Source organism: Argopecten irradians, chromosome 3, assembly GCF_041381155.1.
Source record: "Argopecten irradians isolate NY chromosome 3, Ai_NY, whole genome shotgun sequence".
Taxonomy (NCBI): domain Eukaryota; kingdom Metazoa; phylum Mollusca; class Bivalvia; order Pectinida; family Pectinidae; genus Argopecten; species Argopecten irradians.
Genome location: NC_091136.1, coordinates 68685094 through 68799368, shown reverse-complemented (window position 1 = coordinate 68799368; position 114275 = coordinate 68685094). Strand labels below are relative to the sequence as shown.

The following is a 114275-nucleotide window of genomic DNA, read 5'->3' as shown; positions in this document are numbered from 1 at the left end:
AGAATGTGTTCATACTATTATAGACACAAATGTGTTCATACTATTATAGACACAGAATGTGTTCATACTATTATAGACACAGAATGTGTTCATACTATTATAGACACAGAATGTGTTCATACTATTATAGACACAGAATGTGTTCATACTATTATAGACACAGAATGTGTTCATACTATTATAGACACAGAATGTGTTCATACATTAATGTTCTATTTGACACAGAATGTGTTCATACTATTATAGACACAGAATGTGTTCATACTATTATAGACACAGAATGTGTTCATACTATTATAGACACAGAATGTGTTCATACTATTATAGACACAGAATGTGTTCATACTATTATAGACACCCATGACACAGAATGTGTTCATACTATTATAGACACAGAATGTGTTCATACTATTATAGACACAGAATGTGTTCATACTATTATAGACACAGAATGTGTTCATACTATTATTGACACAGAATGTGTTCATACTATTATTGACACAGAATGTGTTCATACTATTATAGACACAGAATGTGTTCATACGATTATAGACACAGAATGTGTTCATACTATTATAGACACAGAATGTGTTCATACTATTATAGACACAGAATGTGTTCATACTATTATAGACACAGAATGTGTTCATACTATTATAGACACAGAATGTGTTCATACGATTATAGACACAGAACGTGTTCATACTATTATAGACACAGAATGTGTTCATACTATTATAGACACAGAATGTGTTCATACGATTATAGACACAGAATGTGTTCATACTATTATAGACACAGAATGTGTTCATACTATTATAGACACAGAATGTGTTCATACTATTATAGACACAGAATGTGTTCATACTATTATAGACACAGAATGTGTTCATACTATTATAGACACAGAATGTGTTCATACTATTATAGACACATGATGTGTTCAAGATTATAGACACAGAATGTGTTCATACTATTATAGACACCCATGACACAGAATGTGTTCATACTATTATAGACACAGAATGTGTTCATACTATTATAGACACAGAACGTGTTCATACGGTTATAGACACAGAATGTGTTCATACTATTATAGACACAGAATGTGTTCATACTATTATAGACACAGAATGTGTTCATACGATTATAGACACAGAATGTGTTCATACTATTATAGACACAGAATGTGTTCATACTATTATAGACACAGAATGTGTTCATACGATTATAGACACAGAATGTGTTCATACTATTATAGACACAGAATGTGTTCATACGATTATAGACACAGAATGTGTTCATACTATTATAGACACAGAATGTGTTCATACGATTATAGACACAGAATGTGTTCATACTATTATAGACACAGAATGTGTTCATACGATTATAGACACAGAATGTGTTCATACTATTATAGACACAGAATGTGTTCATACTATTATAGACACAGAATGTGTTCATACGATTATAGACATAGAATGTGGTCATATTATTATAGACACAGAATGTGTTTACACTATTTTGAAAAAGGATAATTCGTATCTGAGCTCACTCGCAAAATTAAGGGATAATGTTTTTTATCAATTTGTAAAATAAAGTGGCTTACAGTAATGAAACTTGTTGGTCAGATTATATTGGATGAAACAATTTATTCAAACCACCGAACAGATTCTTCATACGAATGAAAGTAACTCCGTCGGCCATTTACATTCATGTAGATTAATAACAGGTATCTGTGAGTGCTATGTAAAATAGATTGATAATTGTCAGCCATTAGTCTATATAAAATAGATGTATAAGAGATATTTGTGTATCCCCTCCCTCCCTCAGTTTACGGATTGCACCACGGAAAGTTTTAGAGAGACAGTAAAGAGAGGTTAAGTATACTGGGAAGAGACTACTAATGCCTTCACATTCATCACCGCATTAATACATTAAAGCACATGATTCTCTTGCTCTTTACATTCATGTGTACAAACCCTGGTCTCGCCATTGGGTGTCTATTAGCTATAATACAGTGACCTTTTTACAATATTAACATTGTACAAAAATTATACATGAAGGGAGAGGGGGTTATGTTACAGGATATAGGAGGAGGTTAGGGTATCCTTCCCAGGAAATACTGGCCCGCACATCCGCCCTTCAGGTCAATAAGGATACCACACAACCGGCCTCCACTCCAGGGCAGCCTACTTGTCCGTTCTTGAAGCAATGGGCCTTACATCAAAGTTTCAACTCATTCGCAATTTTAGATGCAATGTTTTTAAATCCTATGGAAGTTCCTGAAATCCGTTTGAAACGAACTCCATTCAAGGAGAGTCTTGGCAATTTACAAACTTCCATCTCCCATTGCACTAGGCTATCTGTGTTGGGGTCACCATGGACACACAGCAGGAGAAACTTCTCCCTTTGTTCATAGTCACAGTTGTTAGCATCTAATACTTTACGGATCTCTTTCATCATCTCATTTGGATCCATAGAACTCGTCGTTTTCATGCTCCATGTGAAGCGCAGTGACCGCGGCTTAATCGGATCCCCTTCACGCCCCTCATTGACTGACCTGCGGAACAATTTGCTGAAAATTAAGATCAAGTTGGAGAAGATATTAATGGCTGTCCCTCCTGACATGGAGCTGTAGGTTGGTATTAGTAGTGTTTACGGTGGCCCATAGCAGTCAGTCATGCGTGACATAAACACATGCACCTTATTACTGCACAACTACTTGTAATCTTTGTCAAAACTATGGATGATTCTTATTTTTGTATGTAAAATGATCTTCAGGATTTATGTAAATATTGGTAGTGGTTAAAACAAAGACCCACTACATGTTATTCTACGACAATGTAAAATCAAGGAAAAGTTGCATATATCCTTCGCTTGCCATACCTTTTAACAATGACAATTGATAATATGAGTAAAATATTTAGTTATATTATTGCTATCCGTAATTAGTTTGTCTTGGTTATATTGCAACTTTCCTAGTTTGTCAGTTAGCGCATGCTACTCTTTGTCAGTTTATATTGCAAATAACAATCCATGGATATACATCGGAAACCTTTTAAAAAAGCAACCATGCATGTTTAACAGAGGAAAATTTGACATGCGTTAAGAGAGCAGGTTACACCAGTCTTGGTTAATATTGGTGAGACAATAAGATGATGGAATCCCTACCAACACCAGTGTACACATGCGGGTAAAATTTCAGTGCTGACTGCTAGGCTTTCTCACTACCATATCGCATCAATGTGCAAGGAGAGTGCAAGGGAGTGTTTAGTTGTTTTTTTTTTAAATCAAAACATCAAAATGTAGAATTGACTATAACAAAGTCAATAAAATTAATAATTTATTTTATAGAATTTCGCATTTTTCGCTTTATTTTGTTTTGACTCCTTTACACTCGTGTGGTATGTACTGCTACCTGGTCCACCGTAAAACACACGTCTGCCCAATATACAAACTGTCCGGTCCTCGTCCAGACCTTTTATAGTTTACTCACAAAGTCAGGACCCGGTCCTCGTCCAGACCTTTTATAGTTTACTCACAAAGTCAGGAGCCGCCATAGTATCACACAAATATCAGAGTATGGTACCAATGTGATGTTTCACTAGAACCAACTCCCTTGTAAAGAGGGGCAGCCAGCATGAAAAGGGAAAAGTTAGTTATAATATCCCCCTTCAACATCCTACAAAGTTATCAGTGATATTAATAGGTTAATTATAAAGGCTCATGTACCACTACAGTAAAATGAAAATTACCGTCATTTACATTCAAAACCTTTACCAATTCAATCAAAGCCTTTATATTACCAAAATAAATTCTTAAGACGTTGGTTTGTTTCTACCACTAGCCTCGACGGCAGTGGAACCTGCAGTCAAACTTACCCTTGTAATCGGGACAGTTGAGATGAGTCAGATGGAGACAATGAGGTGTTATACCTAGGATGAAAGTTTTAGAGTCAATTAAGTGACCCTTTGGATCAACTGTAAGAGCTTTAACACACTAAAGCTAGAGGAAAGCTACAATCCACACCAATGTCATCTACACAGGATTGGAAGTAGATTTTTACTTGTAATTAACACTTTACTGTAGCTTGTTGAAGATATATAAAATAGTTCAGTTATACATACAATACAGTATAAAATATGATAGTCATTAACTAAATACATGGCAACTAAATACAGGTGTTCATTCCTAGTATCAGTGGAAAGTCAATAACAACTACACTGCTGCCCTCTAGTGTTAACACATGACAATGACACTGTTGCCCTCTAGTGGTAACAGCAATCTAATTTAAAATAGACTTGTAATTCCGCTCCACTACGATACTCTACGTTACGCTCTAATACAAGATCTAACGATGCCCCGTTCGGGGTCACCTCAGCATGACCCCTATGGTTAGCCAATCAGCGTGTCGCCTACGGAATCTTCTGTGTGGTTGATTCATTAGGAAGTGTAAATTGCTATAATACGTCCCTAAATGTTCCGATTCTAGGCCAGAGGTCATGCTGAGGTGACCTCGAACGGGGCATCGTTAGATCTTGTATTGGAGCGTAACGTAGGGTATTGTAGCGGAGCGGAATTACAAGTCTAATTTTAATTAGATTGGTGGTAACAGATACCGCTGCCATCTAGTGGTAACACATGACAAGGACACTGTTGCCCTCAAATGGTAACCTATTGCTTTTAAAGCCATGTAAGATGATCATTTTCCCACACCAGTCTTCATTTATTGTATGTGCTGCCACTGGTCCTAGTAATGAACACCACACCTAAAGCTTTCACTACAGGATCACATATCTCAGTGACACAACAAGGCCTGAAAAGGAAATGTAGGGTAGAGGAAGGAAACAGCAGGCAGCCCGAGGGGGCACACACCAAAGCAGGAGTCACTCTCTCCTTAAATAATATAGTCAAAATATCTTGCACAAAATATTTTTCTAAACCATTAAACTTTATTCTGGTATACCTAAGCTTTATTGCTGATTTCCTTTTCCACAGATCAATTTTCAAAATAAACATGTATGCTTTAACGAATAGTTTATTTACCAAATGGTATATTTCACCACCATGTACGTACATGTGATATCTCCGGTACAGCTCCATAAGCTATACAGTTTCACTGTATACATTTCACTGTATACAGTACACACGCTGTAAAAAACACTCTGTGGCTTCCTACACTAACTACTGCCACCCTGCACAAAAACCATAATACCAGCAACATTTATCACATCTTCTTACCTGTGTGCGGATTTTAATAGGAAAACAATTTTATTTTTGTGCAAGTTACTTTCAGTGTTATGTGTTCCCAAGTAAAACATAATGTGAGATACAACTTATCTCAAATACCTTTTTTTCATGTCCCGACCCTGACTATTGTTTTCTGGTATGAATTCTCTAAAAAACAAAAGAAAATAAGAATAATTGAGGGAATAAATGATAATCTGGATTAATTATGAGGATTAATCAGAGATATCACATGTCTGTCATGGTAAAAGGAATGTTTAGTTACTACATGTGACATGGCATAGCAATGTGTTCATGCAACTTCCTGCTACAGGTACACTCAAGCCAATCAAGACGCTCATCACAAAGATATACAGCACCACAAAGAGTGAGTGAGACAACTCTGCCTGTAGTCAGAGTAAGGGAGATAACTCTTCACTTAGAGTAGGGGGAGATAACTCTTCACAAGGCAACATAGAAAAGGAAATACAAGTCTTAACATGGTCACATAGAACAAACGAGATATCTCTTCGCATCATCACATAGAGTAGGGGAGTTAACTCTCCAAATAATGATTTATTTTTTTCTGATGAAACTATTATGGGTTTTAAAAGACTATGTCATAATGTGTTTTGTCCAGATAGTTAATACTAAAAGAAAATGATATATATTGTACTTCAATAAAACACCGCCTTACCTTCTGCTAAATTTTGATGTAAGCTTATTTAAGAAAGACATGCGGCCTGCCTGGCCCATGGCCGAGGTATCCTGAGAGTGGGACGGAAGACCGTCAGGCCCATTGTATTGGCGCTGCCTTCTGTCCCGAATAGGCCCACCATGGAATGTATTCCTGCTGGCTGTGTTACGATAGAGGGAGCTTTTAGGAGCAGCGGGGGAGACAGGCACAGTGGAGGTTTTTCCTGGAGCCGTTCTAGAGAGAGAAAACGCACAAATTATAAAATATATCATCTGTTACTGTCTAGCTTTACAAATAAACTGTTGATTGAAATCCCCAAGTTATAATGTTATTCTTTAATAGATTAAAACAGATTGCAAATATTTTGGTATAAAATTCCTCTGAAACATCAAATTATTTCTAATTTTCTATTTCTTTCAAACAGGAGACAATGATTAAATCTTTATCCATATCAAAACCAATATGTAACCTGTCCTACTAGAAATATCAATTGTGTTCATATGTACAGTATGCTTGCAGCCAAAGGAATCAAAGATATATTAAGATATATTTTATAATGAACATCAATCCTTACATCCTTGTTTTGGTTTTAGGTAATCTGGTAACTAAGGTTGCTAGGCTAAATAGACTGTATACGCTAATGTACACACAATCAGACGTTACAGAGAAACATGTAAATATATACATCACTATGATACGAAATTATGGATTAGATTTGTAATAAAAGAGAAGATGATTGTGCAAGATAAAATACATCTGATCTTCATCACAAATTATCCAGCTCAAGTAATTTTCAATTAAACAAAACATTTTAGAAACTAGCAATTGGTTTGTAGGTATATTTTTCTCTTTGGTTTGTAGGTATATTTTATCTCTTTGGTTTGTAGGTATATTTTATCTCTTTGGTTTGTAGGTATATTTTATCTCTTTGGTTTGTAGGTATATTTTATCTCTTTGGTTTGTAGGTATATTTTATCTCTTTGGTTTGTAGGTATATTTTATCTCTTTGGTTTGTAGGTATATTTTATCTCTTTGGTTTGTAGGTATATTTTATCTCTTTGGTTTGTAGGTATATTTTATCTCTTTGGTTTGTAGGTATATTTTATCTCTTTGGTTTGTAGGTATATTTTATCTCTTTGGTTTGTAGGTATATTTTTCTCTTTGGTTTGTAGGTATATTTTATCTCTTTGGTTTGTAGGTATATTTTATCTCTTTGGTTTGTAGGTATATTTTATCTCTTTGGTTTGTAGGTATATTTTATCTCTTTGGTTTGTAGGTATATTTTTCTCTTTTTCTTTTTTTTTGTTAGTAATAAGCCAATTCATCTTGATTTCTGGCTCAAAGCAAGCACATGTACACCAAAACCAAATAAACATGTAAAATACATAAACATGGGAAATTTGAGCAGAAAATGTAGTAGAAAAGGAAATTAGTTAAAAATAAATACAAAGAAAGACGAGCTATATTACATAGATTTGGAGATATTAGTCGGATGACTCCATACTAAATACACAAGGCAGACACAGAAACTACATGTACAGGTCTAGAGAAAAATCTATTTAAGGACACGAGATTAGCTTCTTAAATTTCATCTTAATGTTGCATTCAAATTTTCGGATATATTCCTATTTCTCGATCTCTCATATTAAATTCTAAGGGAGTAGTACTAGTAAACTGGTATGATTTTGTTTGCAGAAAAAGCTGTTAAGTGACCGTGATAAAACTCTTATTTTTTGTCAGTACTCACGTTGGCCGAAATTCACCATCTAAGGGAGGCAAGTCTGTAACCCGCGAAGTTTGAGACTGACTTAAACTTGCAGATTTGACATGGCCATGCCCTTTGGGTCTGACTGAAGGTACTTCTGATGATGAAGGGGTTGTAGAATTGGTCATAGGGCTGAAACAACATGCACACACAGCCAAGTCAATATTTATAGAGAAGTACATACAACAGGAGCATTCCACATGTATATCATATTATCTAAACAACGCCTAACAAGACTTTTACTAATGATACACAGACTAAACGGGGTACTTCTCGTCTCCAGACAGAATCGGTGTATTCTCTATAGATCCTTGCCAATGCCCTACAATGACTTGCCTCGAGTTATGCTCAAACATCAAGAATTCTGCATGCTTACACAATTGAAAGGCTGTGCTAATCTAATGTTTCCGTCTCTGTTATAAAGTCCTAACTATGACGGTTATCTACCAGAAAAGGTGCTGTGTACAATACTTCATCAACTTACAAACAAGAGGCCCAGAGGACCTTAGCTGCAATATTGTAGCCCAAAAGACTTATAGACAGAAAATGGTGTCGTCTTTAGAGCTACAATTGGTGCCTATTACCGCTAATGGAGCAAATTAATGATTATGCAAACCATTATTAATCATTTGTTTGCATTTTATCGTACTTGTTTGGTATCGCTTACCTACTAGGCAATAAAACTGAACCACATAAAATATCAAATTCTCATCAAGGCATCATTTTTTTTACATATTACATATGAAGATCTTTCTGAGGGGAATTTATACGGCGAGTCCACAAATTGTGAATTTGACGTCTTGTGAGCTGTACGGTAGATATTAAGAATGGTAGTTATGTTTGTTTTGGACAAAAATAATATGTAAATGCATGTATACGCATAAAATAATCGGAAACCTACAAAAAAGTATGAAAAACTATGCCCGAGTGATTTTCGGAGGCAGTGCTCCACTACGACACATAGGGACCAATTCGTACCCGGCCGAAAGGTATAGTAGGCCGGGTACGTATATTCGTTCTAAGAGGACCTGTATCGCTCACCTGGTTTGTAATGCCAAATAATTTTCTGAATACAGGTTCATTGTTTCTTTTCTGAAGGAATTTTAATATTAACCTCTAAATCCCCTATTGGGCCCCACCCCTCCTGCCCCCTGGGGGTCAGAGCCAAATTTTATACAAGTTCTGTTCCCCTTCCACAAAGGATGTTTGTGGCCAAATTTGGTTACAATCCATGCAGAACTCTATGAGAAGTAGCGATTGATAGAATTTACCTCTATTTCCCCTATTGGGCCCCGCCCCTCCTGCCCCCTGAGGGTCAGAGCCAAAATTTATACAAGTTCTGTTCTCCTACCCCGAAGGATGTTTGTGGCCAAATTTAGTTACAATCCATACAAAACTCTAGGACAATTAAGTAGCAATTTATAGAATTTACCTATAATTCCCCTATTGGGCCCCGCCCCTCCTGCCCCGGGGACCAGAGCCAAAATTTATACAAACTCAGTTCTTATTCTCCCAAGGATATTTCTGGCCAAATTTGGTTACATTCCATGCAGAACTCTATGACTAGTAGCGAATTAAAGGATTTACCTCTATTTCCCCTATTGGGCCCCACCCCTCCAGCCCCCGGGGGGCCAGAGCCAAAATTTATACAAGTTCTGTTCCCCTTCCCCCAAGGATGTTTGTGGCCAAATTTGGTTACAATCCATGTAGAACTCTATGACAAGTAGCGATTTAAAGGATTTACCTCTATTTCCCCTATTGGGCCCCACCCCTCCTGCCCCCGGGGGGGGTCAGAGCCAAAATTTATACAAGTTCTGTTCCCCTTCCCCCAAGGATGTTTGTGGCAAAATTTAGTTACAATCCATGTAGAACTCTATGACTAGTAGCGATTTAAAGGATTTACCTCTATTTCCCCTATTGGGCCCCGCCCCTTCTGCCCCCGGGGGGTCAGAGCCAAAATTTATACAAGTTCTGTTCCCCTTCCCCCAAGGATGTTTGTGGCAAAATTTAGTTACAATCCATGTAGAACTCTATGACAAGTAGTGATTTAAAGGATTTACCTCTATTTCCCCTCTTGGGCCCCGCCCCTCCTGCCCCCGGGGGGGTCAGAGCCAAAATTTATACAAGTTCTGTTCCCCTTCCCCCAAGGATGTTTGTGGCCAAATTTGGTTACAATCCATGTAGAACTCTATGACAAGTAGCGATTTAAAGGATTTACCTCTATTTCCCCTATTGGGCCCCGCCCCTCCTGCCCCCGGGGGGTCAGAGCCAAAATTTATACAAGTTCTGTTCCCCTTCCCCCAAGGATGTTTGTGGCAAAATTTAGTTACAATCCATGTAGAACTCTATGACTAGTAGCGATTTAAAGGATTTACCTCTATTTCCCCTATTGGGCCCCGCCCCTCCTGCCCCCGGGGGGTCAGAGCCAAAATTTATACAAGTTCTGTTCCCCTTCCCCCAAGGATGTTTGTGGCAAAATTTAGTTACAATCCATTCAGAACTCTATGACAAGTAGCGATTTAAAGGATTTACCTCTATTTCCCCTATTGGGCCCCGCCCCTCCTACCCCCGGGGGGGTCAGAGCCAAAATTTATACAAGTTCTGTTCCCCTTCTCCCAAGGATGTTTGTGGCAAAATTTGGTTACAATCCATGCAGAACTCTATGACTAGTAGCGATTTAAAGGAAATGTTGACGGACAGACGGACGGACGGACGACGGACGGACGACGGACGCCGCGCCATGACATAAGCTCACCGGCCCTTCGGGCCAGGTGAGCTAAAAAATAAAAATTACAGCCAAGAAAAAATCATTCACTCAAAGAATGCATGTGTAAAGTTGAGAAGATAACTGGATAATTCAACTGAAAAATCTTATGTATTTTCAAAAAGAAAGCATTCGTCTGGATTACAGAAGACAAGCACAAGACATCTAAAACTGTAAAGAGTATTTACCTAGGTTCTGTTGGCTGACTATGTAGAGAAAAGAAAGATCCACTATATACAGTGATTAATTAGCATGCTACACATGTATACCATTAGTACCCTATCACACCTTATATATACCCCTTCTCAGGAAGATAACAAGAGGCCCATGGGCCTTAACAGTTACTTAAGTTTGGATATAGAATGAAACACAGACATATAAACACTAATATACTGGCCCTTGAATTTGATCAGTGATTTGATAAATTTGACTTTTTAATCTATGAAGAGTATTTGCTTCCATTAAACCTGTGAACTCGGAAGAAGATTTTTTGAGTGAAATTTTATGTCATTTTGACCCTGTTTGGCCCTGCCCCTCTGATCCCCCAGGGGGTCAGTGAGGACCGATATGGATGTTAGATTGCTATATCTCAGGCTAATAATTCTAATCAATTTTGACTCATTTCCTATGAAAATTGAGCAAATAATGTTCATAAATGTGTTTTTTCTATATAGACTAAAGTGAACTTGACCCTCTCCCAAAGAGGAAATGCGAGACCCCAGGGTCACAGAAATCACAATTTTTACAAAACACCTCAAGACCTTTCCATCTATAAAGAGTATTTGATTCTACCATTTCCAGAATTTTAGAAGATTTTTGAAGTTTTAGCCTATTTGACCCCTTTTAGACCCCCTGGGGCAGGGGGGTCAGCCAAACCAATATGGATATGATATTGAAATGCGATCTCAGGCTAATAATTCTTACTAAGCTTGACTCGTAAAGGTGTTTTCCCTTATATAAACTATAGTATACTTGACCCCCTCCCCAGGGGGAAATGAGAGACTCTAGGTTCATATATTTCACAATTTTTGTAAAGGACCTCAAGACCTCTGCCAATCAACGAATTTAAGAAGAAATTTTTGAAGTTTAAGCCTAACTGACCCCTTTTGGCCCCACCCTTAAGGCCCCTGGGGGTCAGTCATGGAAAATTTGTTAATAAGATTTAATGGCCATCTCATACTGAAAATTCTTACAACATCTCACTCATTTTCCATTACAAATGACCAAATTATGCTCAAAAATGTGTTTTCCCTATCTAAACTATAGTGAACTTAACCCAACCCCCCTCAAGAGGAAACGAATGACCCAAGGGATTTAATTCACAATTTTTGTAAAGGATCTTAAGACCTTTCTATCTATGAAGTGTATTTTATTCTACCACATCTCTGGAAAGTGGAAAAGATGATTTTTGAAATTTTAGTCAATTTTACCCCTTTTGGCCCCTTCCACAGAACCCTGGGGGTTGGGGACAATATAATTCACAATTTTGATTGGCCTTATGCCTTAGAAAGTTTGTGCAAAATTTAATTGAAATTGCTTCAGCAGTTTTGGAGAAGACGTTGAAAATGTAAATTGTTTATAGACAGACAATGGACAACCACGTACAAAAGGCGACTAGAATAGGTCACTTGAGACGAAGACTTCGTCTCAGGTGCCCAAAAAACACACACCCCTACAGATAATAGACAATGTACCAACCCCACAAACATTTCAGTACAGAAAACAAATCTTCTGGTACAAGGTAGTTAAATTATTACAGGTTTAAATTATTAGGAAGGAGGATATAAATGGAACGCATAAAAAGTGAAAATGAACGAGTTCCTTTCTCATACCATAACCAGACACCACCTCCTCTATCAGATATCCCTGTTTACCCTACCCCTCCTCACTTAATCTCCTCTATCAGATATCCCTGTTTAGACCCTACCCCTCCCCACTTAATCTCCTCTATCAAATATCCCTGTTAAGACCCTACCCCTCCCCACTCAATCTCCTCTATCAGATATCCCTGTTTAGACCCTACCCCTCCCCACTTAATCTCCTCTATCAGATATCCCTGTTTAGACCCTACCCCTCCCCACTTAATCTCCTCTATCAGATATCCCTGTTTAGACCCTACCCCTCCTCACTTAATCTCCTCTATCAGATATCCCTGTTTAGACCCTACCCCTCCCCACTTAATCTCCTCTATCAGATATCCCTGTTTAGACCCTACCCCTCACCACTCAATCTCCTCTATTAGATATCCCTGTTCACCCTATCCCTCCCCACTTAATCTCCTCTATCAGATATTACTGTTTAGACCCTACCCCTCCCCACTTAATCTCCTCTATCAGATATCCCTGTTCACCCTACCCTTCCCTACTTAATCTCCTCTATCAAATATCCCTGTTTAGACCCTACCCCTCTTCACTTAATCTCCTCTATCAGATATCCCTGTTTACCCTACCCCTCCCCACTCAATCTCCTCTATCAGATATCCCTGTTCACCCTACCCCTCCCCACTTAATCTCCTCTATCAAATATCCCTGTTTAGACCCTACCCCTCTTCACTTAATCTCCTCTATCAAATATCCCTGTTTAGACCCTACCCCTCACCACTCAATCTCCTCTATCAGATATCCCTGTTTACCCTACCCCTCTTCACTCAATCTCCTCTATCAGATATCCCTGTTTACCCTACCCCTCCCCACTCAATCTCCTCTATTAGATATCCCTGTTTACCCTATCCCTCTCCACTTAATCTCCTCTATCAGATATCCCTGTTTAGACCCTACCCTCCCCACTCAATCTCCTCTATCAGATATCCCTGTTCACCCTACCCCTCCCCACTTAATCTCATTTATCAGATATCCCTGTTTAGACCCTACCCCTCTCCACTTAATCTCCTCTATCAGATATCCCTGTTTAGACCCTACCCTCCCCACTTAATCTCATTTATCAGATATCCCTGTTTAGACCTTACCTCTCCCCCACTTAATCTTCTCTATCAGATATCCCTGTTCACCCTACCCCTCCCCACTCAATCTCCTCTATCAGATATCCCTGTTCACCCTACCCCTCCCCACTTAATCTCCTCTATCAAATATCCCTGTTTAGACCCTACCCCTCTCCACTTAATCTCATTTATCAGATATCCCTGTTTAGACCCTACCCCTCTCCACTTAATCTCCTCTATCAGATATCCCTGTTTAGACCCTACCCTCCCCACTTAATCTCATTTATCAGATATCCCTTTTTAGACCTTACCTCTCCCCCACTTAATCTTCTCTATCAGATATCCCTGTTTAGACCCTATTCTATAAACCTATTATCCCTAGGCTTCCCCCATACATATCTACAAAGTTGATCCGTGTCTGTATAAGTCCCCTACCTGCGGGCGTCCTGGCCATTAGTAGTGCGTGTTTTCTCAGCAGGGGTCTGAACACGGGCGTCGCCTGGACTGAAGGTTTCACTGCGGCCTGTACGACGAGGAATGCTGCTGATTACACTATTTTTGGGTGTTGATGATGATGAAGAAGAAGATCCACTGAGTTTCTTTGGCATGGTCGCCCTTGTTGGAGTGGAAGAACTGATCTGTTGACGAACATCAATATATCACAATAAAGTATTAACTAAATTGATTTGAAAGCAAAGGCCAATTCAAGCAGATGGATCTTCATATATAAGTAAATGGGGAACTAATACCTATGGTACATTTAAAACTTAAAACCAGAAATGGAAATGATAGGGGTGCTTGTGTCCTCCTCCCATGCTACAGATTCAATTATCAGTAGTTAGCACTTCTTCATATATTTGCACAATATGCTAAAATCTTCATTTTTATAAATTGAAATGAAAATTAATTAAAAATCCATCGCTTATAAAATTTAGAACCCATCATATATATCATTTTGTGTTGAAGCAACAAAGCAGTTTTGTAATGCTGCCTATTTCCAAGCTCTTACGGCTAAATCCACAGAAGATGACCTATTGCAGCAGTACAGTAATAACAGATGGAGCTGGCAGCTGGTGTGTTATGGTGTATAATAGCTGTGTTCATCTTCTTCAACACAAGGTAACACACTACCGAACTACAGCCAGAAGACAACATGTCAGTAAGGTTTGTAGTTCTCTGGGGTTTGTCTCAAGTTGTAAGGGCACTCAACAAATTACTGTCTAAGTTCTATACATGCACTGGGGAAAAATAACTTGCCATGCCAAAATCATCAACATCCCATGCAACTCCAAACCCTTCAACTCTTCAGCTGAAGTTTTATTATTCACTAAAAACTACTTAAACAAACTTGATAACTAAACCCGGTTATATAAATGAGTTTAGACATTCTAAACACCATGCATAATTGAACAATCTTAAGTTCCTTGTAATTTTCCTCCAATTTTCATTTCAATCACACAATCGTAACTCCTCAAGACTAACACAATACTATCTGTACTTTAAGGATGTATTCTTCTGTGGTTTCAGTCCCGTTAAAGTCTCGTTTCGACATAGATCAAAAACGTTATGAGATTTTCAAATACGATTTATCAATATCTGTAACATGTGGTCTGTAGCAAATTTTGTCAAAAAATTACATTTCTATTTTTAGTAGATTTTTTTACACAGCGATTTTTAGAAATGGCCCATTTGGCGGCCATTTTGAAATTGTGTCTTTTTTGGCTTTGAGAAGAGCCATCGTTTTCCCATTTTTCACTTAAATTGTTTTTACTTAAATCATCACAGCGTCAGCATTTTCAGCTGTATCGAGTTAATTTTTGCTGTAAATCTTCACTGGGTTCATGTTAATTAAAATATTGAACATTAATGTGTGAAATGATACACTTTTGTCACTTTATTTTTACATTTAATGGTAATTTGAGCACTTTTATTTTTCAGTCAAAAATATTGAAAAATAACATATATTTAAATGGGGCAAAAAAGTAAGCACACGGACCCCCCATTTTTCTGCCTGATTAAGAAAGAACAACCCTTTCCCTATTGATATGCAAACTATTGACAAAAGTTTAATACCAGAACTTTTTCTATAAAGTATTAAATTTGACAAAAATGGCAGAAAATGGTGCATTTTGGAGCTCAAAATTAAGGGGTAGGGGTAGCATATGTTGTTATTTTGAGAAAAAATATGACTCTTATTAATCATAACTGATATATTTTTAATGAAGACTACTGGAAAATAAATTCTACAAACATCCATACATATCAAACACCTCATTAGGAAATTATGGCTTTAAATTCTAGTGTATGTGGTCAAAACGGCGAAATTCCAATAAAATCCACTATTTTGTCATTTTGGTATCTTTGAGTGACAATAACTCAAAAACGAGCACACGGACATATGTTTTTTCTTCCATTTTCTTTCATGGTATGAACTCCTCTTTCCAAAAATTTATATGAGAAAAAAAGTTTAATACAAGAAAATTTTGACTTCTCATAGGAGTACTTCCTTAACTGTTTTGACATCTTAGCTTCTAAAGTTCTCTAGATTTCAGTGCCACAGTAGTTCTAAGAGTTTATGATAGTGTTAATGCATGTGTTAACTTCTTTGATCTGTTGAGTAGAATATATACACTATGTTTATAGATGGGGACATCATTTGTACAAAGAAAACTTTAAAAAGTTAACTATAAATAGTATTGAGAGATGTACAGAGGAGACTAAACAGGAGAGAGAATGGCGATCATTCACCTTTGGACCTTTGTAACTGTCTCGGGTAATTGCACTCCTCTGAAAATGATAAAATTCAAATAAAGCAAAGTGGCTACAGTGAGAGTTAGTAATGGCTGAATACATTATACATCATACTGGAAATATCTCACAAATGCCATAGTTAAACTGTTGATTTAATAATTGACTGACATAATAACCTGATCATCAGAAGATAGAGCCTTGTTTATCCTAGTTAAATACATGCATTAGTAAGGTGTGAAAGCAATGGCTTTATTTAGTCAGCTAGTAAGTGTATTGGGTGCTTTATCACTAAACACATGCAGCATGCAGAATTTTCTTTATAACCATCAGATATACAAAATGAAGGCTATGTTATGTAGATATATATAATAGAACATGGAGCCACTTGTGATATAGAGAGCCTGACCACACTATACACTATAGTCACCTCGACCAATACATTCATATTTAGATTAGACCATAAAGTGAAGCACGTGCTTGAGCCGAGTAGGATAAAGGCTCACTTGGCCTGGACAACCTTTGTCATGCTTTCCATACAAGTTATATTGTTTGTTTTTAATCCACATGCACATCTATTTCAAAAATAAATGTAATATATTTTACTACAAATTATATTTACCCAACATTGTTACACAAAATCAAATTAAAGCATGAGACATACATTTTTAGAAATCCTTTAAAACCCAAGGTATGGGGCACAAATCTGTTGTTTTTAGTTATCAATGTTTTATTTGAGACCAGTTGTGTTGTGTATCACTACTATTACAACTATTGTAGTTATTAACTACTTGGCAGTGTAATCTTACCGATAATTACTAATCATGTAATCTTATCGATAATTACTAATCATGTAATCTTACCGATAATTACTAATCATGTAATCTTACCGATAATTACTAATCATGTAATCTTACCGATAATTACTAATCATGTAATCTTACCGATAATTACTAATCATATAATCTTACCGATAAGTACTAATCATATAATCTTACCGATAATTACTAATCATGTAATCTTACCGATAATTACTAATCATGTAATCTTACCGATAATTACTAATCATGTAATCTTACCGATAATTACTAATCATATAATCTTACCGATAAGTACTAATCATATAATCTTACCGATAAGTACTAATCATGTAATCTTACCGATAATTACTAATCATGTAATCTTACCGATAATTACTAATCATGTAATCTTACCGATAAGTACTAATCATATAATCTTACCGATAAGTACTAATCATGTAATCTTACCGATAAGTACTAATCATGTAATTTACTGATAATTACTAATCATATAATCTTACCGATAAGTACTAATCATGTAATCTTACCGATAATTACTAATCATGTAATCTTACCGATAAGTACTAATCATATAATCTTACCGATAAGTACTAATCATGTAATCTTACCGATAAGTACTAATCATGTAATTTACTGATAATTACTAATCATGTAATTTACTGATAATTACTAATCATGTAATTTACTGATAAATACTAATCATGTAATTTACTGATAATTACTAATCATGTAATTTACTGATAATTACTAATCGTGTAATCTTACCGATAATTACTAATCATATAATCTTACTGATAATAATGAACAAGAGATCCCAGAGGCGCCCACCTAAGAACGATCTTTGTCTGACAAAGGAAATAGGGATCTTTTCTCTGCTTTTCAAACTTTTACTACATATTACTACACATGAAATTTGAGAAAGATCCTTTGACTACTTTAACAGATATTTAACAGTAACAAACTTCAATTATCAAAATCCAAGATGGCTACCTGTCGGCCATCTTATTCACTGATCTGTCCTAAAATGCAATATGCACAACTAGACCCCTATGGACCTAGAGGAACCTGCACATGAAATTTGAGACCAATCCCTTCAGTACTTTCTTAGAAATAGCGGTAACAAGCTTCAACTATCAAAATCCAAGATGGTGTCCTGTCGGCCATCTTGTGCACCGATCGGTCCGAAAATGCAAAATGCACAACTAGGATCCTAGGAGAACCTGTATATGAAATTTGAGAAAGATCCCTTAAGCACTTTGGGAAAAATAGTGGTAACAAATTTTAACTATCAAAATCCAAGATAGCCGCCTGTCGGCCATCTTGTTGACCGATCGGTCCCAAAATGCAATATGCACAACTAGGGTCCTAGGGGAACCGACATATGCAATATGAGAAAGATCCCTTAAGTACTTTCTGAGAAATAGCGATAACAAGAATTGTTAACGGACGGACGGACGGACGACGGACCATGGACGAAAGGCGATTTGAATAGCCCACCATCTGATGATGGTGAGCTTATCATGTAATTTACTGATAATTACTAATCATGTAATTTACTGATAAATACTAATCATTTAATTTACTGATAATTACTAATCATGTAATTTACTGATAATTACTAATCATGTAATTTACTGATAATTAATTACAAATCATGTAATTTACTGATAATTACTAATCATGTAATTTACTGATAATTACTAATCATGTAATTTACTGATAATTACTAATCATGTAATTTACTGAAAATTACAAATCATGTTATTTACTGATAATTACTAATCATGTAATTTACTGATAATTACTAATCATGTAATTTACTGATAAATACTAATCATGTAATTTACTGATAATTACTAATCATGTAATTTACTGATAATTACTAATCATGTAAATTTCTGATAATTACTAATCATGTAATTTACTGATAATTACTAATCATGTAATTTACTGATAATTACTAATCATGTAATTTACTGATAATTACTAATCATGTAATCTTACTGATAATAAATCATTCTTTACAGCCAATACATTTTTCATGTATGTTTTAAGCAAATATAAAGCTTGCAAAGTCAGTGTGAAAAAGAATAATTATCATCCAATTTGAAGGGAAAACCATGCATCATGCTTTTATAACCAAGCTCATAAAAAACATACAAAATGAACAATTTTTTTTTCTTATTAACACACATTTCATGAAAATCAGTTACCGTTTCCAACAAAAGAACCAAATCAATTACATAACAACAGCAGAATACCAGAAAGCCTGAAGTGAACTGGATGATCGACTTCGTTACACGATAAATCAAGACAACTCCGCTGTGTGATACTTACGCCGACCTTGGGGGACTCCATCGAGGATCCACCTGACGGCGTTTTTCTCCCTGATATGATATTCTCCTTAGTCGTTGATGTGTCTATCGCATTCTGTCGTCGTGAATGAGATGAGGACTGAGAACTAGTTGGTCCGGTCGTACCTGTAATTGTTGACAGATATTTTAATGTTTCTACTGATCCCATGAACAATAGCTTTTATATCTCATGTGTCTAATGTAAACAAAACAATAACCTTATAAAGTTATCCTAATGAGAATATCATCAAGAATGGAACAGACATTATAAAGTGGTCAAAAAGTTCAATCAATGAACAGAAGTATTATGATTTAGCAAATTCAAACACTTTTATAGAATATTATGCACTTTTACTGAAAATTAAACACTATTTTGCAGGCTGAATCAAACATGACTAGCTTGCAATGAAAGGATTGGATAAAACCATCAATGCTTTCAGAATACATGCCAGGAAAACAAGTGAGCTTATCTTATAATCAATGTCAGCAAAAATGGCAGGCTGTATTTATTGACTTTTTATTTTTTACATATAACATTTAACTAAATCACTCTTTTGCTTCTATTTTCATGTATTTTTTTTTTTTTAATTTTAATTTGAAGTATTTTTTTTTTCTTTTCATAATATCATAAGGCCTCCATAAAATAATATGAAAACCTTAATCTGCTTGCACTTGAAAGGGTAAACACAGAGGTTTATAAGCACAAAGTACTCTATGAGCGGGTACATATGGTTAACACACATTGGACAACACATAATACTCTACCAGCGGGTACAACACGTACGTCGGATACTACCATTATTTTCTGCACCTTGACTGTACCGCCGGCGACCCTGGCCCCCACTCGTCGTAGCAGACTGACTGCGAGTCACTTTGTTTGGAGACGTATTATTGTTTGCAGTATTTTCACTATGAGGTCGATTAGATGATGATAATGGTAAATGGCGCAACGATTGGCTACTCCCAGACCGATCACTTCCCTCCAACTAGAAATAAAGAGCAATGTCATCATTATAACACTTTCTTGTTTATGTCACCTCATCCGGTTGATAAATCTAAATAGTTATTCTGAAAGCAATGTCAAACATTTCCTTTTTACAAGTACAGTCAGTTCAACACTAACAGTACACTGTTGCGTCTCATCTACTTTTAAATACCGTATTTCACTGCAAATAAGACCCCCCTCCCAGAGAAGAAATAAAGGTCAAAAGTGGTGGGGGGTCTTATTTGCGGACAACCCGCCTGATAACATCGATCTATGAGGTCGCCATCTTGGATTTTTTAATGTCCTGTCATCGTTGTAACAGTCGTATGACAGATGGGTAATAGCAAGATGTTCAAGTATTTATAATAATAATGAAGACGTATGAGTAATATTAAATCAAATATTATGACAAATTAAAATATAATTTGTTAAACAATATTAGGGCAGTTGTAAGTCTGAAAGGAAACGCACATTTTTGCAAGAGTCACACGGACATTCACCAATGAATCAAAACGAAGAAACAGCATCATAAGCAATGTCATTTTAATCTAGAAGTTTTAATAATCGTATTGTTATTTTAAAATATTCAAATTAGGTTTATTGTTTACGATCACAACTACATCTCCGTCTTAGTAAACACGTGAATCAATCGCCGTGAATCGAAAGGACGATCGCCGTTCAGACTCAGGCCTATTTAAAATTCACTGCAAACGTTTACATATCAAATTTTTTCATAGACAGAAGAATTAACGTACATTTGTCTCAGTCAAATGAGCAAACGATCGTGATTTAACTTCAACGTGCCGACATGCACTGATGCAGTTGTACACACATGTGTAGGAAAATGGCGCCGGGTTGAAGCCATACTTTCACATTTTCACACCGGGTCGTGTTTGGGAATTTGATCGGTATTGCTATTGATACGTTGATAGTTTTTGATAATATTTCAGATATTAATCCAAGTATTAACTGCATTAAAACATCGTAGCAAGTATTTTTGTATCCAGAGTAAAATACGAAACTTTGCGGCTAATCATATTATACTGACTGCGTAAACAAAACATGGCGGCCGAAAAGTAAAGCATGGTTTCTCCAACTGATCGTGAACTACAGGTACGTTACGTTCACAAATAAACATATTTGAAACTGTAAATGCCTTAAGTAGATGTTTTAGGTAATGATTGTATTAAGTTAGAATCCACGAGTGCAGAAACGATCTGCATCAATGACGAATATCTTTGCCGATGCATGTAAAAAATGACAAGCCGTACGAACACTAAAACGTGTTGAAGTGTTCATGGAAACAAATATCGGCGTATTTTGTTGAAAATAGCCTCCGATTAAATATAAGCATTGTTCACATTTCGTAGTTATTGATAATTAAATCACCCGTGAATTAACTTAAATTAAATGACAAAAATAACAAGCACACAAACAGTTCTTTACTACGTGATTTTTCTATGCCGATAAAATAAACAAAAAAAAGTTCCAATACAAAGTCATTTAGGTGATATTTTTAATTACACCATTGCTCAAATCCATCATCCAGTAAACTAAAAAATAGGTGGGGGGTCTTATTTGCAGACATCCCCCCTAAGTCTGAAAATGTGTCAAAATAGGTGGGGGGTCTTATTTGCGGGAGGGGTCTTATTTGCGGTGAAATACGGTAATGCAAATTCAAACAATATTTAATACTTATAAGTATGACTGAGAAAACTTTTGGTAAAATGAACAAATTGCTCTGTAATGATTACATGTTTTGATTGTAACAGGAAATGAAGCCAGTATAACTACTGGCTGTAGCCTTACATCAGAGGAGCGGCGCCCCAGAAGGAGATACGTGGCCTGGATATCGTCATATTTCTGGTTGGTTATTGAATCTTCTATATCTTTTCTACTGTACCCCATGTTAACCATGATTTCTGTAATGATAAAACAATATAGATATTTCTTGTAGTGGTCATGGCATACTACATAATTACATGACCTTTAATGATATTTCAGTACTTGAGCATCAGCACATGTGCTTACTTAGTTCTGTCCTTACAAAGTTTAATTTGACGAAGTTCTTTTTTTTATGTAAAAGCAATATAAAGGTCAAGGGAAAGCAACATTTAGAAAATTTGGAAGCTTTAAAGCACCAAAATACAACACAACACAATGCACTAATCACATACTGAACTTTAAGGTCAATACACATAGCAAATCATTTGGAAAACAGTTTACTCTAAAACAGTTATCAATGATGTTTTACAGATTATGTTACTAATGTAACCATGGTTACAATTCTTGTACAGCAGCCTATGTTCTATTTTAATTCATTACTTTTATTTAAATAATCTTAACTTGATGGTACAGCTTCGTTCAATTTGAACTCCGCTTTGTTAGTAACATGAAATATCAACAACACTTATCTAGAAAACTAGAATGAACTATTGCACACAATTTTCACACAAGTTGGAACAGATTTTCAGCATTCAAGTTCTACTGAATTCATTTATGAGTCATGCAATTTTCCACTTCTAAAATTTCAAGATTAACATGCTTTTAGAAATAAATAAATCAACTTGATTTTGCTTTCATGACAATATCAAAACTAAAAGGTAACACTATTATATCATCTGCACAAGTTTATGAGAGGACAACAAGAAACAAAAATAACCACAAACTTTATAGGAGTAACATTCCTGGTCTTACCAAGGATCAGTAAGAAACAAAACTCCAACACAAGTCCATTTCATTACAACATTTGGAATATTTCAATGGATACTTCATCAGAGAGTGATGAGGGGACATGCATAATTAGGCATCACAAACGGAGATCACCAGAACAAACCAATCATAGAAAGGATACTCGACAGAGTAATTCATTCTTAATTTAAAAGTTTGAACTAGAGGCGACTTGTTCTACAATACATCTATTGGCACATACATTTCCAGTATCTATATACAGGTTTATACATCTCCAGTGTAGGAAAATACAAGTGCTGTCAAGATGCAACAGAGTGTAAACACATTGTTAGCACTAATATGTATGTACATCTCGACGTCCATGTGACACAGCTTGATAACACAAAGGGAGTTAAGCATGATTTCCTGCTGTATATGTAAGCTACACAACATCAACAGTGCAAGTTAACATCACTATATCGTGACCTCTGACCTATGACACCAAAGATTAACATGCGCCAATAAAGAGAAACGGATAGTATACCTTCTGCAACATGTGAAAAAACAACAGAAAAGGACATATTTAATTTCAGATATTTACACAGAGAGAAAAAAAGAACTTCTTATAAGTGAACAACAACGTTTAAACAAAAAGAAAAATTCAGAGAAAATACCAAAGAAATCACATTAAATGAAACTAAATATTGGTTTTTCTTTACAAAATAAAAACTGCACAATGTGCCATTCTCAAACGTAATAGATGACAACTGAAGATTTACATGTTATTGTGAAAAAGAGAGAAGAAAGTCACTGGTTCTATACAATTCTCACCAATCATTTGTGTCATTCCTAAGCCACCTAAATCCAACATTGTCAATACATAGCACACACAAACAAACAAGTACTCTTCCTAGTCCTTATAGCTATCAATATTATCTTAACGGAATCGAATATTTTAAAGTGAATAGTCGGGCAAAGGAAGGCTAAAGTTGGTAAAAATGGTGTTATATCCAGTATAATTTCTTACAAAACAGAAATCGTTTTGCATGCGAAGAAATGAATTTATATTATTGGAATCCTAAAACGTCCTCCCGGCTGGCTATGTCCGTATTGTCATTTCCACGCAACCTCGCTTTCAAAATTATTTTTAGAACTGCTAAATTTACACGGGGCTTTTCCATATTTTTCAATGGTCAAAACTGGACAACGCAAGCAGAACTTGACCGTTGTTTTGATATGTAAGGACTTTTGGAAGGCTAATGAATGCATTTAGACTGGTTTTAATTGCCCGACGATTCACTTTAAAGTAAAATTCAATGAGAAGCTAAAACACTACAAAGGTTTAAAGTAACATTCTTTTCATGACTACTAGATAGATAAATCATTATCCCAAAACTTTCCTACTTTTCCTCTCTATTTGTCAAAAGATTTCCACATGAAATGGTAACTATATCTCCAAGGGATAGACAGGGTGTTTCTCAAATCTTTCCTACTTTTCTGTGCCATTACATTGTCATATTCTAGAGTTTTCTTACTTTTCTGTGCCATTACATTGTAATATTCTAGAGTTTTCCTACTTTTCTGTGCCATTACATTGTCATATTCTAGAATTTTCCTACTTTTCTGTGCCATTACATTGTCATATTCTAGAATTTTCCTACTTTTCTGTGCCATCACATTGTCATATTCTAGAGTTTTCCTACTTTTCTGTGCCATTACATTGTCATATTCTAGAGTTTTCCTACTTTTCTGTGCCATTACATTGTCATATTCTAGAGTTTTCCTACTTTTCTGTGCCATTACATTGTCATATTCTAGAATTTTCCTACTTTTCTGTGCCATTACATTGTCATATTCTAGAGTTTTCCTACTTTTCTGTGCCATTACATTGTCATATTCTAGAATTTTCCTACTTTTCTGTGCCATTACATTGTAATATTCTAGAGTTTTCCTACTTTTCTGTGCCATTACATTGTCATATTCTAGAGTTTTCCTACTTTTCTGTGCCATCACATTGTAATATTCTAGAATTTTCCTACTTTTCTGTGCCATTACATTGTAATATTCTAGAGTTTTCCTACTTTTCTGTGCCATTACATTGTCATATTCTAGAGTTTTCTTACTTTTCTGTGCCATTACATTGTAATATTCTAGAGTTTTCCTACTTTTCTGTGCCATTACATTGTCATATTCTAGAGTTTTCTTACTTTTCTGTGCCATTACATTGTAATATTCTAGAATTTTCCTACTTTTCTGTGCCATTTCATTGTAATATTCTAGTTTTCCTACTTTTCTGTGCCATTACATTGTAATATTCTAGAATTTTCCTACTTTTCTGTGCCATTACATTGTAAAATTCTAAAGTTTTCCTACTTTTCTGTGCCATTACATTGAATATTCTAGAGTTTTCTTACTTTTCTGTGCCATTACATTGAAATATTCTAGAATTTTCCTACTTTTCTGTGCCATTTCATTGTAATATTCTAGTTTTCCTACTTTTCTGTGCCATTACATTGAATATTCTAGAGTTTTCTTACTTTTCTGTGCCATTACATTGAAATATTCTAGAGTTTTCTTACTTTTCTGTGCCATTTCATTGTAATATTCTAGTTTTCCTACTTTTCTGTGCCATTACATTGTAATATTCTAGAGTTTTCTTACTTTTCTGTGCCATTACATTGAAATATTCTAGAATTTTCCTACTTTTCTGTGCCATTTCATTGTAATATTCTAGTTTTCCTACTTTTCTGTGCCATTACATTGTAATATTCTAGAATTTTCCTACTTTTCTGTGCCATTACATTGTAAAATTCTAAAGTTTTCCTACTTTTCTGTGCCATTACATTGAATATTCTAGAGTTTTCTTACTTTTCTGTGCCATTACATTGAAATATTCTAGAGTTTTCTTACTTTTCTGTGCCATTTCATTGTAATATTCTAGTTTTCCTACTTTTCTGTGCCATTACATTGTAATATTCTAGAATTTTCCTACTTTTCTGTGCCATTACATTGTAATATTCTAGAATTTTCCTACTTTTCTGTGCCATTTCATTGTAATATTCTAGTTTTCCTACTTTTCTGTGCCATTACATTGTAATATTCTAGAATTTTCCTACTTTTCTGTGCCATTACATTGTAAAATTCTAAAGTTTTCCTACTTTTCTGTGCCATTACATTGTAATATTCTAGAGTTTTCCTACTTTTCTGTGCCATCACATTGTAATATTCTAGATTTTCCTACTTTTCTGTGCCATTACATTGTAATATTCTAGAGTTTTCCTACTTTTCTGTGCCATTACATTGTAATATTCTAGAGTTTTCCTACTTTTCTGTGCCATTACATTGTAATATTCTAGAGTTTTCTTACTTTTCTGTGCCATTTCATTGTAATATTCTAGTTTTCCTACTTTTCTGTGCCATTACATTGTAATATTCTAGAATTTTCCTACTTTTCTGTGCCATTACATTGTAATATTCTAGAATTTTCCTACTTTTCTGTGCCATTTCATTGTAATATTCTAGTTTTCCTACTTTTCTGTGCCATTACATTGTAATATTCTAGAATTTTCCTACTTTTCTGTGCCATTACATTGTAAAATTCTAAAGTTTTCCTACTTTTCTGTGCCATTACATTGTAATATTCTAGAGTTTTCCTACTTTTCTGTGCCATCACATTGTAATATTCTAGAATTTTCCTACTTTTCTGTGCCATTACATTGTAATATTCTAGAGTTTTCCTACTTTTCTGTGCCATTACATTGTAATATTCTAGAGTTTTCCTACTTTGTAATATTCTAGAGTTTTCCTACTTTTCTGTGCCATTACATTGTAATATTCTAGAGTTTTCCTACTTTTCTGTGCCATTACATTGTAATATTCTAGAGTTTTCTTACTTTTCTGTGCTTGCATTATATTCTAGATACATATTCTAGATTTTCCTACTTTTCTGTGCCATTACATTGTCATATTCTAGAGTTTTCCTACTTTTCTGTGCCATTCATTGTAATATTCTAGAATTTTCCTACTTTTCTGTGCCATTACATTGTCATATTCTAGAGTTTTCCTACTTTTCTGTGCCATTACATTGTCATATTCTAGAGTTTTCCTACTTTTCTGTGCCATTACATTGTCATATTCTAGAGTTTTCTTACTTTTCTGTGCCATTACATTGTCATATTCTAGAGTACTTGTTTGTTATCACAAGAACAGGCAAGTGATGAAAGGTTGGTCTCAATATGACACTGAAAGCCACTGTTTTATGTACAACAACATCAACTGTATTTTTCCAAAAATGATATGATTGAATCTGATGTACATGATTATGAAAGAGTACATAAAACAGTAGCTTGGCTGTAAACAGCCTCACAGCAACACTGCCCGTGGCCCTACCCCATCTGAAATCAAATGCTAGCAGTAAATCTGGGAAACACACAATGACGGTAGGCACAACAAATTTTGAGAATGCAAACTTACTAATGAAGAGTAAAGATTTATTTTTGTTTACGAGGGAAACTCTGATCAAGATAAAAAGTAAATATCTGCATGCTCAGAATTTACAGAACCAAATTTCATCAACTTTTGATTACCATCTTTCTTACGATTCTCAGTTGATTCTATTTCACTATAAATTTTTAAGAAAATATCCTGTGGTTATTTGGGTAATTTTGACATCCCTTGAGCAGTATTGATTGTACAGTTGTCCTCCTATGGGAAGGATTGTTTTCGCTGAACATTACTCCCATGGTAAGACACCAATCAATACCCTTTGATAAAAATAGTCCCACATTTAAAAGTGATGAAATCAGCTCTGTCTACGATGGGTGCCTGATGATAATGAGAGATTAGTAATAGACCAGGGCGGCGGAGGTGTTGTTACATTTACCTATCCGCTTTGGATCTACTAGATCCTTCGGCGGCTCTCTGTATGGCTTTAACTCTCTCTCTTCATACCCCATATTGATCCATCGGTCTTTCATAATATTCTGATCAAAATAAATTATACCAGTTCAAATGTCGATCAAAAACAATATCAATTTAGAGTGATGCCTAGTCATTGTTTAAGTGTGTGCGGATCACAATCTATCTTGTCAGTCCTTACAAAGCCCCCATTTAACAAACCATCAAATGTTTTGAAAGAGATTGGATCTACACAGACTAAAGACATACAATAGGCAACACTCTGACACAGGCTTTTGTTTCAGGCAGTAATATTCTTCACAGAAAGGAAAACTTTCCTCCAGCTTGATCAATTTGTGTGTAACAAGAAATCGGAGCTGTCTGTTCTAGAAGAGGATTAACTCCCCTCCAGCTTGATAAATTTGTTTGTAACAAGGAATCGGAGCTGTCCGTTCTAGAAGAGGATTACTGCCTGATACAAACAAGGACAGCGTCCTTTGAAGCCTTTAGGCAGAGCTGGGACACAGACTGAGCAAGGCTTGGTGAGAATATCTGCGTATATAGATGTGTCGTGGTTATGGCCCACTGATCATTACCTATCCGGACTGGGTCGAGCACATCTGCCGGAGGCTCTTTAAAAGGTTTAAGTTCATCATCTTCATAACCTATATTCATCCACTTGTCCCTCATTATATTCTGTGATGGAAGGCAGAGACAAAAGAGGCAAAAAGACGAGAGAATGTTAATATCACACCACATCTGTCAGTGTTGTTAGGGACCCCTGTCAGGTGTCTCTCACCAGTGCTCATCAGCTCATTTAACAGTAAGGAAATCATTAGCGGTTTTTTTTTAATATCAAAATTACTGGTATATATAGATATACAAAGATAGTGATAAAACACAGGATTTAAAATAAACTATGACAATAGATACTAAGAATAGGGCTATAATGAAAGTAATGCTCCTAATGGTATGCAGTGTGATTGTTACTGAAATCTAGGTTATCTAATGTGAATGCATCAACTCCAGTTAATCTAATTTATTAACCCCATTAGACAGGAAACAGAATCAAAGTGAAAGGAACTAGTATTCAACCATTAAAAGATTAAATTTTAAAAAATTCTAAGAAACAAACAGATAAATTAATATTAAGAGAAGGAGATGTGTGACCTTGTCCCCAGGACCATTGCCTCTGCCATATAGTAGTGGTTTGTATCTAGGGTGAGATGTGGGGCGTTGGGCATGGAGAAAGGGCCATTACATATGTATACATATATAGCAATTATAAACAGACAATTATAATCAACAGAAATATTAGGCTTATACATAGCGTTATGAAAACATGTAATAAACTTGTAAAAGTTGTATGAAGGCATCTATCTCCAAATTATCAATTATATAATGAAACATTTGACTTTTCAAAATTCAAAAATGGAAAATATACAGAATTTCGAAAATTTGCAATTCATATTAATCAGTTAATTATCCAACTCAATATGCCTTTTTATCTTATAATAATTTAAATAATGATTTTTTTTTTCTTCTAAACTTTATAACAATACCTACCTCTAAACTAGCTCTTTTGGTTGGATTTAAAACTAAAAACTTTTTCAACAAATTTTCACAGTCTGTGGACATATAAAAAGGTATACGGTATTTCCCCCGTAACACTCTTTCTCGTAGTTCCTGAAACACAAAATAATTTGTTATTTTAAATGTATTGTAGCTTTGGGCAAAATCATAGATAATTTGCTCACAATGAATACTACTACCCTAGTAGTAATACTATCCAATATATGCCAATTTTGTGTGAATTGGAAGCCATCCTAACTTCATGATTCACAATTTGATCATCAGAGTTGTGAAACTGTTATCTTTCAGCTTATTTAGCTGTTGCTCAAACCGTTGACAGAATAAATGATGTAATAAGTTGAGGGACAGATATTATCAACTGGTCGAATGGTTCTGTCAATCGTCTGGCGCAAGTTGTGTGGCGAGTATGTCACGGTCAGGCCGTCATGTTAATAATGTAAGTATACAAAATACTATGAATGCAATAGGGAGATAATTGTAGCCAACAAAATCATTGTTTTTGAATTATGGAAGTCATGGTAATAACCATTTAATAATGAATTACTTTTACAGTTTTGCTGTTTACCTTTAAATTTTGCCCATCAAATGGTAAGGACCCACTGACTAGTGTGTATAAAATAACGCCTAAACTCCACACATCCACCTCAGGACCGTCATACTTCTTCCCTGTAAACACAATTATACAACACTTTAATTCATACACATGGATGCATTTTTAATGCAAATCAAAGTTACTTAAACTCCAATTAGCTAAAACTCTGTGATTTCCAGTCCTGCGTGACCTATTCCCTTAGGATCCATCAGTTGAAGTCCAGAAAACTTTAATCATTCAATAAAACAAGACTTACTTTTAAATCAAACACTTTCCAGAAAACTTTAATCATTCAATAAAACAAGACTTACTTTTAAATCAAACACTTTTTAGACAAAACTTAATTTACTTCAGAATGATCCATTTTCATTTCTATAACAGCTGAAGCACATATTGGATATCTACAAGTGGATAATGAAGATATATTTCTTTGTCAAAAAAAAGAAAATTAACTTTTTAATTATAAAATTTAAAATATATCTGTGATTTGAGAAAAGAGGTTAAGAATGTAATGGTTATGTAGAGAAGTCATTACATCAGCTATGATAGTGAAGAGAGAAGAATGTCTGCACTTCAAGCCTCTATATAATTCTTACACACGGCCATGACGCAAGCAAATACTTTAGTCTCTTCAATTAATTTGTTTACGGCATGAATTCTTAATGACTTTTTCTAAAGAGGCCTTTCACTGAAAATGGTTTATATTGATTGCTTGGAGCCGACTTCTGTAATGTAACAATCCAATACAGGTAAACTCCTCATCAGATGTAGGTCACTCAGGTAAGAACAGGTAAGTAGGACTTAACTAGTTTTCCACTTCAGACAATATCTATTAAGTTTCCACTTGAGACATTATCTATTTAGAGTTTTCTCTCTAATTTTTACACAAAACAAAACATTTATGTACAATCATTTTCTAGCTGATTATCTCCTTTCGATTAACATCCAAATCAACTTGCCTTGAAAAAGTTCTGGGGCTGCATATGGTGGACTTCCACAAAATGTGTCTAATTTATTACCCGGTACAAACTCGTTGCTGAAACCAAAATCTGCTATTTTGATGTTCATATCCCCATCCAGCAGAAGATTTTCTGCCTGAAAATTAAAACAGAATACAGTTTAAGTTTTCTGCCCATAGATTAACCTTTTAGAATTAAGACTACCTTTTTAAACTCAACAATAAGATGCTGTTGAACAGAAAAGCAAACTGATGAGATGTACTGTAACCCTTATTTTTCTATGTTTTTTTACCCAATAAAATCTATGCAGTACTAGGATACATACTGCTTTATTTATTGTCTGTTTCCCATAGTTTAACAGGATAAATATGGTACTAGAATACACACTGTTGTATTACTGTCCCTGTCCCATATTTTAACAGGATAAATATGGTACTAGAATACACACTGTTGTATTACTGTCCCTGTCCCATAGTTTAACAGGATAAATATGGTACTAGAATACACACTGTTGTATTACTGTCCCCCCATGTCCTAGAATACATAGTCCCTGTATAGTTTAACAGGATAAATATGGTACTGTATAATACACACACTGTTGAATTACTGTCCCTGTCCCATAGTTTAACAGGATAAATATGGTACTAGAATACACACTGTTGTATTACTGTCCCTGTCCCATAGTTTAACAGGATAAATACAGTACTAGAATACAACCGTTGTATTACTGTCCCTGTCTAATAGTTTAACAGGATAAATATGGTACTAGAATACACACTGTTGTATTACTGTCCCTGTCCCATAGTTTAACAGGATAAATATGGTACTAGAATACACACTGTTGAATTACTGTCCCTGTCCCATAGTTTAACAGGATAAATATGGTACTAGAATACACACTGTTGAATTACTGTCCCTGTCCCATAGTTTAACAGGATAAATATGGTACTAGAATACACACTGTTGTATTACTGTCCCTGTCCCATAGTTTAACAGGATAAATATGGTACTAGAATACACACTGTTGTATTACTGTCCCTGTCCCATAGTTTAACAGGATAAATATGGTACTAGAATACACACTGTTGTATTACTGTCCCTGTCCCATAGTTTAACAGGATAAATATGGTACTAGAATACACACTGTTGTAGTACTGTGTGTTTCCCATAGTTTAACAGGATAAATATGGTACTAGAATACACACTGTTGTATTACTGTCCCTGTCCCATAGTTTAACAGGATAAATACAGTACTAGAATACACACTGTTGTAGTACTGTGTGTTTCCCATAGTTTAACAGGATAAATACGGTACTAGGATACACACGGCTGTATTACTGTCACGGTTTCCCTGGCGGCCATCTTGTTGACCGATTGGTCCCAAAATGCAATATGCACAACTAGGGGGAAAAGAGGAACCTACATATGAAATTTGAGAAAGATCCCTTCAACCCTTTCTGAAAAATAGCAGTAACAAACTCTAACTATCAAAATCCAAGATGGCTGTCTGGCGGCAGGACCATGGACGAAAAGCGATTTCAATAGTCTACCATCTGATCATGATGGTGGGCTAAAAATTCTAAGAATGTGGAAAACTAATGTTCTTTGTCATGTAAGCAACTTTGTTGTTCATTTTAGCCTTGCTTTTACTCAGCTTTCGTTTTGTATTCCAAAAATAGAATATTACGGTCTATTTTTAACATGTTTGGTGTTGGTATTCCCCACGTTTTCCTGCCATTTTAGATATGTATATAATCATTATAATAAAATCTTCAAAAACATCTGAAAATCATAGCTAAGCATATAGAACAACCTGATTTGGGTTCATGTCCCTTTACGGATAGTTATGGTGATATATATACCAATTTCCTGTCATTATTTTGTAGTTTATAAAACACCCAGAGAAATGGACCTCCGACTAGACATGACATCCTTTTCTGTCTGGCATTACAGATTGGTGACCGACTTTCTATTAGATTGCCTACAACTAAACATAATCAGATTTCTCTTTCCGTCAGTATTTCCTTGAGATCACCAACATGCTTTATTGCTGTCTTTAGAGCTAACAAATCTTACATTTCTCTGTATATATAATGCCACTACTATGTTTGAAGGACTTCATCTTTTTTTTTTTTTTTTTTTTTTGCTGTTGTGTCTATTAGCACTAAGTCACAATATTTGTGTTTTCATTGTGATGAAATATGCCCATAAAGCTAAACAGGAAGATGTAGATTTTTCTACAATGAAGAAGACAATTGTATGGAGGATAAATACCTTTAAATCTCTGTGTACTATGTGTTTCTGATGGCAATACTGTACAGCAGACACAATCTGAAACAAAACAAAACATGTTAGTGTGCTATGATATCCTTAGTTAAAGTCACTACAAGTAATGTGGAGCATCACAATAACTGTCCTAAACCAGAGATACACAGGAACAATGCCCAGAAATCATATAGTGCAATGGTAGCTGTCGGTCTGTTTTATACATGTTTAGTTACAATATAGCTTTCCCACGTTATAGAGTAACGCTGATAAAGCCAACATTTACTTAGGTAAAGTCATGAACCACCGACACCAGCTCAGGTAAAGTCAGAACCACCGACACTAGCTCAGGTAAAGTCAGGACCCCCAACAATAGCTCAGGTAAAGTCAGGACCACCAACAATAGCTCAGGTAAAGTCAGGACTACCAATATAATACTAGCTCAGGTAAAGTCAGGACTACCAATATAATACTAGCTCAGGTAAAGTCAGGACCCCCAACAATAGCTCAGGTAAAGTCAGGACTACCAACATAATACTAGCTCAGGTAAAGTCAGGACTACCAACATAATACTAGCTCAGGTAAAGTCAGGACTACCAATATAATACTAGCTCAGGTAAAGTCAGGACTACCAATATAATACTAGCTCAGGTAAAGTCAGGACTACCAATATAATACTAGCTCAGGTAAAGTCAGGACTACCAATATAATACTAGCTCAGGTAAAGTCAGGACTACCAATATAATATACTCAGTAAGTGGACTACATATAATACTAGCTCAGGTAAAGTCAGGTATCAGGACTACCAATATAATACTAGCTCAGGTAAAGTCAGGACTACCAATATAATACTAGCTCAGGTAAAGTCAGGACCATAAATACTACTCAGTAGTCAGTACAATAATTAGCTCAGGTAAAGTCAGGACTACCAATATAATACTAGCTCAGGTAAAGTCAGGACTACCAATATAATACTAGCTCAGGTAAAGTCAGGACTACCAATATAATACTAGTCAGGTAAAGTCAGGACTACCAATATAATACTAGCTCAGGTAAAGTCAGGACTACCAATATATACTAGCCCAGGTAAAGTCAGGACTACCAATATAATACTAGCTCAGGTAAAGTCAGGACTACCAATATAATACTAGCTCAGGTAAAGTCAGGACTACCAATATAATACTAGCTCAGGTAAAGTCAGGACGACTACCAATATAATACTAGCTCAGGTAAAGTCAGGACTACCAATATAATACTAGCTCAGGTAAAGTCAGGACTACCAATATAATACTAGCTCAGGTAAAGTCAGGACTACCAATATAATACTAGCTCAGGTAAAGTCAGGACTACCAATATAATACTAGCTCAGGTAAAGTCAGGACTACCAATATAATACTAGCTCAGGTAAAGTCAGGACTACCAATATAATACTAGCTCAGGTAAAGTCAGGACCACTGACACTAACTCAAGTAAAGTTTAATATAAAGATACTATGCGGTGAATTCTAGTTTACCAGACAAGCCATAACGGGTTTATACATATGTTCAAAAGAAAGACGGGTATATACAGGAGTATATAAAGCAGACAATGTACAGCAATCATTCTTCAGAACTACATCAGTACAAACAAGCCAATTTACACTGCATGAACAATGTACACAAGTACATAAAGATACAGCCATGTTTTTTTCACGAATTAAAGTATCTATGATAACTTTTAGTTGAGGTCAGTAAGTGTATACAGTCAGGTTTTTATTACACACTTGTCAAATCATTTCAAGTGTATGTGATCAGCAGTCTGGAGGCCAGTGCTTACATCACAGAAAACTAATATAGAGGTTACCTGTAATAGGCACAGTTTATGTAGGCTTACATAATATTATAATCAGTAATTGGTGGTGGGAATCGGATAGAATTTCATCATCGATTAATCGGGATAATCGGATGGCTGCTTCTGATTGATTATCGATTATAATCGGATTTGTTTGATCTAATAATAAATGTACTACATATTGAAATTTCTTATTTATACAAAGAAGACATAAGAAAACAATGTGCTGTTTTGTTTTAAATCTAGAAATGAAAGACACGTTCAAATGTTTAAAGGTTTTTGTTTTTATTAAAACAGATAAACCAGAGAGGAATGTAGAATGACTAGAAAGTGTATGTCCTCTTGACTAGATTAAATAATCACTAAACACTTTGATCAGTATTATACGGTGCAGTAACTTCAGTAAGTTAGTAACAGAATATTCAACAATAGTCTTTCATATTTTTGTTCAGGAATATTATCATATCAATGTGCTCTGGAGACATTCTTGCATATTTCTTATTTACAAAACCACCGGCCAGACTGAAGACACGTTCAGACGGTACCGATAATTCCAAACACTAGTTTAAACGAAAACAAATTTCAACGTGGTGTAACAGTAAGTCCTGACGCACGGACGATTTGATATCAACTTACCTTTATTCGCATATTATTTCAGACACACGCGGCACACGGCCGATTTCATATCCAAATTCTCCTTATTTGGAGGGCCATCTTTAATTCTTTTAAACCCGAAATACCGCCACACTCGCGAGGAGCTAGCTCCTGGGTGATTATATAGTTCGTCATCCATTTTGTTTACAGCGTCTGGGTCACTTATACGCCTTACAGGTATGCATGCAAGGTCAAGCGTTTACGCAACCCTATTAACTAAAAACTAACAACAACGTCCGGTGTTGATTCCGGAATACAGCGTAAATTTCACTAATCCATTTTCTTTTTTTGTAATCAAATGTCGCTTAGATTTGCTTCAATCTATCAATTATCAATACCATGGCCCACCACTATCAGTAATAATATAATAACTTGTGCAGTGACCCTTTAACTTAACCATCACTTGAGCAGTGACCCTTTAACTTTACCATCACTCGAGCAGTGACCCTTTAACTTTACCATCACTCGAGCAGTGACCCTTTAACTTAACCATCACTTGAGCAGTGACCCTTTAACTTTACCATCACTCGAGCAGTGACCCTTTAACTTAACCATCACTCGAGCAGTGACCCTTTAACTTAACCATCACTCGAGCAGTGACCCTTTAACTTAACCATCACTTGAGCAGTGACCCTTTAACTTTACCATCACTCGAGCAGTGACCCTTTAACTTTACCATCACTCGAGCAGTGACCCTTTAACTTTACCATCACTCGAGCAGTGACCCTTTAACTCAACCATCACTTGAGCAGTGACCCTTTAACTTAACCATCACTCGAGTAGTGACCCTTTTACTTAACCATCACTCGAGCAGTGACCCTTTAACTCAAACATCACTTGAGCAGTGACCCTTTAACTTAACCATCACTCGAGTAGTGACCCTTTAACGTAACCATCACTCGAGCAGTGACCCTTTAACTTAACCATCACTCGAGCAGTGACCCTTTAACTTAACCATCACTCGAGTAGTGACCCTTTAACTTAACCATCACTCGAGCAGTGACCCTTTAACTTAACCATCACTCGAGCAGTGACCCTTTAACTTAACCATCACTTGAGCAGTGACCCTTTAACTTTACCATCACTCGAGCAGTGACCCTTTAACTTTACCATCACTTGAGCAGTGACCCTTCCACTTAACCATCACTAGAGCAGTGACCCTTTAACTTCACCATCACTCGAGCAGTGACCCTTTAACTTAACCATCACTAGAGCATTGACCCTTTGAGCAGTGACCCTTTAACTTTACCATCACTCGAGCAGTGACCCTTTAACTTTACCATCACTTGAGCAGTGACCCTTCCACTTAACCATCACTAGAGCAGTGACCCTTTAACTTCACCATCACTGGAGCAGTGACCCTTTAACTTAACCATCACTGGAGCAGTTACCCTTTAACTTAACCATCACTCGAGCAGAGACCCTTTGAGCAGTGACCCTTTAACTTAACCATCACTGGAGCAGTGACCCTTTAACTTAACCATCACTCGAGCAGTGACCCTTTAACTTAACCATCACTAGAGCAGTGACCCTTTAACTTTACCATCACTTGAGCAGTGATCCTTTAACTTAACCATCACTCGAGCAGTGACCCTTTAACTTAACCATCACTAGAGCAGTGACCCTTTAACTTTACCATCACTGGAGCAGTGACCCTTTAACTTAACAATCACTCGAGCAGTGACCCTTTAACTTAACCATCACTAGAGCAGTGACCCTTTAACTTTACCATCACTTGAGCAGTGACCCTTTAACTTTACCATCACTCGAGCAGTGACCCTTTAACTTAACCATCACTAGAGCAGTGACCCTTTAACTTAACCATCACTCGAGCAGTGACCCTTTAACTTAACCATCACTCGAGCAGTGACCCTTTAACTTAACCATCACTCGAGCAGTGACCCTTTAACTTAACCATCACTAGAGCAGTGACCCTTTAACTTAACCATCACTAGAGCAGTGACCCTTTGAGCAGTGACCCTTTAACTTAACCATCACTGGAGCAGTGACCCTTTAACTTAACCATCACTGGAGCAGTGACCCTTTAACTTAACCATCACTCGAGCAGTGACCCTTTAACTTAACCATCACTGGAGCAGTGACCCTTTAACTTTACCATCACTCGAGCAGTGACCCTTTAACTTAACCATCACTAGAGCAGTGACCCTTTAACTTAACCATCACTCGAGCAGTGACCCTTTAACTTTACCATCACTCGAGCAGTGACCCTTTAACTTAACCATCACTAGAGCAGTGACCCTTTAACTTTACCATCACTCGAGCAGTGACCCTTTAACTTAACCATCACTAGAGCAGTGACCCTTTAACTTAACCATCACTCGAGCAGTGACCCTTTTACTTAACCATCACTAGAGCAGTGACCCTTTAACTTAACCATCACTCGAGCAGTGACCCTTTAACTTAACCATCACTCGAGCAGTGACCCTTTAACTTAACCATCACTAGAGCAGTGACCCTTTAACTTAACCATCACTCGAGCAGTGACCCTTTAACTTAACCATCACTCGAGCAGTGACCCTTTAACTTAACCATCACTCGAGCAGTGACCCTTTAACTTAACCATCACTCGAGCAGTGACCCTTTAACTTAACCATCACTCGAGCAGTGACCCTTTAACTTAACCATCACTAGAGCAGTGACCCTTTAACTTAACCATCACTAGAGCAGTGACCCTTTTACTTAACCATCATTCGAGCAGTGACCCTTTAACTTAACCAACATTCGAGCAGTGACCCTTTAACTTAACCACAAAGTTTCTGCTGATTCACATAAAATTCAGATATCATCCAAAATGATCCCCATAAAACTACCTTTCTCAATCCATGCCACAAGTGGATTCTGGTTCTAAATAACAAACAACACAAGATTTCTTTTGATTGCATGGAACAATCTTATGTATTTATGCAATAGAACGCATGTCAAACAAACTGTGTAATATTATTATCCAACATTATGAGACTTCCTGTTTATTTTGTAAACATGGTATTATGGCAGTAAGAAACTGACCGACATTACCATGGTCACCAATTATAAAGCCGAGGGTAAATAAAACACAATCTGTAGTGTAATCCAGTCAGTATATTTTATTATAGTGAATACTTAGTGCAAGTAAAAACAGTGTATTTCTACCACAATAGCCAGTGTTATTCAACTCTCAGGGTATCAATAAACGATGCAGCTGTTGATTAACAATTTGTTTATACCACACATGGTATAAACTCTGTACGCGTTCTGATTGGCTGACACGGTGAACTTTGACCGAACAACGTCTTTCTGAGTGTCGTGCCATCATTTGTCAACGTCATCAATAATCGAGTGACGTCATGCTATGCTGTGATCGCCGCTTGACGCCAAAACTGCTGTTGGATAGAGTACTTATCCTCGTCTTATTTCTATTGGCTAAAAGCGGATATAATTGTGGTAGAAACAGGTCACATGACTTGTGGTTGTTGGATATGGAATTTATCCCACACTCGTAAGTTATTTTTTAAAAGTCACAAAAGACACTCGCTAAAGCTCGTGTCTTTTGTAACTTTTAAAAAATAACTCACTCGTGTGGAATAAATTCCATATCCAACAGCCACTCGTTGTGTAACCTCTATTTACACCGTCCTTTATCATCTTATTGTCTACAAATACAAAACACAAGTAACAAGAAATCCCAGAGGGATCTTGGTGCCCACCAAAGAATGATCTATGTCTGATAAAGGAAAGAGGGATCTTTTCTCTGCTTTTCAAACTTTGGCAAACATACTAGATATAGAAATTTGAGACAGATCGCTTCAGTACTTTCTGAGAAACAGCAGTAACAAACTTCAACTATCAAAATCCAAGATGGCTCCTTGGCGGCCATCTTGTTGATTGATCGGTCCCAAAACGCAATATGCACAACAAGAGCCCTAGGGGAACCTACATATGAAATTTGAGACAGATTCATTCAATACTTTCTGAGAAATAGCGATAACAATCTTTAACTATCAAATTCCAAGATGGCTTCCTGGCAGCCATCTTGTTGACCGATCGGTCCCAAATTGCAATATGCACAACTAGAGCCCTAGGGGAACCTACATATGAAATTTGAGAAAGATCCCTTCAGTACTTTGTGAGATATAGCGATAACAATATTTAACTATCAAAATCCAAGATGGCTGCCTGGCGGCCATCTTGTTGACCGATCGGTCCCAAAACGCAATATGCACAACTAGGGCCCTGGGGGAACCTACATATGAAATTTGAGACAGATCCCTTCAGCACTTTTTGAGAAATAGCGCAGATCCCTTCAGTACTTTTTGAGAAATAGCGATAATAATCTTTAACTATCAAAATCCAAGATGGCTGCCTGGCAGCCATCTTGTTGACCGATTGGTCCCAAAATACAATATGCACAACTAGGGCCCTAGGGGAACCTACATATAAAATGTGAGACAGATCCCTTCAGTACTTTCTGAGAAATAGCGATAACAAGAATTGTTAACGGACGGATGGACGGACAGACGGACGGACCACGGACAAAAAGCGATTTGAATAGCCCACCATCTGAGGATGGTGTGCTAAAAATGGTGTATATACACCGTCCATTATCATCTTATTGTCTACATATATAAAACACAAGTAAAAACAGTGTATATACACCGTCCTCTATCATCTTATTGTCTACATATACAAAACACAAGTGCAGTCGGTACACTACTACGGAGGAAACAATAGGGCAGAGTCTCTCTATATCCGAATCATTCAGCCATGAAATTACTACATGTCTACATTACCTCGCACACAAGAGAATTTAAACCCGCACTATAACATACACATATAAACATAAGTGTGTTATATGGGCTGTAGTATAAGGAGGATTGTGGGGATCAATATACCAGTAATTATATATGTAAATGGCCCTGATGTAGGATCTAACACTGATGCTTACACACTCTCACTACTTCTGAGCTGGACATCACCAAACAGCTAGCTGCATCTATTAAACACTTCTTATCAAAATAAATTACATATTCCATGCATTTCAAGTATTAACACCCTTGTATGTGACCTTGAAAACGATATTGTAAAAACACCCTCTACCCTTGACACTGTTAACGATCTCTTTAAGTGACCTTGAGAACCTCCAGATTCCCATTCTATCATCAGAGTCTCGGTATTTCTCAACTTGTAGTCGTCAATACTGTGGTATGGCCAAACAAATCTAGTCAAAATGTCATCAATTTATTAGTGCAAGTACATTGGTTACCATGGCATCCATATTCCTAAATGGTTATCCCTATATTCAAGTCAATAACATATTAGCGAGACAGATAAACAGTTTGACAATGAAGAGCCTTCCTCTGGCTGATCCAGAGAGAACTGATGACTCAGTCTGATAATACTTACTATCTACCTCACCTGACTGTTGGCTCACACCTTACAACAACAAAAGCTTTAAACATTCAAATATACTCAACACTAGGTACATTACACCTTATACGGGTTACAAAAATTGATCAGGCGTATTATAAGATGTTATACAGGAGTCTCAATTCAGTGTAATGGGTAAATAAATGTATCAATTGTATGCACCGAGTAGGTCAATCAAAGCACAGGTTTGTGACGTTCAACTGCAGGTGTGTAAAGTAAGATGATTGAAAACTAATACAAGACTGTTATTTCAGTGTAATGACACTATACACTAATTACATTTCTATCAAGCGTGATCACTCTCTGTAGGGATGTAATTATAGTGTATAGTGTCATCACTCTCTGTAGGGATGTATTTATAGTGTATAGTGACATCACTCTCTGTAGGGATGTAATTATAGTGTATAGTGTCATCACTCTCTGTAGGGATGTAATTATAGTGTATAGTGACATCACTCTCTGTAGGGATGTATTTATAGTGTATAGTGTCATCACTCTCTGTAGGGATGTAATTATAGTGTATAGTGACATCACTCTCTGTAGGGATGTATTTATAGTGTATAGTGTCATCACTCTCTGTAGGGATGTAATTAAAGTGTATGGTGTCATCACTCTCTGTAGGGATGTAATTATAGTGTATAGTGACATCACTCTCTGTAGGGATGTAATTATAGTGTATAGTGTCATCACTCTCTGTAGGGATGTAATTATAGTGTATAGTGTCATCACTCTCTGTAGGGATGTAATTATAGTGTATAGTGTCATCACTCTCTGTAGGGATGTAATTATAGTGTATAGTGTCATCACTCTCTGTAGGGATGTATTTATAGTGTATAGTGTCATCACTCTCTGTAGGGATGTAATTATAGTGTATAGTGACATCACTCTCTGTAGGGATGTAATTATAGTGTATAGTGACATCACTCTCTGTAGGGATGTAATTATAGTGTATAGTGTCATCACTCTCTGTAGGGATGTAATTATAGTGTATAGTGACATCACTCTCTGTAGGGATGTAATTATAGTGTATAGTGACATCACTCTCTGTAGGGATGTAATTATAGTGTATAGTGACATCACTCTCTGTAGGGATGTAATTATAGTGTATAGTGTCATCACTCTCTGTAGGGATGTAATTATAGTGTATAGTGTCATCACTCTCTGTAGGGATGTATTTATAGTGTATAGTGTCATCAATTTCTGTAGGGATGTAATTATAGTGTATAGTGTCATCACTCTCTGTAGGGATGTAATTATAGTGTATAGTGTCATCACTCTCTGTAGGGATGTAATTATAGTGTATGGTGACATCACTCTCTGTAGGGATGTAATTATAGTGTATGGTGTCATCACTCTCTGTAGGGATGTAATTTTAGTGTATAGTGACATCACTCTCTGTAGGGATGTAATTATAGTGTATAGTGTCATCACTCTCTGTACGGATGTAATTATAGTGTATAGTGTCATCACTCTCTGTAGGGATGTAATTAGTGTATAGTGTATGTGTCATCACACTCTCTGTAGGGATGTAATTATAGTGTATAGTGACATCACTCTCTGTAGGGATGTAATTATAGTGTATAGTGTCATCACTCTCTGTAGGGATGTAATTATAGTGTATAGTGTCATCACTCTCTGTAGGGATGTAATTATAGTGTATAGTGTCATCACTCTCTGTAGGGATGTAATTATAGTGTATAGTGACATCACTCTCTGTAGGGATGTAATTATAGTGTATAGTGTCATCACTCTCTGTAGGGATGTAATTATAGTGTATAGTGACATCACTCTCTGTAGGGATGTAATTATAGTGTATAGTGTCATCACTCTCTGTAGGGATGTAATTATAGTGTATAGTGTCATCACTCTCTGTAGGGATGTAATTATAGTGTATAGTGACATCACTCTCTGTAGGGATGTAATTATAGTGTAAGTGCATCACTCTCTGTAGGGATGTATTAGGGTGCATCACTCTCTGTAGGGATGTAATTATAGTGTATAGTGCATCACTCTCTGTAGGGATGTAATTATAGTGTATAGTGTCATCACTCTCTGTAGGGATGTAATTATAGTGTATAGTGACATCACTCTCTGTAGGGATGTAATTATAGTGTATAGTGTCATCACTCTCTGTAGGGATGTAATTATAGTGTATAGTGACATCACTCTCTGTAGGGATGTAATTATAGTGTATAGTGTCATCACTCTCTGTAGGGATGTAATTATAGTGTATAGTGACATCACTCTCTGTAGGGATGTAATTATAGTGTATAGTGTCATCACTCTCTGTAGGGATGTAATTATAGTGTATAGTGACATCACTCTCTGTAGGGATGTAATTATAGTGTATAGTGACATCACTCTCTGTAGGGATGTAATTATAGTGTATAGTGTCATCACTCTCTGTAGGGATGTAATTATAGTGTATAGTGACATCACTCTCTGTAGGGATGTAATTATAGTGTATAGTGTCATCACTCTCTGTAGGGATGTAATTATAGTGTATAGTGACATCACTCTCTGTAGGGATGTAATTATAGTGTATAGTGACATCACTCTCTGTAGGGATGTAATTATAGTGTATAGTGTCATCACTCTCTGTAGGGATGTAATTATAGTGTATAGTGACATCACTCTCTGTAGGGATGTAATTATAGTGTATAGTGTCATCACTCTCTGTAGGGATGTAATTATAGTGTATAGTGACATCACTCTCTGTAGGGATGTAATTATAGTGTATGGTGTCATCACTCTCTGTAGGGATGTAATTATAGTGTATAGTGACATCACTCTCTGCAGGGATGTAATTATAGTGTATAGTGTCATCACTCTCTGTAGGGATGTAATTATAGTGTATAGTGACATCACTCTCTGTAGGGATGTAATTATAGTGTATAGTGTCATCACTCTCTGTAGGGATGTAATTATAGTGTATGGTGACATCACTCTCTGTAGGGATGTAATTATAGTGTATAGTAACATCACTCTCTGTAGTGATATAATTATAGTGTATGTACAAGTCTTACTTCTACAATACTCTAGGTCATGTACAAGTCTTACTTCTACAATACTCTAGGTCATGTACAAGTCTAACTTCTACAATACTCTAGGTCATGTACAAGTCTTACTTCTACAATACTCTAGATCATGTACAAGTCTAACTTCTACAATACTCTAGGTCATGTACAAGTCTAACTTCTACAATACTCTAGGTCATGTACAAGTCTTACTTCTACAATACTCTAGGTCAGGTACAAGTCTAACTTCTACAATACTCTAGGTCATGTACAAGTCTTACTTCTACAATACTCTAGGTCATGTACAAGTCTTATTTCCAGAATACTCTAGGTCATGTACAAGTCTTACTTCTACAATACTCTAGGTCATGTACAAGTCTTACTTCTACAATACTCTAGGTCATGTACAAGTCTTACTTCTACAATACTCTAGGTCATGTACAAGTCTAACTTCTACAATACTCTAGGTCATGTACAAGTCTAACTTCTACAATACTCTAGGTCATGTACAAGTCTTACTTCTACAATACTCTAGGTCATGTACAAGTCTTACTTCTACAATACTCTAGGTCATGTACAAGTCTTACTTCTACAATACTCTAGGTCATGTACAAGTCTTACTTCTACAATACTCTTGGTCATGTACAAGTCTAACTTCTACAATACTCTAGGTCATGTACAAGCTACTTCTACAATACTCTAGGTCATGTACAAGTCTTACTTCTACAATACTCTAGGTCATGTACAAGTCTTACTTCCAGAATACTCTAGGTCATGTACAAGTCTAACTTCTACAATACTCTAGGTCATGTACAAGTCTTACTTCTACAATACTCTAGGTCATGTACAAGTCTTACTTCTACAATACTCTAGGTCATGTACAAGTCTTACTTCTACAATACTCTTGGTCATGTACAAGTCTTACTTCTACAATACTCTTGGTCATGTACAAGTCTAACTTCTACAATACTCTAGGTCATGTACAAGCTACTTCTACAATACTCTAGGTCATGTACAAGTCTTACTTCTACAATACTCTAGGTCATGTACAAGTCTTACTTCTACAATACTCTTGGTCATGTACAAGTCTAACTTCTACAATACTCTAGGTCATGTACAAGTTTAATTTCTACAATACTCTAGGTCATGTACAAGTCTAACTTCTACAATACTCTAGGTCATGTACAAGTCTAACTTCCATAAGATCCTATCTTATACATCTTATAATTACTAACTCACCAATCTGTAGTGACACAATCCATCTGTCTTAGCGGGAGGAGCAACGACAAAAGTACATACAACTCAACACCCCCTCCCTGTCGCCAGTGCAATTACTGTTTTTATCTGAACTTAAAGATCCCAATTAGATCTGCTGAAAGATAAAATGCTGAGAAATATTTAGTCTAGCTAAGTTGCTGGAGTTTGTACAGAGGAGATAAGGATTGTGAGGAAAGTGTCTGACATTAGCCTGTATAGTCTGTAATAACCTTACTGTACCCCAGGACAACACATCAATAAACATACAGCTGGTGCAGTCAGGTGTAAAATGTTATACCACTCAACCATGACCAGTCAGGTGCAAAATGTAATACCACTCAACCATGACCAGTCAGATGTAAAATGTTAAACTACTCAACCATGACCAGTCAGGTGCAAAATGTAATACCACTCAACCATGACCAGTCAGATGTAAACTGTTAAACTACTCAACCATGACCAGTCAGGTGCAAAATGTAATACCACTCAACCATGACCAGTCAGATGTAAAATGTTAAACTACTCAACCATGACCAGTCAGGTGCAAAATGTAATACCACTCAACCATGACCAGTCAGATGTAAACTGTTAAACTACTCAACCATGACCAGTCAGGTGCAAAATGTAATACCACTCAACCATGACCAGTCAGATGTAAAATGTTAAACTACTCAACCATGACCAGTCAGGTGTAAAATAACATACAGAGGATTCCGCTTATTTGAATAAGGCATTTTCAAGAAGAAAATATTTGAGTAAGTGGAGTATTTGAATAGGCGGAGATGGCATTTTGCACCTCCGCTTGACCCCCTATATATATGATACGCATGTGAACAGTAATGCTGGGTATTGGAAGGTCTAAAACGACACGATACGTATTGACAATACACTGAAACAATACACGATACATATTGACGATACAGTGGATGTCTATTTCAAATTCAGTTGACCATTGTGTTTTGAATACTGAGACAATAAAAGACAATTTTGATAAAACATTCTATAACCAGGAAAAAAATCTACCAAACATTTGATTGCTGACGGCGCACGACGACGAACAAAACACGATGACAATAGGTCATCCTGACCTTCGGTCAGATGACCTAAAAGGCCTGACAATCAATACCAAATGCAATAACTAAACATGATTGTGTCTGAAAATATTTACATATCAACTCTGAACCTAGGCAGAACAAATTTACGTACATTTGCCCTGGCAAAATGATCATACCATCGTGATTAAATTTCAAAGGGCTGATCACTTGCTGTGTTGTTTTCAATGTTTTGACACATGTATATGAATTCGAAAATGGCGGCTAGTGATGATGAAGCCATGCGTTAACTGGGCCTAAATATGTTTTGAGAATTCTTCCGGTATTGTTGATCAATGCGGCAAACTATCTTGATAATATTTCATAAAATAATGCACATTCAAGCAGCAATGAAACAACTAACACATATTTTTTGTATTTATACATACGAAACTTGAGGTAATCATTGCACGCCGACTTTGCATGCTTCGATACCTCACTCAACGAAACGCTTGACGCGCACATATCTGGTGTAGTCAAAAGAGTCTGGTTAAACGAGACTACCCATGTATGACGGTTGTTGTAAGGAAGCATGGTTTCTCCAACCGATCGCGAACTAAGGTACGTTACGTTAATAAATAAACATATTTGAAAGCGCAAATCCTTTAATTAGATGTTTGAGTCAGGGATGATACTAAAGTAATAATCTACTGCTGCTGATGCAAATCGTATCAGCGTGGAATACCTTTGCAGATTCATGCATAAAACAACAAGCCATGCGGTAACGTTAATCTGTCCTATACTGATTTCTAGTAAAAACGAAGTATCTTGAAATATATATCTGCGAATTTCGCGGAAAATACATTGCAGAATTGAAGAATATTCTATTAATTTTTAGAATTTCCCAGATATTTTATTCGAATAACCTGAGGTCATGTAAAAGTTTATTCAAATACACAGAGTTGAAAAATGAAGATAAAGAAGGGGAAAAAATAACCGAAATATTCGAATAACCGCACGTTATTCGATTAAGTGGAGTCCTTTGTACTACTCAACCATGACCAGTCAGGTGTAAAATGTTAAACTACTCAACTATGACCAGTCAGGTGTAAAATGTTAAACTACTCAACTATGACCAGTCAGGTGTAAAATGTTAAACTACTCAACTATGACCAGTCAGGTGTAAAATGTTAAACTACTCAACTATGACCAGTCAGGTGTAAAATGTTAAACTACTCAACTATGACCAGTGACTTATAGAACCAGCTCCTCAACATTATTCTGTTATAGTAATTAATAGATCACATCAGTTTTAATACAGAGTCAGAGTATATACCATGTGTTATATCAAAAATTGTTGGCTACATAAGTGCTATAAGTCTATGTGTAGTACTTAAATATATATATATAGTTGTAGAACACCTGAGTAGAACTTCCAACACAAGTATTGTTTACCCTATGTGGCTTACAGACACATTCAATACTATGAAGTTATTTTTATTTTGAGGTTGGACCTAAGAAACAATATACATGTGTAGTAGCAAATGTCCATTAGCTTTCTACATGTGGTGTACAATAGACTTAACATGTCTAATTCAAGTTTAAGTGGTGACACAACAATCTACAGTAGTATACAGGTAAGGCCTAGGTTACTTAATCTGTTTAGTAGTATATCAAGTGTTCATGGTTCAATCCCTCTCACTATATTCTACTGGAACTTGCCACCACCTGTCATCAGGCAGTGTTTACCGCAGTTAAATTAACTTAATATTACAGTGAAATCCTAATACCACCATCACCCATATACACCAGATATTGAATTCACTGTAAAGAAGATTTAATGTTGCACCTTCATCACAAAATATCTTCATATGTTGGTTTGAGAAATACATAAATCCTACCTCTGACAACTAAATTCTATCACAGATAATTAACAACCTCTGACACCTAAACTCTATCAAAGATAATTAACAACCTCTGACACCTAAACTCTATCACAGATAATTAACAACCTCTGACACCTAAACTCTATCAAAGATAATTAACAACCTCTGACACCTAAACTCTATTACAGATAATTAGCAACCTCTGCCACCTAAACTCTATCACAGATAATTAACAACCTCTGACACCTAAACTCTATCACAGATAATTAACAACCTCTGACACCTAAACTCTATTACAGATAATTAACAACCTCTGACACATAAACTCTATCACAGATAATTAACAACCTCTGCCACCTAAACTCTATCAACAACCTCTGCCACCTAAACTCTATCACAGATAATTAACAACCTCTAACACCTAAACTCTATCACAGATAATTAACAACCTCTGACACCTAAACTCTATCACAGATAATTAACAACCTCTGCCACCTAAACTCTATCAACAACCTCTGCCACCTAAACTCTATCACAGATAATTAACAACCTCTAACACCTAAACTCTATCACAGATAATTAACAACCTCTGACACCTAAACTCTATCACAGATAATTAACAACCTCTGACACCTAAACTCTATCACAGATAATTAACAACCTCTGACACCTAAACTCTATCACAGATAATTAACAACCTCTGCCACCTAAACTCTATCACAGATAATTAACAACCTCTGCCACCTAAACTCTATCACAGATAATTAACAACCTCTGACACCTAAACTCTATCACAGATAATTAACAACCTCTGACACCTAAACTCTATCACAGATAATTAACAACCTCTGACACCTAAACTCTATCACAGATAATTAACAACCTCTGCCACCTAAACTCTATCACAGATAATTAACAACCTCTGACACCTAAACTCTATCACAGATAATTAACAACCTCTGACACCTAAACTCTATCACAGATAATTAACAACCTCTGCCACCTAAACTCTATCACAGATAATTAACAACCTCTGACACCTAAACTCTATCACAGATAATTAACAACCTCTGCCACCTAAACTCTATCACAGATAATTAACAACCTCTAAACTCTATCACAGATAATTAACAACCTCTGACACCTAAACTCTATCACAGATAATTAACAACCTCTCACACCTAAACTCTATCACAGATAATTAACAACCTCTGCCACCTAAACTCTATCACAGATAATTAACAACCTCTGCCACCTAAACTCTATCAACAACCTCTGCCACCTAAACTCTATCACAGATAATTAACAACCTCTGACACCTAAACTCTATCACAGATAATTAACAACCTCTGACACCTAAACTCTATCACAGATAATTAACAACCTCTGACACCTAAACTCTATCACAGATATATACAACCTCTGCACCTAAACTCTATCACAGATAATTAACAACCTCTGCCACCTAAACTCTATCACAATAATAACAACCTCTGCACCTAAACTCTATCACAGATAATTAACAACCTCTGACACCTAAACTCTATCACAGATAATTAACAACCTCTGACACCTAAACTCTATCACACAAGATAATTAACAACCTCTGACACCTAAACTCTATCACAGATAATTAACAACCTCTGACACCTAAACTCTATCACAGATAATTAACAACCTCTGCCACCTAAACAATTTCACAGATTATTAACAACCTCTGCCACCTAAACTCTATCACAGATAATTAACAACCTCTGACACCTAAACTCTATCACAGATAATTAACAACCTCTGCCACCTAAACTCTTTCACAGATAATTAACAACCTCTGCCACCTAAACTCTATCACAGATAATTAACAACCTCTGACACCTAAACTATATTACAGATAATTAACAACCTCTGACACCTAAACTCTATTACAGATAATTAACAACCTCTCACACCTAAACTCTATCACAGATAATTAACAACCTCTGACACCTAAACTCTATCACAGATAATTAACAACCTCTGCCACCTAAACTCTATCACAGATAATTAACAACCTCTGCCACCTAAACTCTATTACAGATAATTAACAACCTCTGCCACCTAAACTCTATTACAGATAATTAACAACCTCTCACACCTAAACTCTATCACAGATAATTAACAACCTCTGCCACCTAAACTCTTTCACAGATAATTAACAACCTCTGACACCTAAACTCTATTACAGATAATTAACAACCTCACACACCTAAACTCTATCACAGATAATTAACAACCTCTGCCACCTAAACTCTATTACAGATAATTAACAATAATTAACAACCTCTGCCACCTAAACTCTATCACAGATAATTAACAACCTCTCACACCTAAACTCTATTACAGATAATTAGCAACCTCTGCCACCTAAACTCTATCACAGATAATTAACAACCTCTGACACCTAAACTCTATCACAGATAATTAACAACCTCTGACACCTAAACTCTATTACAGATAATTAGCAACCTCTGACACCTAAACTCTATCACAGATAATTAACAACCTCTGCCACCTAAACTCTTTCGCAGATAATTAACAACCTCTGACACCTAAACACTATTACAGATAATTAACAACCTCTCACACCTAAACTCTATCACAGATAATTAACAACCTCTGCCACCTAAACTCTATCACAGATAATTAACAACCTCTCACACCTAAACTCTTTATTTGTCACAAAAGATTGGGCAGGTTCTGCTCCAGTATACTTACTGCAATAATCAGCCTAATTATAGGTAAAACCTGAGCAAGTACACTTACTGCTGTAATCAGCCTACTTCTAGGTAAAACCTGAGGCAGTACATTTACTGCTGTAATCAGCCTACTTCTAGGTACAGCCTGAGGCAGTACAGTTACTGCTGTAATCAGCCTACTCCTAGGTAAAACCTGAGGCATAACAGTTACTGGTGTAATCAGGTTATTCCAAGTAAAGCCTGAGGCAGTACAGTTACTGCAATAATCAGCCTAATTCTAGGTAAAACCTGAGGCAATACACTTACTGCTGTAATCAGCCTACTTCTAGGTACAACCTGAGGCAGTACAGTTACTGCTGTAATCAGCCTACTCCTAGGTAAAACCTGAGGCATTACAGTTACTGCTGTAATCAGCCTACTTCTAAGTAAAGCCTGAAGCAGTACAGTTACTGCAATAATCAGCCTAATTCTAAGTAAAGCCTGAGGCAGTACAGTTACTGCTGTAATCAACCTACTTCCAGGTAAAACCTGAGGCAGTACAGTTACTGCTGTAATCAGCCTACTCCTAGGTAAAACCTGAGGCATTACAGTTACTGCTGTAATCAGCCTACTTCTAAGTAAAGCCTGAGGCAGTACAGTTACTGCAATAATCAGCCTAATTCTAAGTAAAGCCTGAGGCAGTACAGTTACTGCTGTAATCAACCTACTTCCAGGTAAAACCTGAGGCAATACACTTACTGCTGTAATCAGCCTACTTCTAGGTAAAACCTGAGCAAGTACACTTACTGCTGTAATCAGCCTACTTCTAGGTAAAACCTGAGGCAATACACTTACTGCTGTAATCAGCCTACTTCTAGGTAAAACCTGAGCAAGTACACTTACTGCTGTAATCAGCCTACTTCTAGGTAAAACCTGAGGCAGTACAGTTACTGCTGTAATCAGCCTACTTCTAGGTAAAACCTGAGGCAGTACAGTTACTGCTGTAATCAGCCTACATCTAGGTAAAACCTGAGGCAATACACTTACTGCTGTAATCAGCGTACTTCTAGGTAAAACCTGAGGCAGTACAGTTACTGCTGTAATCAGCCTAATTCTAAGTAAAGCCTGAGGCAGTACAGTTACTGCTGTAATCAACCTACTTCCAGGTAAAACCTGAGGCAATACACTTACTGCTGTAATCAGCGTACTTCTAGGTAAAACCTGAGGCAGTACAGTTACTGCTGTAATCAGCCTCCTACTGGTGTTTACCAATTGTCCAACATACAACACAAACACTACACTGGTTCATTTAAGAGAGAATTATCATATATCAGTCATAATTAATTGATATCTATGGTATTATTCCTTAGTTTTTACCACCTATGATAGCCTTCATGCACTAGGTTATGTGACATGTATGTCGACTTCATACTTAGCAATCGGTTAATATTCATTGTTGTTATGAGGTTCAACTCAAATTATGATAAATATGCTAATCAATAGATACCAAGAATCATGAAGAAAGACACTTAAGTCTATTCTAAATAATCTCATAAGTTCAATCTCTACTTTAAAACGAGATTACAAAATATTTGCTGCTGGTGTAAATGGCATCTACATAGGAAAAGTGTAGATACTTCACTGACGACCATGGATACACTTGTAACCAAGGTATTCAGTTTGTATAATGACATGGAGTGACAATATCTCTCCTGGAGCAGATCCTACCTACAAAGTGTTGGATAAATACAGCTGACCGATAAGTCACTCGTGCCACTGTCCTCAGATCACAAACATCTTACTATATACATATGACATTCACACCTTCCGTTTTGTGGAATTATCTGTGTATACATGTTTGAAATGTTGCATCAATTATTCATATTCAGCTGAGATGGAACAGGAAATAGGAATAGCATTGCCTTCTACTCTAAAGTTTTGAGAGAAAAATAAACAATGGGCTGCTCACAAACTCACCTGTCTAAACTTGGCACGTGCTTCCTTTTCTTTCATTCTACCATGTGCAACTAAATAATCAAACACCTCACCTGAAAAGTGAAAAAAAGACTTGTTTTATTGTAAAGCATAAACAAGAGGCCCAGAGGGCCTGTATCGCTCACCTGGTTTGTAATGCCAAGTAATGTTCTGAATATAAGTTCATTGTTTCTTTTCTGAAGGGATTTGAATATTTACCTCTAATTCCCCTATTGGGCCCCACTCTTTCTGCTCCAGAGGGTCAAAGCCAAAATTTATACGAATTCTGTTAACCTCAAGGATGTTTCTGGCCAAATTTGGTTACAATCCATGCAGAACTCTAGGACAAGTAGCGATTTTTAGGATTTACCTCTATTTCCCCTATTGGGCCCCGCCCCTCCTGCCCCCAGGGGGGTCAGAGCCAAAATTTATACAAGTTTTGTTTCCCTTCCCCAAAGGATGTTTGTGGCCAAATTTGGTAACAATCAATGCAGAACTCTAGGACAAGTAGCGATTTATAGAATTTACCTCTATTTCCCCTATTGGGCCCACCCCTCCAACCCCTGGGGGGTCAGAGCCAAAATTTATACAAGTTCTATTCCTCTTCTCCCAAGGATGTTTCTGGCCAAATTTAGTTGCAATCCATCCAGAACTCTAGGAAAAGTAGCGATTTTTAGGATTTACCTCTATTACCCCTTTTGGGCCCCGCCCCTCCTGCCCCAGGGGGGTTAGGGTCACCATTTATGCAAAACCTGATCCTCTTCCCCTAAGGAAGGTCTGGCCAAATTTGGTTGCAATCCATGCATAACTCTAGGACAAGTAGCGATTCATAGGATTTACCTCTATTACCCCCATTGGGCCCCGCCCCTCCTGCCCCAGGGGGGTCAGGGTCACCATTTATGCAAAATCTGATCCCCTTATCTTAGAGAATTAAATCCCAAAGCTACAAGTTATAGAAGTACCAAAATCTACAACAGTTATAAAGTACCCAAATCTACAACTGTTATAGAGGTACCCAAATCTTCAACTGTTATAGAAGTACCCAAATCTACAACAGTTATAGAAGTACTCAAATCTACAACAGTTATAGAAGTACCCAAATCTACAACATTTATAGAAGTACCCAAATCTACAAGTTATCGAAGTACCCAAATCTACAACAGTTATAGAAGTACCCAAATCTACAACAGTTATTGAAGTACCCAAATTTACAACAGTTATAGAAGTACCCAAATCTACAAGTTATAGAAATTCCCAAATCTACAACAGTTAAAGAAGTACCCAAATCTACAAGTTATAGAAGTACTCAAATCTACAAGTTATAGAAGTACCCAAATCTACAACAGTTATAGAAGTACCCAAATCTACAAGTTATAGAAGTACTCAAATCTACAAGTTATAGAAGTACCCAAATCTACAACAGTTATAAAGTACCCAAATCTACAACTGTTATAGAAGTACCCAAATCTACAACAGTTATAGAGGTACCCAAATCTACAACAGTTATAGAAGTACACAAATCTACAAATTATAGAAGTATCCAAATCTACAACTGTTATAGAAATACCCAAATCTACAACAGTTATAGAAGTACTCAAATCTACAAGTTATAGAAGTACCCAAATCTACAACAGTTACCAAAGTACCCAAATCTACAACTGTTATAGAAGTACCCAAATCTACAACAGTTATAGAAGTACCCAAATCTACAACTGTTATAGAAATACCCAAATCTACAACTGTTATAGAAATACCCAAATCTACAACAGTTATAGAAGTACCCAAATCTACAACAGTTATAGAAGTACCCAATTCTACAACTGTTATAGAAGTACGCAAATCTACAACTGTTATAGAAATACCCAAATCTACAACTGTTATAGAAGTACCCAAATCTACAACTGTTATAGAAATACCCAAATCTACAACAGTTATAGAAGTATCCAAATCTACAAGTTATAGAAGTACGCAAATCTACAATAGTTATAGAAGTACCCAAATCTACAACAGTTATAGAAGTACCCAAATCTACAAGTTATAGAAGTACCCAAATCTACAACTGTTATAGAAGTACCCAAATCTACAATAGTTATAGAAGTACCCAAATCTACAACAGTTATTGAAGTACCCAAATCTACAACAGTTATAGAAGTACCCAAATTTCCAACAGTTATAGAAGTACCCAAATCTACAACAGTTATAGAAGTACCCAAATCTACACCTGTTATAGAAGTACCCAAATCTACAACAGTTATCGAAGTACCCAAATCTACAACAGTTATAGAAGTACCCAAATCTACAAGTTATAGAAGTACCCAAATCTAAAATAGTTATAGAAGTACCCAAATCTACAACAGTTATAGAAGTACCCAAATCTACAACAGTTATAGAAGTACCCAAATCTACAACAGTTATAGAAGTACCCAAATCTACAACAGTTATAGAAATACCCAAATCTACAACTGTTACAGAAATACCCAAATCTACAACAGTTATAGAAGTACCCAAATCTACAATAGTTATAGAAGTACCCAAATCTACAACAGTTATTGAAGTACCCAAATCTACAACAGTTATAGAAGTACCCAAATTTCCAACAGTTATAGAAGTACCCAAATCTACAACTGTTATAGAAGTACCCAAATCTACAACAGTTATGGAAGTACCCAAATCTACAATAGTTATAGAAGTACCCAAATCTACAACAGTTATAGAAGTACCCAAATCTACAATAGTTATAGAAGTACCCAAATCTACAACAGTTATTGAAGTACCCAAATCTACAACAGTTATAGAAGTACCCAAATCTACAACAGTTATAGAAGTACCCAAATCTACAACTGTTATAGAAGTACCCAAATCTACAATAGTTATAGAAGTACCCAAATCTACAATAGTTATAGAAGTACCCAAATCTACAACAGTTATAGAAGTACCCAAATCTACAACAGTTATAGAAGTACCCAAATCTACAACTGTTATAGAAGTACCCAAATCTACAACAGTTATTGAAGTACCCAAATCTACAACAGTTATAGAAGTACCCAAATTTACAACAGTTATAGAAGTACCCAAATCTACAACTGTTATAGAAGTACCCAAATCTACAACAGTTATAGAAGTACCCAAATCTACAACAGTTATAGAAGTACCCAAATCTACAACAGTTATAGAAGTACCCAAATCTACAACAGTTATAGAAGTACCCAAATCTACAACAGTTATAGAAGTACCAAATCTACAAAGTTATAGAAGTACCCAAATCTACAAGTTATAGAAGTACCCAAATCTACAACAGTTATAGAAGTACCCAAATCTACAACACATTATAGAGGTACCCAAATCTACAACAGTTATAGAAGTACCCAAATCTACAAGTTATAGAAGTACCCAAATCTACAACAGTTATAGAAGTACCCAAATCTATAAGTTATAGAAGTACTTAAATCTACAAGTTATAGAAGTACCCAAATCTACAACTGTTATAGAAGTACCCAAATCTACAACTGTTATAGAAGGACCCAAATCTTCAACTGTTATAGAAGTACCCAAATCTACAACAGTTATAGAAGTACCCAAATCTACAACAGTTATAGAAGTACCCAAATCTACAATAGTTATAGAAGTACCCAAATCTACAACAGTTATAGAAGTACCCAAATCTACAATAGTTATAGAAGTACCCAAATCTACAACAGTTATAGAAGTACCCAAATCTACAACAGTTATAGAAATACCCAAATCTACAACAGTTATAGAAGCCACTGAACAGCAATACAAGTAGTACAGAAGGTAGTTTGACCTTTTCTTACCGAGCTGTACAGAACTACTGACCTTTATTTTGAGTCATACAACAACACTACAAACTAATCAGACCTCATTCAATAATACAGAAGCTGGAAAGGTCCTAGTGTGGCCGACACTGCACCAATAGATATCACCCCACTTCTCTATTACATTAGCTCTGTTACTGCACTACAGTACTTCATATAAAAAGCACCCTCACCTATTGTTTCTGGTCAAACTAATGCACATATAAAATCAGAAAGTAGACTATGCTAGTTTGTCTTACCTCCACTAGCATATTCCATCACTAAATATAGCGTCTTTTCTGTTTCTATCACTTCAAATAATTTCACTGTAAAATAAAGAATAAACAAAATTTATATCAATTGCACAAAAATTTAACTTCATCAGTTTAAAAATTTGAATTTGTCAGAAAAACTTATCTAATGTTATTTTATCACCATTAAACTGTCAATTATATAATTATAAAATCCCTATGTTATAACTATTAACTTGTTGTAAGTGTGTTCATTATTAACCTGTTTCACTGTATATATGATTAAGTTTTATTAGAAACAGTGGTATATATATGATAAAGATCTATTTCTGTGCTAATTTTCAATTTTGACACTGTAGACAAGACCAGACTGCCTTTCTCTGGCAGACATTGAGGATCTATAGCTGTTAAATTTACCACTTGCTGGTAAAAGTTTAACACTAATGCCTTTTTCTGTTGATTCAATGCACAGTAGGTAAAGATAAGTAAGAGATCTAGAAAACAGATGGCATTGTATGTTTCCACACTAAACAAACTCTCAGACAGTCAGGCAGTCTACATGGAAACAGGAATAATGGACAAATGAGTTTCCCTTTCAAATCTAATTACATCCTACAGGTGGTTACACAACCATCCACACAACCTTATTCAGTCTCATGTATCTTTTTTTATCATTTAAATTAGAGAAAAGTCTTCTGCTTGATCAAAAGTAGATCTTGTGATGTAAATCACTGGTATCAGTAAATATATAGGTTCCATAATAAGAGATTAATTACCTATATTAGGGTGATCCAGTAGCTTCATTATTCTTACTTCCCGGAATAACTGAAAAGATAGAAAACATTTGTTGTTATTTATACAATTTTGTAGAGATAACCAGATGTTTACCATCACATTAGATACAGTGAACCCTTAATAATCCAGATACCACTAATACAGAAAATATCAGAGTATAGATTTGATTACTGAGTAAGTAAACAGAATCTGTCAGTCTGCAAAATTCCGTATCTGGATGCTTTGGGCTAGGGACACGAGGACATTGTATTCTGATTATTGGGGGTCCACACAGCACAGATATTCCTTATTCGCCGCAATTAGCGTCCCTCCCCCTGTAAGCGCCCCTCCCTTTTTTTGGAGAAGAATTGAAGTTATATAAATGCCCCATCCCATGTTTTACAACAAGTGATGCTTCTATCAGCATTGTGTCCCATATTACATGAATTTGTGAGTATTTTACATGTGAACCACAGCATTATAATGTGTTACATGAACTTGTGAGTATTTTACATGTGAACCACAGCATTATAATGTGTTACATGAACTTGTGAGTATTTTACATGTGAACCACAGCATTATAATGTATTACATGAACTTGTGAGTATTTTACATGTGAACCACAGCATTATAATGTATTACATGAACTTGTGAGTATTTTACATGTGAACCACAGCATTATAATGTATTACATGAACTTGTGAGTATTTTACATGTGAACCACAGCATTATAATGTATTACATGAACTTGTGAGTATTTTACATGTGAACCACAGCATTATAATGTATTACATGAACTTGTGAGTATTTTACATGTGAACCACAGCATTATAATGTATTACATGAACTTGTGAGTATTTTACATGTGAACCACAGCATTATAATGTATTACATGAACTTGTGAGTATTTTACATGTGAACCACAGCATTATAATGTATTACATGAACTTGTGAGTATTTTACATGTGAACCACAGCATTATAATGTATTACATGAACTTGTGAGTATTTTACATGTGAACCACAGCATTATAATGTGTCTCGAAGGATAAAGTCATTATAGGCTATATCTACGTCTGCATGTTTGACATTCTATATGTTGATAATTGTGGTAGTCCAAATACACCTATACTAGATACAGACAAAGTGCGCTTTATCACTATCATCTAGTGGGTCACACACAAAATCACAAATCAATATTGCCCTCTACTCTCGACAACAAACATTGAGTTTTTCTACACAGGTCCCAGATTATGTCAAATGCAGCACAAAGTCGAAGACAAAGTGTAAGGAACACCAGGACAAAGGAGTGTTAAATGACTCATCTAATGTCAACACGAAACTGCATGCTGCACCTCTTTCCACCCTACCACCATTCATAGCTGGCTGATTACCAGGCTTCCTACAGTCCAAGAAACACCCAAACACTCTCATGGAAAATCTCGGACAGAAACAGGCTACCCTACCAAATCCCTGATGTCAAAATTTTTTTGTATCAAATGGCCAATTTTCACTTTTGCTGACATTTTTTTCCTAAATATATAGAATTATTAACAGAAACTATGTGCATTAATAACCTACCTTTTGTAGACTTGATGGATTTAACTGTGTTTTGTCAATGATCTTGATGGCCACCTGAAATGTGAGAAAAATAAACAATTAGGATAGAAGGATATTCATTTAAAATATTAGTTGAAGTGTTGAGTACACATATCATAAGGCTAACCTGACAAAGCGTATGGTTGTCATTTGTACAATACTAACGTGTAACAGAATATGTATCAATGATATGTTATCTCATATCAATCAAATGAATTCAAATCTGCTTACATTCATTGTTACTAAAATCTACCCCTTTCAATTAATACACCTTAATAAAATTAAAGTGGCTAAATGAGGAACCCGATGAAAACTTAAACGTCAGTCTTTTAATTAATTTACTGGGCAATATTGTATCAATTAAGCATCTGACTAGAAGGTGTTGAGAAACAGGCAGTCATGAACCAGGCAAACCACCACCTCCTCCTCCAGAGTCTGTTAGCTGGGATTATTAACTAGTAATTACATTAAAGAAGATCTTTTGAAGCTGCTAGTTGTGTTACTGTTATCATACATATGTAGTGGAGTCCCTAAGCAAATCCAGCCTTGGTGAATCACCCTTGTACCAAGCTCACTATAGGGTCATGCAGCTTTTAACTACTCTACACATTTATATATACACAACCATATTTTCATAACACAGCATGCTCAGAATATCAAAACAAGATCATCTAACTGAGACCTACTTCTGCCTGATCCCATGTCAATTTCCCAGTATATAGCTACCCTTTACAAGTAAAGACCTGCTCACTAACCCTGGGTACAGACTTCAATCTCCTATAAAGTTATTTCCCCAGTAACCCTGGCTATGAGTACACACTAACTTTCTAAGTAACATATCTGGGCACAGACTTCCAAAGTAACATACCTGGGTACAGACTCCCAAAGTAACATACCTGGGCACAGACTTCCAAAGTAAGCCACCTGGGCACGGACTTCAAAAGTAATACACCTGGGCACAGACTTCCAAAGTAACACACCTGGGCACAGACTTTCCAAGTAACACACCTGAGCACAGACTTCAAAAGAAACATCTGGACACAGACTTTCCAGGTAACACCCCTGGGCACAGACTTCAAAAGTAATACACCTGGGCACAGACTTCCCAAGTAACGCACCTGGGCACAGACTTCAAAAGAAACACACCTGGGTACAGACTTTCCAAGTAACACACATGGGCACAGACTTCAAAAGTAATACACCTGGGCACAGACTTCCTTCCCAAGTAACACACCTGGGTACAGACTTCCTAAGTAACACACTTGGGTACAGACTTCAAAAGAAACACACCTGGGCACAGACTTTCCAAGTAACACACCTGAGCACAGACTTCAAAAGAAACACACCTGGGTACAGACTTTCCAAGTAACACACCTGGGCACAGACTTCAAAAGTAATACACCTGGGCACAGACTTCCTTCCCAAGTAACACAACTGGGCACAGACTTCCTTCCCAAGTAACACAACTGAACACAGACTTCAAAAGTAATACACCTGGGTACTTCCTTCCAAAGTAACACACCTGGGCACGGCTTCCTTCCTAAGTAACACATCTGGGTACATACTTCCTTCCCAAGTAACACACCTGGATACAGACTTCCTTCCCAAGTAACACACCTGGGTACAGACTTCCTTCCCAAGTAACACACCTGGGTACAGACTTCCTTCCCAAGTAACACACCTGGGTACAGATTCCTTCCCAAGTAACACACCTGGGTACAGTTTTCCTTCCCAAGTAACACACCTGGGAACAGACTTCAAAAGTAACACACCTGGATACAGACTTTCCAAGTAACTCATTTGAGCACAGACTTCAAAAGTAACACACTTGAGCACAGACTTCAAAAGTAATACACCTGGGTACAGACTTTCCAAGTAACACACCACCTGAGCACAGACTTCAAAAGTAATACAACTGGGTACAGACTTTCCAAGTAACTCATTTGAGCACAGACTTCAAAAGTAACACACTTGAGCACAGACTTCCCAAGTAACACACCTGAGTATAGACTTCCCAAGTAACACACCTGGGCACAGACCTCAAAAGTAATACACCTGGACACAGACTTCCTTCCCAATTAACACACCTGGCCACAGACTTCCAAAGTAACACACCTGGGTACAGACTTTCCAAGTGACACACCTGGGCACAGACTTCCAAAGTAACACACCTGAGCACAGACTTCCAAAGTAACACATCTTGGAACAGACTTCCTTCCCAAGTGACACACCTGGGCACAGACTTCCAAAGTAACACACCTGAGTACAGACTTTCCAGGTAACACACCTGAGACTTCCCAAGTAACACATCTTGGAACAGACTTCCTTCCCAAGTGACACACCTGGGCACAGACTTCCAAAGTAACACACCTGAGCACAGACTTCAAAAGAAACACACCTGGGTACAGACTTTCCAAGTAACACACCTGGGCACAGACTTCAAAAGTAATACACCTGGGCACAGACTTCCTTCCCACGTAACACAACTGGGCACAGACTTCCTTCCCAAGTAACACAACTGAACACAGACTTCAAAAGTAATACACCTGGGTACTTCCTTCCAAAGTAACACACCTGGGCACGGCTTCCTTCCTAAGTAACACATCTGGGTACATACTTCCTTCCCAAGTAACACACCTGGATACAGACTTCCTTCCCAAGTAACACACCTGGGTACAGACTTCCTTCCCAAGTAACACACCTGGGTACAGACTTCCTTCCCAAGTAACACACCTGGGTACAGTTTTCCTTCCCAAGTAACACACCTGGGAACAGACTTCAAAAGTAACACACCTGGATACAGACTTTCCAAGTAACTCATTTGAGCACAGACTTCAAAAGTAACACACTTGAGCACAGACTTCAAAAGTAATACACCTGGGTACAGACTTTCCAAGTAACACACCTGAGCACAGACTTCAAAAGTAATACAACTGGGTACAGACTTTCCAAGTAACTCATTTGAGCACAGACTTCAAAAGTAACACACTTGAGCACAGACTTCCCAAGTAACACACCTGAGTATAGACTTCCCAAGTAACACACCTGGGCACAGACCTCAAAAGTAATACACCTGGACACAGACTTCCTTCCCAATTAACACACCTGGCCACAGACTTCCAAAGTAACACACCTGGGTACAGACTTTCCAAGTGACACACCTGGGCACAGACTTCCAAAGTAACACACCTGAGCACAGACTTCCAAAGTAACACATCTTGGAACAGACTTCCTTCCCAAGTGACACACCTGGGCACAGACTTCCAAAGTAACACACCTGAGTACAGACTTTCCAGGTAACACACCTGAGACTTCCCAAGTAACACATCTTGGAACAGACTTCCTTCCCAAGTGACACACCTGGGCACAGACTTCCAAAGTAACACACCTGAGTACAGACTTTCCAGGTAACACACCTGAGTATAGACTTCCCAAGTAACACATCTGGGCCGACTTCTGAATGTCTTCAATTGATAATGAGCATAGCAAATTTTTACCATTCAATTCAGTTTTATCCTTAGCAACTGATTACAGGTTTGTGTCCTTAAAACTTCACAATTACTTATGTAATTGGAACACTTGAAGAAATCACTAAATGAAATATGGTGACAACATGCCAGAAGCTTGATGCAGGTCTAAATTCCCAGACAAACTTATCCACAGTCTACATATCACAATAGTAACTAGATAAGGACATTCAAGGTCAAGAGGTCTTTCTCCTCAGATCTCACAAGTCTTTTGTCTGCTAATTAGTTATCTACAGAGGTCAAGAAATGTCTATCTCACAGACTAGAATAGAGACTGAAGTACAAAGGTCATCTACAGTTACAGCAACTGTAACTGGGACTTGCGTAGCTTTAGACTCACAGAAAAATCTAACATTTCATTTATACACCAACCTTTGCCTCATGGGTGCTAAAAATGCCAAACCCACCAAAACATTGCCAAAATGTAAGACATATATCATTAAGCTTTGATACCAACTACATTCTCTATATCTATCACCTACAGTTGATGGATCAAGACAAAGACACTCCATATTTGGCCTTACAAACCAACTACATTGAAATCTGACTATGTAAAGTAGCCATTCTTGTCTATACCTGTATACCATGCAATAGACTCAGCTTTAATGTAATTTTCTCTTTAGTTTTCCCTGATGAAGTGTCATCTTTATATATTTTATACAAAATCATCATTTATTATACATAATACCTTGAGTATAGAGCTCCAATATAATGCTCTAGATCTCTGTTCAGTTTTCTCTGATGAAATGTTGACAGTGGGTTCATCAATTACAAATTCAATGATGATCAACTTAATTTTATGTGGAAGATAAAGACACGTACACAAGCCTTTAATATCATGTATGGTGAACAATATGCAAGTTCAAAATAACAATCAGATATCATCATAACATTACATGGTATATATATGTAACAGGGTGCAGGATTTACAATAAATTTAATAACTGCCTCTGCCAGGGATCAAACTCAGGACCTCTGGATTACTAGTCTGACGCTGAACCAATCGAGCAAAAGAGTTCTATTTAGCCGAGCAGTATATTGCGGCTAGTATTGACCAGGGTTACATACTCCCCCTTCAGGAAACAACTCGTCCTTGAGTTTCCAGGGGTCACAACGATTCCTTTGCAGGTATCGTGAAGTATCATTCCCGAGTCCCTACATGGGCGCCAATGTAACAGGGTGCAGGATTTACAATAAATTTTATATTTGCCTCTACCAACTAGGGATCAAACTCGGGACCTCTGGATTACTAGTCTGACGCTCAACCGATTGAGCTAAAGAGAAGTTCTCGCTAGCCGAGCGGTAAATTGCGGCTAGTATTGACCAGGGTTACATGTATGTCCAACAACAATTAATATGCACACAGGCTATCCCATGCATCCCTATCTAAACCTCTGCTCTCAGACTATCATATCAATTCACTTTCTAAAACTATCTCATCTCCAAAATTTTACTTATTTCAATATTACCAAATATGATACCAGACCTCCTAGTGTTCCTTTAACCATTGTCCAAAGCAAATTTTAATTCATATTCTATAATACATCTTTATGGTCATTCAGTAACAACCATGTCGATTGAAATCTATAACAAATAATTTTGATGATGACCCTCCAATAGTAGTCCTGCCATCAGTAATAATTTCCCCATCAGGACCCTCCATAGTAGTCCTACCGTAAAAAATAATTTCCCCATCAGGACCCTCCAACAATAGTCCTGTCATCAATAATTATTTCCCTATCAGGACCCTCCAATAATAGTCCTGTCATCAATAATTATTTCCCCATCAGGACCCTCCATAGTAGTCCTATCATCAATAATAATTTCCCCATCAGGACCCTCCATAGTAGTCCTACCGTCAATAATTATTTCCCTATCAGGACCCTCCAATAATAGTCCTGTCATCAATAATAATTTCCCCATCAGGACCCTCCATAGTAGTCCTACCGTCAATAATTATTTCCCCATCAGGACCTTCCAAAGTAGTCCTATCATAAATAATAATTTCCACATCAGGACCCTCAAATAATAGTCCTGTCATCAATAATAATTTCCCCATCAGGACCCTCCAATAATAGTCCTGTCATCAATAATAATTTCTCCATCAGGACCTTCCATAGTAGTCCAATAATTTCCACATCAAGACCCTCCAATAATAGTCCTGTTATCAATAATTATTTCCCCATCAGGACCCTCAATAGTAGTCCTACCGTCAACAATAATTTCCCCATCAGGACCCTCCAATAATAGTCCTATCATCAATAATAATTTCCCCGTCATGACCCTCCATAGTAGTCCTATCATCAATAATAATTTCCACATCAGGACCTTCCATAGTAGTCCTATCATCAATAATAATTTCCATATCAGGACCCTCCAATAATAGTCCTGTCATCAATAATTATTTCCCCATCAGAACCCTCCATAGTAGTCCTACCGTAAATAATAATTTCCCCATCAGGACCCTCCAATAATAGTCCTGTCATCAATAATTTTTCCCCATCAGGACCCTCCAATAATAGTCCTGTCATCAATTATTATTCCCCATCAGGACCCTCCATATTAGTCCTATCATCAATAATAATTTCCCCATCAGGACCCTCCATAGTAGTCCTACCATCAATAATTATTTCCCCATCAGGACCCTCCATAGTAGTCCTACCATCAATAATTATTTCCCCATCAGGACCCTCCATAGTAGTCCTACCATCAATAATTATTTCCCCATCAGGACCCTCCATAGTAGTTCTACCATCAATAATTATTTCCCCATCAGGACCCTCCATAGTAGTCCTACCATCAATAATTATTTCCCCATCAGGACCCTCCATAGTAGTCCTACCATCAATAATAATTTCCACATCAGGACCTTCCATAGTAGTCCTATCATCAATAATAATTTCCACATCAGGACCCTCCAATAATAGTCCTGTCATCAATAATAATTTCCCCATCAGGACCCTCCAATAATAGTCCTGTCATCAATAATAATTTCCCCATCAGGACCTCCAATAATAGTCCTATCATCAATAATAATTTCCCCATCAGGACCCTCCATAGTAGTCCTATCATCAATAATAATTTCCACATCAGGACCTTCCATAGTAGTCCTATCATCAATAATAATTTCCGCATCAGGACCCTCCAATAATAGTCCTGTCATCAATAATAATTTCCCCATCAGGACCCTCCAATAATAGTCCTATCATCAATAATAATTTCCCCATCAGGACCCTCCAATAAAAGTCCTGTCATCAATAATAATTTCCCCATCAGGACCCTCCAATAATAGTCCTGTCATCAATAATTATTTCCCCATCAGGACCTTCCAATAATAGTCCTATCATCAATAATAATTTCCCCATCAGGACCTTCCATAGTAGTCCTATCATCAATAATAATTTCCACATCAGGACCCTCCAATAATAGTCCTGTCATCAATAATTATTTCCCCATCAGGACCCTCCATAGTAGTCCTACCATCAATAATAATTTCCCCATCAGGACCCTCCAATAATAGTCCTATCATCAATAATAATTTCCACATCAGGACCCTCCAATAATAGTCCTGTCATCAATAATTATTTCCCCTTCAGGACCCTCCATAGTAGTCCTACTGTCAATAATGATTTCCCCATCAGGACCCTCCAATAATAGTCCTATCATCAATAATAATTTCCACATCAGGACCCTCCAATTATAGTCCTGTCATCAATAATTATTTCCCCATCAGGACCCTCCATAGTAGTCCTATCATCAATAATAATTTCCCCATCAGGACCCTCCATAGTAGTCCTATCATCAATAATAATTTCCCCGTCATGACCCTCCATAGTAGTCCTACCATCAATAATAATTTCCCCGTCATGACCCTCCATAGTAGTCCTATCATCAATAATAATTTCCCCGTCATGACCCTCCATAGTAGTCCTATCATCAATAATAATTTCCCCGTCATGACCCTCCATAGTAGTCCTACCATCAATAATAATTTCCACATCAGGACCTTCCATAGTAGTCCTATCATCAATAACCCACCCAATGTAAGCCCTGCCATCCACATTTGTAGCTCCTGTGACTTGGCTACAGAATATAACCTACCTTGTCTCTCATCTGTACACAAAACAACAAGCTAAATCAATTATCACTCTTATCATTAATGGGTTCTTCTTTTGTAAAAGTGTGTTAATTAATTAGCATTTTCTGGGAGAATAAAGTCTTGCCTCATCCTTTGGTTACAACATACACCTTCAAAAAAACATGTATTTAACCTATACAATACCCATGCATGACATCAAAACAAAAGCACACACTGACTTGTATCCATCAGAAAACGTAACTACCACCAGTTTTAACATGATATCAAATAAACACACAGTGACAACAAAACATAGGTATCTATGTTATACATCAAGCCTTGTATATACACAACATATTACGTATACCCATATGCTGTATTCACCTATAACTCTATCATAATGGTCAAAACCATTTAATTTATAAAGCTACACAACCCTACATTATAAAGTAACAGGAAAGGAGAAAATGTAGCGACCAGACTGGGACTCAAACCCAGTGCCTCTGAAAACTAGCCAGATGCTCTACCGATTGAGCCACCTGATCACTGATGATCGACCCATTCCAATCCTGTTGCATAAATTATATCTCATTCAGTATATATGTACATGTAAGCTACATTAAGTGTTTTCCACCATACGATAACAGGTATACCGTATTTATTCCATTAGAAACCCTGGGGGCATGACATTTAGAACACAAAATTTCTGACTCAAAAATGTGTAAGAAAAACCATATCAAATGCACCTGTACCACCAACAATGTTGTAAGTTCATTTTTGAAACACTGTTTAACAAAGAAGAGGCCCAGAGGGCCTGTATCGCTCACCTGGTTTGTGATGGCAAGAAATGTTCTGAATACAGATTCATTATTTCTTTAATGAAGGAATTTACTTATTAATTTCCCTATTGGGCCCCATTTTTTATGCTCAAGGGGGTCAGACCCAAAAGGAGAAGGTACGTTAAGACTCGAATATGGCCCCAAAATTAATTCTCCAGTAAAGAACAACATATTTTGCCATATAACTGTTGAATACATTTGCTAACACATTACATCCCGAAAATACCCCGCATGTGCCAATTATGTTCACTATGACGTCATCAACATGCAGTTTCCCGCCATTTTTCACAAAAATCTTTGAAAATCATACTTTTTGAGTGGTTTTCTCTAAAAATTAATGTGGCCGCCTTCGTGGAGCAAAAAGAGATTTTCACACGTTGTGTATCATGTATTTACATATATCCATGCAAAATATAAAGTTGCTCCAAGGTGGCGGCCAAATCCATTTCAAGACTTTTCTAACCTAAAGATGATGAATTTCTAGCAAAATTTGGCGAGAAGAGGATGGCGTCATAGGTGGAGCACATCATGTACATGGTTATAAAAAGTTATGTTTTGATATATGGCAAGTATGAGAGTATTTATTGATGTGAAATTGATGTGGATCAGAGTTAATGTTTTTCAGCCTGAAAAATTAAGGCCAAATACAGTGGACCCTCGATAATCCGGACACCTTCGTTCCTAGCCTAAACCGTCCGGATTATGAGTTTTCCGGACTGCCGAATTCCGTGTTCTTAGTCAATTAAATTGGCACGCAAGAGTTACTCCCCTTGACCTTGTAATCGATGATAGGCTTTTATGTACTATACGTGTATCATAATTAATACTTCGTTTGTTATGATTTATGTAGGTATTTTTATATCATTACGTTAAAAATATTGAATAAACGTATTTCTTCTTCAAAATACGAAACCTAAAGCCATTGTTAATTATGTACTATGTATGCATATAGCTACGTATCCCACTCTTGATCTATCGTACGACAAATTGCCTAACAAAGGATCAATATCATCTACGTTCTTGGCATAAAAAAAACTATGATAACAAATAGTTGTGAACATTTTATGAACTCATATTTTTAATGACCATTTCTACAAGTCTTTGCTTTCTGACTTACAGACGTTTGTAACGACCACGCGCCCGTTCACTTCTAACTTCGTGCATAATGTCATAAACGTGTAAATGGCATATGCCGTAGCCTTTATATCTTATACCATAGGCGATGAATTCGAATAGATTCACATACATTTAAAATTCGTATTAATTTTGTGAGTATTATCTCACTTTATTGTATCCGATACTCATAGCGATATATTCTGCATGCGAAACAAGTAAGGTATCTACAGCATACGTACCCGTACCCAATCTCAAACTGCATGTTTCAAAGCGTGTGGCTAAACATATATTGCGTATCTCAATAACAACACTGAAGTTTGATCTCCTATAGAAAACCAATGAACCGTTACATGACTGCATGTACCCATGTGAAAGGCGTTCAGGTAAACGCCCGTGGCTATAATCTGGCAGCCGTCGTTATGACAACACACTCAGTGTCAAGTGATTGTGTGTATTGTACACATGACTGTAGCTGGCCTTGGATTTTTTCGGCACGTGGCGACAACAAATTGTCCGGATTATTGCGGGAATTTATTAACGAAAATGACATTCCGTTCCCAAAATGGAGTTCCAGATTCGGAATACGAATTTCCGGACTAGTGAGTATAAATAACGTTACGGAAATCCGTTCCTTGACATTTCCGTTCGGATTGTGAGTTTTCCGGACTACCGGCGTACGAATTATCGCGGGTCCACTGTACTGGTCCTATCATATCTACTTCTTTATACAAACTCTGTTTCCTATCTCCAGACAATATTTCTGGCCAAATTTGGTTACAATCCATGCAGAACTCTATGACTAGTAGCAATTTAAAGGATTTTCCTCTATTTCCCCTTTGGGCTCCACCCCTCCTCCCCCAAGGGGGTCAGAACCAAAATATATACAAAGCCTGTTCCCCTTCCCCAAAGATGTTTTTGGCCAAATTTGGTTACAATCCATGCAGAACTCTATGACTGGTAGCAATTTAAAGGATTAACCTCTATTTCCCCTTATTGGGCCCCGCCCCTCCTGCCCCGGGTGGTCAGAGCCAAAATTTATACAAACTCTGTTCCCCTTCTTCCTAAGATGTTTCTTGCCAAATTTGGTAACAATCCATGCAGAAATCTATCACTAGTAGCGATTTTAAGAATTTAACTCAATTTCCCCTATTGGCCCCGCCCCTCCTCCCCCAAGGGGGTCAGAACCAAAATTTATACAAACTCTGTTCCTCTTTCCCCAAGGATGTTTCTGGTCAAATTTGGTAACAATCCATGCAGAACTCTATGACTAGTAGCAATTTAAAGGATTAACCTCTATTTCCCCTATTGGGCCCCGCGTCTCCTGCCCCCGGGGGGTCAGAGCTAAAATTTATACAAGTCTGTTCCCCTTTGATCAAGGATGTTTCTGGCCAAATTTGGTAACAATCTGTGCAGAATTCTATGACTAGTAACGTTTTAAAGACAAGAGATCCCAGAGGGATCTTGGCGCCCACCTAAGAATGATCTTTGTTTGACAAAGGAAAGAGGGATCTTTTCTCTGCTTTTCAAGCTTTTACTACATATTACTACACATGAAATTTGAGAAAGATCCCTTGACTACTTTCTGAGATATATAACAGTAACAAACTTCAATAATCAAAATCCAAGATGGCTACCTGTCTGCCATCTTGTTCACCGATCGGTCCTAAAATGAAATATGCACAGCTAGGGCCCTAAGGGAAACTGTACAATAAATTTGAGAAGAATTCTTTCAGTACTTTTTGAGAAATAGCGGTAACAAACTTTAAACTATCAAAATCCAAGATGACCGCCTGGCGGCCATCTTGTTGACCGATCGGTCCCAAAATGCAATATGCACAACTAGGGCCCGAGGGGAACCTACATATGAAATTTGATACAGATCCCTGGAGTACTTTCTGAGAAATAGTGGTAACAAGCTTTAACTATCAAAATCCAAGATGGCGGCCTGTCGGCCATCTTGTTCATCAATCGGTCCCAAAATGCAATATGCACAACTAAGCCCCTAGGGGAACCTGCACATGCAATTTGGGAGAGATCCCTTTAGTACTTTCTGAGAAATAGCTGTAACAAACTTCAATTGTCAAAATCCAAGATGGCGGCCTGTCGGCCATCTTGTTCATCGATCGGTCCCAAAATGAAATATGCACAGCTAGGGCCCTAAGGGAAACTGTACAATAAATTTGAGAAGAATTCTTTCGGTACTTTTTGAGAAATAGCGGTAACAAACTTTAAACTATCAAAATCCAAGATGACCGCCTGGCGGCCATCTTGTTGACCGATTGGTCCCAAAATGCAATATGCACAACTAGGGCCCTAAGGGAAACTGTACAATAAATTTGAGAAGAATTCTTTCGGCACTTTTTGAGAAATAGCGGTAACAAACTTTAAACTATCAAAATCCAAGATCTTGTTGACCGATCGGTCCCAAAATGCAATATGCACAACTAGGGCCCGAGGGGAACCTACATATGAAATTTGAAAAAGATCCCTTTTGTATTTTCTGAGAAATAGTGGTAACAAGAATTGTTAACGGATGGACGGACAGACAGAAGGACGGAAGGACGGACGGACCACGGACGAAAGGCGATTTGAATAGCCCACCATCTGATGATGGTGGTCTAAAAATTCTCTCTACTAGGTCGCAACCAGTTACCGTGATGTACCAGTTACCATCATTTCTGCCATCTTGTTAACCGATTGGTCCCAAAATGTAATATGCACAACTAGGCCCCTAGGGAAACTTACATGTGAAATTTGAGAAAGATCCCTTCAGTACATTCTGAGAAATAGCGGTAACAAACTTTTACTATCAAAATCAAAGATGGCTGCCCGGCGGCCATTTTGTTGACCGATTGGTCCCAAAATACAATATGCACAATTAGGGCCCTAGGGGAACCTACATATGAAATTTGAGAAAGATCCCTTCAGTACTTTCTGAGAAATAGTGGTAACAAGAATTGTTAAAACGGTAGGACTGAAGGATGGACGGACGGAAGGACGGACCACGGACAAAAAGCAATTTGAATAGCCCACCATCTGTTGATGGTGGGCTAAAAATTTTGACGGTCGGACGGACGGACACTGCGCCATGACATAATAAAAAGAATAATTGGTCTTGGTGTTTGAAAACAATTTCACTTGATCATGAACATTGTATCATTTAATTTAGTTGAGCTCGATAACTTGCTGACATGTGCATAGAAAACTTGTGATGGGATAGTGCCCTTGCCTTCGGCTCGGACACTATTCCATTCCTCAACAATAACTATGAGGCAATAGTGCCCTCTCAAGCAGGCCATCATAGATAAATATAACATGCTACATAAACATATAAAAGTGTTCTTTGGGGATATGTCTTATGATAATGGTAATGCCGTCAAAACGACAGTTTTATACATGATATCTAAATGACAGTTGTATCTGGTAATATATATTGGTTCCCCTTGGAATCAATAAATATTTCTCTAAGTTTATAGACTAAGAACTGATTCTTGTATCAGAGTGCAGGACTTTTAATAAATTTAATCATTGTCTCCGCCAGGGATGGAACTCATGACCTCTGGATTAGCTGTGGACTAGCTATATAGTCCGACGCTTAATAAATCAGACAAAAGAACAAGATATCCCAGAGGGATCTTGGCACCCACCAAAGAATGATCTATGTCTGACAATGGAAAGTGGGATCTTTTCCCTGCTTTTCAAACTTTTTCAAAAATGCTACATATGAAATTTAAGACATATCGCTTCATTACTTTCTGAGAAACAGTGGTGAAATCCAAGATGGCGGCCAGTTGGCCATCTTGTTGACTGATCAGTCCCAAAGGTACTATGCACAACTAAAGCCCAAGGGGAACCTATGCAATGAATTTGAGAGATATCCCTTCAGTAATTTCTGACAAATAGCGGAAACTATCAAAATCCAAGATGGCGGCCAGGTGGCCATCTTGTTGACCGATAAGTCCCAAAATGCAATATGCACAACTAGGGCCCTAGGGAAACCTACATGTGAAATTTGAGAATGATCCCTTCAGTACTTTCTGAGAAATAGCGGTAACAAACTTTAGTTATCTAAATCCAAGATGGTGGGCTGTCGGCCATCTTGTTGACCCCTCAGTCCTAAAATCACAACTAAGCCCCTAGGGGAACCTACGTATGGAATTTGAGAGAGATCCCTTCAACACTTTCTGAGAAATAGTGGTAACAAACTTCAACTACCAAAATCCAAGATGGCGGCCAGTCAGCCATCTTGTTGACCGATCAGTTTCAAATTGCAATATGCACAACTAGGGCCCTAGGGGAACCTACATATGAAATTTGAGAAAGATCCCTTCAGTACTTTCTGAGAAATAGCGGTAACAAACTTTAACTATCAAAATCAAAGATAGCCGCTGGACGCCATCTTGTAGACCGATCAGTCTCAAATTGCAATATGCACAACTAGGACCTTAGGGGAACCTACATATGAAATTTGAGAAAGATCCCTTCGGTACTTTCTGAGAAATAGCGGTAACAAACTTTAACTACCAAAATCCAAGATGGCCGACAACCCGCCTATCAGTCCCAAAATCTTTTATGCACAACTAGAGGCTAAGGGGAACCTACATATGGTATTTGAGAGAGATCCCTTTAATACTTTCTGAGAAATAGTGGTAACAAACTTCAACTACCAAAATCCAAGATGGCGGGTTGTCGGCCATCTTGTAGACCTATCAGTCCCGAAATCTTTTATGCACAACTAGAGGCTTAGGGCAACCTACATATGGAATTTGAGAGAGATCCCTTCAATACTTTCTGAGAAATAGTGGTAACAAACTTCAACTACCAAAATCCAAAATGGCGGCTGGTCGGCCATCTAGTTGACCGATCAGTTTCAAATTGCAATATGCACAACTACGGCCCTAGGGAAACCGACATGAAATTTGAGAAAGATCCCTTCAGTACTTTCTGAGAAATAGCGGTAACATACTTTAACTACCAAAATCCAAGATGGCCGACAACCCGCCTATCAGTCCCAAAATCTTTTATGCACAACTAGAGGCTAAGGGGAACCTACATATGGAATTTGAGAGAGATCCCTTTAATACTTTCTGAGAAATAGTGGTAACAAACTTCAACTACCAAAATCCAAGATGGCGGGTTGTCGGCCATCTTGTAGACCTATCAGTCCCGAAATCTTTTATGCACAACTAGAGGCTTAGGGCAACCTACATATGGAATTTGAGAGAGATCCCTTCAATACTTTCTGAGAAATAGTGGTAACAAACTTCAACTACCAAAATCCAAAATGGCGGCTGGTCGGCCATCTAGTTGACCGATCAGTCTCAAATTGCAATATGCACAACTAGGGCCCTAGGGAAACCGACATATAAAATTTGAGAAAGATCCCTTCAGTACTTTCTGAGAAATAGCGGTAACATACTTTAACTATCAAAATCCAAGATGGCCGCCTGGCGGCCATCTTGTTGACGGATCGGTCCCAAAATGCAATATGCACAACTAGGGCCCCGAGAGGAACCTACATATGAAATTTGAAAAAGATCCCTTTTGTACTTTCTGAGAAATAGCGGTAACAAGAATTGTTTACGGATGGACGGAAGGATGGAAGGACAGACGGACCACGGACGAAAGGCGATTTGAATAGCCCACCATCTGGTGATGGTGGTCTAAAAATTCTCTCTACTAGGTCGCAACCAGTTACCGTGATGTACCAGTTACCATCATTTCTGCGCACGCTCTATCACCCGCACATTTTTTTTTTTAATTTTTTGGACAGCTTAGTAACGTAGTAACATGCAAGTGTTCATTCAAGAAAAATGTTCATTTGCAACTGACATCGCTAACAAATCTACGCTTTCCTTTTGAAAGTTTGTAACGTTCAATCACTGCAGGGGATAGATTGAAATCATGACTTACTTACATATTAAACCTGAAATTTCATGAAATGGTAATTTGTTTTGTGTGTCAATCGTTTTCAAAAATCGTCTGCATCAAAGTAGGTCAAAGTATGCAAAATCATGGGTATACGGCAAGTTAGCGATCGGGCATGGATGGACAGGATCGTAAAACAGAAGATAGTTTTTACCTGGTGCATACGTCTTGTGTTTACTTTTTTACAAACAAAATAAATTTGTATGTATTTATTGAATTTCTGTTAAGTTTAAGGTCGTCAACACCTTTGCTTGTCTATTCTACTCCAGCCCAGAGTTGAACACTGCTTTTAGTGATCTAGTAGTCAAGTATCTTGGACTAAAGATAATTCATGTCCATTTTCAACACCTTCTGTGTGTTAGTTTTGACAAAATTCTTAAAAACCCTTGAAAAAATCCTGGTAACTGGTCGCGACCCATTAGCCTAGAGGTATATTATCAATTGTCAGTAGTATGGACCAGGGTTACATACTATGTTTTTCTAATAAGTATTATTCTATTCAGCAAATCACAACTACATTATTATTTACATACCATTAATTAAATAAATCAGAAAATTGACAACTTCAAACTTATTTATGACAAACAACAACCCATGTAATTAATCAACAAATAAACAATTTGGTTGGTGACTAATACCAGTAGGCCTACAATACAGATCACCAGGCAGTATAAAACTAGACCTGTTGACAACCTGTTTTGTTTGGTGGGCATGTTTACATTTTTCGTACTCTGACAAGGTGCATTTGCAAATAGTTCCACAAAAATTTTAATAAAAATAAGCATAATACAAATACCAATCTATGGTAACATGCCTGTTATAACGACACAGTGCCCATAATGATGTGTCAACACACTCGGGGCAAACTGACAGTTTATCAGCTGTTCACAATCTGCACAGAGACAACGCCTTTCTTGCACTAAGACACGCCACATTTGCGTGTCAACAATCAAAATCAAACTTCGACTTACTTCTCGTCCAGTTGGCACATGTTTAGCTAGTTTCACTTTTGCAAAATTGCCTTTGCCGATGGTCTTGATCAGCCGGTATTTGCCGATGTGAGGCTCGTCAGCGGTTCGACTTCTCGACGACGTGATACGGGGGTTTGCATTGTCATCTTTAGACTGCAACACATGTAAATTGGTATTCATAACATTCATATTGCATCAATTAACACTTTAAAATATGTGCACAAAACATCGAGACTATATACTTACATGGTGATCGACTGTCACAGATTCATGCACGGTTTGGAGAGGTGCTCGGGTCGACATGTTGAATATAATTACTCGAGATGAACAGGTAGATGCGACGGAAATTGACGTTTCCTGGGGCTGAGCGAGAGCATAGATCTTGTTATAGAAGATCCGGCTTAAAACAATACCCTCATTCAACGGAAAACGACGTCAATCTACACAAACCGACCCGCACACCGGTGTTTTCCGACAAATATTGGGGTCATTCAAGGCACCGAACCTCTCTATCAGTGCCCTTGGGTCCCTGGAAAATGGCCTACTTATAATGAATTTGGGCCAATTCTCCATTTACACGGGACTATACGGGTGACCCATTGTCATTTCTGAAGAAATTGCAATCACAAAGTCCTCCCAAACGTTCTGATGATGACACATAAACACAAAATAAATCCCCTCTGTCAAGTAACCAAAATGGCCGACTTCTCCTTTCCACGCCAAATTCCGAGAGTCGTGCGCACCTTAGCCAGTTATTCGTGTTTTTCATTGGAGGAAAGCATTTGCTATGACATCATCGAACCCTAAACAGCTGAGAGCACTGGAAAATTAGTTAACTGGATAAAAATACTAAATATAACTTTCTTGCTTAGTCAAGTTCCTAAAATGCGTGTTTCTTTATTATATTTAATTTAGTTAATTATTATTCTAGATAAGACACACACGTACAGTAACGTTAGTACATAGGCCTAATAATTATTGACTTATTCATTCTTCATAACACCATCAAAATAGCTATTATTTTATATCTAAGTTTCATTTTAAAAACGAAAACATGAATAATCAACTTTTGCTTATATTGTTGCTTTTGAATTTTTTTATTATTTTTCTTAACAAAATCTGATAAGGATCATATGCATATTGTATGTACATTTAAATCTCTGATGTGGATGTACTTGTAAAATACACACTATACTAGCTTACTATATAGAATAATTACAGTAATTTGATTGAGTTAATGTCATTCATGTATAAAATAATCGTTATGATCTCACAATATACGCACAGGTAGTATTATAATTAGGTGACGTACAATTTTGTACCCGTATACCAAGGATTTATAAGTGAGATCATATACGTCCTTGTGTATACATACACAATAATACATGTTCAATGTATGTGTACATGTGACGTAACTTATAATAACTTTTGAACATTCATTACTGTTATTATTTATAATTTTGTTTGTACACAAAGTTAAAGGACATACATGTGAATTAGCTCAACTGTCTGATGATTTGATAAAAAAATAAACGACCGAAAAGTGATTAGGCCCACTACCTTTCCGAAACAAAACAAAAACCTTAAAGGATTTGTGCAGCCAAATTTGTTTTGATATCATGTCAGAATATTACGGTGCGGACATGAAATAAATAAAATTGTTGCGTGTGAACGCAAAAGCTTTTCGTGTGAACGCAATTATTATTGCGTGCAAACGCGATAATTATTGCGTGGTAACGCAAAACTATTGCGTGTGAACTAAAAAAATTATTGCTTGCGAACGCAATTATTATTGCGTGTTAACGCAAAAGTAATGCGTGTGAACTCAAAAAATTATTGCGTGCGAACGCAATATTATAATTGCGTGTGAACGCATCACACGCAACAATTTTTTTTTATTTTTCATGTCTTTACCTTTCCCAGCCACCTTAGAATATTGCTGTAGATGAATGAAAAATTAAGTCCCACCCAACGAATCGCCTAGCTTTTAGCGCTATCGGTTGGTTTTGGTCGTGATTTACGGGTAGTGTCGACTACCGTTCAGAGATAATGATCGATGCTAGGCGGTCACGTGGTCTTGTGATGTCAGAGTAGTCCGCGGCTATACAAGGCCCCGATTTCTCGAAACAAACTTAAGGCCAAACTAACTTAAGTTTAAGTTTTTATATAAATTACATAAGGAGAAAAAACTTAAGCTTTGACTTAAGTTTGCACTTAAATTTCGAGAAATCGGAGCCATGTAAGCCTAGTACTATACATGTATACATCATATGTACGTAAACCAGTGGCGTAGGAAGATGAAATGTAATGGGGTAGGGGGGGTAGGGGGGTAGGGGGGGGGTGCAAAGATCCTCAATATTTTGTAACCCTCCCCCCCCCCTCGCCCCGCAACCTCAGGGGGAGATTAATTCTTTAATTCACAACACAACCATATATATATTTTTTATCTATCATTAGATACAATCCTTGTACACATTTATAGACAGTGACGTCGCTAAAAGGAAATTAATGAATACGCAGTGCGCGAGATTTTGGTGTTTGAGGGTCTGGGGGTCTCCACGGGAAAAAAGTTTCGATTTAGAATGGCTGTAATGAGTTTTACGATGTATTTTGATCAATTTACGAGCGCCCAAAGGCGCGAGATTTTGATGTTTGGGGGTCCGATGTCTCCCCCGGGTAAAAATTTTACGATTAAGAATGGCTGAGATGAGTTTTACGATGCATTTTGATCAATTTGCGAGCGCCCAAAGGCGCGAGATTTTGGTGTTTTAGGGGGTCCGAGGGTCTAGCTCTCCCGGGTAAAAATAATACGACTTAGAATGGCTGAGAATGGCTGAAAAGACGTATTTACCCCCTCCCCCCTCTCGCTTCCTACGCCCCTATAAACGTTAGATTTACAACGCTTTTTTTTCTCGAGTAAATGGTTATTCTAGTTTTATGATATAGATTTAAATTCACTATATTAAAATTATACTCAATTCTAAAAATAGTATATTCATTGTCGATCCTTTTGTATATCATAAATAGTATAATATATGAACATTTATCGTATAATCCAAAAAGAAACCACATAAAGTGTTAAAATGATGAAAAATGAAATTACTTGTATACAGCATTATAAATATATATAATATTTTGTACCTTTTTAAAAATATACTTATTGATATTTAAATAAGAATATTGTGTATGGTAATGCTGTAACCCCCGTGAATGACTATATATATACATGTAGATTCGAAACAGTGAAGAAATACATGCTTAGAATTCTTACTAATACCATAAGTATTTAGCACGCTGGTAAGTCAAAGACCCACTATAGACTATTATAATACTAGTAAAGCCGCCGCGCAAAATTAACAATCGGAATGCATCGTGGTTTATTCTAAGGTTTTAATGAGGGGTGGACCCCTCATTTTGCGCGGCGGCTTTAAGGTATTATATTAGTCTATAGTGGGTCTTTGACTTACCAGCGTGCTAAATACCTATGCTTATACCTTAGAAATACGGAAGATTGAAGTTAACCAACGTTACTGAACTGCACGGCCATATAACTTATTCATAAGTTGTATATTCCAGCAGCGAGCTCCGACCTATTTAACTTTTATTTTCATTATTCTTTTCTTTATATTTTTGTGGATTTGATTGTATTCAATATCCTCTAACGGGGGAAATAAAGCTTGATGATGATGATGGAAGATTGCTATATGCCACGATTCCGTTATTACATTACTTGACTGGAGTAACTATTAAGATTAAACCTTTAGTTGAAATAGTTCTTAAAACCATTTTTGTTTCTGAATAAGTCAACTTCCATTAATGTTTTACCTGTGTACGACATACATATATGTAATATATATATTCCTAAGCATGATCAGGGATATTTTATTTCGATTTGCTTTTACATCTTCATTTTAAAAATGGAGGTGTCAATACAAAACCTAGAGCATAGATGTATGGAGTTTCCACAATTCAAATCACAATCCAATTAACGGATGTCCCAACCTACTTGACAGTAAGACAATAGGAAATACCCGATATAGTCCACGGAATAGCAAACCGCGGCCAGGTAATTACAGGTGAGTTCGATGAAAGGCGTTGTGTACAGGTAAACAACATCCTGGTCCAGGTAATTTTTTTTTTTGTATTTCTTTTTTGTATTTTTTCTATTTTTGAAGAGATTTTACATGGGTACAAAAAGCATTTATATATGATATTCAATATTCATTATTTTAAATCGTAATATTCATTTATAAACTTTGAACTTCTCTAATACTGTAAACCAAGTTATTTACAAGGGCTGCTAGATACAGTGCACTCTCAAGGTGTTCATTGAAAAAAACAAAGTTTACTCTCTCTGTAGATATGTATATATGCATTATATATATTAATTAGTTATTATATGTTTTCACATATATATAATACTCGACTGAATTATATCAAATCTGAAAAAAAACTAGTTGCCGTGTAGACAAAGTGGTTTACAGTACCAGGTATTCCCTATACAATATGATAGTAATTTTCTTGAGTTTTAATTGAACGATTAATGACAGAAATTTGCAAGTTGCACCCTTTTAGAAAAGCAAAAGAAGAGATTAAGTAAAAAAGAAGAATAGTAGAAAGAACTGAGAGAAAGAAGAAGTGGCAATGGACTGACAAGGCTCATTATTCTCAATGAGATTGATAAAATAATATGTAAAAAGATTAGATACCACACCAAGATCATGCAAAAAAGCAATTAAAGTATATTAAGAGAAAAAGTTTAAAAAATGACATTATTCTAAAAAACTTTCCCATTTTCTCCACACATTGACAAATTTCATAATATGTGTTTCACCCTTGGTGGTTGCAATGTATTTTTCAGTCCTGTACATATCCTTCAAATGATTTTTAAACGCATTCATTGATAAACCAATTTGGAGACATCTAGCACTGTAAATATATTGCTTTAGTACTAAAATGACAACATTATTTGTATAATTTTTACAATTAGAGAGTCCAAAAATGAAAGATTCCTTATTAAACGTAAATGGAATTAAAAGCATCTCTAATATGGATTCAAAATTTGATAGGAATAACTGAACATTTTCATGGTCCCATAATGTATGAACTATAGTCTTAATTTCAGTTTTACACTGATGTAAGGAGTGTCTACAAGGCCTATTTTAAACAGATATGAATTTGTGGTTAAAATATACTGATTAATTCTAAACTGAAGCCACTGCAATTTTGTGCTTCTGGTACTGATAAAAGGAATAATGTATTTTTGTCTCCATTTTTGATTGTCAAAACCAAAAATATCATCCCATTTTTTTCTTCCTGTAGCAACAGTAGTATTCTGGCAAAGTGCCTTATAAAAATCACTTGCTCCTTTTTTATGCTTAACAAATATTTCTAAGTTTTTTGGGATGAATGGGTAATTTAAAATCCTATTGGAAATTTCCTCTGATGAGAAAGTTTTTTTAATGGCATTGATTACACCTTGATATGTAAGAAAATCTATATACATATTAAATTTCTGATTAAACTCATATAGACTGTAAAACTCAACATTTTCTCTATTTTTTACCATATCATTCAGGACTACAACACCCTTCTGAAGCCATTCTTTATAAAAAAAGTTTTATTGTTAATTTTTATTGATTTATTATGCCAAATAGGAACTTTAAGAACATTATCTTTTTTCTTTTTAATATTTTCAGACTTTAAAGTAAGTTTACACCAACTTTTGAAAACATCTTTCCAAAACAGGTTTTACAGTTTTGTTGACATTTTGAAATATAATCACTACCACAATGCGCTAATATGTTTTCATTACCAAACCTTTTAAAGTACAAGCTCCATTTTCCCTCTGATGGGGCCGCGGTGGCCGAGTGGTTAAGATGTCCCGACATATTACCACAAGCCCTCCACCTCTGGGATGCGGGTTCGAATCCCATGTGGGGCAGTTGCCAGGTACTGACCGCTGGCCGGTGGTTTTTCTCCGGGTACTCCGGCTTTCCTCCACCAACAAACCTGGCACGTCCTTACATGACCCTGGCTGTTAATAGGACGTAAAACTAAACAAACCAAACCAAATTCCCTCTGATGTGTACAACCTACATATCCATGTTAGTTTCAGGGAGTCAATAAAGGATTCTAAATGAATCATTTTAAGTCCACCCTTATGAAAACTTTTAATAGTTATATCTCTTTTTATCTTTTCAGATTTACCATTCCATAAAAAGTTATAGAGTTCTGTATTCATTTTTAAAAAAAATAGGCTATCCGGATTTGGCAATGCTATGAATAGGTGATTAAATTGAGATATCAGAAGAGACTTGATAATATGTCAGGGGGTGGGGGTGAGGGGGGCAGGGGGGTAACTGCCCCCTCCCCCGCATAAAACTGAACTATATAAAATATCAAATTCTTACCGTTCATTATTTTTTTTTACATAAAACATGTGAAGGTCTTTCTGACGGAAATTTATAGGGCAAGTCCACAAGTTGTGAATTTGACGTCTTGTGAGCGGTACGGTATATATTAAGAATGTTAGTTATGTTTGTTTTAGACAAAAATAATAAGTAAATGCATGTATACGCTTAATAAAATTGGAAACCTACAAAAAAGTATAGAAAACTGTGCCCAAGTGATTTTCGGAGGCAGTGCTCCACTATGACACATAGGGACCAATTCGTACCCGGCCGAAAGGTATAGTAGCTATAGGCCGGGTACGAATTCGTTCTACCCCGAACCCCCCAAACACCAAAATCTCGCGCTTTCGGGCGCTCGCAAAATCATCAAAATACATCGTAAACCTCATCTTAGCCATTCTAAATCGTAATATTTTTTCCTTGGTCGACCTCCCAGACCCCAAAATCTCGCGCCTTTGGCGCTCACACACTAATTTGGCTAATTTGCGTATTCGTTAATTTCCTTTTAGCGACCCCACTGTCTAAAAATGTGTACATGGATTATATTTAATGATATATGAAAAAGTATATATGGTTGTGTGTTGAATTAATCTCCTCTTGTAGGTGCGGCGCGGGGGGGGGGGGGGGGGGGGGATTGAGGACCTTTGCTGCCCCCCCCCCCCCCCATTACGTTTCATCTTCCTATGCCACTGTATGTATTTTGCCAACAGGTGTGAGATTTCTTCTCTTCCAGGTATTTATCAAAGATTTAAGTTTAACTAATTTTTTATCATAGTTTAGTCTGGGGATTCTATGTAAATCAACACTAAAGTCTATACCTAAAACTGTAAATTTTGTTATACCCCATTGCAAATTCCATTCTGGGAAATATATATCATCACTATATTTTTTACTACCAATCCACACAACTTGTGTTTTGCTTTTCTTTATTTTCAGACCAGATATTTTTGCAAAGTTATTAAGCTCGTTCACAGATTCCTTCAAAGATATTTTCCTACCGTCTAAAATAAGGGAAGTATCATCCGCATATTGGGAAAGAACTATTGGAATACTCTCTATATTTATACCTTTGATATTCTTATTCTTTCTAATTCTAATCGCAAGTATTTCGACACATGAAATAAATATATAGGGAGCAATGGGGTCACCCTGACGACAGCCTCTTTTGACTCCAAAGAAGTTCGAAAGATTTCCACCTTGATTTATATAAGAAAGTGCATTAGAGTGCAAACTTTTATCCAATTACAAATATCAGGACCAAAATTAAAACAAGAGGCCCAGAGGGCCTGTATCGCTCACCTGGTTTGTAATGCCAAGTAATGTTCTGAATACAGGTTCATTGTTTCTTTTCTGAAGGAATTTGAATATTTACCTCTAAATCCCTATTGGGCCCCACCCCTCCTGCCCCCAGGGGATCAGAGCCAATATTTATACAAGTTCTGTTCCCCTTCCTCCAAGGATGTTTGTGGTCAAAATTGGTCACAATCCAAGCAGAACTCTAGGACAAGTAGCGATTTATAGGATTAACCTCTATTTCCCCTATTGGGCCCCATCCGTCCTGTCCCTGGGGGTCAGAGCCAAAATTTATACAAGTTCTGTTTTCCTTCCCCAAAGGATGTTTGTAGCTAAATTTGGTTACAATCCATGCAGAACTCTATGACTAGTAGCGATTTAAAGGATTAACCTCTATTTCCCTTATTGGGCCCCACCCTCCTGCCCCTAGGGAGTCAGAGCCAAAATTTATACAAGTTCTGTTCTCTTTCCCCCAAGTATGTTTGTGGCTAAAATTGGTTACATTCTATACAGAACTCTATGACTTGTAGCGATTTAAAGGATTAACCTCTATTTCCCTTATTGGGCCCCACCCTCCTGTCCCCAGGGAGTCAGAGCCAAAATTTATACAAGTTCTGTTCCCCTTCCCCCAAGGATGTTTGTGGCCAAATTTGGTTACATTCCATGCAGAACTCTAGGACAAGTAGCGATTTATAGGATTAACCTCTATTTCCCCTATTGGGCCCGCCCCTCCTGCCCTTGGGGGTCAGAGCCACAATTACAGAGCCAAAATTAATACTAGTTCTGTTCCCCTTCCCCCAAGGATGTTTGTGGCCAAATTTGGTTACAATCCATGCAGAACTCTAAGACAAGTAGCGATGTATAGGATTTACCTCTATTTCCCTTATTGGGCCCCGCCCCTCCTGCCCCAAGGGAGTCAGAGCCAAAATTTATACAAGTTCTGTTCTCTTTCCCCCAAGTATGTTTGTGGCTAAAATTGGTTACATTCTATACAGAACTCTATGACTAGTAGCGATTTAAAGGATTTACCTCTATTTCCCTTATTGTGCCCCTCCCCTCCTGCCCCCAGGGAGTCAGAGCCAAAATTTATACAAGTTCTGTTCTCTTTCCCCCAAGTATGTTTGTGGCTAAAATTGGTTACATTCTATGAAGAACTCAAGGACAAGTAGCGATTTATAGGATTTACCTCTATTTCCCCTATTGGGCCCCGCCCCTCCTGTCCCCGAGTGGTCAGAGCCAAAATTTATACAAGTTCTGTTCCCCTTCCCCCAAGGATGTTTGTGGCCAAATTTGGTTACAATCCATGCAGAACTCTTAAGACAATAGCGATTTATAGGATTTACCTCTATTTCCCTTATTGGGACCCGCCCCTCCTGCCCCAAGGGAGTCAGAGCCAAAATTTAAATAAGTTCTGTTCTCTTTCCCCCCAAGTATGTTTGTGGCTAAAATTGGTTACATTATATACAGAACTCTATGACTAGTAGCGATTTAAAGGATTAACCTCTATTTCCCTTATTGGGCCCCATCCTCCTGTCCCCAGGGAGTCAGAGCCAAAATTTATACAAGTTCTGTTCCCCTTCCCCCAAGGATGTTTGTGGCCAAATTTGGTTACATTCCATGCAGAACTCTAGGACATGTAGCGATTTATAGGATTAACCTCTATTTCCCCTATTGGGCCCGCCCCTCCTGCCCTTGGGGGTCAGAGCCAAAATTACAGAGCCAAAATTAATACTAGTTCTGTTCCCCTTCCCCCAAGGATGTTTGTGGCCAAATTTGGTTACAATCCATGCAGAACTCTAAGACAAGTAGCGATTTATAGGATTTACCTCTATTTCCCTTATTGGGCCCCGCCCTTCCTGCCCCAAGGGAGTCAGAGCCAAAATTTATACAAGTTCTGTTCTCTTTCCCCCAAGTATGTTTGTGGCTAAAATTGGTTACATTCTATACAGAACTCTATGACTAGTAGCGATTTAAAGGATTTACCTCTATTTCCCTTACTGTGCCCCTCCCCTCCTGCCCCCAGGGAGTCAGAGCCAAAATTTATACAAGTTCTGTTCTCTTTCCCCCAAGTATGTTTGTGGCTAAAATTGGTTACATTCTATGAAGAACTCAAGGACAAGTAGCGATTTATAGGATTAACCTCTATTTCCCCTATTGGGCCCCGCCCCTCCTGTCCCCGAGTGGTCAGAGCCAAAATTTATACAAGTTCTGTTCCCCTTCCCCCAAGGATGTTTGTGGCCAAATTTGGTTACAATCCATGCAGAACTCTTAAGACAATAGCGATTTATAGGATTTACCTCTATTTCCCTTATTGGGACCCGCCCCTCCTGCCCCAAGGGAGTCAGAGCCAAAATTTAAATAAGTTCTGTTCTCTTTCCCCCCAAGTATGTTTGTGGCTAAAATTGGTTACATTATATACAGAACTCTATGACTAGTAGCGATTTAAAGGATTAACCTCTATTTCCCTTATTGGGCCCCATCCTCCTGTCCCCAGGGAGTCAGAGCCAAAATTTATACAAGTTCTGTTCCCCTTCCCCCAAGGATGTTTGTGGCCAAATTTGGTTACATTCCATGCAGAACTCTAGGACATGTAGCGATTTATAGGATTAACCTCTATTTCCCCTATTGGGCCCGCCCCTCCTGCCCTTGGGGGTCAGAGCCAAAATTACAGAGCCAAAATTAATACTAGTTCTGTTCCCCTTCCCCCAAGGATGTTTGTGGCCAAATTTGGTTACAATCCATGCAGAACTCTAAGACAAGTAGCGATTTATAGGATTTACCTCTATTTCCCTTATTGGGCCCCGCCCTTCCTGCCCCAAGGGAGTCAGAGCCAAAATTTATACAAGTTCTGTTCTCTTTCCCCCAAGTATGTTTGTGGCTAAAATTGGTTACATTCTATACAGAACTCTATGACTAGTAGCGATTTAAAGGATTTACCTCTATTTCCCTTACTGTGCCCCTCCCCTCCTGCCCCCAGGGAGTCAGAGCCAAAATTTATACAAGTTCTGTTCTCTTTCCCCCAAGTATGTTTGTGGCTAAAATTGGTTACATTCTATGAAGAACTCAAGGACAAGTAGCGATTTATAGGATTAACCTCTATTTCCCCTATTGGGCCCCGCCCCTCCTGTCCCCGAGTGGTCAGAGCCAAAATTTATACAAGTTCTGTTCCCCTTCCCCCAAGGATATTTGTGGCCAAATTTGGTTACATTCCATGCAGAACTCTAGGACAAGTAGCGATTTATAGGATTAACCTTTATTTCCCCTATTGGGCCTGCCCCTCCTGCCCTTGGGGGTCAGAGCCAAAATTAATACAAGTTCTGTTCCCCTTCCCCCAAGGATGTTTGTGGCCAAATTTGGTTACAATCCATGCAGAACTCTAAGACAAGTAGCGATTTAAAGGATTAACCTCTATTTCCCTTATTGGGCCCCACCCTCCTGTCCCCAGGGAGTCAGAGCCAAAATTTATACAAGTTCTGTTCCCCTTCCCCCAAGGATGTTTGTGGCCAAATTTGGTTACATTCCATGCAGAACTCTAGGACATGTAGCGATTTATAGGATTAACCTCTATTTCCCCTATTGGGCCCGCCCCTCCTGCCCTTGGGGGTCAGAGCCAAAATTACAGAGCCAAAATTAATACTAGTTCTGTTCCCCTTCCCCCAAGGATGTTTGTGGCCAAATTTGGTTACAATCCATGCAGAACTCTAAGACAAGTAGCGATTTATAGGATTTACCTCTATTTCCCTTATTGTGCCCCTCCTGCCCCAAGGGAGTCAGAGCCAAAATTTATACAAGTTCTGTTCTCTTTCCCCCAAGTATGTTTGTGGCTAAAATTGGTTACATTCTATACAGAACTCTATGACTAGTAGCGATTTAAAGGATTTACCTCTATTTCCCTTATTGGGCCCCTCCCCTCCTGCCCCCAGGGAGTCAGAGCCAAAATTTATACAAGTTCTGTTCTCTTTCCCCCAAGTATGTTTGTGGCTAAAATTGGTTACATTCTATGAAGAACTCTAGGACAAGTAGCGATTTATAGGATTAACCTCTATTTCCCCTATTGGGCCCCGCCCCTCCTGTCCCCGGGGGGGTCAGAGCCAAAATTTATACAAGTTCTGTTCCCCTTCCCCAAAGGATGTTTGTAGCTAAATTTGGTTACAATCCATGCAGAACTCTATGACTAGTAGCGATTTAAAGGATTAACCTCTATTTCCCTTATTGGGCCCCACCCTCCTGCCCCTAGGGGGTCAGAGCCAAAATTTATACAAGTTCTGTTCTCTTTCCCCCAGGTATGTTTGTGGCTAAAATTGGTTACATTCTATGAAGAACTCTAGGACAAGTAGCGATTTATAGGATTAACCTCTATTTCCCCTATTGGGCCCCGCCCCTCCTGTCCCCGGGGAGTCAGAGCCAAAATTTATACAAGTTCTGTTCCCCTTCCCCCAAGGATGTTTGTGGCCAAATTTGGTTAGAATCCATGTAGAACTCTATGACTAGTAGCGATTTAAAGGATTAACCTCTATTTCCCCTATTGGGCCCCGCCCCTCCTGCCCCCGGGGGGTCAGAGCCAAAATTTATACAAGTTCTGGTCTGCTTCCCCCAAGGATATTTGTGGCCAAATTTGGTTACAATCCATGCAGAACTTTATGACTAGTAGCGATTTAAAGGAAATGTTGACGGACAGACGGACGGACGGACGGACAACGGACGCCGCGCCATGACACAAGCTCACCGGCCCTTTGGGCCAGGTGAGCTAAAAAGAGAGATTTCCAACTAACAGAATCAAAAGCCTTTTCAAAATCTATAATAAAAAGCATACCAGGTATATTAATACCTTCTGCAAATTCCATAATGTCATAGATCAATCTAGTATTTTCACATATATACCTACCTGCAATAAAACCTGTCTGATCTCTACTTATCAATTTGTTTACAAAAAATTTCAACCTACATGCAATTGAGCCAGATGCAATTTTATACACAATATTAAGCATTGAGATTGGTCTCCAGGTTTTTTAAAAACTGTCTAGGTTTATCCCCCTTTGGTATACATGTTACAATTCCCTGAAAACCATAATTAATAGACCTAACAATGAAGTGTCCTAATTTTCCCCAAAAACATTTAAAAAATTCTGCAGTGAAGCCATCGGAACCAGGACTTTTGTCATTCTTCATTTTCTTTAAAGTATTAGCAGCTTCATCAATAGAAATAGTTCCCTCTAACAACACAGATTCTGTCTGATTTAGTTTTGGAACATCATTATCATTATTTAAAAAAAGTATCCAGATCAATATCTTCAGTATCACTGTTACAGGCATATAAATTCTCATAAAATAATCTTACTTCATCTGAAATGTCTTCTTGTTTTGAAACAATTTCTCCATTATATTTCTCTATAACTGGAATTATTTTTGAAATATAGTTCCGATTTTCTAGGTTAAAAGAATACTTGGTAGGTTTTTCACCTTCCTCAATCCATTTGGCTTTGGAACGTATGATATTACCCTTCAGTTTATGTTGCCTTATTATTTCTAACTCTTTCTTTTTTTTCCATCTAATTCTTCAAAATCATTATTGTCCTCACTTGCCTCTAAATATCTAATAGACTCTATAAGAGTATCTTCTTCAATATTTTGGGGTTTTTTTTCTTGAAGAATGAAAAAGATATTGTTTTCCCTCTAATTTCAAGTAGGAGTGTTTCTAAAAAAAGTTGTTCATTAATTTGAAACTGAATATCACTATCAGAAATGTTCTCAAGAGAATCAATGTTATATGCTGGAATAGCATATTGTATTTTTACTTCTAAAATAAGCTTATTTATTGTGTCTAAGTATTCTATATCATGCAAAAGCGAATTATTAAACTTCCATAAACTTTTACTCATTAAATCTAACTGATATATTTGGTGATGAATGATCTGTACGGTATCCGGTATCTATATTAGAACTAAGTATATTGCCCATCATGTTTCCTGATACTAAAAAAAAGTCAAGACGTGCTTGTTTTAACGGGTTAGATCTTCTCCATGTGTATCTTCTAGTGTCTGGATGATGCTGTCGGTATATAGCAATTAATCCCAGTTCTTCAATAATCTCAATAATTTTATCTCTAGCTTTTGGGTTGTTTGTCTGTTTATAACTTTGATCATAGTCTAGGTCTGGGTCTAAGACTAGATTGTAGTCTCCACAAATAATATGAAACTCCCTATCAAAATTGAAAACAGCATCTAAAATTTTGTTGTAAAAATCAGGTGTGTCTGTATTCGGCCCATACACTGTAATTAAAGTTATTCTTTTCCCACTAATAGATAAGTCTAGAGCTATGAAATTCCCTTCAGTATCCTTCCTTTCCTTGACAACTTTAAATTCAAAATTATTATTGAATAAGATTGCTACCCCTCTCGAGTTTGACATAAAACTAAAGTGACATGTGTATCCCCATTCTGCTCTGACAAGATTTTCTATTTCTGGTGTGAAATGTGTATCTTGAATACAATAGATGTTAAACTTCTTTTTTCTTAGGAATAAAAATACATCTTTTCTTTTGTTTTTATCGCCTAGCCCCTGACAATTAGCTGATAAAATTCTTATATCTTCCATGATATCTGTATTTATTATGTGTTATCCATTTGAATAATTCGCCCTGTCAGACCAAAGTTCCATAGCCAAGAAAATAATAAGCAGAAAGAGTAGTCAGGAGAGATGAGGGAGAAAAAAGAAAGAATATAGTGTTTAGCAGAAAACAGAACTTCAAAAGTAGGAGTAAAACAAAAAATAAAAAACGCAGAGACAGAGAGAGAAAAAAACATAACATGTTTCTAGACAAAAAGTAGAAAGATGTTTTACAATATTACCCAGGTACATGTAGTTATATATATAGCAGAGCCCGACGCCCCGCCAACAATGCATTGCAAAAATATTCAAAAATTACCCTCTTAAAGTATAAATAACATCTCTATAACACAGGAGTATCAATTTAAGCTTAACTGTTATGTTACACACTCACATGCACTGTATTGTTGACAGAACGTCAAGCTCATGTAATGCACTCGTGAATTTAGGTAATATTTGCATTCATTATATCCGATTGTAACTAAAACCAGTGTTTAAACTTACATAATATCATCATGGGTATCTGTTACATTCCAGACATCCAGAAATACCAGGTATTACATAACCATCAAACCAAAGTAACGGCTAATCATATATCTATATCAGTGTGTCTTTTTTCAGATTCAGATTCTTTATTTTACAACTTATCACATCATATAACCAAATACATACATAATAATACATAAGGACATTGTTCACATTACAAAACCATATACACTTTCAATTTTTCAATTTGTTTATTTCCGTAAGCCTTGCGGCTTATGAGACACAAAGTACAATTTTAATACATATTGAATAATTTAAACATGTACAGGAGAGTGATTGTATACAATAAAACACAAACATTAGCACACAATTATTATACATCAGATGCTATACAGTTACGGTGTATTAAGTACAGGAGAGTGATTGTATACAATAAAACACAAACATTAGCACACAATTATTATACATCAGATACTATACAGTTACGGCGTATTAAGTACAGGAGAGTGATTGTATACAATAAAACACAAACATTAGTACACAATTATTATACATCATATACTATACAGTTACGGTGTATTAAGTACAGGAGAGTGATTGTATACAATAAAACACAAACATTAGCACACAATTATTATACATCATATACTATACAGTTACGGTGTATTAAGTACAGGAGAGTGATTGTATACAATAAAACACAAACATTAGCACACAATTATTATACATCAGATACTATACAGTTACGGTGTATTAAGTACAGGAGAGTGATTGTATACAATAAAACACAAACATTAGCACACAATTATTATACATCAGATACTATACAGTTACGGTGTATTAAGTACAGGAGAGTGATTGTATACAATAAAACACAAACATTAGCACACAATTATTATACATCAGATGCTATACAGTTACGGCGTATTAAGTACAGGAGAGTGATTGTATACAATAAAACACAAACATTAGTACACAATTATTATACATCAGATACTATACAGTTACGGCGTATTAAGTACAGGAGAGTGATTGTATACAATAAAACACAAACATTAGCACACAATTATTATACATCATATACTATACAGTTACGGTGTATTAAGTACAGGAGAGTGATTGTATACAATAAAACACAAACATTAGTACACAATTATTATACATCAGATACTATACAGTTACGGTGTATTAAGTACAGGAGAGTGATTGTATACAATAAAACACAAACATTAGTACACAATTATTATACATCAGATACTATACAGTTACGGTGTATTAAGTACAGGAGAGTGATTGTATACAATAAAACACAAACATTAGCACACAATTATTATACATCAGATACTATACAGTTACGGTGTATTAAGTACAGGAGAGTGATTGTATACAATAAAAACACAAACATTAGTACACAATTATTATACATCAGATACATACTATACAGTTACGGTGTATTAAGTACAGGAGAGTGATTGTATACAATAAAACACAAACATTAGTACACAATTATTATACATCAGATACTATACAGTTACGGTGTATTAAGTACAGGAGAGTGATTGTATACAATAAAACACAAACATTAGTACACAATTATTATACATCAGATACTATACAGTTACGGTGTATTAAGTACAGGAGAGTGATTGTATACAATAAAACACAAAACATTAGTACACAATTATTATACATCAGATACTATACAGTTACGGTGTATTAAGTACAGGAGAGTGATTGTATACAATAAAACACAAACATTAGTACACAATTATTATACATCAGATACTATACAGTTACGGTGTATTAAGTACAGGAGAGTGATTGTATACAATAAAACACAAACATTAGTACACAATTATTATACATCAGATACTATACAGTTACGGCGTATTAAGTACAGGAGAGTGATTGTATACAATAAAACACAAACATTAGTACACAATTATTATACATCAGATACTATACAGTTACGGTGTATTAAGTACAGGAGAGTGATTGTATACAATAAAACACAAACATTAGTACACAATTATTATACATCAGATACTATACAGTTACGGTGTATTAAGTACAGGAGAGTGATTGTATACAATAAAACACAAACATTAGTACACAATTATTATACATCAGATACTATACAGTTACGGTGTATTAAGTACAGGAGAGTGATTGTATACAATAAAACACAAACATTAGCTCACAATTATTATACATCATATACTATACAGTTACGGCGTATTAAGAGACTGAGAACGTTTCTGATATGCAAGTTTTAAGAATTTTCCGAGATTATTTAAATCTTTAACATTATTTACACTGAGTAATTGAACAAGTTTGAACACACTTGGATGATAAAAATAATAAGGTTTTAGATATCTAAGTCGTAGTTGGGTATAAAAAGGACATTTAAGGATGAAGTGAATCATTGGTATTACAAACTGTACAGATTCACCTACCACTTTCTATATTTAACTTATGACTACTTAATCGTATACTTGTAATACTGTTGTTTTTTTTATACTTTTGATCAATGGGGTTCTTTAAATAATATTGTAAACCAAAATTGTCTACTAGATATTGATATAAAATTCCTTTTGAGGAATTCTGTATTCTGTATAAAATTTCTTGAGTACATACATCATAAATTTTTTGTTCAATTAGTTAATATACAATATTACTCTCATACGTACTATTCCACGAATACCCCAATCCTAGCTTATTCAATTCGGCTGGTACATTCACGATCCAATCATCAATATCTAATATTCTTTGCTCATAACATGCTTTTGATATACAATTATCGGTTTCTTTAAGTTTTACCCAGTATTTTCCGGATAATATGCATAGGCAATCTACCTAACTCATAGTATACAAGATCGTTTCAAGTGTTTTTACCGACGCCTAGAATTTTTTTACAAAAACTAACATGTATTTTTTCAACCTCAGGTGCTCTATGAAAACCCCATACTTCACATGCATAACCTAATACATTATTTACGTAAGTGTCAAATACTGAACATAATGTTTCGGTGTTAAAACTATGACTTGAAAGGGCTTTATATAAGTTGGAAAAACTTGTGCCCAATCCTATTGTACATATTTGATACAATAAAATATGTTAAACTAACTAAAAAAACTATGACTTTTTAATTTATTTGATAATGCAAAATATGCTTTTCTGCCGTTTCCAGCTACATGTTGTTGAGTTTTGTTAAATTTACCATTATTATTATAAAACATACCTAGATGCTAATTTTTTTATCTATACCAATGCATCATCCCAAGTCCCTTTCAGTCCCTACCCCCACTCCCCTACGTATACCCATTTGTGACTTTCTCTCTTTTTCCTCCTCTCATTCTCTCATCTCCCTACTTGTATGTATGTGGGGATGATGTGTGTATGTATGTGAGGATGATGTGTGTATATAGTGAGGATGATGTGTGTATGTATGTGAGGATGATGTGTGTATGTACGTGAGGATGATGTGTGTATGAATGTGAGGATGATGTGTGTATGTATGTGAGGATGATGTGTGTATGTAGTGAGGATGATGTGTGTATGTATGTGAGGATGATGTGTGTATGTATGTGAGGATGATGTGTGTATGTACGTGAGGATGATGTGTGTATGTATGTGAGGATGATGTGTGTATGTATGTGAGGATGATGTGTGTATATAGTAAGGATGATGTGTGTATGTATGTGAGGATGATGTGTGTATTTATGTGAGGATGATGTGTGTATGTAGTGAGGATGATGTGTGTATGTATGTGAGGATGATGTGTGTATGTAGTGAGGATGATGTGTGTATGTATGTGAGGATGATGTGTGTATGTACGTGAGGATGATGTGTGTATGTATATGAGGATGATGTGTGTATGCATATGAGGATGATGTGTGTATATAGTAAGAATGATGTGTGTGTATGTATGTGAGGATGATGTGTGTATGTATGTGAGGATGATGTGTGTATGTAGTGAGGATGATGTGTGTATGTATGTGAGGATGATGTGTGTATGTAGTGAGGATGATGTGTGTATGTATGTGAGATGATGTGTGTATGTATGTGAGGATGATGTGTGTATGTATGTGAGGATGATGTGTGTATGTAGTGAGGATGATGTGTGATGTATGTGAGGTGTGTGTGTATGTAGTGAGGATGATGTGTGTATGTATGTGAGGATGATGTGTGTATGTATGTGATGATGATGTGTGTATGTATGTGAGGAATGTGTGTGTATGTAGTGAGGATGATGTGTGTATGTATGTGAGGATGATGTGTGTATGTATGTGAGGATGATGTGTGTATGTATGTGAGGATGATGTGTGTATGTATGTGAGGATGATGTGTGTATGTATGTGAAGATGATGTGTGTATGTAGTGAGGATGATGGGTGTATGTATTGAGGATGATGTGTGTATGTATGTGAGGATGATGTGTGTATGTATGTGAGGATGATGTGTGTATGTATGTGAGGATGATGTGTGTATGTAGTGAGGATGATGTATGTATGTACGTGAGGATGATGTGTGTATGTATGTGAGGATGATGTGTGTATGTACGTGAGGATGATGTGTGTATGTATGTGAGGATGATGTGTGTATGTATGTGAGGATGATGTGTGTATGTATGTGAAGATGATGTGTGTATGTACGTGAGGATGATGTGTGTATGTATGTGAGGGTGATGTGTGTATGTATGTGAGGATGATGTGTGTATGTATTTGTAGGAAAGTTAGTTCTCATCCTATATAATGAGAATGTTAACATTAAAGTGAATAGTCGGGCAAAGAAAACCAGTCTAAATGCGTTCACTGGCCTTCCAAAAGTTCTCACATATTAATACGACGGCCAGGTTCTGCTTACGTTTCCCAATTCTGACTTTTAAAGTAAAGAAAAGTTGAAAGCATTGAAAGCGAGGCTGCGTGTAAATGTAACCACGGACATAGTCAGCCGGGAGGACGTTTTAGGATTCCTATACTTTAAATTCATTTCTTCGTACGCAGACAGATTTTGGCGAGAGATTTTATTTTTCTATTTCATAAGAAATTATACTGGATACATTCACACCATTTTTACCGACTTTAGCCATCCTTGCCCGACTGTTCACTTTAATATAATATTAAAAGAAGACACATTTAACTATAATAATAAGTGTGACACAATTATGACGGTGAGGGTGATTATGTGAGGTCATTTGTGTTTGATAATAAAGATGATAATGTTACATGATAGCATGCATGCATGAGATAATGTGTGTAAGCTATGGATGAAAGCGTATGTATTGTTCTTTATATAACTGTTTTATAAAATCATAAGCGATACAATTTTTTCTATACTTCCATAACTTTCAGACTGTTTGAGGTAACAGGGAAAATCAATATAACTATAGCATTAGGAAGAGGAAAGCAATAGGTTAGGTGAGGCACCCTCGTCAGCCAATAAATTGTCATAACTCTACACTGTATTCACTCACATCATAGCAGCATAATATACGGTGTATTTGAAAACTCAGAATTAAGATTTTAACAGCAAATTCCTGGTATGAATGAAGTGTGTCGAATGGATCCCCTCCTGTGAGAGGGCAAAGTTGTGTAAGCCCTATTTTGGTTTTTGGAATAAAAAAAAATAAAAAAAACATACCTAGATACATGTAGTTAAAATCATCTACCACTTCTACTTCTTTGTGGTCGTAAAACCATTTTTCTTCTTGTCTTACAATACCACCATTTCTAAAAACTACAATTTTAGTTTTTTTTCTACATTAAGTGTAAGCTTCCATTTATTGTTATACAAAAGCATTGCATCCAACAAAGTTTGTAAAGCATGCGGACTTTCTGCAATAAGCACTGTATCGTCCGCGTACATAAGTAAAAACAGGGATATCATACCAATTTCAACCGGTTGACAACTTTCTTTTATAAAATTCATTTCACAATCATTCACAAAAAGACTGTATGAAATTAGTGAGAGAACTTCGCCTTGGAAGAGACCGATTTTGTTATCAAAATATTCTGATATATGACAATTGTATTTCACACATGATTTTACATTTTCATATAGAGACTTAATAATTTTTAAAAATTTTCCTTGAACTCCGTGTTTTATAAGTTTACATCAAAGTTTCCCTCTATCAATAAGATCAAATGCCTTTTTACAATCAATGAAACAACAGTGAAACAACAGTACAAACGATTCTTTTTATTAAGAGTTCTATTAATTAGTGATTGAAGGACGAATATTGCATCTACTGTGACCAGCTTTAAAACCAAATTGAGCATCAGTTATATTTTCCTTATCCCACTTAATCAGCCTTCTGTTTAACACTGCGGTAAATAGCTTTCCCATACAGCTGACTAAAGTTATACCTCTATAATTATTGATATTATTTATATCACCTTTTTTTGTGTGTACTGGTACAATGGAGCCACGTTACCACACTTCTGGAAAGAACCCGGATTCAAAAATTCTTCTAAAGAGTTTTGATATACAAGGTATCAAAATATCTTCACAATCTAAGAAAAAATCGTTTAAAAATTAGATCAGATTACGAATTGCAAAATGTATCTCCTCTTCAGAAAATGGTTCATCTAATTCATTAAAAATTGTTGAATATATAGAGGTTACACAATGAGTGGTTGTTGAATATTGAATTTATTCCACACGAGTGAGTTATTTTTTAAAAGTTACAAAAGACACGAGCTTTAGTGAGTGTCTTTTGTAACTTTTAAAAAATAACTTACGAGTGTGGAATAAATTCAATATTCAACAAACACGAGTAGTGTGACCTGTTTCTACCACAATAATGTTCGGTTTTAGCCGATAGAAATACGGCAGGGATACGGTAACATGTATTTACCGAAATATGCAAATAAGGTGTAGTAATATTTTCATCAGCAAAAAGACTCTAATTAGTATTCAAAAGTCATCGTTTGATAAAGAATCCGTCGATATCAAATTCTTCTAATTGGGAACATCTTTAGGGTCAAAAAATACTCATTTAACGTCTTATTGAGTTCAAATCTTCAAAATTGCTTCCAGAAAATAAAACTCAATGTCGGACTACATGTATACATGTAAAAGTATTCGCACGACATGGCATCGTCTATTTCCCGCCAGATAATCATCAAGCCATTACCGTCAAGATAAACGATCATAAACGTTAAACATCAGTAAAATTCTTGCCCGGCAAGATCTATAATTAGTAATAAAGGTCAATTTAACATGTATGAAAACGTCACGTATTATGACACAATGACCACGGCGCATACGCTTTCCAACAGCAGTTTTGGACGTCAAGCGGCCATCACAACATAGAATGACGTCAATTGATTATTGATGACGTTGACAATGATGACGTGACACTGGGAAAGAAGTAGTTCGGTCAAAGTTCACCGTGTCAGCCAATCAGAATGCGTACAGAGTTTATACCACGTGTGGTATAAACAAATTGTTAATCAACAGCTGCAGTGTTTATTCAATGTCATGAGAGTTGAATAACACCCCCTATTGTGGTAGAAATATCGTTATGCGACAATTCGTCACTAGTGTCATCTGTATTAATGTCACTACTAATAATACTAAAATAGTCTAAAAATTCATCCATACTAATACATTTCCATTCTACTTTCAGTTTCCCGTTTAATCTATGTTAAATCAGATGGGCAATATCTGGCTATGAACTCCAATCTGGTCAAGCGTATGAATATCTAACGTTTCCGCCGCGTCACTGACAATGTATTCAATGTAAACTTACGCCTATACATAACGGTCAAATAATTTCAAAAGTGGTTTTAAAGTTGTATAATTCAATTTTGCTCGTTACGAGCATTTTCATTGGCTTAAAAATTTACTGTATCAGCCCATAAAGTAAAAAATGGCGTCGCCGTTTGTAACGTTGCTTCTGATTGGCTGAGATGACGGCGTAATGATTTCATAGACAAAAGAGTATAAAAATGAATTTTGAATATTGAAGAGATTATCTTTAGTAAATTGAATTATAAGGATTAATTTGAATAGATTCGCGGTTTATTTAGAGTACACTCAGATTTTTGTGTTATATCTCCATAACATAAAAAATCTATTCAAGTTAATCCTTAAGTAGTCTATGAAATCTAATAGTATTATCGTGTTGACAAAATCACTTGTATCAAAAAAAAACCTCATCGCATAATTTTCATTTGTTCGCTTGTTTCAAACCGTTTTGTGTTGAACTATATTCAGAAGTTGATGCTATTGCTGTTCCGTCTATTGAACTTGGCGACGTCAACACTAGTGCAAGCGGGAAATTTAAAGGACATACGTGTGTAGTTTTGAATTCGAAGGATCGTAATGGAAATATAAGTAATAAACTGTTACCAGATTGGACATACAGTTGATATGAAGCCCATCCGTCCGAAAGATAAATATTCATGGCGCCCGTTAGGGCGCCATTCTATTTATCTTCCTTCCGGATGGGCTTCATATCAACTGTATGTCCAATCTGGTAACAGTTTATTGCTTAAATGTAGTTGGGATACATGATTTTTACGTTTTGAAAAATATTTATAGAATTTCTTGGGGTTATTCTTTCTGAGAAACTCTACCATATCACCTTCTTGTCGTTTGTATTGCCGCTTAAGTCTATATTCCAACTTTGTGTAAGTTTGTTTTTTACTTATAAGAACCGCATGGTTAGCAAGTGTCTTGTTAACATTAAAATTAAATATTGCACGTTTATACTCATTATATCTATTTTTACATTCATCAGTAAACCATGGTTTGTCCTCTTTATCACCTTTATACTGTTGAGGATATTGATTCATATTACTTGTATTTTTAACATTACAGTTTGGTAAAACAACATGATTTATATTGACACAGAATTTGGTTACAATCATCAATCTTTTCTTGAGAATTTAACGACATATCACATGTATTAAGAAGGTCATGAACTATTGGTTGAAGGTCATTGCATATTCTATCTACATTGTCTTTGTTCCATCTCACAGTTTTAGTTGTACTACCACTACATAAGACATTATTGCGGTCATCAATTATATTAGTGTTACACATATTGAAGGAAAAACACAACGGTGAGTGGTCAGACATAGTATTGAACTCGCCCGTGCCAAATTTTAAAACATTTGAAATATAATCACAATCAACTAATAGATAATCAATTAGGCTCACTCCGTTATTATTACAAAAGGTATAATTTCTATTTTCATCGTCTCTATGACGTCCATTAACTATTCGCATACTTGTAGATTTACACAATGTAAGTAATTTTCTACCATATGTATTTACATGTTTATCCATATTACTACGAGGACAACTAGTTGAATCGTTATTATAAAACATATCATCAAACAATTCATCATCAAGCCCATCATTTACAATATAATCTGGCATAGTTCCTGTTCAAGCATTTATTATTAGTAAGTCACCGGCTACAAACACATTTTCATTTGTTTTGTAACGGCTTATTGACTCCTCTAGACTCATGAATATATCAATATCACAACTATTATAAAAGATACTATTTTCCGGAGGAAAATACCAAAACACAAAAAATTGACTGATTACCAGAGTAAATCCTTACCCAAAATATACAATCAACAATATTTTCAACTATAGAAAACATATTTTTAAATTGTTTTTTTATGCAGAAGCACAACTCCACCCCTTTTCCAGTAGGTTTGGGGAAAACATATGTACAAAATCCATTCAACTCAACTACGTCATTACTCGTTATCCAACATTCAGTCTGACATATGACATCATATTAATATAATATTTCTAAAAAAATCTCAGTCGGTGAGTTTACTAGTGAGCCCTTTACCAATATTCCATGACAGGACCGACAAGTCACTCTCCTCCCTGTCCTACCTCTGTTCCCCTACTGACTGGGAGGTGTCAAGGGTATTAGACTCACGAGACTCAATGATCCTCCGTTCCTCAACTGGTTGCCCACGAGTACTAGGAGGCACACGTGACTGTCCTGGCTGGGTCTGGACGAGGTTACCCTCGCTAACCCTCCGTTCCTCAACTGGTTGCCCACGAGTACTAGGAGGCACACGTGACTGTCCTGGCTGGGCCTGGACGAGGTTACCCTCGCTAACCCTCCGTTCCTCAACTGGTTGCCCACGAGTACTAGGAGGCACACGTGACTGTCCCGACTGGACCTGGACGAGGTTACCCTCGCTAACCCTCCGTTCCTCAACTGGTTGCCCACAAGTAATAGGAGGCACACGTGACTGTCCTGTCTGGACCTGGACGAGGTTACCCTCGCTAACCCTCCGTTCCTCAACTGGTTGCCCACGAGTACTAGGAGGCACACGTGACTGTCCTGTCTGGACCTGGACGAGGTTACCCTCGCTAACCCTCCGTTCCTCAACTGGTTGCCCACGAGTACTAGGAGGCACACGTGAGCGTCCTGACTGGACCTGGACGAGGTTACCCTCGCTAACCCTCCGTTCCTCAACTGGTTGCCCACAAGTAATAGGAGGCACACATGACTGTCCTGCCTGGACCTGGACGAGGTAACCCTCGCTAACCCTCCGTTCCTCAATTGGTTGCCCATGAGTACTAGGAGGCACACGTGACTGTCCTGACTGGACCTGGACGAGGTTACCCTCGCTAACCCTCCGTTCCTCAACTGGTTGCCCACAAGTAATAGGAGGCACACGTGACTGTCCTGACTGGACCTGGACGAGGTTACCCTCGCTAACCCTCCGTTCCTCAACTGGTTGCCCACAAGTAATAGGAGGCACACATGACTGTCCTGCCTGGACCTGGACGAGGTAACCCTCGCTAACCCTCCGTTCCTCAATTGGTTGCCCATGAGTACTAGGAGGCACACGTGACTGTCCTGACTGGACCTGGACGAGGTTACCCTCGCTAACCCTCCGTTCCTCAACTGGTTGCCCACAAGTAATAGGAGGCACACGTGACTGTCCTGACTGGACCTGGACGAGGTTACCCTCGCTAACCCTCCGTTCCTCAACTGGTTGCCCACAAGTAATAGGAGGCACACATGACTGTCCTGCCTGGACCTGGACGAGGTTACCCTCGCTAACCCTCCGTTCCTCAATTGGTTGCCCATGAGTACTAGGAGACACAAGCATTCACACCCACCCATACAAGTTTGTTAAAAAAAACCCCAAAAAACCTTAAATTCTATATCTATTGTAATATCTATAGCAGAAAGAGAGAGCGAGAGAGCCTGCAGTAAAATATTTTTTGGTCTTAACCTGACAGCATTTTTCTTCTTTTTACAGCAAAAATATATATTTATATATATTTACCCAAATTATTTAATTCCTTTACATTTTGTGTATTTAATAATTGAATTAACTTAAACATGCTAGGATTTCTGACATAATATGGTTTTATAAATTTTAATATTAAATATTCATACACCTTACATGTTATAACGAAATGGAATTCATCTTCAATATCATCATTACAAAATGAACATATTCTCTGACTACTAGGTATATTCCTGTATCTCTTTTATTTAAATAAATCTTTACTTTAATGTCTAAAGATTTATTTAAATAAGGTTGACAAAAATAAGTTGTTTAAGGATTAACTTGAATAGATTTTTTATTTTACAAAGCGGTTTATGATAAGAGTACACTCAGATTTTTGTGTTATATCTCCATAACATAAAAAATCTATTCAAGTTAATCCTTATAATTCAATTTACTATAGATAATCTCTTCAATATTCAAAATTCATTTTCGGACTCTTTTGTCTATGAAAATCATTAAGCCGTCATCTCAGCCAATCAGAAGCAACGTTACAAACGGCGACGCCATTTTTTCCTTTATGGGCTGATAAAGTAAATTTTTAAGCCAATGAAAATGCTCGTAACAAGGAAAATTGAATTATATATAATCACATTATCTCAAATGCCATTCATTACAGAAAAAATAGTAATAATTGAGCCAGTTTATCTTAATTCTGAATATATGCTATAACAATGAAGATTCAATTCGCTGTTTGACCGTCTGGCACAGTGATAGTCAACTAACGCTCGGTAATTAGGGCGACGGCGGGAAACATAATACGACTCGCGTTATGAAATCAACATTTAATTTGTTTAAACTGAATTGTTCAGACGGTAATTGACAGGTGTAGTTTTATGGGTAAGCTAATAACTTTTGCGACTCCACAGAATTATCAATCTCGTTTTACATTCAAATTAAACCTTTTCAAAAAGGTAGTGGGCCTTCAAACCAATTACATTGTACATCGCCACTCGCCTGCCAATTTCTAATTATCCAATGGAGACAATTAATACATCATCACTCACCTGTCAATCTCTTATTGGTTAATAGAGACACTTTATACATTACCTCTTGTCTGTCAATCTCTAGTTATCCAATTAACACCCTTTACAAATTGTCACTAGCCTGCCAATCTCTCATCGGTCAATAAAGACACTTTGTACATCGCCACTCGCTTGCCAATCTTTCATTATACAATTTTTTACATTTTCACTGCAGTCTCACTATGTAACCTTTCCAAGCGCAGTTGGCAGTCATATAGACTATGAACTTCAATCGCTTAACATGACGTTATTATCATTGTGACGTCACAATTGTCTGCCAAAACGGAAAACGGCTGTTCAAATGATTGTTTCATCTTTGACGATAGCGAATGATTGATTTATTATAGATGCAAAATCCCATGGTATTTCAACACAAAATTGTTGCCAAACGTAAATATAAGCATTGAACGTCTTTCAGTTGGCATTCATAGCTAATATGAATGCCAACTGGACAGAGGCAAATCCAACACGAAGCGATAGCATAAGACGTTCAATGCTTAAATAGAGACAGTTTGTACATTGTCACTAGCCTGTCAATTTCTCATTGATCAATGGAGACGCGTTGTGCATCGCCTCTCGTCTGCTTATCTCATATTTAAGCATTGAACGTCTTTAAGTTGGCATTCATAGCCAATATGAATGCAAACTGAAAGACGTTCAATGCTTATATTTACATTTGGTTACAATTTTAAGATGAAATCCCAAGGAATTTTGCATATATAATGAATTAATCATTCGTTATCGTCATGGATGGAACAGCCATTTGAACAGCCGTCTTCCGTGATCGCTGGCACGACAATTGTGACGTCACAATGATAATGACGTCATAATAAGCGCTTGAAGTTCATTGTCTATATGACTGCCAACTGCGCTTGGTAAGGTTACATAGTGGGACTGCAGTGAAAATGTAAATATTAGTCAATGGAGACGCGTTGTACATCGCCTCTCGTCTGCTAATATCATATTAGTCAATGGAGACGCGTTGTACATCGCCTCCCGTCTGCTAATCTCATATTAGTCAATGGAGACGCGTTGTGCATCGCCTCTCGTCTGCTAATCTCATATTAGTCAATGGGGACGCGTTGTACATCGCTTCTCGTCTGCTAATCTCATATTAGTCAATGGAGACGCGTTGTACATCGCCTCCCGTCTACTAATCTCATATTAGTCAATGGAGACACGTTGTACATCGCCACTTGTCTGCTAGTCTCATGTTAGTCAATGGAGACGCGTTGTACATCGCCTCTCGTCTGCTAATCTCATATTAGTCAATGGAGACGCATTGCACATCGCCTCCCGTCTGCTAATCTTATATTAGTCAATGGAGACACGTTGTACATCGCCACTTGTCTGCTTATCTCATATTAGTCAATGGGGACGCGTTGTACATCGCCACTTGTCTGCTAGTCTCATGTTAGTCAATGGAGACGCATTGCACATCGCCTCTCGTCTGCTAATCTCATATTAGTCAATGGAGACACGTTGTACATCGCCACTTGTCTGCTTATCTCATATTAGTCAATGGGGACACGTTGTACATCGCCTCCCGTCTACTAATCTCATATTAGTCAATGGAGACACGTTGTACATCGCCACTTGTCTGCTTATCTCATATTAGTCAATGGAGACGCATTGCACATCGCCTCCCGTCTGCTAATCTCATATTAGTCAATGGAGACACGTTGTACATCGCCACTTGTCTGCTAATTTCATATTAGTCAATGGAGACGCGTTGCACATCGCCTCCCGTCTGCTAATCTCATATTAGTCAATGGGGACGCGTTGTACATCGCTTCTCGTCTGCTAATCTCATATTAGTCAATGGGGACACGTTGTACATCGCTTCTCGTCTGCTAATCTCATATTAGTCAATGGGGACGCGTTGTACATCGCCACTTGTCTGCTAATTTCATATTAGTCAATGGAGACACGTTGTACATCGCCACTTGTCTGTTAATCTCATATTAGTCAATGGATACGCGTTGCACATCGCCTCCCGTCTGCTAATCTCATATTAGTCAATGGAGACGCGTTGCACATCGCCTCCCGTCTGCTAATCTCATATTAGTCAATGGAGACGCGTTGCACATCGCCTCCCGTCTGCTAATCTCATATTAGTCAATGGGGACACGTTGTACATTGCCTCCCGTCTGCTAATCTCATATTAGTCAATGCAGACGCGTTGCACATCGCCTCCCGTCTACTAATCTCATATTAGTCAATGGAGACACGTTGTACATTGCCTCCCGTCTGCTAATCTCATATTAGTCAATAGAGACGCCTTGTACATCGCCCACACGTGTCAATCTCTCATTATCAAATGGAGACACTTTGTACATTAGTCTCTTTAAAAATAGTCAATGGAGACACTTTGTACATCGCAACACGTGTCATTCTCTCATTATCAAATAGAGACACTTTGTACATTAGTCTCTTTAATCAAAGTACTGAAAGTACTAAATGGCTCGGTCTCAATGATTGGAGGATATATTTCTAAAGTCAACATTTTTTTTGGACAATAAGAAATAAAGTTTGCTAGTGTTCCTTCCAGTTTGGACTTTTGAGGATTCCTTGGACACCAAGGTGTTAAATAAGAAACATATACTAAACTCTTAGGAGCCCATTCTAATATTTCCTATGGTGTTATATGCCAAATGACTTTATAGCATCTTTAACCTTTTCCTTGTTAATTTGATGTCAATTAAAATATCCATTCTGAATTGCTATTCTCATTAAGTTCCTGGGACCAAAGTATCAGTTAACAAGTATTGTTTTGCAGCAGAGACAGACAAGAGGCATATTTTTCTATGCCAAAATGTCTTAAATATAGAATATGTCAGTCCTCAAGAAGACTTATCAATATAGTCATACCATTTCTGAATAAACTGGTCAATTGGTCTACTTTTAACAAGTTTTTGTAATTAGTCTTTTGTAAAACAGCAAGTTGATTGATATATCCAAACATGATTTAAACTAGCTCTGATAAAATATCTTAAACATCTTACAGCCATTTAAACAAGAGCTGTCGGAGAACAGCAAAGCTCGCCTATTCAGAAGAAGTTGTTGTTCAAGTATTTACTATTTAAACATGGAAATATGACAAATTAACAGACTAAAAAAAACCTAAAGGGCTTCAAATTGGTTGTATTATCACGTTCAGCATCCATACACATTAGGAAAATAAAATCATAAACATTTATGATGACTTAAGCTTAAACAATAGACAAAATAGAAACTTGCTCAAAAACTTTAACGTGAAATATGACAAATTAACAGACTCAAAAAACCCCTAAAGGGCCCAAAATTGGTTGTATTATCACGTTCAGCATCCATACACATTAGGAAAATAAAATCAGAAACATTTATGATGACTTAAGCTTAAACAATTGACGAAACAGAAGCTTGCTCAAAAACTTTAACGTGAAATGGGACGCCAACGCTGACGCCGACGCCGGGGTGACAACATTAGCTCCCCCTATTCTTCGAATAGGCGAGCTAAAAACGTCTGGTCTATTTTCATGTTAAGTATACATTATGCCAAAAAGTAATCATTCTACATTTTATTCCAATATCAATTGGGTATCTAGTTAGCTCGCCATAAACCATGAATTGTTTTATACACTTTTTTAACTTGAGGAAATTACAAATGATTTTTTCTACAATATTTGTGTTTTCAAATCCCCATACTTCTGATGAGTATAATAAAACTGGCATTACAAGTGACTAAAATATTTTCAGTTTAAAATCAACAGGAAGGGATACATTCCTTTGTTTCTTAAAAATAGTAGACACTGATTTAATTGTTTGTTCAGCAGTTTTTTCCTTTTCTTTAAAAACGCTACCATTAATGTTAAAAAATATACATAGATATGTATACCCTTCTTATCAAAATAATTCTATATCCCATAACGTAAACTGGTGTTGTTGGGCCAATTTACGTTTTGAGAATATTACAACTTTTACCTTTCTGATATATTAGATTATAATTTCCATGTAATGCAATAATGTAATGCAATATTATTCAAATCCGTTTAACATTTGTTGTAGAACAGTGTCATCGCCATATAAAATGATAAAAGTTTGGGATACATTTCAATATTATCTGTAAATAATTTGTCAATAGTTGTCAGACAATTAACATTCTTTTTCCGCCAGATAAGATTCCAAGTCATCAAGGTATATTGAAAATAGGAAAGGAGATATAAATAAGGTACCATACTGTGCATGTATATGTTCAATGTAAATTAACAATGTAAGCTGATCTTGCAGAATTGCCTTACAGCGTTATAATAAATGCAGTTGTCTCATTGCATTGGATATAATTGATTTAAGGCAGTTCATGTGGCGACCGAAAAAGGTAAAATCACCATTTTCAGAGTGATCAGAGAAGATTGATAGTCAAGGAGGGAAAACATAAGACAACCTGTGTTATGCAAATTAATATCTAATTTATTTTGAATAAAGTATGCCGAAGATGATGATTAGTGTATTATTAACAATAATCTTAATATGTTTTCTAAAAATACTAACAACTAATGTCATATTGTGTTATAAATTCAATGTTTTATTTATTCTTTTTATTTCAAGCATGTAGATGTCATAGAAAATAAACAAATACCAAGTATATGCATATTAAAGTAAAATTCACAAATTACAACACTAATGTGTATTGTATATATGGAATGAAGATGATGATGGTAATTATTTGGATCAAAAATGTTTACAACATTAAATGTATTATATATATGGAATTTGAATATGATGATAGTAATTATTTTCATATCAAAAACTATTACAGTATTAAGCTACCACAGTTGAAAATGATTTCTTTCATTTTGTTCACACATTTTTTCTCCTGGACTGGTTCCAATTGAAATGATACTTGCATGTAGACATTCTGTAAAACATAAGAAAATAATAAATGTATTAACAGAGTAATTACCGAAAAGGCTAATATCATATAATTAAACATTTTTTTTTATAAATAACAATACCAGTTTAGAGTAAATATTATTGAAATTTATTTTCTGTTGTTCTTTAGTCCTCCTGTTCTTTAGAGTTTTGTCCTTCATAAATTGATTGTAATACAGCAGTTGTCATATAATGTATCTGATAATGTGCACACAGAAGTATAAGTATATGCATATGCATGTGTGCATGGGCACGGTGATAAGTTTATTTTGCCGAGTAAAAAGTTCAAAGAACTAGTATTGTTCATACTCAAAGATGTAATCGCACTAAAAACAGTGATCGTGTAGGCTTTTGTGTGATTGCATTTGTAAGGGGTGTATCTCTGAACGCCAACATTTTGGATTTAGCTGTAGGGTAGTTTGTTGTGACAGTGGTTATAGTCTTTTTCCTAAAGGCAGACCAATGCCACAGGTAAATTTACCTGTAAAAGTTACCTGTGTTGATACTTATCTAAGTGTATATTGATTAATTTTTATTTCAATAAGTGTTCATATTTAATATCAGATACATATATACATAATATATGTTTCTGTTAATATCTATGAAAATATAACAATAGAATCTATGAATGAAATTAAATTAAATTCACAATGATTTTATTTCAAGAATTTTAAAGATTTCCTTGATATATCTAAAATCTCTGGTATAAATCTCATTAGATTTTCAATAGATTGATACTAAAATCAAGCAAAATTCTTTGAAACTTATTTCACATGGAAGTAACTTTACCATTCAGTAATATCAAAGAAAAAATCCAAAAAGGAATTATCCAATTTCAACTTAGTGTAACACCAATTTGATTAAAAGTTTGAAATAATATAAGCATTTTGCCTGTTGAAACGTGATATATTTCCACAAGGTCTTCCATATATGTCTGTTAAGTGACCTTATATACATATATAGTACATGTACATGTAACATCTGCGTTAATAACCTACCAAAGAGTAAGTGAATTTATGTCAAATATGATTTCCAAATTTTACTTGTACTTGACTGACCTTTTTAAGTTAACAGAACATACAATATATTTTGAAAGTTGCATTAGGATGCATCATTTATCATAATTATATAATTTTCCTGCTTTCTTATCCTAAGATGGTATATCTAGATCAGCGTGAGATTACATTATAATGTAAATGTATGTCATTATAGCAAAAGAGCACCCAATAATTAAACTGTTGTCCGTTAACAGCGCAGTAAAATTATATATTTTTGTGCATGTTAGAAATAACATATAGATTTCTTTCCTATGGTTGAATTTCGGTCAAACATTGTTACTAGATACAAATTGGTATATGTACTATAATCTTTAAACAGAAAAAAATAGAAAACTGTTAATTTGGTATTCTGAGCACTAAAAGTTTGCAACATTTTGAGAATTACAAGACCTTCAACATATGGACTTGAAATAATTTTGCCAGTATTGCAACATTAACATCTATAATGTGTATTAAAATGAATATGGTTAAGACCCTAAGTAACAGTCTTCAATCTCATTTCATTTGGTATTTTTACATTATTAAGTGACTTCTAAAAATATTTTGTATCAAAAATACATATAGAGCATTAAACCCCAATGATATATTATTACCAATGTTTATAAAACATCATATATGTGTGTTTGTGTCGGCTTCAATAGATTACCAACTTAAACTATAATCAACAGGTTAAAATTTCCGACAATATTAATTTAAACTTTTGTGATATTGTTTTTCTCCACTCATTTTCTAACCAAATACTTCACGGTGTACGTCTATGCGATAAGAGAAATCATGCGCAACTATGCACGGTCACAAGAAATGAAAGTTGGATAAGAATGTAGCCCTACTGGAACTCCTATGTCAAAACAGAATACTGTTACATTAATATATACACTGATCAAGAAACCTGTTTTTCTGATAAAATTGAGATATGATTTGTAAAAAAATATTTCACCTGGAACTCAAAATGCATCGTTCTTAATAATCCACATGTAGCTCCATATTAATTCTTAGCATATTAAAGCACTGATTATCTTTGATTAATAATTTACGTTGTATATAATACGGAATATATTGAAGGAATTTTTATCCAAAACCCACCAATGTTACCTATGGATACTGAAAAATCTCAAGTGACTTTACAGGTGAAAATAAAGAGTCAGCTTATATGAAAAACAGTAATATAATTGCCCACCAATGTTACCTATGATACTGATTGAAATACATGTAAATCTCAAGTGTTTCCATTTTTGATAATAGATTGGATATCGTAGAAACTTTTTCGTATCTAGGAGTAATTTTCAATTATAATGGAAGTTTTAACATTGCTAAGAAACATTTATGTGATCAAGCTAAAAAGGCACTTTTCGCCTTGTATCGTAAAATAAGGAATCTGCACCTACCTATAGATATACAATTAAAACTATTTGATTCATTGGTTAAGCCAATTTTATTGTACGGGAGTGAAATATGGGGTTTCGAGAACATAAATATGGTTGGAAAAAAATCCACCTACAATATTGCAAAAGAATTCTTGGTGTGAAGAAAAATTCTACAAATTTCATGATATACGGAGAAACTGGCAGATTCCCTATTTCAATCGATATTAAGTTAAGTTTACTTAGGTTTTGGTTTTCTCTCATCTCCAATGAAAAGAAATTGTCTAGCTCTATGTATATAAATTAATGTATGCCCTCCATGTAACAGGGAAAACTGAATTCAAATGGCTTAAGTGCGTTAAAGAAATTCTAGATAATTCTGGTTTAAGTTTTGTTTGGATATATCAAAAAAGCTGTTTACCTGATATTAAGTATCTGAAGTCAACTATTACCCAGAAATTAAGGGATCAGTTCATCCAGTCGTGGTTCCAAGATATTGAAAACTCTTCGAGAGGTTTTTATTATTCTATATTTAAAAACCATTTTGGACTTGAAAATTATTTAATACGATTAAATGAAAAAGACAGAAAAACAATGTGCAAATTCAGAACTTCAAATATTAAAATTTCCGGTTGAAACCGGAAGATGGATAGGAGTTCAACGTAACAATAGAATATGTCATTTATGCAATACCGGTATTGGTGATGAATTCCATTATTTGTTTTTATGTTCAGATTATAATGTAAGTCAGCTTACGTGGGGATTACATTCCTGCTTACTACACAAGACATCCTAATCACATTAAAATGAAAGGCATGTTCTCCATTTTTCATAAAAAAATGTACGCAAATTTATGCTTATTTGTTCAGAAATTATGCAATTTGTTATAGTATTAATTACAGCTCAAAATTATCTAAAATATATGTATTGTTCTAATGTATTAATATATATACACATATGAATAAGTCAATTATTACTATACTCAATACATGTATATTAATATCTCCTATGTTACCAATTTTAAAGGTGAAACAATTTGTTGGAAAAATGTTATGACACACACTGAATTTTGTTTGTAAAAGTTTGAATCTTTATACAAATAATGCATCTAATTTTGCCTGTCATGCTTTAAAATTGAATTGTATATGTATGACCTCTTGTTATACACAATAGTGTATCTGAGTGTAATAAAAGAATTGAAGGTTATAGTCTTTTTCCTAAAGGCAGACCAATGCCACAGGTAAATTTACCTGTAAAAGTTACCTGTGTTGATTACTTATCTAAGTGTATATGATTAATTTTTATTTCAATAAGTGTTTTCATATTTAATATCAGATACATATATACAATAATATATGTTTCTGTTAATATCTATGAAAATATAACAATAGAATCTATGAATGAAATTAAAATTTAAATTCACAATGATTTTATTTCAAGAATTTTTAAAGATTTTCCTTGATATATCTAAAATCTTGGTTATAAATCTCATTTAGATTTTCAATAGATTGATACTAAAATCAAGCAAAATTCTTTGAAACTTATTTCACATGGAAGTAACTTTACCATTCAGTAATATCAAAGAAAAAAAATCCAAAAAGGAATTATCCAATTTCAACTTAGTGTAACACCAATTTGATTAAAAGTTTGAAATAATATAAGCATTTTGCCTGTTGAAACGTGATATATTTCCACAAGGTCTTCCATATATGTCTGTTAAGGTGACCTTATATACATATATAGTACATGTACATGTAACATCTGCGTTAATAACCTACCAAAGAGTAAGTGAATTTATGTCAAATATGATTTCCAAATTTTACTTGTACTTGACTGACCTTTTTAAGTTAACAGAACATACAATATATTTTGAAAGTTGCATTAGGATGCATCATTTATCATAATTATATAATTTTCCTGCTTTTCTTATCCTAAGATGGTATATCTAGATCAGCGTGAGATTACATTATAATGTAAATGTATGTCATTATAGCAAAAGAGCACCCAATAATTAAACTGTTGTCCGTTAACAGCGCAGTAAAATTTATATATTTTTGTGCATGTTAGAAATAACATATAGATTTCTTTCCTATGGTTGAATTTCGGTCAAACATTGTTACTAGATACAAATTGGTATATGTACTATAATCTTTAAACAGAAAAAAAATAGAAAACTGTTAATTTGGTATTCCTGAGCACTAAAAGTTTGCAACATTTTGAGAATTACAAGACCTTCAACATAATGGACTTGAAATAATTTTGCCAGTATTGCAACATTAACATCTATAATGTGTATTAAAATGAATATGGTTAAGACCCTAAGTAACAGTCTTCAATCTCATTTCATTTGGTATTTTTACATTATTAAGTGACTTCTAAAAAATATTTTGTATCAAAAATACATATAGAGCATTAAACCCCAATATATATTATTTACCAATGTTTATAAAACATCATATATGTGTGTTTGTGTCGGCTTCAATAGATTACCAACTTAAACTAAAATCAACAGGTCAAAATTTCCGACAATATTAATTTAAACTTTTGTGATATTGTTTTTTCTCCACTCATTTTCTAACCAAATACTTCACGGTGTACGTCTATGCGATAAGAGAAATCATGCGCAACTATGCACGGTCACAAGAAATGAAAGTTGGATAAGAATGTAGCCCTACTGGAACTCCTATGTCAAAACAGAATACTGTTACATTAATATATACACTGATCAAGAAACCTGTTTTTCTGATAAAATTGAGATATGATTTGTAAAAAAATATTTCACCTGGAACTCAAAATGCATCGTTCTTAATAATACCACATGTAGCTCCATATTAATTCTTAGCATATTAAAGCACTGATTATCTTTGATTAATAATTTACGTTGTATATAATACGGAATATATTGAAGGAATTTTTATCCAAAACCCACCAATGTTACCTATGATACTGATTGAAATACATGTAAATCTCAAGTGACTTTACAGGTGAAAAATAAAGACAGCTTATATGAAAACAGTATATAATTGCCTTCCTATTGTTTCCTAAAACAACACCTACCTGTTGTTGATAAATACTGTTGGCGTTAAGATGAACACCCCTTTGTAAGACTGTGCCAGGTGGTAGAGATTAGTTCCGCTCGAGTGATCACACAATGCAAGTGAGAATCGGAGTATTTTTATGTTTTAATTTACTAATCTATGATGATTGTTTGATAAAATATAACTCAGGATAATTTGCTAAACATTTAAACCCGTTTTCTCCACGTTTGTTGTAAGATTGAAACAGCTTTTAAGTGCCGTTCTACGGAAGGGAATTATGAAAAAGAAATCGGCATTTTCATCGATCTACAAATGAATTAGTCCAAAAAATCTCACTTCGAGTTATACGAACATTTTATGTATGATTTTTTGTCATTCGGACCAAAAATACTTCGTTAATTACGTAGTTTACTAAATACGTTATATATATTATCAGAACGTCAAGCTCCTGTAGGCCTACATGTGATGAAAGTGGCTAAAATGTTTTTAGTGACAACCTCTATACGTGCTTTAATATGTATATATAATCTGATAATGTATACATGTGCTTATAATATTATCGATAATTATGGATGTGGTAAATATTCATACCTTATTAACTGCCGTAAGTTGGAAGATTACGCCAGCTTGGACATTTAGAAAATGTTTCATCGACTCTCACGCGCTATTTGATCAGTTTACAAAGTTTATCCTAAATTTTCTTAGAGTTGTCTTTCTTCCATTGTGGATTTACACGTACATGTGGCATAACGCAGCCGTGATAAACAAATCTCATTATCGTCCTGAGTTTTATTTGCTCCCGAATTCAAATTGACAAAAATCATTATTGTAAA

The 114275-nt window shown here is 36.3% G+C and overlaps 2 protein-coding genes across 16 annotated transcripts; both read right to left on the bottom strand.

The window, feature by feature from the left end:
- Positions 1 to 946: 946 nt before the first annotated feature.
- LOC138319423 (MAP/microtubule affinity-regulating kinase 3-like) lies at positions 947 to 76702 on the bottom strand. Of its 15 annotated transcripts, none has more exons than XM_069262574.1 (22): positions 76204 to 76702; positions 75958 to 76110; positions 59481 to 59534; positions 57903 to 57951; positions 57136 to 57201; positions 53067 to 53137; positions 33289 to 33345; positions 31015 to 31150; positions 30029 to 30129; positions 29437 to 29556; positions 27857 to 27956; positions 22114 to 22226; positions 20116 to 20305; positions 19303 to 19445; positions 16145 to 16183; positions 13832 to 14034; positions 10647 to 10664; positions 7677 to 7826; positions 5930 to 6163; positions 5356 to 5403; positions 3888 to 3941; positions 947 to 2566 (listed from the first exon to the last, which is right to left on the bottom strand). In XM_069262574.1, the coding sequence occupies exons 1-22, from the start codon at positions 76258 to 76260 to the stop codon at positions 2230 to 2232; spliced, it is 2493 nt and encodes an 830-aa protein (XP_069118675.1). In that variant the 5' UTR covers positions 76261 to 76702; the 3' UTR covers positions 947 to 2229. The 15 variants fall into 15 exon arrangements, with proteins under 15 accessions (XP_069118675.1, XP_069118674.1, XP_069118672.1 ...); XM_069262573.1 differs by lacking the exon at positions 27857 to 27956 and adding an exon at positions 28467 to 28566 and having other exon boundaries at positions 76204 to 76701; XM_069262571.1 differs by lacking the exon at positions 27857 to 27956 and adding an exon at positions 28467 to 28566 and having other exon boundaries at positions 948 to 2566; positions 20104 to 20305; positions 76204 to 76701.
- Positions 76703 to 100621: 23919 nt separating this feature from the next.
- On the bottom strand, positions 100622 to 101863 carry LOC138319832 (uncharacterized). The gene has a single exon (XM_069262961.1). It carries the CDS (start codon positions 101861 to 101863, stop codon positions 100622 to 100624), a length of 1242 nt encoding a protein of 413 aa, XP_069119062.1.
- Positions 101864 to 114275: the final 12412 nt, after the last annotated feature.

Coding starts and splice junctions, on each gene's coding strand:
- LOC138319423 (XM_069262571.1), bottom strand. CDS start 76,260: ATGTCGACCCGAGCACCTCTCCAAACCGTGCATGAATCTGTGACAGTC. Junction 57,952..59,480: donor ATCCATCAAGTCTACAAAAG/GTAGGTTATTAA, acceptor CTATCTTTTCAG/TTATTCCGGGAAGTAAGAAT. Junction 14,035..16,144: donor ACAGTTACAAAGGTCCAAAG/GTGAATGATCGC, acceptor GTTCGTCAACAG/ATCAGTTCTTCCACTCCAAC.
- LOC138319832 (XM_069262961.1), bottom strand. CDS start 101,863: ATGCTTGTGTCTCCTAGTACTCATGGGCAACCAATTGAGGAACGGAGG.